The sequence below is a fragment of the Humulus lupulus genome, chromosome 5, assembly GCF_963169125.1.
Source record: "Humulus lupulus chromosome 5, drHumLupu1.1, whole genome shotgun sequence".
Lineage (NCBI taxonomy): Eukaryota > Viridiplantae > Streptophyta > Magnoliopsida > Rosales > Cannabaceae > Humulus > Humulus lupulus.
In genome coordinates, this window is record NC_084797.1 from 190,613,020 (window position 1) to 190,757,198 (window position 144,179).

Below are 144,179 nucleotides of genomic sequence, written 5' to 3' on the forward strand. Positions count from 1 at the left end.
CTGAAGAAAGACTGCCTGAGAGCCAGAAAGGAATAGACAAAGAAAGTGGATAGCCTGACACCAGCTCGGGTGTTCACTTTGACCCAGGTAGAGCCCGAGGCTAGTCCCTTGGTAGTTACAGGCCAACTTTCTAGTGATGGAACCTTCTATACTGTTTTGATTGATTAAGGTGCTACGCACTCTTTTGTTGCTAGTAGGATTATAGATGGATTGTGTAGACCACATGACTTCTATCCTGTGGGGTTCGGTACTATGTTGCCTACTAGGGAGTTAGGGGTTTCCAAGAGATGGGTTAGATCACTACTAGTTACAGTGGATGGCCGGGAGTTATCAGTTGACTTGGTAGAGCTAGAGATGACATATTTTGACATAATTCTAGGTATGGATTGCCTAGAGAAGTATGGGGCGATGATAGATTGGAAGAAGAATATGGTAACCTTTGAGCCTGAGGATGAGGACCCCTTTGTATTCATTGGCACTATGCATGAACATAGGAGTTATTAGACTTGGGCTTTATAAGGCCTAGTTTCTCACCATGGGATGCACCAGTTCTCTTTGTGAAGAAAAAGGATGGTTCTCTAAGGATGTGTATCGACTACAAAGAGTTGAACAAGTTGACTATCAAGAATAGTTATCACCAGCTGAGGATCAGGGAGGAGGATATAACAAAGACAACTTTTCGCACCAGGTACGAGCATTATGAGTTTTTGGTGATGTCGTTTAGGTTGCCTAAAGCCCTAGAAACATTTATGAATTTAATGAACAGGGTGTTCAAAGATTAACTGGATCAATTTGTGATCGTCATTATTAACGATATATTGATATACTCTCGGACAGAGACAGAACACGAGCAACACCTCAGATTGGTACTACAGAGGTTGAGAGAACACAAGTTGTATGCGAAGTTTAAGAAATGCGAGTTTTGGTTGCCACAGGTGACTTTCTTAGGTCACATAGTCAGTAAGGATGGAATAAAGGTGGATCCGGCGAAGATTGAGGCCGTCAGAGATTGGCCAAGGCCGAAGAATGCTTCAGAGATCAGAAGTTTCATGGGATTGGCAGGGTATTACAAATGCTTTATGGAGGGATTTTTCAAGATTGCGTTATCACTGACATAGTTAACACGCAAGACTCAGAAATTTGTATGGTCAGAAAAATATGAAGACAACTTCCAGAAGCTCAAGCAGAGTTTGATCAGTGCTCCAGTTTTGAGCCTTCCTACAGATCGAGACAAGTTTGTAGTTTACTGTGACGCTTCAAGGCAAGGTCTGGGTTGTGTACTTATGCAGAAAGGGAAGGTGATTGCTTATGCATCACGTCAGTTGAAGGAATATGAGCAGAGATACCCCACACATGATTTAGAACTTGTAGCAGTGGTCTGTGCACTGAAGGTGTGGTGAAACTACTTATATGGTGAGAAGTGTGAGATATATACGAATCACAAAAGTTTAAAATACTTTTTCACGCAGAAGGATCTGATCATGAGGCAAAGATGTTGGTTAGAGCTGGTAAAGGATTATGATTGTGAGATCCTTTATCACCCTGGGAAGGCCAACGTGGTGGCAGATGCCTTAAGCCAGAAGGGTCCGGGACAGTTATATAGTGTCAGGAAGATATCGAGGAAGTTGGCTGATGACATGACTAGGGCATGAATTGAGTTAGTGGTCGGCCAGTTGGCCAACATCACTTTATAGTCTACCCTTTTGGAAAGGATTAAAGAGAAGCAGTTAGGTGACCCACAGTTGGGGCAGATTAGAGAAGATGTCCTAGCTGGAATAACTAAGGACTATATGGTGTCAAGTATGGACTTGTTGAGATATAAGGATCGGATTTGCGTTCTGATGGACACCGGAATTAGACGAGAGATTCTGGAAGTATCTCATACTACCCTTTATTCTCTACATCCAGGCACCACGAAGATGTACCAGGATTTGAAAGCTTTATATTGGTGGCCTGGGATGAAGAGGGATGTGACAGAGTATGTGGAAAAGTGCTTGACCTGTCAGCAGGTCAAGACTGAGCATGAGAGTCCGACAAGGCTGTTACAACTTCTAGATATCCCATAGTGGAAGTGGGAGGATATTATGATGGATTTTGTGGTAGGATTACCCAGGACAGTGGGCCAGCATGATTCTATTTAGGTCATCATGGATCGTTATATGAAATCAACTCATTTTCTACCAGTGAGGATGAATTACACAGTTGACCAGTATGCTGATCTCTATGTGAGAGAGATAGTTCGCCTTCATGGGTCTCCGAGGTCTATCGTGTCTGATAGGGACCCTATCTTTACTTCCAAGTTTTGGCGAGGTTCGTAGAGGGCGATGGGTACATAGTTGAAGTTCAACACAACTTATCATCCTCAGAACGATGGTTAGTCTTAGAGGACATGTGTGTTGGATTTTGAAGGGTCCTGGAGTAAATATTTTCCTTTGATAGAATTTTCCTATAACAATAGCTACCAGTCTACCATTGGGGTGGCACCTTATGAGAATTTTTTTGGTAGGAAGTGCAGATCACCCATTCACTGGGATTTGATGGATGAGAAGAAATATTTAGGTCCTGATGCAGTTCAGAGGACCACTGAGGCTATCGAGAAGATCAGACCTCGGATGCTCGTGTCTTAGAGTAGACAGAAGAGCTATTCAGACCCAAGGTGGAGGAACGTAGAGTTCCAAGTGGGAGATTATGTCTTCTTTAGGGTTTCACCCCTGAGAGGGAAGAGGAGGTTTGGGAAGAGGGGCAAGCTGAGCCCTAGGTTTGTGGGACTGTTTGAGATCCTAGAAAGGATCAGGCAGGTGGCCTATAGGTTGGCCTTACCCCCTGCACTATCTAGTGTGCATAATGTATTCCATATTTCCATGGTGAGGAAGTATGTGTCAGATGAAACTCATGTACTAAGTTATGAGGATTTGGAACTGTAGGCAGACTTGTCCTATGAAGAACAACCAGTTCAGATTTTAGACAGGAAGGACAAGGTCCCGAGGAACAAGACTATACCTTTAGTTAATGTATTGTGGAGGAACAAAAAGGTCGAGGAGGCGACCTGGGAGCAAAAGGCAGATATGCGGGCTCAGTATCCCAAGCTGTTTAGGTAAAATTTTGAGGACAAAATTTATGTACGGAGGGGATAGTTGTAACGTCCCAAAATTACCTAATAAGGCTTAGGGCCTTGATTATGGAGCCATGATGGAAATATATGGAATTATATGCTTATTTATTATATTGAATTGTAATTATGTGGATTATGTGATAATATTGCTAGTTGTGCATGTTTAGGGATATTAAATATACATGTGGGCCCGTTTCTTATTAGAAGGGCAATCTTGATAATTTGGCCCGTTGCAGGCATAATTGTATATTTATGTGAATATATGTGATATATGTGTGAGACCACATTATTATGTGGTTTTATTTGAGTTACTCGGTACGAGACGATCCTAGGGAGCAAGTTAGCAGGAAAGTCACAACGAGACCCAATACCCGACTCGGGGCGAGTCAAGGGGTTTTTTGGGTATTCAACATTTAATTGGGTTATCGGGTAATGGAAATGAATAATTGGAGATATATTTGGAGTTAGGGAGTTTAGGAGGAAATACTGGGGAATTTGACCATTTTTCCCTCGGGGATGTTTTTGGTACCCCGAGCCTTGGGATTAGCTTAAGTCACTTAAGCCTTAGGAAACACAAGACAAAACACAAAAACACTTATCACTGAACGACTCTTTCTCTCTCCTTCACTCTGTTCCTCTCAAAGCTATCTTAAGCTAACCTTTGATGAATTAAGGAGAATTTCTAGCTGAAACTTGGAGAATTGAAGCCTAAACTTGGGGAATTAGTTTTGTTGCAGCTTGAGAGATTAACTTCCAGTTGAGGTAAGCTCTAGATTATGTTTTTTTCGTGGAAATTCTGTGTTTGCTTGGATTTTTTAGAGAGTGTTCTCGAGCTTTTTATCTTGAGAATTGAATTGGTGTTTGGATGAATTTTAAGACTGGATTATTGTTAGGTTTTGTTGTTGGGAAGATGTTAGAACTGTTGTGGGGTTGAATTATGGTTTTGGGGTGAAATTAGGATTGTTTGGATTGAATTTGGCTGCTGGAAAGTATGAAAAAAAATCTGGGTATGAGGGACAAGTCGCAGCTCTGTTCTTGAGGAGCCGTAACTCAGCTTGAGCCTAGGGCCTTGGGAAGTCTCTGTCTAGGAGGCACACTATGACCCTCAAGGGCAAGTCGCGACCCGCATCCCTTTGATAGAGGGGGAGGCTCTCAGGTAGGAGGGGTGCGCCGCGACCCTCAGGGTCAGGTTGCGGCCCGCCTGGGCATTTTTGGCCTTGGGAAGTTTTTAAAAATGGGAACCTTTTTCCTTAGGGCTCATGATCGATTCCACTTCCCGGTTTAGTGGAATTCTAGGCCCTGGAGGCTAGGAATCGGTCCAGAAGCCTTTATTTTCTCATTATTGATGGAATCCTATATTATGCTTGTGACTAGGTTAACGCTACAGGTTCGGAACCAGGATCGTGCTCGAGGGTCGTTCTTATTTACGCTACACTCGGACCTGAGGTAAGAAAACTGCACCCAATACATGTTATATGTGATTAGGGCTTGGCCTGACTGTTATCAATTATCAAGACTAGAACTTGAGCCTCGATGACGTTTATCTTTAAGCTATTGTTTCACATGTTGGTTGATACTTGCTTAAGTGTTTCATGTTCATTGTATGAATTTCATGGTTAGGGCATGAGGCCCCGTTAAATAAACATGATTAATATTGTGAGTACAGTTATTCAATGTTTTTATGTGATTAACGTACATGCATGCTCGTTTTGTTGGAATATTCCTATTCATATGTGCTTCTGCATGAAAGCTTAAATACCTTGATCCGGGCTTGATTTATTAGTTAAGGATGACAAAAGTGCGATGTGCACTGGTCGGAAGGCTTAGGCCTAAACCATCAACGTACTATTACGTTGGCCGACTCTATGGTTGTTGGAAAACAAAAGGTGTTGGGCTAGCTCTATGGCTAGTTACTACGAGCTAAGGGCAAGGGCCCCAGGTGACTCTATGGTCACATAGCTGGGGCATAGGCCACGGGGTTGGTTCTATGGCCAACTATTTAGGGCAACGGCCCAAAGTTAGTCCCATGACCACTTGTTTGTAACTGAATGACTGTATATGTAGGTTATTATTGCTGGGCATGCTAGATAAGTATCTGGGAATTTTTATTTTCTGTTTATGCACATGTTGAGTTTTCTTGCTGAGCCTTGGCTCACGGGTGCTTTGTGGTGCAGGAAAGGGGAAGGGAAAGCTTGACTAACCATGAGTTGGAGAGCTTCGGCGGCGGCATGTACATATGCGGCTGCTCGACCACCACGGCCGGGGATATCTCAGAGGAACTAGGGTTGTATCCCTTTTTTTGCCACTTAGGTCGACCGAATGTAACTTTTGATGTACATACACCTTTTTAAAAAGTTTAGTTGTAATATTTTGGGATCCCATGTCTGTATGAATCTTTTTATGTTAAAGTCAACAATTCTTTTGACCAAATTTTTTAACCATAACCCTTGACATTAACCATAGTTACACATTTTTATACTAAACGACTTGGTTAGCAAGTCTGACACAATTTAAAGTACACAGTGTAACGGTCTTGGATTAGGATGACATTACAGCTTGTTACAAATGAATACACAATAAAAGGATATAAAAGATACATTTAAATATTGGTTACATAAATATCATATAAGATTTGGATCACTATGTTTGAGTACAACATCCTTCAAGCAAGTTGTATAAATAAGACGCCATCGACCAGATCCTTGTTGATGATTAGACACCTTTCGAGTAGTGACATGCAAATGATACTCTTTGTCACATTACTTGACAACAACAAGTCCTTCAATTTCTCTTGTACGGGAGTGACCAATGCGTGAAAACTGACCAACATGGATGAGTTTAATATTTGATGTTGCCACGTGTCATTTTCATATGCCATATAATCATGTCCAAATTTGGGTTAAACATTTTCCCCCCACAACTTTATCTTACTATGATTAGGACTAGATAAACTTGCATTCTGCTACCAGGCTGATACCATTTGAAATTATAACACATCAAAAAGGGCAGTACCATTATTTTGAAATAATGATGACATTTTTGAAAAAGCATACGACAGTTTTATGGTTCCAAGGCAGATTGACACCACTTTTTAGGCAGTAATGATTTTCTTTTCGATTCCATGTTGTTGACGTCACATCATTTTGAAAATAATGATGACCTTTTATGAAGATGACATCAGCTACTCGCATGAGGGAAAGGCTATAAATAACCCCGCCTTTCCTTCTTCCCCACTTCACTCATCTTCTCCAAATTTTTCACTTTCTTCAAGAAACCTCTATAACCCAAAGCTCCCTTCTTTGATTCCTAGAATCTATGACTCATTATTCAACATTTTATCCTTCAAAATCAACACTCAAGTAAGTTTCTCGATCACTCACTTGATATTTTTTAATTTTATCTTGGCCAAATCTATGATGATCATGAAAATTTTTCATTCGGGTTCGTATTGTTCTCGAGTAAACCGTAAGAACATAGAGTTTTTCTTGAAAATTTGTTGATTTTCTAGGGAAAATTAGTGTTTGGGAAGTAGGAAAATATACTCTAGGCTTTGAAGTAGGAAAATATATTGAGGAAGTGATTATTCCATAGACCCTGATTTACTCCAAACTCTGGTTGATGACTTTGATCAGAATCGACCAGCGACAAATTCCAACCAAGACAATCCTGATTCGTCCTTTCGACCATGGGTTCAAAATCATTATTATCATTTTCATTTTAACCTCGACCAGGAGTATTGTAACACCCTACTAATCCAGGACCGTTACATTGTGTGTTTAAAATAATGTTTAATTCGTTAAGCGAGTCATTTGGACTCAAAAGTGTAATTAAAAATTAATTAAAGGTTTAGGTGATAAATTTTTGCCAAATGATGTAAAGTTTTCATTAAACTTCCAAATATTTACAAGGGATTACAAAATAGTTAACTAAAGTATAATTATAAACCGAGTTTACAAAATAGTCAACCTAAGCGACAAAATTAGACTTAACTCTAAGTCCCTCGAAATAACTTGACCGTGGCGACCAAGCAGGCCGAACATGTAAGCACCGCCCTAAAGCCCTCTCACTCATGGCTGGTGGACCTTTCCTCTGCCCTTACCTGCACCACAGAGCACAGGTGAGCCAAGGCCCAACAAGAAAACCATAACCGCACCATGCTTCACAAATAAAATATGAACTCATTTCAGTACAAAAGCAGTTTACATGGCCTATTCCAAACGAGGTGCCTCTCCCGGCACTCAGCATACGTCCATGTGCTGAGTGTGTGCGTACATCACCCCACATCGGTCCCGCGCCATCACAAACCTATATTCCACATGTATTGCTGAATACGACCTATGCCGATCAATCACAAACGTACATAATGCAATCAATGCTACAAACACAGATATAGAATGGGGAATGCAACCCTAACTCAATTTTCAAATAAACAGTTATAACCGTTACATATCAACATTGGGGCACATGCCTTGCTTTATGTGCATGAGCTAGTTCTCTCACCTCAAGTCTGATGCGAGAATCAGGATGACCTTGAGTGCAATCCTATCACGAGCTTCTCGGAAATTCTAGTCACAAGCGAATGATGTAGGTTTAGTTTTTCCATAGCCACCACCTACAATGACTTTATATAAGTCTTACTAAGCCCCCAAATACACTTTAAACATGCCCAATGTTGTCCTAGGAACCTTAGCTTTTAATCCCATAAGGTTACCCCTCGAAATCCCATGAAGATAACCCAAAATATGTCTATCGGCATGGGTTGGTCGACCGCTTGGCCAAAATGGCCAAGCCTGCCCAAATCACAAATCGATCGATCATGTGCCCTAGGCTAGACGGCCTGTAACGACCCGGATTTTCAAGACTCGATAATGCGGAAATATAAATGTTTTCATTTAACAAAATGTCTCAAAAACCCATAGAAAAAAAACTTTTTAAAAAGTCGTATGGCCATACTTAACATTTAGTTACAAACATGTTTTACAAAGATTAGAGTGAGCCTAGTTTAGGAAAATTACACAACATTTCCAAAAATAAAAAGGCTTCCCAAAAGGTCGGTCCACATGTACATTTGCAAGGAAGACTCCAGCGCTCACTGCTCTGCCTTGCCCTTGCTCTTACCTACAACATGAAACAACTAGGTAAGCGAAAACGCTTAGTAAGATCAACTTCCAAACAAAGCAGATAGAGAAATAGGGATCCGGACCCATCCGGACCCTACACAATCAATTTCAAGAACGCTAAAGCGTCCTAGCAAACTTATGGTCATGCCTGATAACCAATGATAAATTAATTCGTAACTAGATAAAAATCCCGCACTCAGAAAAATCCCAGAACAAGCAGATATATTATATCACAACTATATCTTATCAACAATTATATCCCTGCACTCAGAAAATCCCAGAGCAAGCAGATATATTATATCACAACTACATCTTATCAACAATTATATCCCTGCACTCAGAAAATCCCAGAGCAAGCAGATATATTATATCACAACTATAATTCGAGACCAACGCTCGACAATTTCCAACAATTCATGCGTAACGCGCCCTCCAACATAATTGCTAATCTGTAAAAGAGAACTGGGTCCCCACACTAAGATCTAGCCAATAAATATTCTCATCAAGGGTAACTATCGTGTTACCTAGGGCATCGCTACATATTCAAGAGTGTAATCCAATTTACACGATTTTATGGAGACTTCTATGTTAATCAGTGGTGCTGGTGAGCAGCTGCCCCTAGGGTGTTCAACCTCACTCTATCTTGGCAACCCCTAGTATCTCTAGGCACTCTCACGGAATGGCCAATATTCACGGCTGCTATCCGGGAATAACTTATCAGAGCACTTGCTCGGATTCTAACCGTCCAATGATTAAGTAAGCATGAGGGCCCCTAGGTCCCATTTATCTTGGCGCCCCTAGGTTTAACCAGCTTATCCTCATCTCATGGCCACTCGTCTCGGTAATGAACCGGACATAAATAAAATCAAGCAGTGTGATGGGGATCAACCGTCTAGGATATGACGGACTTCTACCGTTCATATTTTCTAAATCAGCACTCACTAGACTAACGTCTCTAAGCAACTTTCTATGACAGCCTATGTATATGCATGTATCCCTATACTAACATACAAGACAATAATCATTTCATGTTGCAGCCATACAATATAAGTTGACTTACTTGGAGTCCTTAGCGCTCAGCAAGTTTTCACCCTCCAACGTTCAGTCCAGTTACGCTTAGCCAATACTGTAGTTATCCATACAGTATACTCGGATTAATTATGGCACTAATAATTCATTATTATTATTTTGGGCAGTTTGGTCATTTTAATAAAAGTCATTTGTAAGGATTTACAATCCTTATTTGGTTTTAAACCTATTAAGGAAAGTTATACAAAATATTCGAGACTAAACCCTAAGTCTCGGGGAGACCTATCCTAAGGTCTCGATACCTAGGCTCGGGTATCACAATGGTATTTCCCACAATCCGCTAAAAATCTTATTCTTTCCAGGTATCGCTATTAACCCACACTTTCAACTAGTCGGTTAAAATATGTAAGATTTTAGCCGGTATTATATCCAGAAAATACAAATAAATTCCTTAATTATTTTTAAAGAAAATAAACTCTTTAAATTTTCCTTTTATTTTTCTTAAGGTTTTAATATCTAAAAACCGTTTTAAGAAAATTGCCTAATTTGTCTTAATTAGGAAAACCGTTATAAATTTCTCATCTTGACTAATTAATTTTCCAAAAGCAATTAATCAATTTTACTTACTAGGAAAATAATTTATTTAATTATTTTTCTCAAAATATAGGGTTTTAAACCCTCTTTTAATTTATTAACTATTAATAAATTAAATCTCTTATTTTTAAAAAGAATAAAAACTCTTTAATAAAAATAATTCATTTAAACTCAAAGGGATAATTTTAGTGAAAATATGATTTCAAGACTTACCAATTTATATCTTGAAATAAGCAAAATTTTACTTTTTACCTTATGTTCCAAAATCTCATTTTTACACTAAGTGTCAAAAACCTAATTTTCACATTTTTAACTACATACTTCGTTAGTTCATAACTTGAAACTTACTTACCCAATTGTTACCAAAATTTCCCAATTCCATTTTTGTTATGCCATTTAGCCCTTTGTAAAATCTTAGGTCAAAATGAGCATTTTTGATTGGTGAAATCATTTTCCAACAATGAGGTAAAAATGACCTTATTTTCAAGTCCTTATTTTTTCCAAACTTTGACAGTTAATAACTTTCAAACCGTTCAATATTTTCTTACCAAATTTTACAGTGAAATAATAGGTTATGCCAGTAATATGTCCACAAAATTTTAGAAAAAACTGGGTTCATTTGCCCTATACAGTGGCTGTCCAAACTTGGTTCCGAAAATAAGAATACGAAAAAAACAGTTTTTTACCTAATCTTTGAAATAGCACAACTTACTCATTTCTAAACATTTTTTTGTGTTTCAAAAGCTCAATTTTATGTACTCAATCTCAACAACATCACAGTACAATTTAATTTTACAAAAAAAATATACAGTGGCTGCTTGACCCCTTGGAAGTCACAGCTCAAAACATGTTTTGTTTTAGGGTATCCTACAAAACCCTTGGGGGTTTTGGTTCCCATTTTCAAAAATCAATACACATGCATCATAAAAATTATTAAACAACTACCATAACCTTATTACATCATCAACAAGAAACTCTAAGCATTAGATATACAAAATAATGCTTAAAACTAAAAACCCTACAACAAAATCATCAAAAGTAAACTTTTTACCTCTTTGGTGTTCTTGCTTAAGGTTTGGACCTTCCTATAAGCTTTGACTCCTTCAAAACCTTTCAAAAACCCTAACCAACTTCCTCCAACAACATAGGTAATTAGCTATTTGAAACTCTATGATTAAAACTTGACAAAAGTCTAGATTAATGAAACTTTACCTTAGGGAAAACCCTTCCTAGACCAAGACTTAGCTTCCAAGTTTCTTTGGTGTTCTTGGGGTTGAAAATGGAGAGAACACTTGAGAGAGTCTTCAAAAATCAGATGAGAGTGAATGAGGGAGGGAGAGTGGTCGGATTTGGGGGTTAGAATGGCTCACACAACTCTTCAAAATATCACAAAACACTTGAGTGCTTTTCTACCCACTTGCCCACTTGACTTCTTAATTAAATGGGATTTGAATTTTATAAAATTGGGTTCACACCACTCTAAAATAGCACATGGCCAGCCACCATTTTCCATATATGTGACCAATAATTTTTTATTTATTTTTTTATTTTTTTATAAGGGTTAATAAAGGTTTATAAGAAGAAAAGTCTAAATTGACTTTTGACACATTTTTTCACTCTTATTGAGTTTTAATCACCAAACTTAACATTAATTAATTAAATTAAATATCTCTCACATTTAATTTAATTAATCACATAATAAAATTTAACCTAAGGTCCATTCATGGAATAAAATTCCCCATTTCGGCAAAATTAGGCATTTAACACAAAATGCCCTAAAATTTCCATTTTCTTTTAGGTTTATTATTTTTGACCAAACTTTAACTTTTATGAATGTATTTTATGCCCAAAATATAATTTCCATGATTTTTCGTTTTATTTTCCGAGATTTTTACCCGATCAGGGTTTTTGTGTCGGTCCAGGACCGAAAGTCTTATCTTGACTTTTAAAATCACAAAATTCATATTTTGGCTAGCAATAACTCATGGAATACTTACAAAAAAAATATAATATTATTTAAAATAATATTCTTAACCCGGGGGAAAAATACCGACCCGAGTCGTTTAAAGGTACCCGAAAACGTAGGACGTTACACGGCCGATGCAAGTCGAAGACTTAAACCTGTATTTTTATGCGATTTTCAAAAACTCAAACTTATACAAATTCTCCCTAAACCTATATTCAACTCAGAATTTAAGAATTAAAGCAATCACAATACCTCATATGCGCTCTATAAACATCAATCAAACTTCAAATTCCACTCATAATCAAGAATTGAACTTTAGGGTGCCAAAACCCTCAACTCAAAAATTCAGTCAAATTCAAACAATTTATCTATTTTCAATCCAATTTAAAGCTAAAAAAGCTGCCCTTATTGATTTCTAACATCAATAACAAAAAACAAAGGACCTAGAATCCCTTAGCTTTGAAATTGAGCCAAAATTCTAACTATCCATCAAGAACACAGAAAGAGGTTGAAGAATTCATACCTTAGCTAAAATTTCAATCCTCTATGGATAGATTATGACCTATCAAATGCTAATCCTCTTTCAAATACTTGAATTCTTTATGAAATTCCTCAAAATCTCAAGGTTCTAGCCCTTGCTCCTTTGTTTTGGTAAGTCTTTGAAGAAGAAAACGTGAATGGGAAGTGGCTGCCAATACTTTGCTAAATCTTATCTAATAGTTGGTCAAATGACCATTTTGCCCTTGCCTTTACTTAGTCTCAAGGCTAACCTAAATGGCATTTTGGTATTTCCACTTAAAATTCTAATTACACCTCAAATCACCAAATTAATCCACTAATCCATAAAACCTAACCATTTAACCAATAATTTTATCTCACCAATAATTCCAAAACATTTAAATTCTCATAATATCCCCCCCCCCCCCCCCCCCCCCCCGGCTCAACCCGAGCCAGACATTTATCCCCGTTGTGACTTTTCTTGTAAAATACTCCAATGGATCCATGTAACGCCCTACTAATTCAGGACCGTTACTCTGTGTGTTTTAAATAGTGCTTAACCCACTAAACGAGTCATTTGGACTTAAAATGTGTAATTAAATTTAATTAAGGGATTAGGTGTTAAGTTTTTTTGGCCAAAATGATATTACTTTTCATTAAAAGAGTTCAATATATACATGGGATCCCATAAAAGAGTTTATAAGCCATTACAACCATAAACAAGAGACAAAATGGCCGACCTAAGCAGAAAAATGAACTATGGACCTAGATCCTCATAAGAACTCTTGATTGTGGTGGTCGAGTAGGACACATATGTACACATCACCCCTAAAACTCTCCAACTCATGGCTGGTCCAGCCTCTCCTTGCCCTTACATGCATCATGTAGAACCCGTTAGCCAAGGCTCAGCAAGAAAACATAGATATACTCATAAATTGTTATTCAACAGATTAAAGATCATAAATCGTATGCTTAGTAGTTATAGCCAACACTCAGGCATGCATTCAATCCATTTAGGTGGCCATAGAGCCACATAGGTGCTCATCACACTATTCCTTTGGAAATGGCTATAGAGTTGGCCAAGCGTGAGCCACTGTAACGCCCTGGATAGCCAAGACCGTTACACTGTGTGTTTACAAATGTACGAGACATGCTAATCAAGCCATTTAGTTGGAAACGTGTTACAGTAACTAAAGTTCAACTAGGGTTAAAAGATTTCGGTCTCAAAAGTTTCATTTCTTATAATCATACATTTTTACATGGGATCCCAAAAGTTGAAGCGTTAAAAGACACTTTACAAAATTTCTGGATAAAAATACAGTTACCAGCCACTCTAAGGGAAAAACCAGACAATTAGGCTTTTCTCGTCCTGTACCACTCCTCGGCCGTGGCGGCCGATCAGCTGACTATGTACATTCAGCCCCAATGCTCTCCATCTCAGGACTGGTCCACTTTTCCCTTGCCTTTACCTGCACCACATAGCACCCGTGAGCCAAGGCCCAGCAAGAAAACACAATAACAGAGCATAATCACCAAGAAAACAACAAGATAACTCATGCAGTATAAACATATACTCAACATTCCAAATATTCACGTTAATCATGTATTCAACATACCTAGTACTTCATTTCATATCAATAATCAAATCACATATGATAACTAGGGTCAACGCCCTTAGGCTGCACCCTCTATTTATCCCACTGACTCCGGCCCACTTAAACCGAGCTCAGTGAATATTAAGCTGTCCTTAGCTACTAGTGGCTGAGCCGTGCCCTGTGCGCAAATATTGATTACGACACTCTTAGGTCATTTATCACATGTCCCATGGCATAATACCATCTATTACATTATACAGATATAGGGAGCTCTTAGTCCCAACACAATCACATAACTGGGTGCACTTTTCTTATCTTTAGATCCCGATAGCTTTGTTCAATTCAATCCTCAAGAACGATCCCGTTCGAGCCCTAGAGTACACCTAGTCACGGTTACAAGTTAGAGCCAACTCCAAACTTCAATTCCAAAACCTAGCCTCGGGACCAATCCCGAGCACTCGGGAAGCCCTAATTCCACCAAACGGGATGGTGGAATCATACCCCGAGCTCTCGACAAAAAACCCTAAGAAATAACCCAAAAATCCCCTTCTAGGAACAGGGTAGCGCTACAGGGCCATAAGGAGAGCGCTATAGTGCTACAAGCAGAGCCAAAAAGCTCTGAAACTTCAGGGCCTAGCGCTGTAGCGCCCAATGACTAGTGCTACAGCGCTAGTCACAGCACAACCCAACATCGATTTTCTTCCTTTGAATTTGCCCAAGCCAAACCTTTCCAAAACTCAACCAAACCTTAACCATACCCCAAAGTAAGCCTACCAACATCTCCCACTCACCCCAAATGACCCAATCATAAGAAATTCAATCACATGCACCCAAAAATACAGAAATCACCATGGCTGAGTTTGAAGCTCAAAAACTCAACAGAACAGTAGAAATCAAATAAATTAAAGCTAGAATTTCTTACCTTTGATAGATGAATTTGACCTAGGTTATCTCCACACTTCCTTAGCCTTCACCTCCTCAAACCCTTAGGCTTAATTCCCTAGAATTCCCACAGAAACTCAGCTTAGAAAACCAATTCAACACCAAAACCAATAACTGAATAACAACCTCAAAACCTTACCTCAAATGATGAGTAACCTCTGCCAATTCCCCAAGCCAAATCAAGGTCCCTAGTGGTGAGCCTTAGCCTAAGCCTTCTCTGAAGTTTAGCTCCAAAAGACCCCATGGATTGAAGAAGAAATCCCAAACCGCATAAGGAAGTAATGCCCTACTTTACCCTTCTTTCTTTTCTCCTTCTTTTCTTTTCTTTTCCTTTTTCTTTCCTTCTCTTTTCTTCAAACTTCTACCACTTCTACACATCCCACTAAGGCATAAAGCATTATAATACTTATCCCTACTTTTAACTCAAATGACCAATTTTCCCTCCCATCTAAAACTAAGCTTTTAAACCTTCTAAGGGCATTTTAGTCATTACACCCAATTCCCGCTAATTCCTTGAATGTCTCTAATATTTACCGCTTACTTCCCGACACCTAACTAATCCACAATTATGTTCCTCAATATCAAAATAGACTCCAATATATTTCCTAAATTCCCAGAAATACCCCTAGGCTCGCCCCGAGCAGGGTATAAATCCCCACCGTGACTTTTTCGCTAAACCTTTCACTAGGATCACCTCGAGTCACAAGTTACAAATATATCCACATAATAATGTGGTCTCAACAATTTATCACAGATATTTACATTTGCGCCCTCAACGGGTCAAAATTACGAATATGCCTTCTAACCTAATCAAGGCCTACATGCATGCTAATACACATAGTCATGCATCACAGATATTCAAATAGTCATATAAACATGATTTTAATCATTAAATCACATATAAATCAGCTATGCCCTCCCGACACACTAATCAAGGCCCTTAATCCTTATTAGTAAATTTGGGTCGTTACAGCCACGCTCTATATTCCAAGCGCCTATAGAGTCGTGCAAGTGTATATCACGCATCCAGGTTGGCCTAACCATAACGGCATGCGTTCCGCATGCTAATGCCGACCGTGACTTATCAGCCAAGATTTTTAATCAGATACAAACAGACAAGCATTTATCACTTGATAAATATATGCATAGTGCAATTCAACCATGTTTACTCAAACATTTCAAGCATGGTTATAACAATGTTCCATAAACCCTAATCATAGTCCAGGTGCAGTTTTCTTAACTCGAGTCCTAAACTTGTGAATATAACACCCCTGAGTGCAATCATTTCCCCGAGCCTAGCAGTACACTCTAGTCACAACCATAACAAGGGATATTCATCAAGAATCGAACCGATAAAGGCTTATAGACCAAGTCCTAGCCTCCGAAAGCTTTAATTATACTAAACAAGTAGTACAATCATTCCCTGGCCCTTAGATTTGGGTTCCCATATATCAAGACCTCATTTTCAGATTTTTCCCTATTAGCGCCGCAGAGGCCACCACTAAGGGCCGTGGTGCCCGGCTAGGCAGAGAGCCCACCGAATTTTCCTTCCAATTTGCGCCGCGGTGCCAAGGAGACCCGTAGCCTTGAAAACATTCAAGCGGGTTGCGACGCTCAAACAAAGCACCGCAATGCTACCCTGGAAACCTAGAAAATGAGCGATTTTTGTAAAATCGCAGCTCTCCCAAATCCAATCCAAAACCCGATTTTAATCAGAATTGACCTTCAAAATGGTCCCAACAATACATATACACAATAAACAACCTTCAAAACCCACCAAAACTCAATCAAAATCCAAAATTCAGAAATTCTTCAAGAATTCTGAAAAATGAAAACTTAAAGACTTTTACAATTGAATTTACCCCTAAGAATTATAATCCCTACTAGTTTCCCAAGCTTGATAGCTTCTACTCCTCCTATAGCAAGCTCCAAACCATACCAAGCTTCCTTCCAGACTCAATAATTCAAGTGTTTTCTTCAAAAAAATCAAAGAACCTCCAAGGGAGAGAGAGAATACGAGAGAGAGAGAGAGAGAGAGAGAGAGAGAGAGAGTGGAAGTGATCTGAGTTAATTAACTCAGCTATGGGCTATATCAACTAAATGGTCCAAAGGACAAAAATTCCCTGCCCCTCAACTCTCCTCTGAAAGCCCGTCAAGGTCAAAAAGGGTCATTGACACTTTAATTGCACTAAACCTCATATTTCACTTATAATTCCCAATTAATTTCATCAATCCCAAAATACAATTATTTCCCCCCAATATAACTCATACTCCTATGAGTTCCGGCAATTCACCAGATTACCGAAAATACCCCTAGGCTCACCTCAGGCAGTGTATTTATCCCCGTTATGATCTTACCGCTACTTTGCTCAAAAGGACCGACTCTTACCGAATGTCTCAAATATATCCACATTGTAATGTTGTCTCAATCATATAATACACATATAATCACAATTATATCATCACCAGATTAAAATTACAAATAGATCCTTTTATAACAAAAGCGGGCCTTTAAGTACATTTAATACACTTAATCATGCGTAGCCAGTCATATTATATTATAACTTATGCAATTCACATAATCACATAAATATTAAATAATATCACATATATTCCCATAAAATTCCAATAGTGCCATCCCGACACCCTAATCAAGGCACTAAGCCTTATTAGGAAATTTAGGATGTCACAACTATCCCCTCCTTATAGAAATTTTGCCCTCGAAATTTACTTGAACAACCTGGGATACTGATCGCGCATGTTTGACTCTAACTCCTAGGTTGCTTCCTCTACCTTGTTGTTCCTCCATAGAACTTTAACCAGAGGAATAGTCTTGTTTCTCAAGACTTTGTCCTTTTATCCAGGATTAAAACTGATCGCTCTTCATAGAACAAATCTGTCTATAATTCTAGATCCTCATAACTCAACACATGAGTTGCATCTGACACATATTTATGAAGCATCGAAAGATGGAATACATTATGAATCCCTGATAGTGACGGGGATAAAGCCAACCTATAGGCTACTTGTCCAATCCTTTCCAAGATCTCAAAAGGTCCCACAAACCTAGGGCTCAACTTGCCCTTATTCTCAAACCACTTCACTCCTCTCAAAGGTGAAACACGCAGCAAGACATAGTCCCTAATCTGGAACTCTATATCTCTACTCTTGGGATCAGCGTAGCTTTTTCGTCTACTCTGTGAAGCGAGCATCCAAGCACTAATATTCTCAATAGCCTCATTAGTCCTCTGAACTACTTCAGTACCCAGATATTTCCTCTCACCCATTTCATCCCAATGGATGGGTGATCTACATTTCCTACAATACAACATCTCATATGTAGCCACTCCAATAGTTGGCTGATAGCTGTTGTCGTAGGAAAACTCAATCAAAGGCAAATACATACTCTAGGACCTTCAAAGTCCAAAACACATGCTCATAGCATGTCTACCAATATCTGAATCACCCTCACAGATTTTCCATCTTTCTGAGGATGATAGGCTGTACTAAACTTCACCTGAGTACCCATAGCCTTCTGTAGACTTCCTCAAAACTTGGAAGTAAAAGTGGGGTCTCGATCCGACACAATAGACATCAGAGCCCCATGGAGATGTATAATCTCCCTGACATACAACTTATCATACTAATCTATTGAAATTTCTCCTCATAGGCAGAAAATGGGCCGACTTGGTATATCTATCTACAATCACCCATACCGACTCATGCTGCCCCACTGTTCTAGGCAAGCCCACCACAAAATCCATAGTGATGTCTTCCCACTTCCACTCAGGAATACCTAAAGGCAGTAACAACAAAGCTGGCCTATGGTGTTTAGCCTTAACTTACTAACAGCTTAGGCACTTATCCGCATATTCATTCACATCTTTCTTTATTCTAAGCCACCAATAATTTTTTTTTAGATCCTAATACATCTTCGCGGTGCCTGGATGCAATGAATACAGTGTAGTTTGGGGTTCATCCAGAATCTCCCATTTGATACCAGCGTCCATCAGAACACAAATCTAATCCTTGTATCTCAGCATACCCATCTCTGAAACAGTATAGTTCTGAGCAACTCCAGCTACGACGTCCCCTTTATGCTTCATCAATTAGGGATTGCTCATCTGACCCTCCTTTATTCTCTCCAAAAGAGTAGATTGTAAGGTGATGCACTGGCCCACCATCAACTCTATCCATGCTCTAGTCATATCCTCTGCCAACTCCTTTGATATATACTTCAAACTAAATAGTTTTCCCGGACCTCTCCGACTCAAGGAATTTGCCACCGCATTGACTTTCCCAAGATGATAGAGGATTTTATAGTCATAATCATTTACCAACTCTAGCCAATGTCTCTGTCTCATATTCAGATCCTTTTGAGTAAAGAAGTACATTGTACCCTAATTTTAGCCCGAGTTCATTCACCTAGCTCAGGTACAAGTGGAAAATAAATATACGGAGAAATAACCAAGGGAATGATATTTTCTTATTATCCACGTGGGCAACTCTAGTTTCATGTGGTCATGCGTGGTGTTAGGCGTCCTAGGTTTAACCCAAGCTATGGACACGAAGGCTGTGAAGCGCGAGCTCAGAATATTAAAACAGCTCTTGAAGCATGAGCTTGGAGGGGATATCTAGCTCGTGGTAGTTCTAGTATATTGCATATTCGCAGATCCCCAGAGACTCAGGATCCCTTTATACGTATATTTACGACCAAGTTGTCATATTTAATATCCCAGATATTAGGAGTACATTTACCTTATGATCAGATCATATCCCAATTTAAATGGGAATTATTTGTATTAAATGTAATAATTATGTAAATGCGTGATTGACTCACGCAGTTACCCAAACCTGTCCATGGAATTCCCCTATAAATACTGGGAATATTGGACAGGAAAGGGACCATTATTCTGTAATACTGAAACTCTGCCAAAATAGAGAGAGAAACAACAATAATATAGACTCCTGGACTAGGTGGATTTTAACCACTGACCCACATAAAAGTTCTGTGTTCTTGAGTGAAATCATTTATTTTTCATTATGGTTTATTAAGCACTAATCCACCTTATTATTTCTTAATACAGTGCTGGCGAAAAACTGCGTCAACAGTTTGGTGCTTTCATTGAGAGAAAAATTAGTGCTTTATCAAATTCCCATTCGAATCTCATCATGGTGCTCACCTGTTAAATGCACGATAATGAGATAGAACAGCTTGGTGGGCAGGAGGCCCATCATACCACTGTTTCGAATGAGCATGGCCCTGAAGTCTAGCAACGTCCGGGAAAGCAATCGGTGGGTCACAGCGACACTGGGAGTTCGACATTATTACCACCGAATCCAAATCCAGACTACCTAACTGCCGTTGAATTGGAAAACATGCAATTGAGAAGCCATCTTGCTAAGGCAAACATGCAGATTCAGGAAGTTTTGGCTCGGTTACCCCCTCTTGCAACCGACGTTAATGTCAGAAAGAGGCAAAGTGGGTCTTATAAGTCCCACAGGAATAATCGATCCAAACCAAGTCGATTAGTCAGGACTCCACCCCAAGTTCTATACCTATAGGGAGTGATCGCCAGAATTCTCAACCTAGTGGCCCTCATAGGGATCATCAGCATGTCAGTCGATCGATTAGAACCGCAACCCCAAGTTCGGTGCCTCTTTCATAGGAACCTACGAATGCCCATGGAAATCCACGAGAAGGGACTGGGATAGGCTCACAGAGACAAAATGTTATAGCAAACCCTCCTATGTTGCGATCGGGTCGTCAAGCGTAGAGAGCTAAAAATAATGGGGTAGAACAAAGGCGGACTAATCTAGTTCGACCTGATGGGACAAGGATTTCCTCGCCAATAAGGCATCCCCCATCACCTATAAGACATCCGACGCCACCTCGTCCTACACGGGACATTCCAGCTTATGGAGACAGTCGGAGAAATCCTCCTCCATCTGCCAATACCTACGTCCCACAGACACATGTTGAAAATCCAGATCCTCAGCCCCGACAGCGAGATGTAAGCTTCGCAAATGGGAGTTACTGGACCAAAATTCATCATCGTGGTAGGTCCAAGGGCGAACTAAGAAATTAGTTGAGTTCAACGCAAAGCCCTTGGTACGAGTCGCAACCTGATTTGCATGATCGCCTGAATTCGCATTGAAGGAATCCAACTCGAAATGAAGATGTTAGTTATACTCGACAAGAGGGAGGTCCAGCCATAGTATGTGATAATGGGAATGCCCCAGCAAACCAAGCTTGAGCTTGGAGGGACAATAACCCATCAAACACATAAGATAGGATGGGAGCTATCGAATAGCCCCCAGGTAACCTAAGGACCACAGACCAAACCCTTGAGAGGCTAGCTCTGATGGAAGAGCAAATGAAGAAACTTTTGTCTAGAAAAGCCAAAGATGATTGCGACTCAGAGGATGAGCTCGAGCCTTTCGCTCCAAATATTGCAGCGACCAAATATCCGGTAGGCTTCAAAATGCCACACTTGTCAAAATTTGATGGAGATGGAGATCCGTAAGTCCACCTCGAAATGTTTAACACCATGACGATGGAAAACAATGTCAGACTCAATCTAAGGTCTATTTTATTCCCTGCAACTCTGGTCAGGCCAGTGGTTTAAGCAATACAAGACACATTCTGAGCTTCACAAGTAGCTCGAGTTGAGGCTGATTCATTGGCCAATGTAAAGCAGCAACTTGGCGAAATGTTAAAGGCATATCTAAGCCAGTTTGCCAATATTGCTGCACGAGCTAGGGATGCTGATGATAGCTCCAAGCTCATGGCACCGAGGACAGGAATCCTCGTCGGGGGGACTTGTGGCAAGAACTCCAAAGGAAAGGATTTAAGAGTGTGGACGGATTCTTAGCCCGAGCTCAAGAGTGAATTAACCTAGAGGATGCGCGAGCTTCTGTCACAAGAATTAGCCAGACCCCCATCCAGCCCATTGGAGCGGTAACGGATGTTGTAGCTACGGCTCAAACCGTTACCCAGAATAACCAAGGGGGAAATAACAAGAGGAAGGGAAATGGCGAGGGTGATCAGAGCGAGACAAAGAAAATTAAGTCTGGGGAGAAATTCAAGATTGTTTACGCCACTTACACTGACCTAACGAATACTAGGGAGTGCATCTTCCTGACAAATTCTACTCGCCTTCCATGGCAGAAGCTAGAGCCGTTGAAGAACCAGAGGGCGAAGATAGATCCTTCGAAGTTCTGCCGATTCCATAATGATATCAGTCATAACACTGATGACTATCGACAGCTGAAGGATGAGATCGAAACTCTCATTAGAGCGGGATCTTTGGCCCAGTACGCCCAAAATCGGGTGGTCCCTAATTAGCCCGTTGGACCAAACCCTCCGTCAGTCCCCGAAGCTCTAGTAAGTCAAACTAGAGCTCAAGCGAATCAGGACGACCCTTCTCCGATAATAAGGCGAGATATAGCCACCATTTTGGGAGGACCTTATCTGGCAGGCACGAGCAGAGGGGCCCAAAAGAGGTACATTAACGAACTGAAATCCCATAATGGAGTGGAGTTCATTCTGGAACAGCGATTATAAAAACAACAACGATTGGAGAAACAACCAATCATTTTTACAGAAGAGGATACTAGACACATCCAATTCCCACATAACGATCCCTTGGTCATAACCATTCAGCTCACCAACCGGAGGGTCTGGAGGACACTAGTAGATAACGGGAGTTCTGTGAATCTACTTTTTAGGTCCACCTTGGAAAAAATGGGGTTATCTGTAACAGAATTGAAGGCGGCCTCAATGACTTTGTACGAGTTTTCTGGTGAAGGGTCAGCAGCCATCAGGACGATCGAATTAGTGGTAACATTGACAGAAGGCTCACGAACTGTCTCCAAGTTACTTGAGTTTGTGGTAATCGATTGTCCAATTGCATACAATGCAATTTTGGGCCGACCTACGCTGATGGCATTTGAACTGTCAGAGGTGATCAACTCACTGCCAGAGAATACTATAGCATTTCTATGAAGGGAAAATCGCAACCCGGGCAACAAGCTATGGTCATAAATGACAGAGGCGAGGAGTCCTTGGAAGTAAAAGTTACTTGTGGGACAGAAGAACCTCAGCAAAAAGAGGACAGTAACGATGCTTAACACGATGACATTGACCCACGGATAGGCGAAGACAGGTCAAAACTCCAAGCTATAGAGGAGCTCAAGGAGGTAAGAATTGACCCCAATGAAGCTTCAAGAGTTGTAAAGATCGGGAAGAATCTTAATGATAAAAGGAAGAAGGAGCTGTTCAATTTCTTATATGAGAATTTGGATGTTTACACCTGGTCACATGAAGATATGGTGGGTTTAAGCCTGAGTGTAATCATGCACACTTTAAATTTGGACAAGAATGTGCCTGCAAAATTTGAAAAATGGAGGCATTTGGGAACAGTCCGAGCTAAGGCTCTTGAGGAAGAAGTAGCTCGACTACTAAAGTGCGGGTTTATCCGTGAAGAAAAATATCCGATCTGGGTTGCCAATCCCGTGCTGGTCCCAAAGACAAATGGTAAATGGAGGACCTGCATCGACTTCTCTGAGCTGAACAAAGCTTGTCCCAAGGATTGTTTTCCACTACCAAGAATTGATCAGTTGGTAGATGCCACGGCAGGTCACGAGCTCATGTCCTTCATGGATGCGTATTCTAGATATAACCAGATCGTGATGAATCATGTGGACCAGGTACATACTAGCTTCATGACCCCAAATAACATATATTGTTATAAAGTCATGCCCTTCGGGCTAAAGAATGTCGAGCTACATATCAACGCTTAGTCAACAAAATGTTTGTTAATTAGATCGGGAGAAGTATGGAAGTGTATGTCGATGATATGCTTGTCAAATCAAAGACTGTTGATAACCATGTGTCAAATCTAGAAGAAATTTTTGGAATCTTAAGGAGGTATGACATGAAGTTGAATCCTCAAAAGTGCACGTTCGGAGTGCATCTGGAAAATTTCTAGGTTTTATAGTCAACACGAGGGGAATAGAGGCAAATCCCGACAAAATCAGGTCATTGTTAGAAATGCCCTTGCCTAGGTCACGCAAAGAAGTTCAAAGCCTGACTGGAAAGGTGGTAGCTTTGAATCGTTTTATTTCAAAATCTACTGACAAGTGCCTGCCTTTTTACAACTTGCTCTGGGGAAACAAAAAATTTGAGTGGAATGAGGAGTGTGAACATGCATTACTCGACCGAAAAATGCATCTGGTCGAGCTCCCAGTGTTATCTAAGCCTATGACTGGAGAACCTCTATTCCTTTATTTGGCCGTGATAGAAAATGCAGTCAGTGCCATGTTAGTCCGAGAAGAAGACCGTGCCCAAAAACCAGTATATTATATAAGCAAGAGACTTTTCGGAGCTGAGTCACGATACCCACTGATAGAGAAGCTGGCATTCTGACTGATATTGGCTCTGAAAATATTTCCAGTCCCATTCAATCAACATCATGACTGATCAACCTTTAAGGCATGTATTGCAAAAACCTGAAACGTCGGGACATATTTTAAAATGGGCTATCGAGCTTAGCCAATTTGAGTTATTGTACGTGCCACAGACCTCAATAAAAAGTCAAGCCCATGTTGATTTTGTGGCTGAATGCACTGGATTTCAATAGGAGCTCTTGAAGGAACCAGTGCAGGAGTTATGGAAAATCTTCATGGATGGATCATCAAATGAGAACGGATCGGGAGCAGGGATCATCTCAATATCCCTAGAAGGGCATCGATTTCATACAGCTCTGAGATTCGGATTTAAGGCGTCCAACAATGAAGCTGAATATGAGGCCTTATTAGTTGGGCTGAGAGTGGCAAGGGAGCTCAAGGCGAAGGTCGTCTAATGCTATAGTGATTCTCAGCTCGTGATCAATCAAGTATTGGGAGAATACCAAGCTTGAGGTACGAAGATTGCAGCCTACCTAGCTAGGGTGAAGGGAGAACTGTCTGAATTTGAGTACAGTTTTATTGAACAGATACCTCGCGGGAAAAATTCAAATGCCGATGCCTTGGCACAATTTGCCACCACAAAAGAAGCCAAGACATTGAATGTAGTGCCAGTAAAGTTCTTGGAGAATCCGAGTTTGACAGAAATGATCGACCCAAGACCGACCTGGATGACTCCTATAATGGAATACCTCACAACAGGAAGGCTACCTGAGGATAGAAAGGACACAAGAAAAATACTTTATCAAGCTCCACGATATGTGATAGTGGATGGGACTTTCTACCGACGTGGTCATTCATTGCCTCTCCTACGATGTGTTCTGCCCGAGGAAGCTAAAACCATTTTGTAAGAAGTGCACAAAGATTTTTGTGGAGATCATGCTGGAGGGCAAAACCTAGCACTGAAAATACTAAGGCAGGGCTATTTTTGGCCCATTCTAACAAAAGATTCAATCTCATATGTCCAGAAGTGCGACAAATGCCAATATTTTCCCATAGTTGCCTGAGCTGCTCCATTTGAGCTAACGATGATCTCATCCCCGTGGCCATTCTCGGTATAGGGAATCGACCTAATAGGGTCTTTACCTATGGGAAAGGGAGGAGTTCGTTACACAGTGGTGGCAATCGTCTATTTCACGAAGTGGGTAGAAGCCGAACCTCCGGCAACCATCACGTCAAAAAGAGTCCTAGACTTCGTGGTGAAAATTATTATATGTCGATTTGGGCTTCCTAAGAAGATCATTTTAGACAATTGAACACAATTCGACAGTGATCTCTTTATTGATTTCTGTGAAAAATATGGCATTATGAAGAGTTTCTCCTCAGTAGCATATCCGCAGGCCAACAGGTAGGTCGCGGCTGTGAATAAAACCTTAAAGGAAAGCCTGAAGAAGAGGTTAGACGAAGCCAAAGGATTATGGCCCGAACAGTAACCGCAAGTACTGTGGGCCTATCGAACTTCTCATAGAACCTCCACGGGGCATACTCCTCTTTACTTAACTTTTGGAAGCGAGGCTGTGCTTCCAGTCGAAGCCATGGTAGCCAATCACAAGCAAAAGGACATTCAACCAAGAGCAGAATGATGGACTACTTAACGCATCCCTCAATCTGATTGAAGAAAAATGAGAAAAGTCGCAGTTACAGCTCGCCCATTATTAACAAAAAATCACTCGCTATTTCAATTCTAAAGTTAAGACGCGTAGATTTGGATTGGGCGATCTGTTTCTCCGAAGGGTATTTCTAGCAAATAAAAATCCCAAGGATGGTGTTTTAGGCTCGAACTGGGAGGGTCCATATCAAGTTATTGAGGTTTTGCGTGAAGGAACTTTCAAGATAGCTCGGCTAAATGGGGAAGTAGTCCCACAGACCTAGAACGTCCTACATTTGAAAAAGTATTATCAGTAATACCACCATCAATCCATCAATGTAAGGATTATTTATAAAAAGCCATTTGATTAAATAAAAGATGGATTATTAAATAATTTTTCTTTGTTAAGATTGTATCAGTTCGTGTTCTAATGTTTGTAAAAGCAACCAAGAAAGTTTCTACATTCTGGTTACTTGAGGGGCATATAACCCGAGATTGGCAAAATTAAGCTTGCTTGATAAGATTAACAAACTTAGAGCTTGGAAAAATTGATTATTCAACAACTTTTTAAGAGCTCGAGTTTTCAATAAATCTAGCGCGAACTAAGTTTAAATCCTTAAAATCCCTGGATATAACCAGGTTTGAAACTTAGAGCTTGGAAAAATTGATTGTTCAACAGCTTTTTAAGAGCTCGAATTTTCAATAAACCTAGCGCGAACTAAGTTTAAATCATTAAAATCCCTGGATACAACCAGGTCCAAAACTTGGAAAGTTGGGAAAATTGTTTAATATCAAAGGCTTGTTAAAGCTCGAGTTATCAATAAACCTAGCATGAACTAAGTTTAAATCATTAAAATCCCTGGATACAATCAGGTCCGAAACTTGGAAAGTTGGGAAAAATGTTTAATATCAAGGGCTTGTTAAAGCTCGAGTTATCAATAAACCTAGCACAAACTAAATTTAAATTAATTAAAACCCTAGATGTAACTAGGTCAAAAACTTGGAAAGTTGGGAAAATTATTTAGTATCAAGGGCTTGTTAAAGCTCGAGTTATCAATAAACCTAGCACGAACTAAGTTTAAATTATTAAAACCCTCAAATATAACCGGGTTCAAGGCCTGATTCTTAACAAGTATGATACAAATCAACACAAAAAACTTGGATATACCCAATCTCCATAAATTCTATCCTGATCTAAAAATCGATTCCTAAAATCTCGAATGTACGAGTCTAAGGATTCATAAACATGAGAGATAGTAAAGGAAAGATAAATGGATCAAAAAGTTAGATGTATATTGAAATAAAGCAAGCAAATTATCCTGAGGAGAAAAAACCTCGAACTGAGCCTGAAGGCAGTTGTTTAATAAAAAAACTGTTAAACAATTACAGACAAATACAAAAGAGGTATCATTGAGCTCCATCAGCTTGCCCCAAAGATGTGACCTCTTCGCCATTCCCCTCAGCTGCTCCGGAAGCCTCACCAATCTCTGACGGTTCTTGCAAGAGCCAAGCCTTGAATCTGACAAGGTACGGATCCCACAACTCGGCTCCCATGAAAGAGAAGTTCCCATCCGGGTTAAAGGCCCAACAGTGGTACAACATCTCTTCCATGGCCAATGATGAGGCCGCTTTTCCTTCTTTGACTGCAGCCTCGGCCTCGAGCAGTTTTGCTTTGGCTTCATCAACCTCGGCCTAAAGTTGTGCAATTTGAGCTTGGAGGGCAGAAAATGCTGTAATGCCCTGACTATTTCAAAGACCTCAGACCATTAAAAAATACTATGATATAGCTACTATTTTGAAATACATACATATTAAATAACATAACTTTATTTAAAACCCAAAATATTGTACCAAATACAAAATATGGTATTGGATCCCACTGTTATAAAAAATGAAACATAAACATTAAATCAATTGTTTAAAATACTAAGTGCGGAAATACATAAAAACATGAATCAAAAGACTTAAAAACAACACCATCCTCAATCTTCCAGCAGTCCATTGAATCCATTCATCCTCAACACACATGCCAAGCTGTCACGAATCCTTCTGGCCTTCCATGTTCATTTTCCTGCACCATCTAAAAAGAAAGGAATGAGTCTAATGCCCAACAAGGAAAATCTACTAAAAACATATATATCATAACTCATAACATAAGACTATATCATAAAGCATATACTATAAAACATATGACTATAAAAACGTATATCATATAGGACTACAATATTAATGGCCATTAACTCATTAACGTGGTATTTGATAAAACCATCTAGGTCCTCAGTCTACTAATCGAGGTAGGTTAGATTAAAACTATAGTATATGGTAACCCATCTAGGTCCTCTGTCTATTAATCGAGGTAGGGTAAATCATAACTCTAAACCAAAAATATGATAAAAATTCTTGGGGCTTGCTATCTAAGAAAGTCATATGCCCAAGTGACTACAACATAAATTCTTGGGGCTTGCTTTCTAAGCAAGTCATATGCCCAAGGACTACAACATATATCATATAATAACATAAACATATAAACACATATAATCTAACCTATTTTCCTTACCAAAAACCGGGATTTAGAATACTCCTAAAACCAACAGTAAACCATGAGTTTCTAAAGAAAAGGGATGAAAAAGAGAACTAAACCATCAAAGAAGAAACTTACCGAAAAGAACCTTAAGTTTCAAGAAACTTAAAAACCTAATCTAGAATCATAAAAATAAGTTAGGATCTAAAAGAAAACTAAAGAACTATGAAGAACTGAACTTAGGGATAAGAATACCTTGGATGAACTATGACTTTGACCTACACCTCGATACTGAAATAACACTATATCTTACTTCCCAAGTGTTTAGAAAAGATTAGATTGGAAAAGCTTTTAACCCAAAACACAATTGTTTCTCTCTATAGTAACCTTAGTAGCTTGGAGGCTCTGAACAATGCTTGAATGATGAGTGAAATGGCTGAGTACTAGGTCCTATTTATAGAGTTCAAGGAGTGAAATGAACCCCTTTTAGAATGAATAAATAAATGAATATAAAATGAAAAAGATTTGAATTTTTGTTCAACAGATGCCCAGAACTCGGTCAAAATCGTTCAAGAGCAAGTCCAAGAGGTTAAGGGTTGTTTCTAGCTCGATTCTACATATATATCAAAAATATCACCCAAAGTCCAATATATCGCCCACCCTAGGCGATATATCACCTAGACCTATACCCCGAGTCTTCGTGGTCTCGTTCATGTGAAGTTGACGTGTTTTCCGTATCTCCCATAGGTGATATATTGGCCCCTATAGCTGCGATATATCGACATACGTTGATATATCAAACACATATTTGCACTTTTTAAGCATATTTTGAATTGATTAAATAACTTTGACTGAGTAAAAACGTGATCCTAACAACTGCTGGAAGGTTCTAGAGCTTCTAGATCTTTCTTTAATTAAACTATTCATCAAAAATACTTAATTCCTTAATAAACATGCTTGTGACAAGTGTCACGCTCTTATTAATTCTATCTAAACCTTAGTTTATAATAAACAATATTTCTAGAACAAGCAATATTAATCAAACCTTATGTTATAATTAATATTCTTAAACTATAGGCTAAATTTATAAAATCCATAACTGTTGCTATGAGTTTCCAACTAAGTTCCAGCTTGAACCAAAATCCACGAAAACTAACATACTATAGGTTACTACTTGCTACTACTACTACTACTATCTAGCTAAGTAAAATTCTGAGACACTACACATTGCAGTCTTTGCAGCCTGCTCGCTTTCTTGGGATGAGGCGAGAGCAGCCTTGGCATCATGCTCATTCTTTTGAGCAGCCGCCAAGGCAGCTTTGGCGGCCTACTCGCCTTCTTGAGTGGCAGTCAGGGCGGTGTTGGCAGCGTTCAGATAAGCCCGGAGCTCATTGTTTCTAGCCCTAGCACGAGTTATGCTATGATACTAGGCCAGGACAGACTGCAAAATAACAAAACAAGTAAGGAATATACCCTTGATCACAATAGAAAGAAATTTTTCACAAAGGAAAGGAAACTTATAGTGAGGTTCATCCCCATAGCTGATTCCATGACATTCTTCGGGCTGCGCTCCTCGATGGTTTTCAGATCCCTCGAGCTGGCCTTATAGGCATGCCCCACCATATGGCTCGCAGTCTCATAAATGATACCCCGAAAGGCAAAATAAATTTTTCACCAAGGAAAGGCAACTTACACTGAGGTTCATCCCCATAGCTGATTCCATGACAATCTCCAGGTTGCGCTCCTCGATGGTCCTCAAATCCCTCGAGCTAGCCTTATAGGCGTGCCCCACCATATGGCTCGCAGTCTCATAAATGATACCCCGAAAGGCTTCAGGGATTTTCTCCAAATCCTGGGGATCTATTGGTATTCAGATGGTGGGGGTTGGAGGCTCATCTTGTATCACTTGAGCCTGAGGGGGCACGAATCGAGGTGGAGGAGGAGGAGGGGTAACCCTCCTAGCGGTAACAGAAGTCACCAGAGCTGTTTCCTAAGCTGTGCTTGTGCCTTTCCCTTAGCAGGGGATTTTGAGGTGTTTCCCGCTGCAGAGGGGGTCTTCTTCGTAATCCTGAGCCTTTTCACAATGGGGCTCGAGCCGGTCTTCCTAGCTTGGAAAGCAGTTCGGAGGTCAGGAGCTCCGGGTTATTCCATCTCTTCGCATGAAAAGAACAAAAATGAATTAGTTCACAAATAAAGTTGTTAGAAATATATATAAAGAAAGAAAATAAACAAATATCCTACCCTCCGGGATGGGGAAGGAATCTATTATCATGACCTTCGGCCTTGGAACTAATGGAGGAGAGGGGGAATCTACAACTAATATTTCTGGGATCCTAAGGGGTTCAGGTTCAGGTCCTTCCTTGGGGCTGGATTCCTCAACATACTGTCTAAATCCAGGGGACAATGCACCCTGGAGCAGAGAAGGCCAGGTCCTACGTTTAGTCCCATAATCCTCAAAAATGGTGGATCTAAAGTTTAAAGTGTTATCTACTACGACTGTGCCCTTAGGATAACTGCTGTCATGGCATACAACTAGGTGGTCTATGCACTGCAGCAGAGTTATATTTCGATCCGAGTTATAGGGATGGTGATGGGCAAGCTGGTTTGGATTAAAACAAACTAACCTAAACTCGACAACAACCCTATCAAAGTCCCTAAAAGGGTATGCGATACCTTGGACGGAGGGGTTGACTGCTGCCCCTGACGCAACTCATTATAGATTGGGTTCCCAGATAGCCTCGGGAGCCCGCCTTTTTCTCACTAGAGGCACCTTGTCCTCTTCATCCTCCTCGACCTCAATGGCTGGCAAGGCCTCTTGAGAATATGGGAGCTTGGGGATCGCCAGACGGGTAGCCCGGGTCCTCAAGGCCAGTGTTTGGCCTTCGCCAATCAGTTGGTAGCCCAGCATCATGACATCATTCACAACCTGGCGGTAGTCCTTCTCATTGGGGGGAAGCCTAGATAGCTTCTCATATTGACCCTTGAGGATCACAGACTTTCCCGTCCTCGCAAATATGGCTGCACAAGAAACAAATTTAGTTAAGACAAAATATATATATCTTAAATGAAAATTCATGTGCTGAGATCATAAGGATGGAAGACTTACGATTTCGGTTGAAGTAGTGATGTTCACAATTTTTGAATCCATTCGACATAAAGAACAAGTCCTTACAATCGTTTGAATGATTGGGAAGCTTGATGATGGAGGCCGAGTTAGGGGATCACGTGAGGTAGTAGAATACATCACCGCGTCCCCTCTGTTCGGGGCTTGCCTTGAGGCAGAAAAAATAAAGAATGTGTGCCGGAGTAGGGACCTCCCACTCGTGTTTCAGGAAAAAAATACTTCAGCCCTGCCAAAAGTCTATACGAATTTGGGGGGGGGGGGGGGGAGCTGAAATGGAGCCAGCTTAATGCAATTTAAATTTTTTTTGAAGTATTGGTCTAGGGGGAGGAAGGCCCCAGCCTTCAGGTGTTCATCACTCCAAGCTGCGAAGTCGTCTTGGAGAGGGGAGCAGCTCCGTTCCCCTTCGAATGCAGGTTAGACTAAGAGAGTTCTAGTTCTGACCTCTATGTTGTGGGTCAACATAATTTTGTTCACCCTCCCCTGAGTCATGACTTTGGAAATAATACGCTCAGCTTCAAAGTATGCATTGGGATCAACGTCGATCTCCTTCTCCACCACCAGGCCGAAGTGCGGGATGGGAGATTCTGGGGCGATCTACTTCCCTTTGTTCTTCTGTTGGGAGGACAGGCTCGAGGAATTCTTCTTTGTGGCGTTCTTCTTTTAAGGAGCCATCAGATCGCCTAATGATAGAATGACCTAGTTAATAGACCACCTAAGATGATCTAAAATGGTTTACTTTTGTTATACGAGCTAAGGTTAGCCTCAATCCCATCGTGTGATGCCACGCGATATTCTAAGTTACGCACCTCGGTTTCCTAACAGACCCCTGATATTTAGGGATCCGTGTGTTAGAATTCCAGACCACTACTTTCCTTGGGAGGCGGTTTAGTGCAACACCACCCAAGAAACGTAACCTCTAAGCTATCTGGTTCTAAACCTAAAAACCCTTCATTTCTTTTACCCCCAAATGGGTATTCTTCAAATTAATGCACCATTAGGATTACCCAAATTTACCCTGAATTTCCCACTTTTATGAATGTCTTATTTCTAAAACATTTTGGATTCGCCCGTTGAACCTAAGTCAAGACCTATTCTCTAAGAACATTTAGAAGTAGCCTAACAGTAACTATAATGAATGTTGCGGATGAACGTGGTGAAAAACATAAATTCCATTGAAAAAAGAGAAAAAAAACACTCCAAACCAAAGAATGAGATACTTATGGTGTGTTCTTCGACGGTAAGATGTAGACTCGGCGACAGGAAACTCCTAGAAGGCTTCTGAGTGACTGGGTAAGATGAACGACCTTTGGGATTTCTAGGAAAAAAGAGAGGCTTGGAAGTGCAGAAAAGGAAAATATTTAAATGAAAGGTAGTGAAGTTTGAACTCTGGCCATCCAATTTATACATAAATTGTGTAAATTAATCTGGGCCATCCAATTGGGTTAGTTCAAGATCCAAGGGCCAAGGTTAAATCGACCAAACGACGGCAAAAAGATGACAAGACAGTTATTGCAGTCCTCGAAACCTGAATAGACGCCAATTGCGGTACACCACGTGTCTAGTACTCATGTAGTGGGTAGACGTGGTATTGTGTAACGGAAGTCTAAAAGCCCCTACTGTGTAGGTCAGAAAGTGACGACGTCATACACGAGCAGGAGCTTGGGGGGAAAATGTTGTACCCTACTTTTTGCTCGAGTTCTTTCACTCGGTTCGGGTACAACTGACAAATAAATATACGGAGAAATAACCAAGGGAATGATATTTTCTTATTATACACGTGGGAAACTCCAGTTTCATGTGGTCACACGTGGTGTTAGGCATCTTGGGTTGAACCCGAGCTACGGACACGAAGGCTGTGAAGCGCGAGCTCAGAATATTAAAACAACTGTTGAAGCATGAGCTTTTAGGGGATATCCAGCTCGTGGTAGTTCTAGTATATTGCATATCTGCGGATCCCCAGAGACTTGGGATCCCTTTATACGTATATTTATGACTAAGCTGTCATATTTAATATACCAGATATTAGGAGTACATTTACCTTGTGATCAGATCATATCCCAATATAAATGGGAATTCTTTGTATTAAATGTAATAATTATGTAAATGGGTGATTGACTCATGCGGCTACCCAAACCTTTCCATGGAATTCCCTTATAAATACTGGGAATATTGGAAAGGAAAAGGGACCGTTATTCTGTAATACCAAAACTCTGCCAAAATAGAGAGAGAAACAACAATAATATAGACTCGTGGACTAGGTGGATTTTAACCACTGAATCACGTAAAAGTTCTGTGTTCTTGAGTGAAATAATTTATTTTTCATTATGGTTTATTAAGCACTAATCTACCTTATTATTTCTTAATACACTATTGGTGAAAAACCGCGTCAACAAAGTACTTCAAACTCTTGTGGTTGATGTAGATCTCACACTTCTCTTCATATAGATAGTGTCGCCACACCTTCAATGCAAATACCACCGCTACTAGTTCTAGATCATGTGTAGGGTACCGATTATCATATTCCTTTAACTATCATGATGTATAGGAAATCACCCTTCTAGCCTACATAAGGACACAACCTAACCCTCATCTTGACGCATTACAATATACCCCACATTTCTTTTGATATGACGGGAGACTAAACACTGGAGCAGTAATCAATTGCCACTTCAACTCCTCGAAGCTGTTCTCACATCTATTCGACCATACAAGCTTCAGATTCTTGCATGTCAACTCTGTCAGTGGTGTAGTAATCCTTGAGAACCCTCATACGAAACGCTGATAATACCTTGCCAATCCAAAGAAACTTCTAATATCTAAAGCACTCCTTCGCCTTGGCCAATCTCTAATTGCCTCAATCTTGGTTGGATCCACCTTAATTCCATCTTTACTGACAATGTGAATGATGAATGTCACTTGAGGTAACCAGAACTCGCACTTCTTGAACTTTGCATACAATATGTGCTCCCTCAACCTCTATAGTCCCAACTGGAGATGCTGCTCGTGCTCTGCCTCTGAATGAGAGTAAACCAGTACGTCATCAATAAAGACTATCACAAATCTATCTAGGTAGTCCTTGAACACCATGTTCATCAAATCCATAAAAGGTTTTGGGGCATTAGTCAATCCAAATGACATGACTAAAAGCTCATAATACCCATACCTTGTGCAAAAAGTTCTCTTCGGAATATCCTTATCTTTGATCCTCAGCTGATGATAACCAGATCGAAGATCAATCTTTGAGAACATTGTCCTACCCTGTAGCTAGTCAAACAATTCATCAATCCTTGGCAGTGGATACTTATTCTTGATAGTCAACTTTTTCAATTCCCTATAATCGATACAAATCATCATGGAACCATCCTTCTTCTTTACAAATAAAATAGGTGCACCCATGGCGAGAAACTAGGCTTGATAAACCCCAAATCAAGTAGCTCTTGTATTATACCTTTAGTTCTTTCAATTCTGATGGAGGCATTCTGTATGGTGCCCTAGACATTGGCTCTATCCCCGGTGCAAATTCAATAACAAATTCTACTTCTTGTGCGGCCACAACCCTGGTAAATCTTCTAGGAATACATCTAGAAACTCACAGACTAATCTGGTCTCCTCAGGTCCAACTGACACAACCTTAGTGGTATCGACCCCACTAGTTAGGAATCCTATGCAACCACCTCACAATAACTCTCTAGCCCTCAAAGCTGATATCATAGGAATGTGGAGTCCATTCACAGTACCCATGAATACAAACGGGTTAGGACCCTCAAGTTCAAAAGTTACCATCTTCTTCTTACAATCTATGGTTGCCCCATACTTGGCTAGCCAACCCATACCCAAAATCATATTAAAGTCGTTCATAACCAGCTCAATAAAATCCACTAATAACTCTCTATTATCAACCTCTTTAGGTAATGATCTGGCCCATCTGCTAGAGACTACCAGCTCTCCAGTAGGAAATAAGGTCCCAAACCCTACAACATAATAATCACAAGGTCTACACAATCTATCAATTACTCTACTAGATACAAAGGAATGTGTAGAACTAGAATCAATTAGCACAGTATAAGAAGTACCAAAGGAATGTTGTGACCCGCCTCCTCTTTTGGCTAGGGTCCTTGCTCTCTGACTTAGGGGAAAGTCGTGACCCACTAAGCCAAGTCGCGACCCGCCTGGGGAGTTTAGCCTTAGAATTGTTTCAATAATTGGTAGGGCTTGGGGGTTCGAACCTAGGCACTTGAGACAATTTCTACTACCTGGTTTAGTAGAAAATGAGGTCCTAAAGGCTAGTTTCTTTCTCCTAGGTATTTTATTTCGATTGGAAGTTGATGGATACCCATTGGCCTTTGTGACTAGGTTTATTGCCAAGGCTCTGGGCTAAGGATCGTGCTCGGAACCATTTCACTTACTCCGCTCAAAATTAAAGGTAAGAAAAATGCACCCTTGTGTGGCTGTGTTGGGACTAAGGTTCCCTATATTTGAATACAGATGTTGTGTGATTATGATATGCCATGTGAGCATGAAATAAACAACCTAAGAGTGTCAGGACTGATATTTGCGCACATGACGTGGCTCGGCCACTAAGAGCTGAGGTAAGCTAGACAATCACTTAGCTCGGCCTAAGCGAGCCGGAGTCATTGGGTTAAATAGAGGGTGCGGCCTAAGGGCGTCGACCCTGAGTATTGTGTGATGATTATGATAAACTGATGAGTATTGATATGTTTACCATTGCTAATCTAATATGATGCTTATAGCTTGTTAAAATACTGGGATGAATGGCTTGTGAATCATTGATTGTCCTCTCTGATTTGGTGATTGTTATGACATGCTGAATAATTGGTTAACTGTTTTATGGATCATTGGATTGCTATCATTGTTTATGCTATGCTATATGGTTTTCTTGCTAGGCCTTGGCTCACGGGTGCTACATGGTGCAGGTAAAGGCAAGGGTAAGATGGATCAACCATGAGTTGGAGAGCTCTGGGGGCGAGGTGTACATTGTCAGCTACTTATCCGCCACGGCTGAGGGATTGTACAGGAACATAAAACCTAAAATGTGTAATTTTCCATTAGAGTGGCCTTTGCTTGTATTTTACTTTTGGAAGTTTGTAAATTTGTCCTTTAACCCCGTTTTGGGATCCCATGTACTAAACGTTTATTTAAATGAAAAATTATCCGTCTATGTCCAAAATCTTTTAACCCTAATTTTTTATGACTTTAGGAGCGCGCTTTCAAATAAACGACTTGATTAGCAAGTCTTGCACTACTTTAAACACGCAATGTAATAGTCTTGGTTATCCAGGGCATTACAATACCACCTCGCACCAGATCCGAGCATCCTCCCAAAACATAAATGTGGAAGAGGCCACTCTCTCATTTCTACCACCCCCATAAAGTTAAGGATGGGGGTGGTCATACTCATCCACTGCTCAGCTCGTAGTGGGTCTAGACCTCCCACAAAAGTAGGAAGGTGCTGCTTTATGAACCATTCATATAAAGGCTCCCATCTATCCTCAGCCCCTGGTTGCTGCTGTAAAACTAGTACCACGACAGGTGGCACAATCGGTGCAGCATTCCCTGATGAAACCTGTTGTCTCAACAAACAAATCTCATCCTCTTGTCTTTGCAATTCGGTCTGCATTTCAGCAAACATCTGCTACCATTTCTCAGGGACTGGCGGAGGGTTTTGACCCTAGTCATTATCTCTAACCTGAATCTCAGCGCCGACTAGTTTATCTGATTACCCTGGAAGCATAATTTCCAAGTATATCTACAATCAATGACTTGGCTCATCAGGCAATAATAATTGTACCCAACACCACCCTACGATCCCAAGACCGCACAAATGAGCATACACATGCAGTTATAATGCTAATAGGCATTTCAATAGCTTTCACATACAACAATCATGCTATTAAGCATGTCTTTTCATATTCATTCTCAACCATAGTACTAATAAGCACGTTCTTAGTATCCACAAGCAATTGTAGTACTGATAAGCACATCTTTTAATATTCACATAGCAATCAGGGGCCATACCCCATCAAGATAACTCATGCTCCCTATTCAGGCATGTAGATAAGGCATATGTACATACCCAGCCAATCTATAGGAACCAATAATCCTTGGTAGCTTTGATACCAAGTTGTAATGCCCTACTAATTTGGGACCATTACTCTGTGTGTTTTAAATAGTGCTTAACCCGCTAAATGAGTCATTTAGACTTAAAATGTGTAATTAAAATTAATTAAAGGATTAGATATTAAAAAGTTTGGCCAATATGATATTATTTTTCATTAAAAGAGTTCAATATATACATGGGATCCCAGAAAAGAGTTTATAAGCCGTTACAACCATAAATAAGATAAAAAGTGGCTGACCTGAGCGAAAAAATGAACTATGGACCTAGATCTGCAAAAGAACTCTTGACCATGGTGATCGAGCAGGACGCATATGTACACATCGCCCTTGAAACTCTCCAACTAATGGCTAGTCCAACCTCTCCTTGCCCTTACTTGCACCACATAGAACTTGTGAGCTCAACAAGAAAACATAGATATACTCATAATTTGTTATTTAGAAGATTACATATCATAAATTGCATGCTTAGTAGTTATAGCCAACACTCAGGCATGCATTCAATCCATTTAAGCATCCATAGAGCCACACAAATGGTCATCGCACTATTCCTTTTGAAACAACTGTAGATTCGGCCAAGCGTGAGCCACGCTCTATATTCCAAGCGGCTATAGTGCTATGCAAGCGTATATCACGCTTCTGGGTTGGACCAACCATAACGGCATGCGTTCCGCCCGCTAATGCTGACCATGACTTATAAGCCGAGCTTTTTAATCAGACACAAGCAAATAAGTATTTATCACTTAATACAGATATGCACACTGCAATTCAACCATGGCTATAACCATGTTCCATAACCCCTAATCACAGTCCAGGTGTAGTTTTCTTACCTCGAGTCTTGAGTGCGTAAATATAACGACCTTGAGTGCGATCCTTTCCTCCCAAGCCTAGCGGTACACCCTAGTCACATCCATAACAAGGGATATTCATCAAGAATTGAACCGATAAAGGCTTCTGACCAATTTCTAGCCTCTAGGACCTTAAACTCGACTAAACTGGGTAGTAGAATCATTCACTATCCCTTAGATTTGGGTTCCCATAACCCAAAACCTCATTTTCGGATTTTTTCCAATTAGCGCCAAGACTCAAGAATTCAAACGATTTATTCAAAAAAATAAAAGAATCTCCAAGGGAGAGAGAGAACACGAGAGAGAGAGAGAGAGTGTATGTGAGAGAGTGAAGGTGATTTGAGTTAGTTAACTCAGTTGTGGGCTATATCAACTAAATGGTCCAAAGGACCAAAATGCCCCTGCCCCTCAACTCTCCTCTCAAAGCCCCTCAAGGGTAAAATGGGTCATTGACACTCTAATTCCACTAAATCTCAAAGTTCATTTATAATTCCCAATTAATTTCGCCAATCCAAAAATATAATTATTTTCCCCCAATATAACTCATACTCCAATGAGTCTTGGTAATTCACCAGATTACCAAAAATACTCCTAGGCTCACCCCAAGTAGTGTATTTATAACTGTTGTGACATAATCACTACTTTTCTCAAAAGGACCGAATCCTACCGAATATCTCAAATATATCCACATTATAATGTGGTCGCAATCATATAATACACATATAATCACAATTATACCCTCACCGGGTTAAAATTACAAATAGGCCATTTTTTAACAAAACTGGGCTTTTAAGTACATTTAACTTAAACATGCATAACTAGTCATATTATAATATAAATCATGTAATTCACATAATCACATAAATATTCAATAATATCACATATATTCCCATAAAATTTCAGAAGTGCCCTCGCAATACCTTAATCAAGGCACTAAGCCTTATTAGGACATTTGGGACGCAATCCACTCACGCCGAATATCACACATAATAATGTGGTCTCAAGCACATAACACATAATATTGATAGATATACCCTAAATGGGTCAAAATTATGAAAAAGTCATTTTTTTTTAACAAAAGCGGGTCTTTAAACATATATAATACACATAATCATTTATACTCAATCATATAATAATAAAACTCATATAATTCACATAATTACCCCATGCACACTAATAAAAGTATTAATTCACATTTTAGAGTTCTGGGACGCTACAACTATCCCCTCCTAATAGAAATTTCATCCTCGAAATTTACCTGAACAGTTTGGGATAATGATCCCGCATATCAGACTCTAGCTCCCAAGTCCCTTCCTCTACATTACTGTTCATCCACAACACCTTCGCCAAGGCAATAGTCTTGTTCCACAAGACTTTATCCTTTCTGTCAAGGATTTTGCCGGTATTTCCTCATAGGAAAAGTACTGTTGTATCTCTAGATTCTCATAACTCAACATGTGTGTTGTATCCAACACAAACATTTGAAGCATCAATACATGAAACACGTCATGAATTCCTGATAAAGCTAGAGGCATAACCAATCTGTAAGCTACATGCCCAATCCTTTCTAGGATCTCTAAAGGTCCAACAAACCTAGGGCTCAATTTTCCTTTCTTCCCAAAGTGTTTTACTCCTTTCATTGGTGAAACTCGGAGAAAAATATAGTCTCCAACTTGGAACTCCACGTTCCTACGCTTGGGATCAGCGTAACTTTTTTGTCTACTCTACGAGGCGAGGATTCGAGCTCTAATTTTCTCAATGGCCTCACTAGTCCACTGAACTGCCTCAGGACCCAGATACTTTCTTTTACCCATTTCATCCCAATGGGTGGGAGATCTACACTTCCTACCATACAACATCTCATACGGGGCCACCTCGATTGTTGATTGATAACTGTTGTTGTAGAAAAACTCTATCAAGGGAAGATACTTACTCAAGGATCCCTCAAAATCCAATACACATGCTCGAAGCATATCCTCCAATATCTGAATTGTCCTCTCAGATTGCCCATCTGTCTGAGGATGATAAGCTATACTGAACTTTAATCGTGTACCCATAACCTTCTGCGGGCCTCCTCATAACTTAATAGTGAAGGTGGGGTCCCGATGTGATACTATAGACTTCAGTGCCCCGTGCATACGTACAATCTCTATTAGATATAGTTCAACATCCTGGTCAACAGTAAAAGTTGTCCTCACAAGTAGAAGTAAGTTGACTTGGTATATCTATCCACAATCACCCATACAGATGGGGGGTAGGTGGAGGGTTCTGGCCTTGATTATCGTATCCAGCCTTGATATTCTCGCTATGGAGTTTGATTGATCGCCTTGGAGGCATAGCTTCCAGAAACTGTCCCATTGTCCAAGCTGAACAAAGAGAGCATACACATGCAAAAATAACGCCAATAAGCATATCCTTAATATTCACAAACAACAATAATGCTAATAAGCATGTCTTTTCACATTCACATAGCAGTCAAGGGACAGACCCTATAAATATATTTCATGCTTCCTATTATAGCATGCAGGTAAGGCATATAATTCAATTAAGCAGTTCAACACGTATTCAACACATTAGTTACCAAACAATGAATTGAGCTTGTCTTTAGTAGTGAGCGTACATGTTCAGTCAATCTTCAGGAATCATAAAGCCTTGGCAGCTCTGATACCAAGTTGTAACACCCTACTAATCCAGGGTCATTACACTGTGTGTTTAAAATAGTTTCCTAACTTCTTCAGCGAGTCATTTGGACTCAAAAGTGTAATTAAAAATTAATTAAAGGTTTAGGTGATAAAATTTTGGCCAAATGATATAAACTTTTCATTAAACTTCTAAATATTTATGAGTGGTCCCTAAAGAGTTAACTAAAACATAATAATAAACAGAGTTTACAAAATAGTCAACCTAAGGGACAAGATTGGACATATACTCTAAGTCCCTTGAAATAACGTGATCGTGGTAGCCAAGCAGGCTGAACATGTAAGCGCCACCCTAAAGCCCTCTCACTCATGGCTTGTAGACCTTTACTTTTCCCTTATCTACACCACAAAGCACCCATGAGCCAAGGCCCAACAAGAAAACTATCATGGGATAATAAATAACCAATTAAACATGAATAACAAACAACATGCTTCACATATAAAAGGTGAACTCATTTTAGTACCAAAGCAGTTTACACGATCTACGCTCAACGAGGTGCCTCACCCGACACTAAGCATACGACCATGTGTCAAGCTAGTGCATACAACATCCCACAATGGTCTCGCACCATAACAATCTATATTCCACATGTATTGTAGAATACAACCTATGTCAATCAATTACAAACATACATAATGCAGTCAATGAAACAAACACACATATAGAATGGGGTATGCAACCCTAACTCAATTTTCAAATAAACAATTATAACTATTACATATCAACATTGGTGTCCATGCCTTGCTCCATGCGCATGTGCCAGTTTTCTTACCTCAAGTCTGTTGCAAGAATCAAGATGACCTCGAGTGCGATCCTTTCACGAGCTTCTCGGAAACCCTAGTCATAACAAAATGATGTAGGTTTAGTTTTTTCCATAACAATGACTTTCTATAAATCTCCCTAAGCCCCTAAATACACTTTAAACATGCCTGATGTTGTCATAGGAACCTTAGCTTTTAATCCCTTAAGGTTACCCCTCAAAATCCCTTAAAGACAACCCAAAAATATGGCTGTCAGCATGGGTCAATCGACCGCCTGGAACAAGCCGATCGACCGCCTGGCCAAAATGGCCAAGCCTGCTTGAACCACAAGCCGGTCGACTGGGTACCCTAGGTTATTCGACTAACGCAAGTCAGAGACTTATGCCTGCGTTTTTCTGCAATTTTCAAAAACTCAAACTTATACAAACTCGTCCCAACCTATATTCATCTCAGAATTTAAGCATTAAAACACTCACAATACCTCATATATGTTCTATATTCATCAATAAATCTTCAAATTCAACTCATAATCAAGAATTGAACTTTAGGGTTCCAAAACCTCCTATTACCCCCAACTCTAAAATTCAGTCAAATTCCAACAAATTTTTTCTGTTTTAAATCTAATTTAAAGCTACAAAAGTAGCCCTTAATTGATTTCTAACATCAATACACAAACACAAAGGACCTAGAGCCCCTTAACTTTGAAATTCAGCAAAAATTTTACATTCCATCAAGAACACTCAAGAACACAAAAAGAGCTTGAAGAATTCATACCTTAGCTAAATTTCGAATCCTCTATGACCTAATTAAGACCTAACAGCTGCTAATCCTCTTCCAAATACTTGAATTCTCTATGAAATTCCTCAATATCTCAGGATTTTAGCCCTTGCCCCTTTGTTTTGGTAAGTCTTTGAAGAAGAAAAGAAATGGGAGGAGGGAAAATGTGAATGGGGAAGTGGCAGCCAACACTTAACTAAATTTTACCTAATAATTGGTCAAATGACCATTTTGCCCTTGCCTTTACTTAACCTCAAGGCTAACCTCAAGAGAATTTCAGTATTTCCACTTAAATTTATAATTACACCTCAAATCTCCAAATTGATCCACTAATCAATCAAACACAACCATTTGACCAAAAATTTTATCCCACCAATAGTTCTAAAACATTTAAATCCCTAAAGCACCCCAGCTTGACCCGAGCCATGCATTTATTGCCGTTGTGACTTTTCTACTAAAACGCTTGAAAGGATAGACTCACGTGGAATATCACACATATATCCATATAATAGTGTGGTCTCAAGCACATAACACATAATAATGACAGATATACTATCAACGGGTCAACTTTATGAAAATGCCCTTTTTCAACAAAAGCAGGTCTTTAAACACATATAATACACATAATCATGCGTACTCCATCATATAATTATATAACTCATATAATTCACATAATTACCCCACATGCCCTCCTGGCACGCTAATCAAAGTACTAATCCTCATTTAGTAGTTTTGGGACGCTACAAGTATCGACATAAGGTTGATGAATTGAATTAAGGAATAAGGTAATTCCTTCCAAGGGATTTGACATACATTGTTTATCCCAATACTATTGACACTCTCACGATCGAAATCCCAACCAGTGGGGGAGAAACAAGCAAGACTTCCATGGTTGAACAAGTTGTAACAATTGCTTTTCGTTCTCTAGATATGGCTAGAGTAAAGAAAACCACCCGCCAGAGGACATCCCAAGACCCACATGTCGCAAGGCAGGCGACCAGCGGGAGTAACAATCATCACCAAGGGCAAAATGAGCAACCTATGAGAGTTGAACCAACTGTGGATGTCACCAACACGTTTTGACTCCGAGTAAAACAAAAGCCTTGGAAGAATAAAAACGTCACATGGCACACGGTTCTAGTGAGCACTCTTTTGAGCAGTGCTTTGGAAGACTATCCCAAAAAATATGGTATTCGAGGGATTAACATGGTCACACCTTGAGCCGACCAGCGCGCTAACTTGCTTGGTGGAGCCTACAATGCTTGGTCGTGCTTTCACATATTAGCCGGTGCCACCTTCCCACTACATGAGTACTTCAGGAAAGTAGTAAAGTACTTTGATCTTCCCCCATTTCAAATTACTCCCAATAGGTACTTGATGCTTTCAACATTGTACATCTTATATTACCATCGCCAATGGGAGCCTCCAACCCCCCATAACGTCCACTACCTGTTTGAGCTCAAATCCAATCCACGCCAGAAGGGCACTAGATTCTTTTATTTCTACCATAGGGACATGACCAAGGTGTTCTTGATTGAACCCACATTTAGAAGCAATGTGGGTGTGTACTACAAGGAATATATTCTGACGACCTACTTGGTCGCAGAAAATTTATCTTTCCAGCAAAAAGGTAATGAGGCCTTCCTCATATTTTTTTCCTTCTTTTTCTCTTTTTAAGGTAGATACTTAGCTATTCGTATTTTGTTGTTTAGGCCAATGGGAACTGCCTCCTCCTACTTAGGGCATGCTTGATCGAGAAAACATACTAGACAACCTTACCCATGATGAGAAGAGTTGCCAATTATTGATGAATAATGCCAATCTTAGGTTAGTCGGCTTGTTTCAGCATTACCAGACTGCCAAGGACACCACCACAGAGAATTCTACTAGTCAGAAAGCCACCGAATAGGAAATCAATTAAAAAATAGGGCAAAACGAGCAGCCCTAGTCGACCCGTACTCCCATAAGGAGAAGAACATGGGGAATAAGTATTAGGGAGCCAGGCGATGCTCCTCATTCCAAGGCCCTAGTAACCCCTAAATTTAGAGGGAAGGGCAAACAAGTACTGGTTGAAAATCTCTTGGAGCTTTCCCTTTCTTCCATTGATGATGACGCTGACCACCTTCCAAGTAATGACTTAAAAAATATTATTACTTCACCAATGTCTAAGTGTAGAAGTAAACTTTTTAACTCACTCTCTTCCTTTTTTTGACCTGCTCGGAAAGAGAGTGTAGAGATTTTTAATACTTTCTAAGAAGATCTTTCCTGGTCAAATAACTCTTGTTTTTAAGCCGCTTCTCGAGAAACAATATAGATATGGGTACCAAACTTACTTTCTTACTATTTTGCTCACTTCTTAATACCTCTTTTTTATTTTTCTAACATGTATGCTTATTGCTTGTAGATATGTCAAACTCTAAAGTGTTTGACTTTTATATCGCGATCTCCCCTCGTTCCTCGACCAAGAAAGCTTCAACAAAATGAAAGGCTACTAATGCTGGGTTGAGCGAAGACCAGCCTGCAGCAAAGCAGCCCAGACCTCCTGCTCCAACAATTCCTCCTTCTATAAGCTAGACTTTTCCTCCAACAAGCCAAAATCCTCCTCCTAGGAGCAACTTTCCAGTAGCCTCGACCGTTGATCCCAAAACTTCTTCAGTAATAATTCAATATCTCAAAGCATATGCCGAGGAAATCTGCACTCAAACACCTAAACTATCTCAACATCACGTAAGAGTTGAGGCATTTGCGACCCTCGAGGAAGCCTTTGTGGACCAGATCATTGGTCGGGCTATCAGTAAGTGTTTTTCACTAATCATGTGTTTAATCCATAACTTCTACTCATATCTAATTTTTAGGTTTTGCAGGGTGTGATGAATCTAACCCATACTCGCCCTCGACCAAGGGCACTAGCTGATGAGCTGAAGAAGGAAAAGGCCTTGGTGGATAAGTTCTGAAATATTTCAAAGAAGAAAATGGAGGATGCTGAGGAAATAGAGATGGAGCTGGTTGGTAAAAACACTGCGATCGAGATAAAAATCAAAGTTATCCAAATCCTGCGGCAAAATGAGACTGAGAAGGCTTGCCTTCTTGCTGAATGCGACTAGCAATTGAAGGATAATGAGGAGCGAATGCAAAGGCTTGAAGAAAGTTTCGCTTCAACCAAGGAAAAGTTTTAATGGTGTCACCTTCAACTGCTTCTACATGTTCTGGAAGAACAATAAGGATGCCAATTTCGACTATCTTTATGTTGAGCTTCAGAAGAAAGAAATTTCCAAGTGTCTTGCTCGCGAGGTCGCTGAAGCTGCAACTCCAGAAACTCCTGAGGTAGAGATCTCATTATATTTGGAGGGTGAGCAAGAGCATGGATAGGCTGTTGATCGTCTATGATTCTTGATTTTTATTCTTTTTAACCTCCCAAGTATCATGTTTGGGTTGTATAGACAATGGTTGTCCAAGTAACTTTCAATCTCGGGAACTTATAATATTTTTCCTCCATATACATACACTATGATTCTTGTTTAATTTTAACTAGATATAACTTTTGACTGCTATATATGATTTTTAGCTTACTTTCTCGAGCAAGCAAAGTTTTAATTCCTTGTTTGATTAAACGAACAAAGCACGGTACTTTATAAATTTATAAAGTTTCTAAGTACTACACAGTTATGCTTTTTACATTTTTACTTATGTGTGATTATGTATATTCTATGTGCCCCCAAGTGATCCAGGAGGTTAAAGTCTTTGGTAACTTGCCAAATAACCAGTCTTGTTCAAACAAAACTCACTATTCTTTAAACATAAAACACCGTATAATTAGAAAAAATCATACATGTTAAGCAATACTTGTTAAAAATAAAAATATCTTTGGCAAAAATTTAATGTCTTAGACACACCCCCTTATTAATAAATCGTAATAAAATGGACTAAAATTGTGTCTATTAAATTTAAGAAACTTATACGAGCAACAAATGTTTTTGAAAGGAAACATCTAAAAAATGATTCTTATAAATGACTGGTCATTTAAAGAGGGCATAAACGTGCCTTTGGACCAAATAATGACAAATAGTTTGAAAAAAATTAGTTATTACAAAAATGGGCAAAAACGTGCATTTACAACCAAAAATAAAAAAGACTAGGAATGCATTGGTCGTTCTTAAAAAGAAAAAATTTGTGCCGTATGACCAATGCTATACAAAGTTTTAAACCAAAAATTATTGATAATATTGGCGAAGGTGTTCGCCATTCCAGTATCTTGTAATTAGTTCACCATTTAATCGAGCAAGTTTGTACGTGTCTGTTTGTAAAACATCTACGATTTGATACAGTCCTTCGCAATTAGGCCCCAATGCTCCTAATGCAGGATCCCAAGTGTTTTGGAAAACTTACCTCAAAACGAAATCTTGCATTGCAATCTTTCTATTCTTGACCCGAGATTTGAAATATCGAGTAAATTTTTGCTGGTAAGCAGCTACTCAAAGTTGTGATTCTTCTCGCTGCTCATTGATTAAGTCAAGAGTTTCTACAAGTAATTGGTGGTTATGTTCCTGGTTATATTTACTTCGCCTATGTGATGAAGGATTTAACTCGATTGGTACCATTGCTTCATATTCGTACGCCAAATATAATGGTATATGACCGTTGATGTTCGAGTAGTTGTGCGGTATGCCCATAACACATCTGCTAAGATATCAAACCAGTTTCCTTTTGCTTGCTTGGGTCATTTCTTCATGGTTTCTTTTAGAGTCTTATTAATAGCTTCAACTTGTTCATTTGACTGAGGATGAGCAACCATGGAGAAACTTTTCATGAAGCCATGTCTTGCACATAAGTCTGTGAGCAAATTTCTATCAAACTATGTACCATCTGAGAAAAATTTCTTTGGTAGTCTGTATCTGCATAAAATTTTCTTCACTACAAAGTTGAGTACATTCTATGAAGTTATAGTTGTTAGTGGCTCTGCTTTGATCCACTTGGTAAAGTAATCCACTCCAACAAATGCAAATTTAACTCCACCTTTTCCTGTAGGTAGCTGCCCGATCAGATCTATCCCCCATACAATAAAATGTCATGGACTTTGCATTTGTTTAAGCTCATTAGGAACGACTCGAGGTATTTTGGAGAATACACTTATCACATTTCTTCACATATTCTAGTGCATCTTCATTCATTGTAGGCCAAAATTATCCTTGCCTTAATATCTTCTTTGCTAGACTCTACCCCCCTGCATGATTGCCACAAAATCCTTCATGTACTTCCATCATAAGCAACTGAGCTTCTATGTTAGTAGCCCATCGAAGTAGAGGAATTAAGTACCCTTGTCTGTACATCACTCCATCAATAATTACATATCTGCCAGCCTGCCAAACTACTTTTTTCAGGCTTCATTTCTGTCTTGTGGTAAAGTACTCTGCTCTAGATGAGTAGCAATAGGAGTCATCCAGGGTGGTGTATTGTCTAGCAGCAATATTGTTTATCTTTCATGGATGCTGGGTTGGACAAGGTGCTCAACTGGTATTACATTTAAAGTGTCTGCATCCTTAGCAGTTGCTAGTTTGGCCAAAACATCAACATTTGAATTCTAGTCATGCGGTACCTGCTGTATGGTGTACTTGTTAAATTGTGCAAGAAGGTCTTTAGTTTTGCTTAAGTAGGCGGCCATCTTTATACCTCAAGCTTGATACTCTCCCAGAATTTGATTCCCAACTACTATGAATCACTATAGATATCTATGGACATGACTTTAACATCTCTAACAAGTCTTAAACCAGCAAGTAGGGCTTCATACTCTGCTTCATTGTTCTAGGCACTAAAATTAAATCTTAGTACACAATGAATACGATGTTCTTTAGGTGTAGCGAAAATTATACCAGCTCCTGAGTTATGCTCATTTGATGAACCATCCATGAATAACTCCCATGTTGACCAATTTTCTTCATTTACGTCTGGTGCAGTACTTTGCTTGTTACTGTCTAATACACATGTGCACTCAACAATGATATATGCTAGTGCCTGCCCCTTTATCGATGTTCATGGCTGGTAGGTAATCTCGTACTGCCTGAGTTATATTGCCCACTTAAGGAGTCAGCCTGAGAACTCAGGTTTTTGAAGGACCTGCTTGAAGGGTTGGTCGGTTAGGACTTTGATCAGATGGGCTTGGAAATATGGTCTAAGTTTGCTTGTTGCGAGGAGTAAGCAATATGCCAACCTTACGATAAAATAATATCTTGTTTCTTCTCCTACTAGCCTCTTGCTAATGTAGTACACTGGATGTTGGGTTCTATCCTCTTCTCTTATAAGTGTTGCACCAACAACACAATCAGTGACTGTTGGATAAATGAGAAGAGTTTCGCCATCAACTGGTTTTGACAATATAGGTGGTCATGCAAGATGTTCCTTAAGGTCTTGAAAGGATTTCTCACACTCCACTGTCCACTTAAACTTGTTGCTTCCCTTCAGTAGGTTGAAGAATGGAACACACTTATCCATCGACTTTGATAGAAACCTGCTAAGGGTTGCAATTCGTTCAGTGAGGCTTTGTACATATTTAACCTTTGTTGGTTACTTCATTTCAATTAAGGCCTTTATTTTCTCTTGGTTTGCCTCTATGCCCCATGAATTGACAATGATCGCCAAAAAATTCCTTAGTCTACTCCAAATGAGTACTTTAAAGGGTTAAGCTGTTGGTTACCGATTTACCATGTGCGTAGTGAAATGCACGAGGTGGTGGGCCCAAAGATTTCAAAAAAAATTATTTATAAAACTTTAAATAACTGGATCCATTAAAATGCAAACTTTACTCAATGAGATAGAAAAATATAAGGAATTACCAGTTGTAGAACTATCAAGAATCCTTGCTATCTTTTTGTATCTTTTCAATAAACATCCATTCCAAAGCAGTCTTCAAAATACTTAGACCATGATCTTCCAAGATGTATCTCTACACCCCAAGACGTGTGTGGGCACGTAGAGTTATGATGAGAATTTTCTGATTCATAAGATATTCTCAACACATGAGATCTTAGAATTTTCAAGTCTGAGGCAATTTTCAAGGATAGGAAACATATTACGATATATTTTTCTCTCTGTGAAAAGCTTAGAATTTTCTCTCTAGAATATTCACTCTGTTAAGCGTATTGCTATCTGTGAAAATAATTTTCTATCTGATAGATTTATACAAGAATAATAAATTCAAAATTCAAATTATAAACCAATTACTAAATAAATACCCAAGACATAGTCTTGGACCTAGTCACTTGCCAATCACAGTGATTGGCGTGTGGCATGATTGGCGTGTGGCATATCCATTTTCAAGGATATATATCTTAACCACTTTTATTTAATTATTATTTAATAATTATTTATTCAAAAATATCTAAACCTCATAACTAATCTTACCAGATTAATTAATGAATAACTATCAATTCAAATTCAAATCCAATTTGAAATATCTAATTTATTTCTTCACATTATTTAAATAAATAAAACTAATTAATTCAAAATTAATTATCTTAAATATTTAAATGGCATTTTAAAAAATACCAATTTTAATTAAAAAATTATTTTCGAAAATTTAATTAATTAATTAAATAATTTCAAAATTAATATAGGAATTAATCAATTTGTCTCAATTATATATTTGACCCCAAAGATGTCATTTCCCTGATTTTTCTCAGTTTCAACGCTTACCTTGAATAATGTTGATAGAGCCACCTCGGGGACCTATGGACCTATAATTTGAAGCTCCAGTAAATTTAGATTATTAATTAAAACTCTTTAATATAATATCCTTAATTTATTAATATCAATATTATTTTACTAAATTTATGAGACTGCACTCTTGTAATTATAAACATTTGTTTATTGAGTACACTTTGAATATAAAAAGCGGTCCATCGATTTAATCATTACATACAATTCAATCCTCTACTAATGGTCCATAATTAAAGTAGGGATAAGACACCGTTTTACCTCTTTAATTATATCTTGTTTCCTTAAGTACCATTAACTTTACTAGTGAAGGTTAATTCATAAACTATTTTATGAATTTGAGCTCAATAACCTTTCAGTTCAAAAAGTGAACCCTTAAAATAACTATTATTCAATTCCTCTCGGAAAGGTATAGATTCCATATTTCTATCTTATGTCCCCAACCATTTACACAAATGAGTTCCCAAAACAAAAGTTTTTAGCCTGATCATTTTAACAAACCATAACCAGTGAGTCAAAGAACCCAAATGACATAAACAGGAGTTTATAATAACTTAGGATTAAGATCAATTTGTATATGATCATCTTATTGATATGTTTAATTAATACTTATAAAACAAACTTTATTTAGTTAAGTATTAATAACATATTGTGCCCCGTTCATGTATAACTACTTTATATAAAGTACGCCCACTAAAATGTCCCACTACATCAGTAATCCAGATCTAGATTACATGTATTCATAATACTAGTGAACCGTACTTATAGTATTTAAGCCAAAGATTCCAATAACTTTGTTTTACTGCAAACTTTTTAAATTCGTTCTTTACAATCTTAATCATCTCGTACCAATATAAGATTGTAGTGTCAATAACGAATTTGAGAATTTTTTGATATTCATATAATATTATTCTAATAAAAATAAATTAATTAATATATGCAAAAAATCTTTTTAATTATTTATTTCATAAAACACTGTTCAACGCATATGCTTTAAAAGACTCAATTCCCAACAATCTCCCACTTTCCCTAAAGCAAATGAGACATCCCTCTCAAACCCATAGTTCTAACATGATTCTTAATATACTTAGTGACTAAAGTCTTAGTAAAAGGATCTGCAAGGCTATGTTCTGAAGCTATCTTTATGACTCCTACATCTCCTCTGTGAACAATATCTCTAATTAGGGCTGTGAAAAAATTATCCAATCCAATTAGAACTGATTGATCCAATTACAACCGACTGCCAAAAATTGGACATCCAATTATGATTGGATCGGATCAGATCAGATTTTGAAGATCCAAATTAGATTAGATCGATTGTTGGATGATATATGCAAAAATACAATAAAATCAAACCGATACAATTGTATATATATTAAGAATATATTTATTTAGGATTATGCTTATAATATATGTTGTATTTGTATGGTGTTGTATCATTTTGAACAAATTACTCTTTCTATTTATAATATTATGAATTATTTGAACAAGTTAAGCTAAATAAATGTTCAAAAATATTGGATGGATCCAATCCTATCAAATACATAATCAAGGGGACACATCCAATGGATAAAAATGATCTAATTCAATGGATAATTCGATCAGATCGGTTGAGACAAGTTAAATGGATTGGATTGGTTGTAAAAATTCTACATCCAATGGATAATTGGATCGGATAGAATCAGATAGGCCTAAAACAATTGGATGTGATCCAATGAACACCCATATCCTTGATCACATGGTTCTTCCTCTCAATGTGTTTTCCCTTCTTGTGACCCCTCGGTCCTTTGAGTTAGCTACCGCCCCACTGTTGTCACAGTATAGGACAAGTGGCTTATCTATGTCTAGAACAACTTCCACATCTGAATAGAAATTTTTGAACCACACAACCTCCTTAGCTGCTTCACAAGTCACTATAAATATGACTTCCATGGTAGAATATGCAATACTGGTTTGTTTGATACTATTCCAGATTATAGCTCACCTACCAAGTTTGAACACTGATCCAGAAGTCTTTTTCTAACTATCTTTATCTGATTGAAAATAAGAATCAGTGTAAACAATGGGGTTATACAAGCATATATTCTCTAGTTTTCCTAAGATACTTGAGAATATTATTTACTACAACCCAATGACTCAATCAAGGATTGGATTAGTAACGACTGACTATCCCTACTGCATAACAAATGTCAGGTCTTGTACACAACATGGCGTACATTAGACTGCCTACTGTAGAGACGTAGGGACATTGTCTCATCTCCTCTTCTTCTTAAGGTGTCTTAGGACACTGTTCTTTAGAAAGGATAATTCCATGACAGGTTAGCATATCACCCTTCTTGGAATATTGCATACTGAAACATTCCAGTACCTTATCAATATAAGTTGAACGAGACAGAGTCTAAACTTTGTTCTGCCGATCCCTAAGGATCTGGATGCCTAGAACATAGTTTGCATCTCCCAAATCTTTCATTTTGAATTTCTCAGCTAGCAATTCTTTACTTTTGTTAGTGTGTCTCTACATCATTTCCAATCAGTAGAATATCATCAACATAAAGAGCTAAGAAGACCATAATGCCATCTTTGATTAGTTTATAGACACAAGGTTCGTCAACGTTTTGTTCAAAACTATACGTCTTAATTGTGTCATCAAATCAAATATTCCAAAATCTTGATGCTTGTTTGAGTCCATAAATGGACCTAAGAATCTTGAAAACCCTTTTCTCTTGACCTTTTATTTCGAACCCTTCTAGTTGAGACATATAAATGGTTTCATCAAAATACCCATTCATAAATGTTGTCTTAACATCTATCTACCATATCTCCTATTCCATGGAAGCAACGATGGAAAAGAGTGATGAGTGTCGCATGCCGTATCAAATTTAAATATTTATTTTATCAATCACTTATACCATCTACTTCACTATAGTAGTAAAAAAGGGTCGAACCCTCTGCTGCTCTAGCCTCTAAAATTCTCTTCCAAAGTTATTCTAAAAGTTAACCCTAATCCTTTTTATAGCCCATTAAAAATTACATTTAAGAATCAATATTTAAGAAAAAATTATGTTGCAGGTCGTGGCTAGTGATTCATGGTGACCGCAACCATAAGAAGTTTCTGGGCAAAAATACGCATAGTGGTTGTGGCCAGGAGTTTATGGTGGCCGTGGCCACTAGTCTCTGACTCCCAGGCTACAGTTTGGATTAAGGCTGGTCGTGGCCACATGACTTTTTTTTGCTCTCATGCTTTTTCTTCGTAATCTTCAATTTTAAGCGCAAATCTTGGGTGTAGGTACTTCTAAAACAGTTCAAACTTGTCCCAGACTTCATTTTATCGACTCGTATTGTTGGACATCAATTCCTAACCACAAAAATACATCAAATTCATCAATAATACCTTATAAAATATTTTATGTCTTAAAAATCAAAGACTCCTAAAACAAAGCTAAGAACACCTAAAAACACTAGAAATTAACATTATCTAAATGCGAAAGGATAATAAATATAATATTCAAAATTCCCTTATCGAATTCCCCCACACTTAAACTTTGCTAGTCCCTTAGGAAAACAACTAATAGAAACTAAACAAATAAAACATAAGCAATGGTTTTGTCAAAAGTGTTAGTTGTCTAAAATATTGATCAAACAAATACGTCATAAGAAAAATCTGAATTTCTCATTCCTCATAATTTCAACTTAATACCTAGTCACCACTTAAAATCAATCTATTTATGATTATGCACAATTAAACCTACCAAAACACAAACATTCGAATCAATTTATACATGTCGTTGTATGTTTTAAAGTCTCATATATAATAATATTTTCATGAAAAATATTCACTCCATAGACATTAACCAATTGTTCTCCACTAATGTAAACAAACATAATCAAGAATCAAATGATCTTTAAAAGCTTGTAATGTAAGGCTAAGGTTGAAGGTAGATGAAAAATGAATACTTAAGCTTAAATCACACTATAGCCTATTTCTTTCTCTATTCTTTAGAGCTTTCCATAAATTTGCCATACAATTAAAAAAAATACATAATCTTTCCCTTTTATCTTTCAAATTGACCTTACTATTTCACCCACACTTATACTTTTGCAAAATTTATCTTTTTTTTTTTCAATATTTCTCAATGCAGATTTTTTTTCAAATAAACTAATTGAGAGAAATAGTAGATCTTATATATTCACATTACAAACTGATACATATTGATACATATTGTCCCTTCTTATAATCCATAACCCAACCCACAAAATAAAATATTCATATAAAATTATGGTGTAATGGGTCACAAAAAGAATGAAAATTTTAAGTTGCAAAGGTTTAAATATTAGCTTATAAAAGAAAAAGATTAGTCATTATGGCTAAAAAATGGCCCAAACAAAGCAAAGAACACGCCTTAATCTATTATGGTTTTATGCCCTAATTAGAACCCAATTTCTTTGTAATCTCATTTATTATCAATAAAAGAATAGAAATCATTTTTTGACTTGGTCAATCACTTTGCTCACATGTTTTATTTTCATGATTATTTGTTTAATATAAACTTCTATTAAATCCCGAGCATATAGCTAATCATATTTATAGTGACGTAATCACAGTGGAATATAAATATGATTATATGTTCAAAATAAGTTAGTCCTAAGATTAGTTAGTGCACAAGATATACATTGACTTGTCAATCTACGATATGATTTACTTACACGTTGTAGTGTTATGTTCTTTTCAGAACATTAGCAAAGTAAATAAGATTGGATGTATTTGTTACATCGGACTGGACCGATATTGATAGTTGATAGGATAAGTAAACATACCATTATTATCTATTCTAGTCATATCATATAGTTGACCATAGGTCAATTCAATCTCAATTATGAGTGGTTAGTATTCTAACTGATTGTATTATTGAGTTCTTTGATCTATTCGTCACCAGCTTACCCTACGGACTAGTCCATACTTACATCTTGCGAACTCGGTAGTATAATTGAATGGGAGTGTTAATCATAGATATGAACATCTATAACTTTTGGTGAAGAATTGAAATGATGGTTTCCTTTTAGTTCGGTTCAAGGTGCTAAATGATAGAGATCTCATTTCAGTAATTATTATTAGTTTACTGAAATATCATTTACAATGAACTAAGTGTTTTAAGGATAAAACACAATGAGGGGTAAAATGGTATTTTAGTCTTGTCTCATTGTAGACTGTCTATAGAGGATTGAGTGACAATTATGGTTGTAACAATGGATAATTAATAGCGTTGTTGACCCAAGATTTGGCCAACTGACACGGAGTCAGAATATGCTTGATATGAATGAAAGAGACGAGAAGAACGTAATGACAAGAGGAAATAAGACACAGTATTTTATAGTGGTTCGGCCCCAGGATTTGGTAATGACCTACGTCCACTTAGAATGATATTGATATAAAAACCAGAAGAGTGATCAAAGAACTAGGGTTCAATGAGTTTCACCACTTTCTGAAGAACAATACAGTATTCCTAGGATAATTACTATAATCTCTCACGATTCAAAAGCCCCAAAGTTCCTCTCCCTTGAGCTATCTCTTGCTATTTATAGGCTCAAGGGGGATTACAAAAGATTGTTACAGATATTCTTTCCTGAATAATCGGATACTCAGGAGATTGTGTGAGATAAATTTGGGATTCATAAAGATCTTCCCATTAATGTCGCCTTGTTCACGGAACTATCGACCAGACTGGTCGCAGGTAAGACAGGCTTGCACTGCTTCTAATGTGTCCTCTGGTCGATACTCTAGCAGAACGTTTCCAGGTGTCAGCCACGTGTCCAAGGATCACTTGCCACGTCACCAATGCTAATTTTGCGGATAACATTTGCCCCCCAAGTTTATTTATCACGAGCAGTAAATAAACTTTTGAACGAACGACTCTTCGGTAACCTCGCCTGACGTGTCAGAACCCTCCGTGTGTTCTTGAAAAAAGCAGCCTACCTCTGTCCAATCACGTCCCTTCGGTTCCCCAGAAAAGATTTCGACGGCCATCCTCCTTCCCCATACTTTGAAAAAGGGAAACTAATGATTACACTTTTTACTATCAGAGACAAACTTATATAAGACCTTCGAAGCCTTTATTTTCTTTTTACGCACGCCATTGTCTCCACAAGAAAACCTAAAATCCAGAGCCCTTATCGTTCTTGAAGACCGTTCCGTCTGCACTTTCAGGACCCCATTCGAGAGCTTCTTGATCTCCGAAGACCCTTCTTCCATCTTCACGATCACTTTTCTTGGTAAGTTTTCGAGTTCCCACGCTTCTAATTTTTTGTGATGCATGCTTCTAAATGTGTACTGTTTGAGTTTATCTGCTTCTGGTTTGAGACGCTTGTAGACAGAATATTTTGTAGGCGAAATAGGGTTACGAGTTAGTTTAAAATCCAGGATCATGCTTTTTAGGACGTAAAATCGAAGTAAAAAATTCAATCTTTAGGCTAGTTGAAAAATATATTTTTCCCGCCCTAAGGGGAGTTGAAAAAGCTTTTTCAGAAAAACTTTTTTCTTTCACCCTTTGATCCGTTTTTCAAACTGTTCGTGTAGAAAAATTTAGCTTTTTGTTAGAATGCTGTTGTATAAAAACTTAATTTTTATACTCGACCAGCGTTATTCTAAAAAGCTTTTAAAAGTTTTCTATCCTCACCTCCCCATTCTTTTGTATGTAGACTTTAATGCCAGATTTGTGGGGAGGTGAAAGGCCTATTGACGACGACCTTCTCGCCCAACTGCTCGAGGGAGAAGAACAACCAGTTGACCGTGTCCACGAGATCCCTTTCTCGCGATCTTCTTCCAGACCCCATCCTTCTCCTTCAATGGCCCGTTCCAAATCTTCAGGCAAGAAAAGACCCGAGTCTGAAAACAACCCAAATTCTCCTACCCAGCTTGATTCGCAGGCAAGGGCTCCCTCGACCAGTGGTCGAGAAAATCTTGTTCCTAACCCTAATATCCAAATTAGGGCCAGCCCTCGCCATCAGAACTTGCCTGATGTCGAGTGGTATTCTTCCCCAGCCAGTTCAGTAACTCTTCGAATGGTTGCTAACTGCTTCAGGAAATTCCCTCTCACAGGGGTTTCCATTATATGTCCTACCGAAGACCAGAGGGCTAACCTCCACGGAGGTGCAAACAGCGCCTGGTCTCGGTATCATATTGAGGCGGGAGCTTATCTCCCTCTTCATCCCTTTTTTGTGGGGGTGGCCAATTATTTTGGTGTCGCCCCCTTCCAAATAACTCCAAACGGATATAGGATGCTGGCCGCACTCTATATCCTGTATAAACTTAACAAATTGCCAGAACCTTCGTCCCACGAGGTCAACTATCTTTTTGACATTAAGTCTAACCTGCAACACAACGGGACGGGTTTCTTTCATTTCTGCCACCAGGAGACCAACCGGACGTTCCTGAGTGACACAACTCATATATCAAACGTGGGGCATTACCATAAGGAGTACTTATTTACTCCGGATGTAACCAGCAACAACTTGGCCTTCGCACGAGGAGGTAAGCGCCGTTTCTGACTGGTCGATACTTTTACTTAAGGTGTCTCCTTTCGTTTTTCTCAAACTGTAATATGCTTTTCAGGCCCTTGGTTACGTCCGACCCCAACACCAGCCATGGTATTGAGGTCTAATACTCTGGCCAGGATGTCTGACGCAGCAAAAAGCGTCAAGACCCTCGTGACTGAAGAAAACTTGAGGCTGTCTGGCCTCCTGGCTCCTCGCCATGAAACTAGAGGGTCCGTGGCGGACGAAGCCACTGCCGAGGGGGTTCCCGAGCAGAAACCTCCTGTGCCTCCTCCTCGGAGGAGGCCAATGGGGGTTACAATCAGGGAGCCCATGGGCAATCCTTCTACAGAAAGATCTTCTGCTCCCCAAGGCAAGGGGAAACAATAGGCCAAAGAGCCTATTGTGGACTTGGGAGAATCCTCTGATGATAACGGTAAAGTTATTTCGCTTTTAAATGGTTTGCCAATTCCCTGTCATCTGTTTGACGGGGAGGGTAACTTTACATATGCTCCAAACTTAGGGCCAGACTTCTTCATGCCAGATAATGAGTATATGACTAATAGAGTCAATAGTGTAACGACCAGTAGTTGTAGCTCGGGTATTCACTTTGTTGTCTTTCTTCTGTTGCATATAATATATTTTTATCTGCCTCTTATTCTTATCAGTTTCCTGTGTTTACTTGCATGCAGATATGGCCACTCCCAATATCTTTGACATGTACCAGGCCGAGGAGGAAGAGGAGGTTCCCCAACTCCAGCGGAGATCCAAGAGGAGAACTGGTGAATCCAGCCGAGGTCCTCCAGCCAAGAAGGGTCGAACAGAAGACCTTCCCAAGGACGTGCCAACTGGGCAAACTCCTGGGCCAACGGGGGAAACTCATCCACCAGCTCCTACTGAGAAGTAGACTCCTCCTGCCCCACCAAATCCTCTGGCCGGACCTGCCAGAGAGGAAATTACTCGCGAAGAAGCTCTCGGGTCCAAAATCATGAGCCGTGCCCTTCGATCAGCTAGGGATCGCCTTGACCGCATTGGTAAAGGTGACCGTGTCAGAGATGCAATGGTCAAGGCTGAAAACATGGGGGCTGACCAGGTTCTGAACAGGGCCCTGAATGAAATCTCCAGTGTGAGTACTTCTTCACTTTTTTAAGCCTTAGTCTTTTATTCTTCACAGCAGGCTCTAACTTTATCCTTTATTCACACGCCTTGCTGTCTACTATCACTGCTCGCACTCGTATCCAGGCTTCCATCGAGCAGGCCAAGGAAAAGGCCACTGAGAGGCATCAAGTGAAGGCAGCTGAGGAGCTTTCGGCTGCAGAGGCCAGGCACGCCAAGGAGTTGGAGGCACTGGCGCGAGAGAGGGATGCTGCGGTGACCAAACTGTCAGAGGCTAAAGCCGCAAAAGATGCCGCAGTAAAGTTGAGGCAGCAGTATCGAGAGTCCAACCAAACCCATCTTCGCGAGATCAAGCATTTGGAAGGGAGTCTCAAGTCCAAGGACGAGGCTATTATCACTCTTGAAGGCAAGGTGAAGCAGCTGGAGCTTGACAACTCCAAAAATCTTGAAAAGTACAAGAGGACGACGCTCCGATGTTTCTACAACTTCTGGAAACATAATCAGGGTGCCGACTTTAGCTATCTTTCGGAGGACGTAAGGATTGCTGAGTTGGCTCACTGCACCGCCCAACTGGCCGAGGAGGAGGCAAGATTGAGGATCCCTGCCTCTCCAAGCATCGTTGGTGTGGAAGAAGAAGAAGTTGTCGAGGACGCGACCAACCAGGATGCTGCCCAGGACCCTCCGGCCCCAAATGCCTCTTAAACTTTCTCATTTATTTTGTCTTTCTTTTTGGCTATACGACCCACGGGTCGTAATGTAAAGACAATATATTTTTTTTAAACTTTGCTGCACGGGCAGCAAATCTTTTTTCTTTTACTTGAACAGTTACATCCAAGCAGCGATGCTTGCGGTGTAAAAGCTTAAATCTTGATGCTATAATATCTTTATTTATTATAACATTTGTCCGTATGACTGGACTTAGCATAGTACTTTGGCATGATTTAACAAAACATAAATTTTGAAAAATACTCTAAGTACTGTAGCATGCTTTCACTCATTTTGTTCATGTGTTTACATACCTTGCAAGTATGCTTTGCTATCGATGTGCCTTATATGCCCCCCAAGTGATCGAGGAGTTTTAGGTCCTTGGTCACTTGCCTTGACCATGGCCTGTTTAAACATTCCTGTTCGTATGAAAATTGATACTTGTAATACAGCAAAACAACACACGTAATGAACAAATACTTGTAAACGTAAATTCACAATGGTTGGCAAGAATGACTGGCTGCGCACAGTCCCTTATAATCTCGTATTAAAAATGGACTAAACATGTCTCTACGAGTGATTCTATGATAGAACCTTACATATACGAGCAGTTAGCCATACAACGTGGCTAACCCTCTTTGCAAAACTTGTAAAAATTAAAAATTTAATACAAGCCAGTCCTTTAAAAAGGGCTGTTTACTGATAATACTTGCACAGGTGTTCTCCATTCCAATAGCGTGGAACGAGATCTCTGTTTAAGCGTGCAAGTTTGTAGGTGCCTGGATGAAGGATGTCTTCAACTTGGTAAGGTCCTTCCTAATTGGGTCCGAGCACTCCAGCAGTAGGGTCGCGGGTATTTAAGAAAACTCGTCGTAGCACCGAATCTCCGACGTTGAATTTTCTTTCTTTAACTTTGGAGATAAAGTACCGGGCGACTTTTTGCTGGTATGCAGCAACTCGGAGTTGAGATTTCTCTCGTATCTCATCGATTGAGTCTAGGGACTCCATCATTAGCTGGCTGTTTTGATCCTAGTCGTAAGTCAAGCGCCAATGTGAGGGGGGATCTAACTCGACAGGCAACATGGCTTCATATCCATAGGCTAATGAAAATGGAGTATGTCCTGTCGCTGTTCGGTGGGATGTTCTATACAACCACAGGACTTCAGGCAGCTGCTCTGGCCACGCTCCTTTAGCTTCTTTAAGTCTTTTCTTCAGGGTGTCTTTAAGAGTCTTGTTTACGGCTTCGACCTGCCCGTTTGCTTGGGGGTGTGCAACTGAAGAAAAGCTTTTAATAACTCCATGCCTCTCGCAGAAATCGGTGAATAAGTCGCTGTCAAATTGGGTCCTGTTGTTTGAAACTATCTTCCTGGGCAAACCATATCTGCATACAATGTTCTTGATGATGAAGTCAAGAACTTTCTTGGTCGTGATGGTTGTGAGTGGTTCAGCTTCAGCCCATTTGGTGAAGTAATCAACTGCCACAACTGCGTACTTTACTCCGCCTTTCCCTGTAGGCAGGGATCCAATCAAATCTATCCCCCATACTGCAAAAGGCCACGGGCTCTGCATCTGCTTCAGTTCGTTTGGAGCTGCTCGTGGGATCTTGGAGAACCTTTGACATTTATCACATCTTCGTACGTACTCCATTGAATCCTCGTTCATCGTTGGCCAGAAGTAGCCTTGCCTTAGAATCTTTTTTGCCAAACTCTGCCCCCCAGCGTGATCCCCGCAGAAGCCTTCATGCACCTCCTTCATGAGCTCCTTAGCCTTTTCTGGTGTAACGCATCTGAGTAGCGGCATTGAGAATCCTCTTCGGTACATAACACCATCGACCAGTATGTACCTAGCAGCCCGTCTTTGTAGAGTTCTGGCTTTGTTCCTATCTGTTGGCAGCGCACCATTTGTCAGATACTCCAAGTAAGGCGCCATCCATGTATCCTCCATTCGAATCTCCATACTGGACTCAGCTGCTTATATGCTTGGCTTACTCAGTTTTTCTACTGGCACAATGTTCAAAGTGTCAGCATCCTTTGCGCTCGCGAGTTTGGCTAAGGCATCTGCATTTGAATTCTGATATCGTGGGATTTGCTGGAGGGTGTACTTCGTGAACTGGGCTAGTAGGTCCTTTGTTTTATTTAAGTAGGCTACCATCTTCAAACCTCGCGCTTGATATTCTCCTAAGACCTGATTCACCACCAGCTGTGAATCACTGTAGATATCAAGCGTCTTTATGCTCATATTCTTTGCCATTCTCAATCCAGCGAGGAGTGCTTCGTATTCCGCTTCATTGTTTGATGCAGTGAAGTCAAACCTGATGGCGCAGTGAAATCGATGCCTTTCCGGCGTTATCAATATCACTCCCGCTCCAGCGTGAGATTCGTTGGATGAACCATCCGTGAATAGCTTCCACGAAGGAGTTTTGTTTTGAGGCACGGGCGCCTCAGGCAGTTCGCACTGCTCACTGTCTGGGAGTTCGGTGAACTCCGCAATTAGATCGGCTAATACTTGTCCCTTTACTGCTACTCGCGGTGAATAGGTTATGTCGAACTGTCCTAGCTCGACTGCCCACTTTAACAATCGCCCAGGCGCCTCAAGTTTTCGGAGGACTTGCCGAAGGGGCTGGTCAGTTAGAACTGTGATAGGATGGGCTTGGAAGTAGGGGCGCAACTTTCTAGAGGCAAGGATCAGGCAATATGCTAACCTCTCGATTGGCGGATATCTCAATTATGCCCCGATCAGTCTCTTGTTGACATAGTAGACTGCTTTTTGTACACCTTCTTCCTCCCGTAAAAGTACCGTGCTAGCAGCAACTTCGGTAGTCGCCAGATAAATAAACAAAGTTTCTCCTTCGATCAGCTTCGACAAGATGGGAGGTTGTGCCATATGAGCTTTCAACGCCTGGAATGCTTGCTCGCAGTCTTCTGTCCAATCAAACTTTTTATTTCCCCTAAGTAGATTGAAGAATGGGACGCACTTGTCTGTTGATTTCGAAATGAATCTACTTAGGGCTGCGATCCTCCTGGTTAAACTTTGTACATCTTTGATCCTTTCTGGCTACTTCATGTTGATCAGGGCTTTTATCTTGTCGGGGTTGGCCTCGATTCCTCTTGAATTTACAATAAACCCTAAAAACTTCCCTGATCCGACTCCGAAGGAACACTTGAGGGGATTCAATTTCATTTGGTACCTGTTTAACACGTCAAAGCACTCCTGTAAATCCCTCACATGCCCTTCTACCTTCTTAGACTTTACCAGCATGTCATCCACATATACCTCCATGTTTACACCGATTTGTTCTTTGAACATGTGGTTGACTAGCCGTTGGTAAGTCGCACCTGCGTTTTTCAGTCCGGAGGGCATTACTCTGTAGCAATACAAGCCCGTATTGGTCCGAAATTTGGTGTGATCCTCATCAGGGGGATGCATGCTAATCTGGTTATAGCCTGAATATGCATCCATGAATGAGAGGATCTCATGCCCTACAGTAGCATCGACCAGCTGGTCGATCCTTGGGAGTGGAAAGCAGTCCTTTGGGCAGGCTTTATTGAGGTCTGTAAAATCCACACAGGTCCGCCACTTGCCGTTAGGTTTGGGGACCAGCACCGGATTGGAGACCCACGACGGATAAAAAGCCACTCGTATGAACCCGTTCTCCTTTAACCTTTCGATTTCTTCTTTTAAGGCTCGTGATCTATCTTTATCGAGCAGCCTCCTTTTTTGTTGCACTGGTGGAAAGGTCTTGTCTATATTCAGGACATGGCTGATTACTGCAGGATCTATCCCAACCATGTCTTTATGCGACCAGGCGAAAACCTCCTGGTTTTTTCGCAAGAATTCCACCAGTGCGTGCTTCGTGGTAAGCTCTAAGTTTTTTCCAACCTTTATGACTCTGGTTGGGTCTTCTTTGTCGAGTTGGACCTCCTCCAGGTCCTCGACGGGTCCAACATTTTCTTCAAAATCCCCAAAGAGAGGATCCAAATCTCCATCCTCACTTTGGGCAACACCCTATTTGGTGACTTCACCACCCGATTGGGCTTGCGTATCAACTGCCATCTGCAATCTATCTGGGGTAGTGCTCCTCAACGTTCCTCTTTTCGCCTTTGTGATCGAGGCGTTGTAGCACTCCCTGGCTTCCCTTTGGTTTCCTAAAACGCGTCCTACCCCCGTGTCTGTTGGGAACTTCATGGCTAGGTGCCACATAGAGATGACGGCCCGTAGATCAACCAGTATGGGCCTTCCAATAACGGCGTTGTACGTCGAAGGACAATCAACCACTACAAAAGTGGCGAGTAATGTCTTTGTTGCAGGTGCTGTACCCGTCGTTATTGGGATTTTGATCATTCTGGCTGGGGCGAGTCCTTCTCCAGAGAAGCCGTATATCGTTTGATTGCAGGGCTCCAAGTCCTTTACGGAAAATTTCATGCGTTCTAGCGTTGACTTATACAGGATGTTCACTGAACTTCCTGTATCGACTAGTACCCTCTTCACCATCATATTGGCCATCTGAATGTCCACGACCAGCGGATCAAAATGTGGGAACCGGACGTGTTGGGTATCGCCATCAGAGAAGGTTATCTCACCTTCCTCTGACCGAGCCTTTTTTGGTGCACGGTCCTCCACAGTCATCATCTCGATGTCCTGGTCGTGGCGCAGAGTCCGAGCATATCGTTCTCTGGCCTTTCCGCTATTTCCCGCGAGGTGCGGGCCTCCACAGATGGTTAAGAGTGTTCCAGCCACGGGGGCAGGCTGTAATGGTGGCGAGCGTTGGCGTGTGGACGCCTGCTCGTTGCCACCTGGAGCTTCTCGTTGGGAATTTCCCGAGGCCCGTACGTATCTTCTCAAGTGTCCTTGTCTAATAAGGAACTCGATTTCGTCTTTTAACTGATTGCATTCATTAGTGTCATGTCCGTAGTCGTTATGGTAACGACAGAACTTGGTAGTATCTCTTTTCGAAATGTCCTTTCGAATGGGTCCAGGTTTCTTGTAAGGCACACTGGAGCTTGTGGCCTGGTAAACCTCTCCCCGAGACTCAACGAGGGCAGTGTAGTTAGTGAACCGAGGCTCATAACGATTACCCTTAGCTCGTTTGTTGTCAGAGGTGGAAGGCTCATTATACGGCCGTTTTCCACCATTCTTGCCATTACCGTTGCCGTTGCCTTTGCCGATGCCATTAGTTTTGGAACCGTTGGCGGATTTGGTGGGTTCGGCAACCTTCTTACCCTTGTTCGAGGGTTTTCCATCATCAGCAATGGCTTCTTCGAGCTTGATGTAGCGGTTAGCTCGGTCTAAGAATTCTTGGGTGGTTCTCACTCCTTCTTTTCAGAGACTTTTCCAGAGGGGAGAGCAACGTTTAACCCCTGCGGTAATGGCCATCATCTTGCCTTCGTCTCCTACTGTTTTTGCTCCAGCCGCCGCTCGCATAAAGCACTGGACGTAATCCTTCACTGACTCCCCATCCTGCTGGCGAATTTCGACTAGCTGGTTTGCTTCGGTTGGGTGCACACGACCAGAAAAGAATTGTTCGTAGAACTCCCGTACGAACATTTCCCAAGAAACAATGCTCGCGGGAGGGAACTTGAAGAACCACTCCTGCACAGCTTCAGAAAGTGTTGCAGGGAAGATCCTGCACCGAGTGTCTTCGGACACTTTCTGAATGTCCATCTGAATCTCAAACTTATTGACATGCGAGACTGGGTCTCCATACCCGTCAAAGTTTGGAAGCGTAGGCATCTTGAATTTGCTGAGAGTTTCGCGCATTAGCTATCCTTTGTATGAAAGGAGTGCCTTTTCTCCTATCGTGGTCGATGTAAGAAGTCCTTCCTCCGACCAGCTGCTGCACAACCTGGTTGAGTGCGTCTATCTGGGCCTGCACTGCGGTAGGAATCGCTGTGGCCTCTGTTGACGGGGGGACGTTCTCGCCGTGCCTCTCACGGCGATCATTGAGTACATCTCTCAGGTCCTCTTCTCTTCTCCGCTGCTCGCTACCGCCGAGCCGATCGAGGACATTATTTTGTCTGGGTTGCCCCCCAGCATCCTGTCTATTTGGTTGGTCATCTTGAGGTACCTGGCTACTGCCTTTACCTCTTTCTTCACTCCTTCCACCGGCATTTCCTTTTCCTGAGTCGGCCTCATTGTATCCGTGGCCATCTCTAAACCTCGATTGGCTATGGCGAGATCGACTGTTCCCCCGATGTCCGTTTCTGGCTAAACCATCCCGAGCGTTAGAGGGTGGCCTGCGCTGGTCGTGGTGTCCTCGTTCATCATCGTGCCATGGGGGACCCCGGACCGTAGAGCCTAACTCTGAGTCCCTCCTCTGGCTAGGAGGGTAGTGACCTCTGTTCGGTAGGTTCGGCCCATCATCCCGACGGCGGCTAGGGCTGCGAGGCTGATGCTCGGCCCTATTCTGCCTCCGTTACGGGGGGTTACCCCGAGCAGCTTGGGACGGTGGCTGTACCTCAGGCTCCAGTGGGACATCGTCATGGGGCATCTGAGGCTGTTCGGGTCTTTGCGGACTTGAAGGCTGGATCGGTGGGCTCGGATTAGGACCCCTCTGGGGTGGCCCATTCACAGGTGGGTCAGGCTGCGAGGCAGGTGCAACCTGATTTCTAGCCAACAGCAAGGCTGCCTCAAGGGCTGCCATGGCTTCGTTCTGGCGGCGGTCCACCTCCGCCTGCCTTTCGCTCAATTCCGCGCGCTGCCGTTCAATCTCCTGCTGCTGCCGTGCCATAACTTCAGCAGCAGTCTCCTGACTGGCCTTCAGACTAGCTAGCTCTTCCTGCAACGTGCCCAGGGTACTCTTCAACGTTGCATCATCCATTTCCTCCTCCTCAAAATCCAGTTGTTGCTCATCCTCTGCCATGCTTGCAGGAGGAGGAGGAGGTGGCGGGTTCGACGGTGCAGCGGCGGCCGCTTGCCCAGTTTTCTTTCCAGCTTTCGCCATTAGTTTTCTCAGCAACGATAAATCAAGCTCTCAATGAAAGCACCAGAATTTTGACCCAAGATTTGGCCAACTGACACGGAGTCAGAATATGCTTGATATGAATGAAAGAGACGAGAAGAACGTAATGAGAAAAGGAAATAAGACACAGTATTTTATAGTGGTTCGGCCCCAAGATTTGGTAATGACCTACGTCCACTTAGAATGATATTGATATAAAAAACCAGAAGAGTGATCAAAGAACTAAGGTTCAATGAGTTTCACCACTTTCTGAAGACAATACAGTATACCTAGGATAATTACTATAATCTCTCACAATTCAAAAGCCCCAAAGTTCCTCTCCCTTGAGCTATCTCTTGGTATTTATAGGCTCAAGGGAGATTACAAAAGATTGTTACAGATATTCTTTCCTGAATAATCGGATACTTAGGAGATTGTGTGAGATAAATTTGGGATTCATAAAGATCTTCCCATTAACGTCGCCTTGTACACGGAACTATCGACCAGACTGGTCGCAGGTAAGACAGGCTTGCACTGCTTCTAATGTGTCCTCTGGTCGATACTCTAGCAGAACGTTTCCAGGTGTCAGCCACGTGTCCAAGGATCACTTGCCACGTCACCAATGCTAATTTTACGGATAACAAGCGTATCTATATTTGTTATAGAGCATTCTATGAATTCAAGAGTGCAATTCTGAGTCTATAGTGGAGTCACGAGGAATTAATAAGTTAGTAAATTTATTTGTTAGATTTATGATAACTTATTGGAGCTTGATTTCATAGGTCCATGGTCCCTACTGTACCTTGGACAAAATCATCTAGATTGTCTCAATTAATTGATTTAATTATAAATTTGAATTATCAAAGTTGACAAGGTCAATTTTGGATAGTTTCATAGAGTTATACAATTTGGAGAAGAAAAGAGAAATTAGGGCAGATTTATAAATTAAGATAAATTGGTATCTAAATTAATAAATAAGTTTAAATCAAGGTTCAAATTATGAATAATTAATTTGATAAATGATTTAAATAATGATTTAATTAATTAAATCAATAGAAAATAATACATGCCTTGATTTTAAGTCCAACAGGCTTATAATCAAATGGGAAATTTCACGGGCCTAAAGCCCATTATAATTTAGACCTAGGACTGTTAATTGGCTATCATTTTATTGATTTTTTAATTAAATAAATGACCTAATTGATTCTATAAAAGGAGTGTTAAGAGAGAAGTAAAAACATAAGATGACATACACTAGTTTTCTGATAGGTTTTAAATTCTCTCTAAACACAAGTCCTTTTCTAAGCCTCTTTGTTCTTTTCTCTTCTTTTCTTTGTATCTATCTCATGTGTTGAGAATTGCCCACCCTAGTCTAGGTGATTCCAAGGATATTTTAGATGGATGTGAAGAAAATTGAAGATCGGTTCAGTTTCTTGGTAATACTCTACGATAGAAATGATACAAGAGTTAGCGAAACTGAAGGAATGACTCATTCATTCCGCTGCGTATAATGTTAGTATTCTTATCATTATATCTCTTTGAATTAAATTTTAGAAACATGTTCTAGGTTATCTCATATTAATTTGTTTAATATTAGATCTACATGAAAATAAATAAAGATCCTATATAAGTTTCCCAACATAATCATCTTCCTAATCACATGTACTTATGATTTTGCCTCAAACAATTAATCAATGATTTCTAGAGTGATCGAGACTATATAAATAGATAAAAGCATGCATAAATATCTCCAATCAATAGTTAAAAGATAAATCTAATTGTAAACAAATTATGTATTAAAATCAAAGATCAAGCTTAAATGACAACCAACACAAGAGTTAAGCACACAATTCATGCATAATTCATTGACAGACAACTTTCAACACAACCAGGATAATGACAACCTAAAACAAACTAAAAATGAAAAAACAAATGACATAAAAAAACACAATATAATAAAAATAAATCAAAGTAGTTCAGTTTCAGCTTTCCTTTCCCCCATACTTAAACAGTACATTGTCCTCAATGGAAAGTAAATGAAAAGATAAAGAAAAAGAAAAAGGAAAAGAAAAACTCCCTCAACCGAAGTAATTGCTCACTTATTAGGCATATCTGTTGATCATCTTCTGCTTCCTCCTCGCTTTCGTCATCTTGCATCATGGGAATATGTGGTGGATACAACTGAAACGACTGTGGTGTAGGTGGATAGTTCACCATCTCCATACCAAGGTGCATGGCATTCATCCTGAAACAGATATCCTGGTAGTTGGCCCACTCAATCATGCGCTGTTGGTGTGCTTAGAATTCAGTACGATGAGTATGCAGCTCTTGAGAGGTATTGTACACAGATTCCTCACAAGTGTCATAGATCCACCAATGTCATATTTTTGGTTGATGGCGGTGGCCTAGCCTGAGTTTGAGAAGATTCTCTCGACCAAGTAGTATCAGTGACCTTGAAGCAAGTGATGGATGATCTATTCAGTACATGCATAGGCTGCAGCAAAGGCTCAGAAGGATCCCATGTCACACTAGCTTGAGCACACATGGCGGTAATGAGATGGGGATGATAGAACCCCTTAGACACATGTCTGAAGCTGTTATGAATGGATGACTTGATTGCGCGCCCCACATCAATTATTTTACCCTTCAAGATGACATATAGAAGTATGGCAATATCCGCATTCACATCATTGACATGTTTAGTTGGACAAATCTTTGCATTGATAAATTTATGTCATGCTTTTTCAATAACTCCCATCCCTCGCTTAAACATAATAGAATGACATGTTTCAGGTAAGATCCATTGAGTGTTCGATTTGCATAGAAATTGGATGATCTCATCAAAGTCAAGATTATCCACTATTTGGCTATACTCATCATTTTCTATGTTGGGAAGCCCATAAAGCTGATTTATTGCCACACTTGAAAAATTCACACTGACCCCTCTCACTGTAGCCATAGACATGACTTGAGAAATTCCATTGACATAAAATTCTCTTACCTATAGGGATCACTGTAGCATCGGGTTGAGAACAAAATTTCTTCCTATTTCTTTTCTCAATCTGCTCCACAATGGATGGGTACCCATGAAGAACTTCCATATCAAACCCCCTCTCTTCAATTATTGTTTTCTGGTTTACTACCGCATCTTGATAGCATTTAAATGCCTCCTCGGAAATAAATTTGTTGGCATCAAATTGAACCCCAGATGAGGATGCACCTTTGGTATTCTATCTAAATCTCTTTGGTGCCATTCTTCACTGCAAAACTGAGTAACAAACTTACTCTTAAAAAAACAATCAAGTACTATCAACCCAAACTTCTGTAACTACACTAACTAAGTATCCACTATGTAATTAAATACTTCATCTTCAAAAATGTTCAACCGATTCCCCCAAAAACTCAATCACACTTCTCTTCAACCTTTTATCAAACACTTGGTAGTCGTAAGCTAAGCCAAGAGTTGAAAATATTGTTATAGTAATCCAATCTCCCCAAAATTAATATTATCACAAATACAACAACATAAACACTCAATCAAAGCCAATGGTTACAATAGACAAACAATTCATCCTCCAAAAATCATAAAATAAAAAATTCCCCAATTCTTGCTCAGTTGGTTAGGGCGTACTTGAGGGTCTTACCCACCCCAGGTTCGATCCGCCGCAGAGTCATTTACCTTCTTGGGGCCACTGGGGCTTTCTCCGGCTGAAGCGATGTGGCGGGTCCAATGGAGTGTGGCATCATCAAAATTGGTGCGCCTTCGGGCTTTGTGGCATCGTTCAAGTGGTGGTAATACCGCTTGGCACCAGGTCCTCTAGGGATTAGTGGGGGTGGGGCCCCTGATACCCTGGGTATCAAAAAAAAAAAAAAAATTCAAAACCCACAAATCAAATAATGAAGAGAAACAACTTACATGTAGTTGACAATATAGAGTCTTAGAAGCTTGATAGTGCCAATGAATTGCCTTGAAACTACTAGGGGAACGTCAATTGTCAAATTCAGAATTATGGGGTTTTAGGTTTTGAAAGGGGAAACGTTATAGATGATGGGGATTTTGGTGAGAACAGGTGAAAAATGGGAGAAAATGGAGATTGAGGGTTGGAATTGTAATGGTTTTGGAGAAGAATTTTAGGGAAAATGGGGTTGAAATGATGGAATTTGGTGAAAATAGGAGAGTATTTCTAGTATGGGATGCTTTGTTTTTGTGGGAAGTGGGCCTGGAATAAGGCTGGTCGTGGCCACAGGTCCTTGGCCCAATTTTTTTTTTCACAATTTTCACGGTTCTTAAATACATAAAAAAAAAATTAAAACTAAGTTCAAAAAGAAAAAAATTACATGGAAAAATTAATTAAACGAAAATGTCTTGAAAATAAAATAAAATGCATAAACTTTTGCTAAGTTTAACGTCGCTAGCTCGACATAAAACCTTTTCATACTTCATCAACATATTCAGGATCGAAGAGGTGAATCACAGTAGCTTGTTCCTCCTCGATAGACTCATAATAAGGCTTCAATCTCTGACCATTAACCTTGAAATTTTTTCCTATTGAAGGACTTGTAATTTCTACAGCTCCATGAGGATACTGGTGTACGACTATGAAAGGTCAAACCCATCGAAATTTCAACTTACCCGGAAAGAGTTTATGGCGAGAATGATACAATAATACTTTCTGTCCCACATCAAATGTCTTCTGAATAGTTCTATTTCGATCATGAAAGGCCTTGGTCTTTTCTTAGTAAATCTTAGAGATCTCATAAGCATCATTACAAATTTCCTCTAGCTCGTGTAATTGCATCATTCTTTGTTGCCCTACATTATCCATCTCCATGTTACACTTTTTCACAACCCACCAAGCTTTATGCTCTAATTCAACCGGAAAATGACAAGGCTTTCTATACACCAAGCGATATGGCGACATACCAAGCAGTGTTTTTTATGCCGTGCAATATACCCATAGAGCATCATCTAGTCTTACACTCTAATCCTTCCTATTTGGATTCACCGTCTATTCAAGGATAGAGTTGACTTCTCTATTCAATACCTCGGCTTGGACATTTTCTTATGGATTGTTGGCAGTGGTTACTTTATGTGTCACTTAATAGCGTTGAAATAAAGATTCAGTAGTTTTATTGTAGAAATGAGTACCTCAGTCACTATTTATTGCCTTTGGAGTGCATCCCCCCCGCAATAGGTCTCTAGCTCTAAGTACATATATCATAGGTATACGGGGTCCATGCACAATGCCAACGAATACAAATGGGTCCTCACCCTCAGGCTCAAAGGTTACCATTTTCTTCTTGCAATCTATCGTTGCCCCATACTTCTTTAATTAGTCCATACCCATAATTATATCAACGTCAGTCATAACCAACTCTATCAAGTTAACTGACAACTCCCTGCCATCCACTGTCACTAGCAATGATCTGACCCATCTCCTGGAAACCACTAACTCCCAGTAGGCAGCATAGTACCAAACCCCACATGATAAAAGTCACATGGTCTACACGGTCCATCTATAACCCTACTAGCAACAAAAGAATGTGTAGCACCCAAGTTAATCAAAATAGTATTAAGGGTCCCAGCACTAGAAAGTTGATCAGTAACCACCGAGGGACTGGCCTTGTGTAGAGTCCAAGAACTTTACTTAGCTAGTTAGATAGTAGTATTATAGTAATAGTAGTAGTATTTTTATGACTGTGGATTTTCGTTCAGACCGTGATTTATTTGGACACTCATAGTAACATTTGTAGATTTTCTAAGTTTAACCTATAGTTTAAGAATATTAATTTTAACCTAAGGTTTGATTAATTTGATTGATATTGGTGGTGATAATTATTATATTATAAGGTTTAGATAGACCCAATAAGAAAGTAACACTTGTCATGTGTATGTTTAATGATAATTAAGCATTTTGAGGAATAAGTGTATTAAGAGAAATATTTGAATATCCTAGGGTCTGTCAGCAGCTTTGAAAACGTTAGAGGACTTAGTCAAGGCTGTTTACTCAATTCAAATTAAGCTAAAATTGTGTAATTTCGTGTTTAAATATTCAGCGTATGCCGATATATCGCAGCTATAGGGGGCGATATATCGTAGTACGGGGATACGAAAAACACGAAACTTCGCACGATTGCCTCGGGCATGCTGGCCCAGGCGATATATCACCTACAGGGGGTGATATATCGCCTCCTTCAATGTATTTTGAAAGTTTTTGAAAATGTTCTCAATTCAAATCTTTAACCTCTTGATAAGTCCAACATCTTTCTGAACGAGTCTTCAACCTCTGCTGAACGATAATTCAAATATTTTTCACTTAAAAAGCCATTATTTTTATTCAAGTTAAATGAAGATCTTTTCATTCATAAACTCTATAAATAGGACCTGGTACCCATCCATTTATTCATTCATCAAGCTAAGTTCAGAGGCTGCAAGTTGATAGGTTATTGTGAGAGTGTAAACACTTGGGTTGGGAATTGTAAGCTTACCAAACACTTGGGAAGTAAGGTTTATCGCATATTTCGGTTCAAGGTTTAGATTGGTCATAGAAGCATTCAAGGTATTCCAAAACTCTAGTCCATATCTGTATTGCTTTCTTTAAAATTCTTATATTTTTCTACTCAACATCCTAACTCTATTCTTTATTCTTGGTTAGGAAATCTAAGATTTTGAACCTAAAGTTTTTGGTAAGAAGATTCTTGATGGTATAGTTCGTCCATTTTTCTCATTTCTTTTCTTCAATATACTCACCCGGTTATTAATGGTTTTTAGGAGTGTTCCAAGGTCCCAAACCTGTTCTCATATCCCGGTAATTTTGGTAAGGAAAATAGGATAGGATTGATGTGTTATGTGATATGATTTATATGTTATGATAAATGTTATCTTATGATTATGTGTTATGTAATATGCTATAATATGTATAATTGTAGACTTGGGCATATGACCCATACAACTAACAAGCCCCAATAAATTATGGGCATATGACTTGCTTAGCTAGCAAGCCCCACTAATCTAATGGGCATATGACTTGTTTAGTTTATGGGACCCCAAGTAATAATGGCCATTATAGTATGTATGTGACATATGTGTTATGATATGTTTTATGTTACATTATGAAATTTATGTATATGGTTTATGTGTTAGATTTTCCTTGCTGGGCATTAGGCTCACTCCTTTTATGTTTATATGTGCAGGAAAATAGCTTTGGTGGCAGGAAAGGTTCTTGGTAGTTTGGGCATGTGTATTGAGGCGAAATGGAGTCGAAGGGCCAAGAGTTCGATGTAAGTTTTATGTAAGTTTAACATTTATTTTTACAAGTTCTTAATAAAGTTATGATTATTTCACTTGTAAGTTTTATTAAGGATTAGTGTCTATGTATAGTTTTCGTTAATGGTCCAAAGTCTAGAGTAGTTGGGTCATTACAGTTGGTATTAGAGAAAACGATTCCTTCGCATGAAGTTCTCCTCGATACACACACTCAAAGCTCTGAATCTGACCGCCAAGTAAGTATTTAAGTTATAGTTATTTTTCTTATGTGTGTAGCTAACGATTTTAGCATTTATGTTTTCAGTTAAGTATAAACGGAGCATTAACCAATGAGGATATCCGAGTCATTAAGGCTTTAAAAAGAATAAGGGAACCAAGAAACACCGTAGGAGCACTAGAAAGAATCACTCGAAGACTGCTTTTGTTCCACAAAGAAATAGGTCACCTTCAAGAGTCTAAGCAAATCATGATGAGAGCAACGGAACAATATCTATTAGTAATTAGATTGTTTAGAGATTTTCATCCTGTAATAGCAGCCTTAGAGGAAATATGGGAAACAATGGATGATGAAGACGAACTGCCAGCAGCAATGTGATATTACTTTCTCTTAGTTAGGTTCACTACAAAATCAGAATTCCAGTTTACAAATGAGCAAAAACATAGGATTTTTACAAACCTTCCTAAAGGACATTTTAAGGCACATGATAATGAAGATTATGAAGAACTAGATGATGGTATGCTAGATGAGGGATCAGATGTAGAAGATCCTGATTTTTAGAATAGTAGTTTTCATTGTTTGTTTTATTTATTTCTTTATTTTATGGTTGTAATAAGTGAAAAACTATTTTCCAAATTAATATCATGTTATTTTGTTATCATGTATGAGTTTGATTTTTATTTCGCAATCATAATAAATAATAAATAAAATAAATAATGACTAAGTTCGGTAAGGGTGGATACAAGTCAATGAACCAAGTTTCTATATTGAGAGTTAGGGGGCCATAGTAGTGGGAACGATTTTACTGATCCCAGCCCTCCCTCAATATGGTTAAATTTGGAACAAAGATGAGTTTCGAGCCTGAGAATTAAGTCATATAGGATGATTAGAAACAAACTTAGAAAAAATAAAGATGGCTTGTTTTTCTAAGTATAGAAACCCACTCTAATAAATAAAGAAGACTTATAAAATTTTCATAAGAAGTAAAAATCAATAGGTCTGAGATATGTTTGTTTTAGAATAAGTTTTTCCTTAGAGCCTATTAGGTAAAGTTCTAACATGTTTCTTTCAACTATTAGAACTCTGCTACGATGTCGCTCCGAAGATCTGCACGCACCAACGGAAACGCCTCCAACGCTGTTCCAGCGAACAATGAAGCCCCTCCAGTTCGCAGAAGGGGAGTGCGTGCTACTGCTAGCCGCAACGCGCCAGCACCGCCAGCTGACAACACTGCGGAGATCGCCAGACTGCGACAACAAGTCGAGGAACTTTTGCGACAACAACAACAATAGGCTCAGACTCAGACTCAGCCTCAGCCTCAGCCCCAGTCGCAGCCACAGTAAATGACCTCAGCACCCCAACAAGTTGGTCCATATGGGGGATGGCCAGTGATGAACTATGCACTATTTCCAGTACAGAATATGGAGCCAGTGTATGAGAAGTTCCGCAAACAGCACGCTCCAAACAACGAAGGGACTACAAACCCCTTTGAGGCAGAAGAGTGGCTAAGGAATGTGGAGCCAATTCTGACGCACATAAATCTCAGTAATGCAGACCGTATATCCTGCGTCTTATCATTGCTCAAGAAGGATGCCAGGATATGGTGGGACTTGGTCCAGCAATCGCATAATGTTGCCACCATGACATGGACTCGATTTGTGGAGCTGTTCCACAAGAAGTACTACAATTTGGCTGTACTCGCTTCAAGAGTTGAGGAGTTCACCAACTTAAAGCAAGGAAATTTATCAGTGGCAAAGTATGCTCGCCAGTTCGACCACTTAGCTAAGTTCGCATCTGAGATGGTTCCAACCGATTTTCTGAGGGTAAACAAGTTTGTTAGAGGACTTCAATCGAAGATCGAGATGGGGGTTAAGCTAGCAAACCTGGGGAATACTACATATGCCGACGTTCTTGAGACGACAATAGAAGTAGAGATGTTGCAGGCTAATGTAAGTAAAGAGGAAGCCAGTAAGCCTGAACCTAGATGTAGAGTCCAAGAACTTTACTTAGCTAAGTTAGATAGTAGTATAATAGTAATAGTAGTATTATCTTTATAACTGTGGATTTTTGGTTCAGACTGGGATTTATTTGGACACTCATAGTAGTACTTGTAGATTTTCTAAGTTTAACCTATAGTGTAGGAATATTAATTTTAACCTAAGGTTTGATTAATATGACTGATATTGAGGGTAATATTTATTATATTATAAGGTTTAGATAAGAACCAATAAGATAATAGCACATGTTATGTATAGGTTTATTAATGATTAAGTATTTTGAGGATTTAATTTATTAAGGGTAAAATTTGAATGCTCTAAGGTCAGTCAACAACTTTGAAAACGCAAAAGGGCTTAGTCAAGGCTGTTTACTCAATTCAATTTAAGCTAAAAATGTGTAATTTCGTGTTTAAATAATCAGCGTATGCCGATATATCGCAGCTATAGGGGGCGATATATCGCAGCACGAAGATACGAAAAACCTGAAACGATGCACGATTGCCTTGGGCATACTAGCCCAGGCGATATATCGCCTACAGGGGGCGATATATCGCCCCTCTCAGCACATTTTGAAAGTTTTCAAAATCGTTTTCCATTCAAACCTTCAACCTCTTGATAAGTCCAGCACCTTTCTGAACGAGTCTTCATCCTCTGCTGAACAATAATTCAAATTATTTTCACTTAAAAAGCCATTATTTTATTCAAGTTAAATGAAGATCTTTTCATTCCTAAACTCTATAAATAGGACCTAGTACCCAGCCATTATTCATCTATTACTCTTAAGTTCAGAGGCTGCAAGTTGCTAGGTGAGTGTGAGAGTGTAAACACTTGGGTTGGGAATCATAAGCTTGATCATCATAAGCTTATCAAACACTTGGGAAGTAAGATTTTATAGCATTTCAGTTCAAGGTTTAGATTGGTCTTACAAGTCTTCAAGGTATTTCCACACTCTAGTTCATTGGTATTATTTTATTTAAGTTCTCATAGTCTTCTACTCAGCCTTCTAACCTTATTCTTATTTTGGTTAGGAAATCTAAGTTCTTGAGCACAAGGTTTTGGTAAGTATATTTTAATAGTATAGTTCCTTCATCTCTTTCATTTCTTTTCTTCAAAGTACTCACTCTGTTACAAATGGTTTTTAGGAGTGTTCCAAAGTCCCAACTCTGTCCTCATATCCCAGTAATTTTGGTAAGGAAAATAGGATAGAATTTATGTGTTATATGCTTTTATATGTTATCTTATGTTTTTTTTTATGTTATGAAATATGTTATGATTGAGTATGTTTGTAGGCTTGGGCATATGACCTATATGACTAACAAGCCCCAAATAGATTATGGGCATATGACTTGCTTAGCTAGCAAGACCCCACTAATCTAATGGGCATAGACTTGTTTAGTCTATGGGACCCCAAGTAATAATGGCCATTATAGTATGTATGTGATATAAGTGTTATGTTATGATTTTATGTTTTTATGAAATTTATGTATATGGACTATGTGCTAGATTTTCCATGCTGGGCATTAGGCTCACTCCTTTTTGTTTATATGTGTAGGAAAATAGTCTTAGATGCGGGAAAGGTTCTTTGAATCTTGGAGAATGTGTATTGAGGCGGAATGGATTCAAAAGCCGAGCGTTTCGATTCGAGGATGTAGTTTTGTTTCTTATGGTTTTTACATGTATTTTTCCGCATTTTGATATGTAAATCTCTTTTCAATTATGTCATGTTTTGATTTTAAAACAATGGGATCCCATATCCTAGCTTGAATTTTATGTAAGTTTAACTTTTATTTTTACAAGTTTCTTAATAAAGTTATGGTCTTTTCACTTGTAAGTTTTATTAAGGATTAGTATTTATGTATAGTTTTCGTTAATGGTCCAAAAGTCTAGAGTAGTTGTGTCATTACACTAGATAGCAGAGTCAACCTCAGACCAGTCAAAGCAACAACTATAATGGCAAAAATCAGTCAGGCAACAACGGTAACGGTCAGAAGAGAAGACATCCTGATAACAAGCAATCTGACAATGATAAGAGGGCACAGACGAATAATGGGGGAAATAGGCCGGGTTACGTGGAATACCCGCCATGTGCGAAGTGTCAAAAGAAACATCCTAGAGAATGCCGCGCAAACACCAAGGAATGTTTTAACTATGGTCAGGAAGGACATCGAAAGAGAGATTGTCCTCAGCGCAAGCCAGAAGGAAAGAAGGACGACAAGATGGTTCCTGCTAGGGTTTTTGCCTTAACCAAAGGAGAGGCTAATGCTAGCAATAAGGTGGTCACAGGTTAGGTTTATATCCTCAATAACATATACTCTGTATTATTTGATTCGGGAGCCACTCATTCGTATATCTCGTTAGGAATGATAGAAAAACTAGACAAACCTTGTGAAAGATTTAGAACTAGGTTTGTAACCGAGTTGCCTTCGGGCAAAGTAGTTCTATCATCACGGATAGTACGAGGTGTACCGATCAAGATTGAGGACATAGAACTAGAAGGAGACCTGATAGAACTAGTGATCAAGGACTTCGACGTAATACTAGGCATGGACTGGCTAGCACGGCATGGCGCAACCATCGACTGTAAACATAAGAAGGTGATGTTCGAGACTCCTGACGGCCGAAAACTATGCTTCATGGAACAAGCTTCAGGATTACGCACCCCGTCAGTATCATCTCTCAAAGCTCAAAGAATGATGGAGAAAGGATGTCAAGCGTTCTTAGCCAGCATCACCAATGTGGAAAAGGAGACACCACTTAAGGTTGGAGACGTCCGTATTGTACGAGAATTCCCAGAGGTATTTCCCGACAACTTGCCAGGATTGCCGCCAACTCAGGAGATTGATTTCACGATAGAATTAGTACTGGGCACCGAGCCTTTCTCTAAGGTACCATACCGGATGGAACCTACGGAACTCAAGGAGTTAAAGACGCAGCTACAAGAACTCCTAGACTTTGGTTTTATTAGGCCGAGCTATTCGCCATGGGGGGCTCCGGTGCTATTCGTGAAGAAGAAGGACGGAAGTATGCGGATGTGTATAGAATATCGCGAGCTGAACAAGGTAACGATTAAGAGCAAGTACCTGTTACCCCGGATCGACAACTTTTTTGATCAACTCCGAGGCGCGAATGTATTTTCAAAGATCGATTTACGTTCCGGGTATCATCAGCTCAAGGTAAAGGGAGAAGATATTCCTAAGACAGCCTTTAGAACTTGTTGTGGACATTACGAGTTCTTGGTTATGTCCTTTGGTCTTACTAATGCACCAGCCGCGTCTATGGACTTGATGAATAGGGTCTTCAAAGACTACTTAGATAAATTCGTCGTTGTGTTCATCGACGATATCTTAGTATACTCTAAGGATGAAGTAGAGCATGAGGAACATTTGAGGTTGATTTTGACGCGATTGAAGGAGCATCAACTCTACGCCAAGTTCAAGAAATGCGAATTTTGGCTTTCGCAAGTGGCGTTCCTCGGACACATTATATCAAAAGACGGAATTGCAGTAGACCCATCAAAGATAGAGGCCGTGAAGGATTGGCCTAGACCAAAGAACGCATCTGAAGTAAGAAGCTTTCTAGGGTTAGCAGGTTATTATAGGAAGTTCGTAGAGGGCTTTTCTAAGATAGCCACTTCGCTCACCAACCTGACCCGGAAACAACAAAGATTTAATTATAATGATAAGTGTGAAGAAAGCTTCTAGTTTCTTAAGGATAAGCTTCGCTCAGCACCAGTACTATGTGTACCGACACCCAACGATAAGTTCGTAGTCTACTGCGATGCATCAAAGCAAGGATTGGGTTGCGTGCTGATGAAAAATGACAAGGTGATAGCCTACGCCTCACGACAATTGAAGGAGTACGAGTAACGCTATCCAACTCACGATATGGAGTTGGCAGCGGTGGTCTTTGCATTAAAAATTTGGCGCCATTATCTTTACGGAGAACGGTGCGAGATTTATACGGACCACAAGAGTTTAAAATACTTCTTTACTCAGAAGGAACTCAACATGAGGCAGCGCAGGTGGTTAGAATTAGTGAAGGATTATGACTGCAAAATCCTATACCACCCGGGGAAGGCGAACGTAGTTGCCGATGCGCTTAGTAGGAAAAGGTATGGAAGTTTATTAGCTTTAGCTGGAATGGAAAAGCCGCTACCGCAGGAGCTGATCATTGCCGGAATAAAAGTAGTTGTAGGCAAGCTGGCTAACTTGTCTATCCAGTGGAATCTGCTAGAAGATATACTGTTTGGTTAGAGACATGATGACACACTAGCAACACATATGGATGCAGTCAGAGAAGGCAAGAATACCGATTTCTCAATATCTAGTCAAGGTTTATTGAGATATAAGGATCGGGTATGCGTGCCAAATGATCAAAGTATTAAGAAGACGATTCTAGAAGAAGCACACAGTACCTCGTATTCAGTTCACCCAGGATCGACCAAGATGACTCATGACATCAAGGAAATTTATTGGTGGCCAGGGATGAAGAAGGACATAGCATAGTTTGTGTCCAAGTGTCTTATATGCCAGCAAGTGAAAGCAGAGCATCAGTGGCCTATAGGTTTATTGCAACCGCTTAGCGTACCAGAATGGAAGTGGGACGATATAGCCATGGACTTTGTGACAGGTTTGCCAAGGACAAATAAGCAGCATGATTCCGCTTGGATAATAATAGATAGACTAACCAAGTCGGCTCATTTCCTGCCTGTTAAGACTTCATATACGACAGACCAATATGTAGACATCTACGTCCAAGAGATAGTACGGTTGCATGGAATCCCCAAGACAATAGTTTCGGATAGAGGATCGGTGTTCACATTGAGATTTTGGGGAAGTTTACAACAAGCTATGGGTACTAATTTAAGTCTTAGTACAACTTTTCATCCTCAGACAGACGGGCAGTTCGAGCATACGATTCAGATTTTAGAAGATATGCTACGTGCATGTGTACTTGATTTCGGAGGTACATGGATTAAGTACTTGCCACTGATAGAGTTCTCGTACAACAATAGCTACCAGTCCACGATTGGGATGGCACCTTATGAGTTGCTATATGGAAGGAGGTGTCGATCACCGTTGCACTGGGACGAGGTAGGAGAAAGGCAGCTTCTAGGTCCCGAAGATGTTAGACAAGCTCAAGAAGCAGTAGCGCTTATTAGACAGCGTATGCTTGCTGCTCAAAGCTATCAGAAAAGCTATGCGGATGCCAAGCGACGGGACGTGGAATTCAAAGTCGGAGATCAAGTCTACTTGAAGATATCTCCTATGAAAGGTGTAAAGCGGTTTGGGAAGAAAGGCAAGCTTAGTCCCCAGTTTATAGGTCCTTTTGAGATATTGGACAAAGTGGGAACAGTTGCGTATAGACTAGTCCAACCGCTAGCACTAGCAGATAGTCACAACGTGTTCCACATATCGATGCTACGCAAGTATGTGTCAGACCCATCTCACGTCCTCAAGTACGATACGATAGTACTCCAGAAAGACTTGAGTTACGAGGAATGACCGGTTAGCATCCTAGATAGAGGGGTGAAGCAGTTACGGTCCAAGAACATTCCTGTAGTCAAAGTCCTATGGAGTAATAGTTATGAACGAGAGGAAACGTGGGAGTTGGAGGAGGACATGCAAGGCCGGTATCCAGAGTTATTTGGTAAGTAAATTTTGAGGACGAAATTCTTTTTAGTAGGGGAGAATTGTAGAGTCCAAGAACTTTACTTAGCTAGTTAGATAGTAGTATTATAGTAATAGTAGTAGTATTTTTATGACTGTGGATTTTGGTTCAGACCGGGATTTATTTGGACACTCATAGTAACACTTGTAGATTTTCTAAGTTTAACCTATAGTTTAAGAATATTAATTTTAACCTAAGGTTTGATTAATATGACTGATATTGGTGGTGATAATTATTAAATTATAAGGTTTAGATAAACCCAATAAGAAAGTAACACTTGTCATGTGTATGTTTAATGATAATTAAGCATTTTGAGGAATAAGTTTATTAAGAGAAATATTTTAATATCCTAGGGTCTGTCAACAGCTTTGAAAAAGTTAGAGGACTTAGTCAAGGCTGTTTACTCAATTCAAATTAAGCTAAAATTGTGTAATTTCGTGTTTAAATATTCAGCGTATGTCGATATATCGCAGCTATAGGGGGCGATATATCGCAGTACGGGGATACGAAAAACACGAAACTTCGCACGATTGCCTCGGGCATGCTGGCCCAGGCGATATATCGCCTACAGGGGGCGATATATCGCCTCCTTCAGTGCATTTTGAAAGTTTTTGAAAATGTTCTCAATTCAAATCTTTAACCTCTTGATAAGTCCAGCATCTTTCTGAACGAGTCTTCAGCCTCTGCTAAACGATAATTCAAATATTTTTCACTTAAAAAGCCATTATTTTTATTCAAGTTAAATGAAGATCTTTCCATTCATAAACTCTATAAATAGGACCTAGTACCCAGCCATTTATTCATTCATCAAGCTAAGTTCAGAGGCTGCAAGTTGATAGGTTATTGTGAGAGTGTAAACACTTGGGTTGGGAATTGTAAGCTTACCAAACACTTGGGAAGTAAGGTTTATCGCATATTTCGGTTCAAGGTTTAGATTGGTTATAGATGCATTCAAGGTATTCCAAAACTCTAGTCCATTTCTGTATTGCTTTCTTTAAAATTCTTATATTTTTCTACTCAACATCCTAACTCTATTCTTTATTCTTGGTTAGGAAATCTAAGATTTTGAACCTAAAGTTTTTGGTAAGAAGATTCTTGATGGTATAGTTCGTCCATTTTTCTCATTTCTTTTCTTCAATATACTCACCCGGTTATTAATGGTTTTTAGGAGTGTTCCAAGGTCCCAAGCCTGTTCTCATATCCCGGTAATTTTGGTAAGGAAAATAGGATAGGATTGATGTGTTATGTGATATGATTTATATGTTATGATAAATGTTATCTTATGATTATGTGTTATGTAATATGCTATAATATGTATAATTGTAGACTTGGGCATATGACCCATACAACTAACAAACCCCAATAAATTATGGGCATATGACTTGCTTAGCTAGCAAGCCCCACTAATCTAATGGGCATATGACTTGTTTAGTTTATGGGACCCCAAGTAATAATGGCCATTATAATATGTATGTGACATATGTGTTATGATATGTTTTATGTTACATTATGAAATTTATGTATATGGTTTATGTGTTAGATTTTCCTTGTTGGGCATTAGGCTCACTCCTTTTATGTTTATATGTGCAGGAAAATAGCTTTGGTGGCAGGAAAGGTTCTTGGTAGTTTGGGCATATGTATTGAGGCGGAATGGAATCGAAGGACCGAGAGTTCGATTTGAGGAGGAAGTTTCTTTACTTATGGTTTTATGTGTATTTTTTCCGCACTTTGTTATGTAATCCCTTTTAATTACAATTATGTAATGTTTTGATTTTAAAACAATGGGATCCCATATCCTACTTTAAGTTTTATGTAAGTTTAACATTTTTTTTTACAAGTTTTTAATAAAGTTATGATCATTTCACTTGTAAGTTTTGTTAAGGATTAGTGTCTATGTATAGTTTTCGTTAATGGTCCAAAGTCTAGAGTAGTTGGGTCATTACACCTTGGCCCCTGCCTGGGTCAAGGTGAACACTCAACTTGGCATCAGGGTGTCCACCTTCTTGGGCTCTTCCTTTCTGTCTTTCAGACATTCCTTATTCAGGTGCCCCGCACTCTTGCAGACGAAGCAGGCCTTCGCCTGACATTCCCCAATATGACACCTCCTACAACAAGTACACTATGGGAATACTTTCCAGGTCTCACCACCACCTTGGAAAGTATGCCGGGAGGGCATAATTGGATATGTATGTGATTATGCGATTTAAATGCGTGACTACATGGCATGCATAACTTATATGAAGATGTGATTATACTATATGCATGTTTATGAGTATTAGATATGCATGTGGGCCCTTTACTGTTTATAAGGGCATATTTGTAATTTTAACTCGTTAAGGGCATAAATGTGATTATATGTGATAAATAGTTGAGACCACATTATTATGTGGATATATTTGCAGTACACGGCTCGAGGTGATCTTAGTGAGCGGATTAGCGAAACAGTCACAACGAGGTTTAATACCCAGCTCGGGGTGAGCTTAGGGTTATTTTGGGAAGTTTAATGTATATTTGGGGTTTAATGAGTAACAGATAGGTATTTGATAATTATTTGGACATGACAGGATTCATTGGAAAATGGTAGGAACACTTGAGGAATTAGCGAGAATTTGGGAGAAAGACCATTTTACCCTAGGAGGCTATTTTAGTCATTTTAGCTAAGACATTTGATCAGCCGGGTCTTAGGAAACTATCGGAATACTCTTGGAACATTTAGACATCAACTCTCTCACTCTCTCCATCTCACGTTTTTCTTCCCCTCTCTAGAACTGAAGGGAAATTCTGAAATTTGAAGGAGAAAAAGCCAGAGATTCAAGTTGGGGAGAGCCGAGGAATTAAAGGTAGGACTAGCCAAGGAAAACTCTGAGGATCAAGCTACAATTGAGGTGATAAATATTGTTCTGCACCGCTAGAATTTTAGGTTGTTAGGCTGAATTCTCTAGGTTTTGAGTTTGGTTTGTTGCTAAATTGAGATGATAAGTTCAGTAGGAATTTTGGTGTTTAAATGTTTAAGTTATGTAAGTAAGAGACCTGGACTCGTTTCAGGGCTTGGTGTGGTTTTGGATGTGTAATTGAGGTTGAACTTTGAGGTTATAGCTGGGAAAAATGATGGGAAGAGAAGGATTTTCTGGGTTTGGGGGCTCGGGTCACGACCCTGTGCTTGAGGAGACTGGATGCCTCTGATTTTCTAGGCGTTCCGTGACCCAGGCAGGTGCAAGTCGTAGCCCATGTCCTCCCGCAGGGAGTGCTTGGCCTCTATCTAAGGGGTGGGCCGTGCCCTAAAGGGAAAGTCGTGGCCTGAAATGTTAAATGAAGGGATCTTAGTCTTCAAGGCTCGAGGTTTCAAACCTAAGCGCTTGGGACGAATTCTACTTCCTGGTTTAGTAGAATTCAGGGTCCCAGAGGCTAGTATTTGTTTTTGAAACATTTAATTGGATTTGAATTTGACAAGTTATCCATCATTTCTTGTGACTGGGATTACCGCTAAGGCTAAGGATTAAGGGTCACGCTTGGAGCTATTCTTTATCCATCGCTCGGGATTTGAGGTAAGAAAACTACACCCATGTGGTTGTCATTGGGACTGAGATTCCCTATAATTGAACATATGCATTCTGTGGGTTATATATCTATTATGTGGGATATGAAAGTACGACCTAAGAGTGCTGAGGTTGATGATAAGCGTTTTGGACGCAGCTCGGTTGAAGCGAGTCGGGGTCAACTAAATAATCAGAGGACTCGGCCTAAGCGAGCCAGGGTCAGCTAAATAATTAGAGGACTCGGCCTAAGCGAGTCGAGCTCAGCTAAATAACCAAAGGGCTCGGCCTAAGGACTCCGACACCTAAATATTTGTATTATAGTTTGAGTTATGTGTGAAAGTATATGCTAATCGTTGCCTAGCTTGATACTTGTATTCTGTTGATTAATTGAATTAATTGGTTTGAAGTTTATTAATTACTCTTGTGTTGTATATGTTTTTTGTTTTTGGTTTTCTTGCTGGGCCTTGGCTCACGGGTGCTACGTGGTGCAGGTAAAGGTAAAAGAAAACTGGACCAACCATGAGTTGGAGAGCTCTTAGGGAGGAGTGTACATTGTCAGCTGCTCGACCGCCACGACTGAGGGAATTTACAGGAATTAGAGCTCTAAAATATTTGTATCAATTTTTTATTTTAGAGTTGTTTTTCGTCATGTAAATACTATTTTTGGGATCCAATGTATGAAACACTTGTTTGAATGAAAATCAACCATTTATGATCAAAATCTTTTAACCCTAACTTGCTAGTTGACTTTAGGATCACATTTATGTTCAAACGACTTGATTAGCAAGTCTCGCACTATTTTAAAGCCACTGTGTAATGGTCTTGGTTATCCAGGGAGTTACAACTTGGTATCAGAGCTGTCTAGGTTTAGGGGTTCCTAAAGACTTGTTAGGCATGTACACTCATTGCTAAAGACAAGCTCGACTCAGGGTTTAGTAAATATATATATATATGTGTGTGATTGTGTGCTTAAATGCTTAAATGAAATGTAAATTTTTTATCTGCATGTTTAATAGCGAGCATGAGCTATACTGATAGGGCCTGGCCCTTGACTGTTATGTGATTATGATAAGGCATGCTTATTAGCATTGTTATTGTATGTGAATAAATGTTTAAATGCTTGTCTGCAACTTGATTACATATTGCTGGTTGAGTTTTGATGTTGGGCCATGGAAAGAACGTTAACCTGCCATCATTGCCTGATTGTCGAGTCGTTGATTACAGATAGACTTGCATAGTTATGCGTCCAAGGCGATCAATACAACTAGCTGGAACAAGGGTTGAGGCTAGAGATGATGAGCAGGGCCAGAATCCTCTGCCAGTCCTTAAGAACTGGCAGCAGGTTGTTGCTGATATGTAAGCCAGACTTCACATTCAGGAAGAACAAATTCTCTTTCTAAGGAAATAGGCTCCGTCAGGGAATGTCGCACCTAATGTGCCACCTGTTGTGGCACCAGCTGCAACCACCTAAGGTTGGGAATAGGTGGGAGCCACTCTATGAATGATTCAGGAGGCAGCATCCTCCAATCTTTGAGGGAGGACCATATCCCCTAAAGGCTGAACAGTGGATGAGTATGATCACCTCTATCTTGGATTTTATGAGAGTAGAAGGCAACGACAGGGTGGCATGTGCCACCTATATGCTTAGAGAGGATGCTCGTATTTTGTGGGAGGTGGCATCACAGACTCAGGTCATTTCTACTATGAGCCAGGATGAGTTTAAAGACATATTCATCTAGAAATATTATAACATTGTCGTCAGGGCAGCGAAGGTGAATGAGTTTATTGGGATGGTGCAGGGCAACATGATAGTTACTGAGTATGTCCTAAAGTTTGACAGACTAGTGAAGTTCGCACCAAATTTAGAGCCTACTGATGCAACTAGATAGGACAGGTTTATTCGAGGGCTTAATGCTATTATAGCCCGAGGTGTGAGAATCACATCAGTACCTGGGGGAATGACTTATGCCCAGGCAGTTGAGAAGGCTCTTACTGCTAAAAAGGCAGAGAATAAGATCTAGAGGGAGAACGTTGCATGATGGGATGTTCGCAAGGAAGTGCTTCCATATACAGGGTCTAGTAGGGGCGAAGGGCCTAGTGATCAGAAGAGGAAGACCCCTGACACCTCGATCGTTGTTGGTCCTGATAGGAGGGGCCGAGGTGCTCAGGGTGGCTGCCAGGGAGGCGGTGAGGCATGGAGAAGTTATCCAGAGTGCACTAAATGCAGGAAGTGTCATATGGGCGAATGTCGAGCAAAAGCTTGCTACTTGTGTGGGGTGGTTGGACACCTCAAGAAGGATTGCCCAATGTCAAAGAAAGAGGAACTAAGGAAGGTGGATAGCTTGACTCCAGCTTGAGTGTTCACTCTAACACAGGCAGAGGTCGAGGCTAGTCCCTCGGTAGTGATAGGTCAGCTTTCTAGCACTGGCTCTTAATATACTGTATTGATTAACTCTAGTGCTACACATTCATTTGTTTCTAGTAAGGTAATTCATAGATTGTGTACGCCTAGTGAGTATTATACTTTGGGGTTTGAGACTATACTGCCTACAGGGGAGCTGGTAGTTTCTAGGAGATGGGTTAAAGAACTGCCAGTGATGGTGGATAGTAGGGAACTATCAGTAGATTTGATTGAATTGGGTATGGATGATTTTGATATGATTCTGGGTATGGATTTTCTAGTCAAATATTGGGCCACTATAGATTGCAGGAAGAAGATGGTGACTTTTGAGCCTCAGGGTGAGGACCCCTTTGTTTTCGTGGGTGTTTTGCATGGGCCCCGCATTCCCATGGTATCAGTATTAAGGGCTAGGGACCTATTACAAGGAGGTTGTATAGGTTTTCTAGCTAGTGTGGTGGATACCACTAGAGTTATGCCAGTGGGGCCGAGAGAGACAAGATTGGTATGCTAGTTCTTGGATGAGTTTCCTGAGGATTTACCAGGACTGCCGCCACACAGGGAGATGCAGTTCGTTACTGAGTTGGCACCAGGTACAGAGCCAATGTTGAGGGCACCATATAGGATGGCTCCAGCAGAAGTGAAGGAGTTGAATTTACAGTTGCAAGAGCTTCTAGATTTGGGGTTTATCAAACCTAGCTTCTCACCATGGGGTGCTTGGTTCTATTTGTGAAGAAGAAGGATGGGACTCTAAGAATGTGTATAGACTATAGGGAGTTGAACAAGTTGACAATCAAGAACAAGTACCATTTACCAAGGATCGATGACTTGTTCGATCAACTACAGGGAAAGACGGTATTCTCGAAGATTGATCTTCGATCTAGTTATCATCAATTGAGGATCAAGGACGAGGATATTTCAAAGACGGCCTTCTAAATAAGGTATGGGCATTACGAGTTCTTGGTCATGTCGTTCAGTTTGACCAATGCCCCAATAGCGTTTATGGATCGGATGAACAAGGTTTTCAAGGACTTCCTGGATCAGTTTGTGATTGTCTTCATCGATGACATCTTGGTTTACTCCAATTCAGAGGCAGAGCATGAGCAACATCTCCGATAGGTATTGCAGAGATCGAGAGAGCATCGGTTTTATGCTAAGTTTAAGAAGTTTGAGTTCTGGTTACCAGAAGTGACGTTCCTTGGACATAACATTAGTGGAGATGGGATTAAGGTAGAGCCGGCCAAGGTTGAGGCGGTTAGGGATTGGTCGAGGCCAAGGAATGCCTCGAAGGTTAGAAGCTTCCTTGGATTAGCAGATTATTATAGGCGGTTCGTGGAAGTGTTTTCGAAGATTGCTTCACCGATGGCAAATTGACACGGAAGAATCTGAAGTTCACCTGGTCAGACAAAAGTGTGAGAGTACCTTCCAAGAACTGAAGTTACGACTGATTATTGCTCCTGTGTTGAATCTTCCTTCAGAGGGAGGGAAGTTTGTAGTGTACATTGACGCATTGAGACTGGGATTGGGATGCGTATTGATGCAGAATGAGAAGGTTATTGTAATGTCTCAAATTTCCTAATAAGGCTTAGGACCTTGATTAGAGGGCCAGAATGGCAAATTATGGAATTATGTGATTATGTGATATATATGTGCATCATTATGTGATTATGTGAGTTATATTTAATATGACTTGATATGCATTTTTAGGTGAATTAAATATACATGTGGAGCCATTTTTGTTTAAAAGGGAAATTTTTGTAATTTGGCCCCTTATGGGTATATTTGGCATATATGTGGTATGTGTGTGGTACTACATTACTATGTGGATATGTTTGGGTTACTTGGCACGAGACGATCCTAGGGAGCAAGCTAATGGGAAAGTCACAACGGGACCCATACTTGACTCGGAGTGAGTCAAGGGGTATATTGGGTCATGGGAATGATTATTTGATGATACATTGGGAGTTAGTGAGATCAGGAGGGAATTCTGGGAATTTTGACTATTTTACCCTCGGGGGGGGGGGGGGGGGGGGGGTTGGGACCCCAAGCATTAAGATTTGCTTGAATTTACTTAAGCTTGAAGTAACCTGTCAGAAACATAAAAAGAACGTTCAATACGTTCTCTCTCTCGCTCCCATTCTCTTTTTGACGTCGTTAGCATTTTCAAAGGAAACTCAAGTTTTAGGACCTGGATTCAAGCAAGGTTAAAGTCATAACAATGCTAGGGAAGATTAGAAGATTATTAGCCAGAGGGTTTAATTGGGAAACGACTCAATCAGAGGTAATCAAAGTTTTACGTTTTGAGTTTTTGAGTTTTTAAGCTTTGGTTGGATTTTATGCTTTGATGATTTTTTGAGCTGTTTAAAGCTTAGGTTTTGATGGTTTTGGGCCATTAGGATGTTCAGGAACTTTGTTTTTGGGATTTGGATATGTTTGGATATGTTTTTGGAGGATTTTGAATGGGAAAAACGAAGAAAATGGCTCGGTTCGAGGTTGGGTCGCGACCTTGTTCTTGGAAGTCGCAACCTGTGTGAACCTAGAACAAGGAGGGGTTCTACCTGGGAGGTGCGCCGCGACTTGCTTGAAGCCCAGGCAGAGGGTTGTCTGTCTGGGAGGCGCGCCGCGACCCCCAGGGCCATGTCGTGACCCATCTATGCAGTTTTGGCTAGGTTGGATTTTCAGTAGTGGGAACTTAAACCTAAGGGCTCGGGATCAATCCTACTACCCAGTTTGGTATGATTCGACGTCCCGAAGGCTAGGACTCAGTCTGAAAGTCTTTATTTACTCGTTTTTGAAGGGATTCTATATTATGGTTGTGACTAGGTTATCGCTAGGGGTTTGGAACCAGGATCATGCTCAAAGGTCATTTATTGGTAATTTGTGCTTGGACCAAAGGTAAGAAAACTACACCCAGTATGTGATGCATGTGATACATCTGATTATGGCATGGAATAAATGTTGATTATGGAATTGATCAGAGCTGGATTCTCTATAAATGTGCATGATTATGATTATGCTTGTGACTGTTGATTAAGCATGCTGAGTGCCTTAAATCTGGATATTTGACATATGATATATGCTTGTTTACACTACCTTATTGAGGAAGCACTGACTTATTAGTCAAGGACAGAAATAGCGCTGAGCGTTGGTCGTAAAGAATTGACTTATTAGTCAAGAGTGGAAATAGTGCATCGAGCGCTGGTCGATATGATTACATCTAATCAATAGAGCATTATACGCTCGTCCGACCCTATGGTCGAAGAAAACTAAAGCACTTGGCTAGTTTATTTCTAGTTACTCAAAGCCAGGGCTAGAAGGCGCAAGTGACTTGATGGTCACATGGCTAGGGCACAGGACCCAAAGATGACTCCACGGTCATCTATCCAAGGCACAGGACCCCAAGTTGACCCCACGGTCATCTAATCAGGGTACATGACCCCAGGTTGACACCATGGTCATCTATCAAGGGCACAGGACCCTAGGTCATCTATTTAGGGCACAAGACCCCAGGTTGACTCCATGGTCATCTATTCGGGCAAGGGACCCCGGGTTGACTCCATGGTCATCTATTAGGGCAAGGGAACCCAGGTTGACTCAATGGTCATCTATTCAAGGCGTAGGACCCCAGGATGACTCAGCAGTCATCTATTCTGGGCAAAGGACCCCAGGTTGACCCCAAGGTCATATGATTAGGGCTACAAGCCCCAAAATGATCCCATAATCATGTATTTGTACTTGCCTACATGCATGAATAGGGTTAGTACTGCTAGGCATGCTTATTATGATTTGGTGACATGTTATTAACTGCTTATGAGCATGTTTAAGTTTTCTTGCTGAGCCTCGACTTACAGGTGCTATGTGGTGCAGGTAAAGGTAAAAGAAAGCTAGACCATCCTCGAGTTGGAGAGCTTAGGTGAATATGTGTACATATGCAGCTGCTCGACCACCACAGCCGAGGGTTTAAAGAGGAACTAGGGTCAAACCCTATTTTGCTGCTTAGGTCGGCACGTTGTAATTCTATTATTGTAATTAACCTTTCAAATGTATTTTGGGATCCCATGTATACAATAAATGTTTTAGCGAAATTTTTGTACCTATGACAAAAAATTTTAACCCAAAACCATTAATCACATTTAGCTACACGATTATGGCCAAATGACTCGTTTAACGAGTTTAGCACTATTTATAATACACAGTGTAACAGTCCCTAGGTAGTAGGGCGTTACAGTTATTGCTTATGCGACACGACAGTTGAAAGAGTATGAGAATCGGTATCCTACCCATGATTTGGAACTGGCAGCAGTGGTATTTGCACTGAAAGTTTGGCAGCATTACTTTTATCGAGAGAAGTGCGACATACACCGATCATGCACTACAAATTTTTTTAGCATATATTACGGTCAATAAATGACATATATTAAAAGTGTTATTAATAAAACACGGTTTCACTTATAAAAAAACACGGAATAAAAAAAAGGCTCAGGCGCAAAAATGAAGCGCCAAACTTAATATCACGAAAATAATCAAATGATATCATCTGAATCCCCATCCTCATCTCATCTTCTAAATCCCTAATCCACAACCTAAACTATTCCCAGCCACCTCCTCTGCCCATTCCTTTGAACCGCTGGAGCAGGAACCCAAAAGCAGCTCCTTCTCCCATAAGCGAGTCTTGCCATCTCCCTCAAGCAACTGTCTCTCCCGCTGGAGCAAGAACCCAGGCATCTCGCTCAGGAGTCGTGCGCTTGCTATCTCTCCTGTTGGAAGCAAGAACCCAGGCAACTCCCTCACGAGTCGTGCACTTGCTAACTCTCCTGCTGGAAGCACGAACCCAGGCCAGAGTATTCGAAATTGTGAGGTAATTTTTAATTTAGATTTCAATTTCATATCAGATCATCAATGTATATGTATATATATGTGTGTATTTGTGTTTTTTGGCCTTGTTATTCTATTTTACTGTTTCTTAACAGCTTTGTTAGCTCTGTTAGTTTCTAACTTCTCCTCTGTATAAAAGGAGTTGATTCCTCTTAATCGGTAAGATCAGTAAATTACTCGAATAAGATGGATTTCAGAACAAAAGGGGATTGATTTCTTGGACTTAAGTGAGAACCATCTTGAAGGTGAGTTTCCAGAAATCCCAAAATCCATCACATTACATTTCTAGCTATTTCTTTTCTTTTCTTTTTCAGTGTCATTACATTGTTGTTTTGAAAGTTGATTATTTTAGCACTCTGATAGAGGATGTGTTCAATTTGAAGCAAATGAGGTTGATTGCAATGGATATGAGATGATATAAGTTATTGGGACTTTGTTCAAGTAGTTGAAGTTTGAGGAATAATGAAAATAATTGTGTTGCGCGTGTTTTTGAAGTCTTTGATTGAGTGTTTTTATTTAAGAGTTCTCTTTTTTTAGTATAAATTGAGCTCTAAATTTACTTATCTGGGTCCCTTTTTCAATGGTGATTGGGATTCTTGGTTTGGACGTTGAAACTCTTATTAGAGATTACAATGAATTTGGGCACTTGTTGAACTGGTAGAATGTGAATGTGAGTGGAGCTAATGTTGATAGTAGGAGTATATATGACACAGGAAAGCTTAAATTTGAGTACTAGAGTTCTGTATGATATGTCAGGACTTTGTCTTACATGGAATTGTATCAATAAGCTTTTGGCATTTTGAAATCATATTACTTTGAAATATGGTTGGTAATGTACTCCACTTCATTTTTTGTTTTATTCCCACCTTAATTCTGTTATATCTGTACTAAATTATCTCAAAAGACCAACGATTATATGACTAGTAATTACTTGACTCATTTCAATTTATTGATGAAAAAGCTCTGTGAAATGATGAGACGACTTTCGATTTTATTAGTTGGAAAATATTTGCACTAAAAATCCAAATATAACCGCATGCTTTGGAGGCCAAAGATAACTGTACAATTAGGAGAGCCTAAGGACAAAGAAAAAAAATTACTGTTTTTACATAAGCTTCTCATTGCTACATAGTAGCGAACTTAAAAACAAGGGTTGAATCAATCAAATTTAGGGTATTGGTTAAAAATAAGGACTATCAATATGAATATGTATGGTTTCTAAAGTTTATGAAAAGTATTCATTCTATACTTACAGTGAGAAAATGAATTGAATTTTTTTGGTACCTATGATGATAATGATCAATTCTTGTAGAAAGGTCAACTTGTAGAAATCCAGCTTGGGATTTCTCCTGCAAGAAATCAGGCCCCTTTGTTCCTGATTGAGTGAGAATTTATTGTGGTGTAATTTTGTGATTTTCTAGACAAAGTGAGAATTTACTGATTGAGTGTTAGTTGGGGTTTGTTACTGATTGAGTGAGAATTTATCAAGGCTTGCATATATATATATATGTATAAATCATATTCCCAATAAATATTGAACTTTTCTTCATCATTCTATTTTTTTAGTACTTATTCTATTTTCATTTCTTATGTTCTGTCTTTTTCTATAGTGGAAATTGGAAAAGTGTATAACAATTTTTTTTCTGTTCTTCATATTTGACCAATCTCATGTCCCTCAAATCTCTTTTGTTGTCTAGTTCCATAATATATCTCAAAAGGTGTATATATATATACACACACACACACTTTTGCTTGGTAAAGATTTTGGCTTTTATTGAATTATGTCCCTCAAATCTCTTTTGGTGTCTAGTTACAGTTTAACTTCATTTGTATTTATCTGCTCATTTTGATGATGGTTTTCAGTGCTTGTGAAAGTTTGTCCCCTTTATGTTATGATCAGTCTCCATGTGTTATTGCAGAAAACCCAAATAGAGTTTGAGTGTTTTCCTTTTCTTATAGAGTATTTTCTTTTTGACTGGGTAGATGCATTTTTTTTAGATTTAATTGATGATGTAGGTTTCATTGCAGCCTTTGAATTTGAAGCAAATATAAAGGTTAATATGTAGTCATCACTGTTTAACTGTTTGTGAGGTTGATTAATGTGATAAATTTTAATTTTGAAGTGTTGATCATGGTTTGTATGGTTTATTAGTATGATAATATTGTGGTTAGCTCACGTGTCATTGTTTATTAATCTTATTCATACCTTAGTAGCTTTTAAAATTGAGTTGTTGTGAATCTGTATTTTTATTATTGGATGTGCTAATTATGTTTTGATTTTAACTTCATTTACATGTTGAAATTTGGATGTGGAACTTGTAGTTCTGGCTTGGTTAGTGCTTTTAAATTTACTTGGTAATCGATCTTAAGTGCTCATTTTATTCAATATCATACTTATTTCTGTTTCGTTTTTCTTTTAGTAACTTTGATGACATTTTCCTCTAGTATCTTGAAACTAAGTTGTTGAATTTAGGAAGGTCCTATATCAAAATGTATCCATTATATATGTATATAAATTAGTTCGATAATGTTTTTATATATGTAGTAATATTTTTCAATTAATTAAACTTCATAACAAGTTGAGAAATCATTAGAATGTATAATATGATTTAATAAGAAATCTTATTGTCGTTTTATGTGAAGAAATATTAGCATCGATATCTTATATTGATGTGTGGATCTTTAGTTTTTATTTATTTTTATTTTAATCTGTTTAAGATACATTAATTTTAGATTTTAAAGATCATCAAGCATTTATTCAAATTGATTTAATATCAGAACATTGGAGGATTATATATGATTAAATGATTGGATATTGTTGATACAAATATTTATAATAATATGGGAATAATTGATGTTTGTTTTTTTACTTAAGAGAGATTGGGCTAATTTTATTATTTTCACCATATGCTCCGACACTAACTAAATACTATTTTTTTAGTTATTTTCTTTCACATATAAATTTCTGATTATTGTGAACTGTTGTGTTTATCAGCATATGCTATCACGGCCTCCTCGCTCGACCGTGAACCCGCACAAACTCGCTCCACACGTGGGTTCGGTATTTTGGTTTTCCAAACCCACAAAACCCCAAAAGCACGGAAGCATCGCCTGCCTCTCCCAGCCCTCGTTGGTCTAGCTATATATTGTCACCGCGGTGTCGCTTCGAAGCAAAGAGTTTGCTCGCTGTCGCCGTTTCCTACCTAAAGTAAAGAAGGTATGTTTCTAGGTTTTCTTTACTTAGTAAATATGGAGTTTATTGAACTCACCAAAAAAATGGATTGCTCGCCCCCACATTGCTACTGTGCTTTGTAAGGAAAGCTTTAAATTTTATTTCTTTTTTTCAATTTTTATGTTTCGAATGCAAAATTGAGTCCAAGATTCTCTATGAATAATGATTGCAGAATATGTTGCTGCTGAGGTCGATAGACAATAGTGGGATAGATGAGATGAAATATATTTTCAGGAATAACAGTGTTGAAGACATCAGTTGGCTTTGTTCTTTATCTGAATCTGAGCTTATTAGTACTTCAAACTTTTGCATTTATGTGCGTTTCTATATACATATAGATATTTTTAACTCTTCAAAATTTATCAAACATCAAATTAATATAGTATGAGTTTAATATTAGTTTGCTTTTTTTTTTTTGTAGTAATATATTGAATTGTTACTTAACCATGGTTTGAGTGTTCTGATTCTTGTGAGACCTCTCTAGCAATATGGTAGATTTTTCTACAATCCAAAAAACTATAGGGTTTAGCGGTCCCATGGGACCAGCGCAGTAAGATGTTAAATTATTATAATATTTTTTTAACATATTCTATTCGATAGATGGACCAGAGTACGAAAATCTACATTTCTCTATTTTGAAATGACGTGTTGTCTTGATATTATCTAATGAATAATGCTTATTATATATATGCTTATTTTTTGTACTAATGTGATTTAGTGGCTTGAAAAATCATGGCATGATATGATCATTAGCTTGAAAATTCTTGTACTTCAATGTGCAAAATTGTTTGGACAAGACCAAATAACTCAAAAATTTGACCTCAAGATGCTTCGAGCTCTTGGTATGCCTTTGTCTACACTTATAGTTCCATTTTATTTATGTTACTTGTTCTAATATACATGACTAAGCCTAGTTTTTATATTCTCTTTTGTATTATTTATATTCACACACACATGTATATATATTTCTAAAAACACTAGTTACTTTTTCTTTCTCTTCCCCTGCCGCTCTCATATTCCCCTGTAATTTAATAAATGCTCTAGGGTTTAAACTATTTTCAAAAGCATATGCTTAGTCATTCAATATTTTATGTCTTCTTAGTTTTATAGTAATTGTTGCTGTCTAGTTGGAATGTTGTTGGATAATGTTAGATGGTACAATGTAAGGTTCTTGTTTACACTTTATTTTAAGACTGGTGAAGAATAGTATAGTCTCTTTCTACATTCCATATTTAAATGGAATGTTTCCATGTTTTAAAAAAACTTTATAATTAATAATACAAACATAGGGTATATGCATAATTGGCAGTTTTTGTTAGTTCAATCATTCTTAATTTCTTGTTGCTGAACAGAGGAATCCTCTAAGTGTAAAGCCTTGTCTTCGGATTCATAATTTGTTTATTAACTTAAGAATATATTGATTTTTCATTATTTACCACAATTTTCTACTTAGTAATTGGTTGTAATTTTTAGCTAGATGTTAGGCACCCAATAAAAGGTAAAAAAAATGAATAAATGTAGTTGTGGGTAGTGTAAAAGATTTTCTTGAAGGTGAGTTATATTTTGTGGTTAAAGAGTGTCAGTGGTCTTGGGGAAGTGCAATAGACTGTCTAGAAATAATGGGTACATTTAAATAGTGTAAGAGAGATCAAAATGGGGTATGTATCAAGTGAATTTGGATTCGGAGCTGTTGCTCTTGGCGAGAGGAGTGGTCTCTTGAATACACCATTAATCTGTACGTGGGTTTTTGTATTGCTGATGCACACTAGTATGTTGAATAACTAGAATGAATCTTTATTGATACCAAAACCAGATTACAAGGGGTTCCAAGACTTAGAGACCTTGGATTTCTCCACAGAGAATTCACTTTATAAAACAATACAAATAATCAGATAGATCCCCCCAGACCTGCCTACCACCTATGTATAGCTATTCTCTTCAGTCACTCAGGCTTACAACAATAAACTCTACCAATAAAACATTAATTGACTAGGAAAACTAATTAAACACTCAACAACCAGGTCATCACATTAGACTTAAGGCTATTTATTGTTCTACACTTGCTGCCTTTTTCTGCATTGAGTATGTTAGGCGTATCAAAGGCCTAACAATTGCCTACTGTTTTTGCAATATACAGAAGTCTTCTATTCTGTGAACTTGTGCACTGGTTGTTTTCTCTAGGTTGTGTGTGAACTTATTTGGGTCCTAATGCTTAACTTTCGGTTTATCTTTGACCAGGCCGTGAATTTTACTCAAGTTCTTATTTCTTCATCAGCAAGCTGTCATTTGATTATCTGTACTTGTACATATTAGAAATTTTCTCACATGTATGTTCTTGTTTAGTACTTGTGCAGGGCTAATTATGATGGAATATGTCAAAGAGAAGGTTAAGGAGAAGTCACTGGTTGCAGGTTTGGGAGAATCTGTTGCATTCTTGGATTCTTGTAATCTATTAAAATGTGATGTTGAAAATATTTTGGATAGCGAGGAGGTATTAAATGGTATAGCTGCTAAATCGAGAAAGAGACATGCAAATAGGTTAGTGACGTTTAAATGATGAGTATTTCCATCTGTTATGGTGTATTTAGTATTTCCATCTTTTTTCTGTTAATTTTGTTTGCTTGTAGGGTCTGCTTTTGTTTACAGCTTGCGTTGTAGCTACATTTTGATCTCTGTTTCAGGCTTCTGTTAGTGGTATCTTTTATGCTCTGCAACTACTTTTGTTTTCTGTTTTGTATTCTTCTACATTATTAGTATTTTTGTTATTTTATATACTCAAATGACTATAGTACAATTAAAATGGATTCTGTTTTAATCTTTCAAAATATCACTATAAGTGTGAATAGAATTATTGATCACATGTGCAGATGCTTTTAACCTTTGAAAAATGGCACTACTAAATTTCTTTTTATTTAAGTCTTTTAACTCTAAAGCTAAAATGGTAGCTACAAAGGGGATACCTCCCAAAGACTAGGAGCCTAAGACAATTGGCATCTAATTATATATCTGAATGCTTTGTCTAGGCTTTGTGCATTTGCATTGGTACTATTCTATTATGCAATGTCGTATCTGATATTTGAATTTGATGAGTATGGCTTTGTTTTTCCATGAAATAAAGTTAGTATTTGGTTCCTTAATGCGCAACAAATAAATCATGGTGATTAAATTGTGAAATCCTCCCCCCCTTATCCTTTTCTATAAGTTTTTTCATATAATATTTTAAATATAGTATTTTTTATCTTATTAAGTAAAAGCGAGCGACTAAAAATTCCATTATTGATTAAGGATAAATTATGTTTAAGCTATGTTATCACAGTAGTGAAAGAAATGAAATGAGAATTTAAATTTTTCATGTTTCTTAAATTTGTTATTCTATTATTACTTCTCTTTTTGCCTGAAATACTCAATTAATCATTGCCTTTTGGCCCAACTATTGATCTCAAATTGCTCAACATGGTAAATATTTATCTCAATTTTGTTATAAATTGGTCAAATTGTTTGATATAGGATAGGAGAGCAAGAACCAAATTTAGACAATAGCAAATGATAAAGTTTGATATTGTTCAAAGAATGAAAAAGAGATATCTGAAATTTTGAGAAGTAATTGTTATATATATACATTCACATTTCTTTTGAGTATCTTGCTGACTTTCTTGAATACTACATATTTACTATTTTGTTTATTCTCTCCTAACTATTCTTGGGCATCAATTGGCCTTCCCTTGTAGGTTAAAAAACATGACATTAAGGACAAGAAAACCATGGGAACGATGCCTCAGGCTTTGATTCTTATCAATTTCATAACTAAGGTATCATATCTCAGTAGTCACTTGACATAGTTTATCTTGCTTATACATGACAAATATATTATGCATTAAGAAAGTGGAGAATGTTGCCTAAATGTTCTTAAACCTGGGAACTTCTATTTAGTTTTCTGTGTTGTAGGATTGGGTTTCTTGTGTTTCTTGCGTAGCTGTCAATACATATAAATATATATGTCATGTAGGAGAAGAAAGAAAATGATCTTCATATCATTGTTTATCCTGTTATAAATTCGTTAATCATGTCTAGACAACTCAATTATGCATCTAAAAGTAACTTTTTTTCATTGGCTGTCTTTCCAAATATAAATTCCAATTAGGACATTGCATATTATATAAAGGCAGATGCATAGAACTTTTAAAGAGTAGTTACTATTAATTAAGTGTAGTGGGATTTTATTTTGTTGTCATGCTAGTCACTTGTCGCTCCTTAGTGACTCTCATTGGTCTATTTTTCCATTTCTGTCTTGTCTTCTCTGTTGAGCCTATTTTTTCTTAGGTTTTGTTAGTCATGTTTCTACTCTGATGTTGTTCTATTTGTTGTCAGCTTTATTCTCTCTTATGTTTTATAGGGGTGTTGTTATGGGAAGTTTATGGTATGTTACTTATCCAGTTGCTTTAAATTTATATTTCGTTTAAGAAAGATTTTTGAGTGATAGTCTTTATAAGGTGTTTATGATTTATAAATGCTTTAATGATTCTTGTAAAGCATTGGATTGATGGCTAATTGCGAGAGGTATGTTGTATTTGATTTATTTTTTTTAATTTTCAATCTTTTATAATTTTGAATAAAATTTGTATAACTTTATTGGAGTTTGAATATCTTAGATATTCTTCCATAGTGAAGTAGGTTCCGGGAATTCTGTGTTCTGCGATGATAACGGAAGGTTAAAAACTTGCATGTCTTAGTGAAGTAGGTTCTAAGAATTCTGTGTGCTGCGGTGATAAATGGATGAAAATCTGTGTGCTGTTTGATTTATTGGAATTGTTGATGTTGATTGTGACAGATGGCTAGGCTAGTAAATTAGTGAATATGCTGTCCAATTTTTAGTAGATTTTTTATACTTAGTTTTGTTTTGTATGCTTATTTTATTTTCATAATTTGTATCTTTTATTAAAACAAATAGGCACAATATGGAAAAGGAATGGATGTTAGCCGATAGGTTGTCAGTGGAATATATAAAATTGGTCGATGAGTTTCTTAAATTTAGTTTGGATCATGCCAAAGATCCAAACTATATTTGTTGTCTATGTAAATCTTTGCAGACTCACACTACTTTTTCAAAGTTTGTTGTATATTTTTCTAACATTGAACTGCCATGTTTTCTATATTCAGATTTAGCTTGCTGTATATTTTTTTTTGATATAGTGTTTCCATGATGTTGATATTGGTATTCTAATTTAGCATATAATTTGTCCTATGTTTACTGCATTAGTGAAGAAGATTCTTTGTTGCTGTAGTGATGTTTAGATGTTTGGTTGCTTGAGTTTCTTATAATTGTTTCTTAGCCATGTGTAAAGAATCTATGCTTATTTGGATGAGCAACTTGTCAAGTCTCTTTCCTTTTCTTTTAAATACCATATTTTTAAATGCTTTTAATTTGTCTCATTCTTAGAAATACATTTATTTTTTACTTCTATCCTTGTGCTTAGTTTATGCTTTGTAATCTTTATGGTGTTTCATATATAATCTCAACAGAACAATACCTTCACTCTATTGTGACATTTTAATTTAGTTGATTAGCTTATGGAAACTAGGACTGCAGGATTTTGAGAAACCTTTAATTGCCCAGTAGTGAAATCTACAATAAAAATGGCAAATTCATTGCTCTTGTTATTTGGAACTTTATATTTGATCTAATTCTAGTTCATGTGTCTATGCTATTGGGTTTTCTTTATAAATTAGTTGTTGTATTATATATATTTATATGTTTGGTTGGTGTATCATTTGCATTTTCATTTCATAATCATAAAGTGTTTGAGCTAACTTTTCTAATGAGTATTTTACCAAGCATAAATCTTAAATCTTTCATGTCTATGTGCTGTAGTTAGTGTAATTGCATGGCAAGCTTATAAAGTCGTAATGAGGTTATTAACTTTCTTTCTTTTTGTACTATTTTAGTTTACTATTAACTCTAAGTTTAAGTATTAATTATTTAAACTCTTGTGTAGCTAAGCAAATCAACCTCACAACAAAGACAAGTGCACAATGGAATGGATGATGAATTGGAGGGTGGAGCAAGCTTCATGGTTTACTTTTTGTGTATCTTGTTATGTTTCTGTTTTTTACTTTTGAAGCAAAAGATGTGCAAGACTATAGAATTTTATTATGTATGCTTTCAAACTCAAGTTAGAACTATGAACTTTTGAAGTGGACAGTGTCATGGTTTGAAGTAGTTCGTCTTCAAATGTAAAAATACTCATAGTTTATCATATATATTGAATATTTTAGATTTTTTGATCTATTTAATATTACACTTGTGATCAATTGTGATTTTTTTAATCAAAATACAATAATAAAAACTTTTTACAACAATTAAAAATGCATACTACAAAATAACAAAATGTTATTACTGGGAGAATTTACAATAATTATGGTTTTTTTGTATAATATATTATAATTGGGACAAAAAGTTATAATTTATATAATAGAATGAACTAAAAACATTATAAAATAATCAAATATAATAATTTTCATAACAGTTGGAAAGTGTTATGCATAAAGTATAAGATTAAACTTCAAATTTATAACCAAATACTCTAACTAAATGTTATTATTTGAATATTATAGCAACTAAACATGTGTTATTGAATAGTTTAAGATAACATCGAACATAACATTCGAATACTGTTATAGAAAAGACAAGACTTTTAATAACAAGGGCTATGTTAGCGTTTTCAGAAGCGTTATCAATACTCCCGGTTAGCAGTTTTTAAGTGTTATGAATACTGTTTTTTCTTGTAGTGATAAGAGTTTAAAGCATTTCTTCACCCAGAAGGATTTGAATATAAGACAGAGACATTGGATGGAATTGGTGAAGGACTATGACTGTGACATCCTTTACCACCCAGGGAAAGCCTATGTAGTGGCAGATGCTTTGAGTTGGAGAGGCCCATGACACCTATTTAGTTCGAAGCAGATATAGAAGGAATTGGCGGATGAGATGACCAGAGAGAGTATAGAGCTGTTGTGGGTCGGTTGGCCAATATTACCTTACAGTCGACCCTTTTAGAGAGGATAAGAGAGGGTCAGATGGATGATACACAGTTGCAGGAGGCTAGAGGGAATGTCCTAGCTGGAATGGCTAAGGATTATTCTATTTCAGAGACAGGTTTACTACGGTATAAGGATCAGATCTGTGTTCCGATGGATATGGGGATTAGACAAGAGACACTTGATGATTCCCATACTACACCATACTCACTCCTTCCAGGCACCACAAAGATGTATCAGGATCTACAGACTTTATATTGGTGGCTTGGGATGAAGAAGGACATAGTTGAGTACGTGGCCAAGTTTTTAACATGTCAGCAGGTGAAGGCTGAGCATCAGTGACCAGCAAGGTTGTTACAGCCTTTAGGTATTCTCGAGTGGAAGTGGGAAGACATTACCATGGATTTTGTGGGAGGTTTACCAAGGATAGTGGGGCTACATGACTCAGTGTGGGTGATAGTAGATAGGTACACCAAGTCATCTCACTTTTTTCTAGCGAGGACGACCTATACTGTGGATCAGTACGTAGAGTTGTATGTGAGGGAGATTGTACGTCTCCATGGGGTTCCTGAATCTATAGTATCATACCGGGATCCCATATTTACCTCCAAGTTTTAGGGTGGTTTGCAGAAGGCTATGGGGACTCAGTTGAAGTTCAGTACAACCTTTCATCATCAGACAGATAGACAGTCTGAGAGGACAATTCAGGTATTGGAAGACATGCTTAGAGCGTGTGTGTTGGACTTTGAGGGGTCTTGGAGTAAGTACCTCCCCTTGATTTAGTTTTCATTCAACAATAGTTGATTGGAGTAGCTCCATAAGAAATGTTGTATGGAAGGAGATGTAGATCGCCCATTCATTGGGATAAGAGGGGTGAGAGGAAGTATTTGGGAACAAAGATGGTTCCTAAGACTAGTCAAGCTATTGAGAAAATCTGAGCTCAAATGCTCACTTAGCTTCACAGACAAAAAAGCTATGCTGATCCTAAGCGTAGGGACATAGGGTTCCAGGGAGGGACCACGTGTTTTTGCGAGTTTCACCATTGCGAGGGGTGAGGAGGTTTGGGAAATAGGGCAAGTTGAGCCCTAGATTCATAGGACCTTTTGAGATCCTAGAGATGATCTGGCAGGTAGCCTATAGATTGGCTTCGCCACCATCGTTATCAGGAGTTCACGAAATATTCCACATCTCTATATTTCGATAATACATCTCAGATACAACTCGTGTGTTGAGATATGAGGATCTGGAGATACAAACAGATTTTTTGAATGAGGAGCGACCAGTACAGGTCCTAGATAGGAAAGACAAGGTTCTACGGAACAAGACGATTCCTCTAATAAAAGTACTATGGAGGAATAACAAGGTCGAGGAAGCGACTTGGGAGCTTTAGTTAGCTATGCGAGATCAGTATCCCGATTTATTTAGGTAAATTTCGAGGATGAAATTCTTAGTAGGAGGGGATAGTTGTAACGACCCAAAATGGTAGTAGGGTTTAGAGCCTTTATTAGCGTGTCAGGAGGGCATAATTTGATATGTATGTGATTATGTGATTTAAATGCGAGACTACGTGGCATACATGACTTATATGATGATGTGATTACACTATATGCATGTTTATGAGCATTAGACATGCATGTGAGCCCTTTACTATTTATAAGGGCATATAAATATTTTGGCCCATTAAGGGCATAAATGTGATTATATGTGATAAATGGTTAAAACCACATTATTATGTGGATATATTTGCAGTACACGGCTCGAGGCGATCCTAGTGAGCGGATTAGCGAAATAGTCACAACGGGGGTTAATACCCGGCTCAGGGTGAGCTTAGAAATATTTTTGGAAGATTAATGTATATTTGAGGTTTAATTGGACATGATGGGATTAGTGTATAGGTATTTCAAAAATTAGTTGGACATGATGGGATTAATTGGCAAATGGTAGGAACACTTGAGGAATTAGCGGGAATTTGGGAGAAAGACCATTTTACCCTTGGAGGGTATTAGAGAGCTGAGAAAACTTGAGGGGTATTTTAGTCATTTTAGCTAAGTATTTTGATCACCTGGGTCTTAGGAAACTATCAAAACAATCTTGGAACATTTAGACATCCACTCTCTCACTCCCTCCATCTCACGTTTTTCTTCCTCTCTCTAGAACTAAAGGGAAATTCTAAATTTTGAAGGAGAAAAAGCCAAAGATTCAAGCTGGGGAGAGCCAAGGAATTAAAGCTAGGACTAGCCAAGGAAAAATCTGAGGATCAAGCTACACTTGAGGTGAGAAATCTTGTTCTGCTCTTTTGGAATTTTAGGTTGTTAGGCTGAATTGTCTAGGTTTTGAGTTTGGTATGTAGCTATATTAAGATGATAGGTTCAGTAGGAATTTTGGTGTTAAAATGTTTAAGATATGTAAGTAAGAGAACTAGACTCGTTTCTGGACTTGGTCTGGTTTTGGGTGTGTAATTGAGGTTGAACTTTGAGGTTATAGTTGGGGAAAAATGCTGGGAAGAGAAGGATTTTCTGGGTTTGGTGTCTCGGGTCACGACCCTGTTCTTTAGGCGCTGCGACCCGGGTGCTTGAGGAGGTTGGATGCCTCTGATTTGCCAAGCATTCTGCGACCCATGGGGGTGCAAGTCGGGGTCCGTGTCATCCAGCAGGGAGGGCTTGGCCTCTATCTAACGGGCGGGCCTCGACCCTAAAGGGAAAGTTGGGCCCTACATGGAAAATAAAGGGATCTTAGGCTTTTTGGCTCGGGGAGGCATGGGGTTACAAACCTAAGTGCTCGGTAGGAATTCTACTACCCGGTTTAGTAGAATTCGAGGTCCCGGAGGCTAGTATTTGTTTCCAAAACATTTAATTGGATTATAATTTGATAAGTTATCCATCGTTGCTTGTGACTAGGATGTAGAGCCCAGAGTTTTACTTAGCTAGTTAGATAGTAGTAGTAGTAGTAGTAGTAGTAGTAGTAGTAGTTGTAGTAATAGCTAGTAGTAGTTATAGTATGTTTATTACTATGGATTTTGGTTCAAGTCAGGACTTAGTTGAACACTCGTAGCAACACTTATAGATTTTATAAGTTTAACATATAGTTTAAGAATATTAATTATAACATAAGGTTTTATTAATATAGCTGATTATAAAAATGTCATTTATTATACTATAAGATTTAGATAGAATTAATAAGATCATGACACTTGTCGTGTGTAGGTTTATTTAAGGATTTAATTATAGTTTAAATAAAAGAAAGTTCAAGAAAGCTCTAGAATCTTCCATGACCATTAAGAGTATGGCATTTCTCACAATCTTGTTTATTTGAGGATTTAAGCATTTTAAGTGGATAATTCAAAATTAGAAGTTTCTAGAAGCTCTAGACTCTTACAGAACTTGTTGGAATCTCGTATTACTTAGTCAAACCTGATTAATCAATTCAAATTATGCTGAAAAAGTGCAATTACGTGTTTAATATATTCACATATGTCGATATATCGCCACACGGGAGATACGAAAAACACGTCGACGTTGCACGAATGATCGAACCAGCCTCAGGAATACTGGGAGAGGCGATATATCGCCTATAGGGGGCGATATATCAGCCCCACCTATATATTTTTGAAAGCTCGGTTTTTCAATTTTAAAAATAGCTTTAACCTCTTGAATAGCCTCTGAATGTTTTGACCAAGTCTTCGGCACCTGCTGAATGAATATTCAAATATTTTTCAATTAATACTCATTATTTTTATTCAAGCTAAAAGGAGATAGTTTCCTTGAACTCTATAAATAGGACCTAGTACCCAACCATTTCTCTCATTCTTCAAGCTGTGTTCAGAGTCTTCAAGCTGCTAGGGTTACTATAGAGTGATAAACACTTGGGTTGGGATAAAAGCTTTATTATCTTAAGCTTTATAAACACTTGGGAAGTGAGATTTATTGTGTGTTTTAAATATCAAGGTGTAGTTCGGTTCTAGTACATTCAAAGGTATTCCTAATCTTAAGTTCATTTCTGTATGGTTCCTTAGTTTCCTTTAGTTTTCTTTACTCAAATCCTAACTTGTTGTTTCCATTCTTGGTTAGGTATTTAAGTTCTTTAAATTTAAGGGTTCTTTTCGGTAAGTCTCCTCTTAGTGGTGTAGTTCATTTCTTTATCATCACTCTCGTTAGAATTACTCACATTCTTATTGTTGGTTTTAGGAGAGTTCCAAATCCCGTCCTTATTCTCATAAATCCTGGTATTGGTAAGGAAAATAGGATAGATTTTGTATGCTTTTATGTTTTGATATATGTTTATGTTATATGTATGATATGTTTTTAGTTGTTTTAGTATATGAATTTTTTAGATAACAATCACATAATTTGTTTAGATAACAAATACATAACTTGTTTAGATAACAAGTCCCAATAATTTATTCCTTGGGCATATGATAGTTTAGATAACGAGCCCCATAAATTTATATGACTTGTTTAGATAACTAAGCCCCGTAAATTTATGGGCATATGACTGCTTAGCTAGCAAGCCCCAAGAAGTATGATGGCCATTATAATGCATATTTTATAGTCATATGTTTTGTAGTCTTATGTTTATGTTTTATGCTATATGTGCTAATAGATTTTCCTTGCTGGGCATTAGGCTCATTCCTTTATTTTTATGTATGCAGGAAATTAGTTATGGTGGCGGAAGGATTCTTGGCAACTTGGTTTGTGTATTAAGGATGAAGGGATTCGATGGACTGCGTGAACGATTCGAGGACGACGTCATTTTAGTCTCTTTAAATTATGTTTTTATGTATTTTCCACATTTAGTTTTGTAAACAAATTTCCTTTAGTTTAAAGTTATGTTTTATTTTAAAACAATGTGATCCCATACCCCACATTTATGTATTTCAATATTTACTTTGGAGTTTTTAATAAAGTTGTGAATATTTCTTATGTATGTTTTCTTAAAAATAGTAGCTAAGTCTAGTAGTTTTATTGGTCCAAGGTCTTAGAATTAGTTGGGTCATTACATAGGATTACCGCTAAGGCTCGGAACTGAGGGTCGTGCTTGGAGCTGTTCTTTATCCATCGCTCGGAATTTGAGGTAAGAAAACTACCCCCATGTGGTTGTCATTGAGACTGAGATTCCCTTTAATTGAATAAATGCATTATGTGGGTTATATATCTATTATGTGGGATATGAAAGTACAACCTAAGGGTGTCGGGGCTGATGATAAGTATATTGGATGCAGCTCGGTCTATGCTAGCCGGGGTCAACTAAATAATCAGAGAACTCAGCCTAAGCGAGCTTGGGTTAGCTAAATAATCAGAAAACTTAGCCTAAGTGAGCCGGGGTCAACTAAATAATCAGAGGACTCGGCCTAAGTGATCCGGGGTCAGCTAAATAACCAGAGGACTCGACCTAAGGGCACTGACACCTAAATATTCGTATTATAATTTGAGTTATGTGTGAAAGTATATGCTAATCGCTTCCTAGCTTGATACTTGTATTCTGCTAATTAATTGGTTTGAAGTTTAATAATTTCTCTTATGTTGTACATGTTTGTTGTTTTTGGTTTTCTTCCTGGGCCTTGTCTTATGGGTGCTACGTGGTACAGGTGAAGGCAAAGGAAAACTGGAGCAACCATGAGTTGGAGAGCTCTTGGGGCGGAGTGTACATTGTCAGCTGCTCGACCGCCACGACTGAGAGAATTTACAAGAATTAGAGCTGTAAAATATATTTTGCCGTTAGACTGGCTCATGTTTTATTAATTTTTTTAGAGTTTTTTTTTGTCACATAAATACTATTTTTGGGATCCCATGTATCAACACTTGTTTTAATGAAAATCAACCATATATGATCAAAATATTTTAACCTTAACCTGCTAGTTGACTTTAGGATGACATTTATGTTCAAACGACTTGATAAGCAAGTCTCACACTATTTTAAACACATAGTGTAACAGTCTTGGTTATCCAGGGCATTACATACAACCTCCCACCATATTCGGGCATCCTCCTAAAACATGTAAGTGGCGCAAGCCACTCTCTCATTACCACATTCGCTCATGAAATCTAGGATGGTGGTTATCATAGTCATCCACTACTCAGCCTTCACTGGATTTGAGCTGCCCTTAAAAACTAGAGGGTTCTATTTTCTAAACCTCTCATACAGGGGTTGCCATCTATCTCCCCCTACTTGGGGTTGTACTACCGCTGGTACCTCTGGTTGTAGCACTATCGATATTGTGGGCTGTAGGTTCCTTGACAGAACCTGTTGCTGTCTTAAGAGGTGAATCTCATTTTCTTTCCTCTATAACATGTCTTTCATATCAGCAAGCACCTATTGCAATTTCTCTAGATCTGGCGGTGGGGAATGGCCCTAGTCATTCTCTTCCCTAGCCTGTATCTCTTGGCCAGCCAACCTCTCTGACCTTCGAGGAAGCATAATGATAATTATCCCACTTTGTAGTGATCAAATCGGTTGTTAGGTAAGTATTCCTTATACCTCTTGTCGCCTGACGGTCCAAGACCGAACAAACAAAAAAATGCAATGCTAATAAGCATGCCAACACGTAATACATTCAATCATTGTGCTAATAAGCACTTCCTGACATTCATCAACAAATAACAATTCTAATAAGCATTTCTGGCATTTATAAGCAATTAACGATGCAAATAAGCATGTTCAAGCATTTATACATGTATAAAAATGCTAATAAGCATGTTCTTTAATCCCTACTAGTATTTACAGTGCTACTAAGCATTTCCTGGCCTATATGCAAGTAACAACGATAATAAGCGTGTCCTGACCTACATGTCCATATAACAATGCTAATAAACGGTTCATTTGCATTCACAAGAAATACCAATGCTAATAAGAATGTTCTTTATCATTCATGCAATAGTCAAGGGCTAGGCCCTATCAGAATATCTCATGCTCCCTAATAAGGCATGCAGATAAGTCATAAACATTTATTTTAAACAGTCAAACACTTCATCTCATAAAAAGTTACCAAACCCTGAGCAGAGCATGTATTTAGTGGCGAGTGTACATGCCTGACCAGTTTTTAGGAACCCTAGAACCTTGGCAGCTCTGATACCAAGTTATAACGTCCTCTTAATCCAGGACCGTTACACTGTGTACTTTAAATAATGTCAGACTTGCTAATCAAATCATTTGGTTATAAACGTGTAACTAAGGTTAATGTCAAGGGTTAGGGTTAAAATTTTTTGTCAAAGGACACATTGACTTTTCATTTAAAAGTTTAATACATACATGGGATCCCAAGATGTTAAAAATAGATGTTTAAAAGGGTATATACAGAGCAACAGTTACAACCAGTCGGCCTAAGCGGCAAAATAAGGGATACAAACCTAGATCCTTTAAGATATCCTCGGCCGTGGTGGATGAGCAGCTACATATGTACACGCCACCACTAAAGCTCTCCAACTCATAGCTAGTCTAGCTTTCCTTTCCCCTTACCTGCACCACATAGCACCCATGAGCCAAGGCTCAACAAGAAAACTAAAAAATGTTCATGAACAGTGAATACAGATTCAAATACATATCTAGCATGCCCAGCAGTAATGACATACTCATGCATGCATACAATTACAAATAAACGATCATTGGATCATTCTGCGGCCCACTGCCCTGAATAGATGACCATAAGGTCAATCCGGGGTCCTATGCCCTAGCTATGTGACCATAGAGTCACTTAGGGCCCTTGCCCTTAGCTCTGAGTAACTAGCCATAGAGTTAGCGAAGCACTTTGTTTTCCAATGACCATAGGGTCGGTCAATGTAATAGTACGTCCTTGATTGGGCCTAAGCCTCTTGACCAGCGTGCAACACGCTATTGCTGCGCTTGATTAATAAGTCAATGCTTTAATTAGACATTCAGATAACCATACAAATAGATGCAAATACAGATAAGCATACTTTAGACAATACAAGTATGCATACATATAAATCATGGTATCTTAACCAATCAAACACAAACACAGTAATAATCATGTTGCTTAATGGGGCCGAGCCCTACCTATGCAAACAAGGCAAGCATTCATTAGAAAATTATCCAGACACAGAGCATTCAAGAATAACCTAAACAACGTTCATTCTCATGGGCCTAGCCCTATTCATAGTTATAATCAACAACCAGGCCAAGCCATAATCACATATTGGGTGCAGTTTTCGTACCTAAGGTCCGAGTGCAATGTATATTAAGAATGACCTCAAGCACGATCCTGATTCCGAGCCCCTAGCGATAATCAATAGAGAATCTAATCAAAATAAGTAAATAAAGTCTTCCGGACCGAGTCCTAGCCTTCGGGACATTGAATTCTACTAAAATGGGTAGTAGGATCGATCCCGAGCCCTTAGGTTTGAGTTTGCGCACTCAAAACCCTCTTGTGGCTCAAAAATCCCTCAAGTGTCGCGGCTCAAAACAAAGGAATCGTAACCCGCCCCAAGTCATAGAGTCCAAGGCTCTCCTCTGTTCCGACGAGCGCCGTGGCACGCCACTATTGGCGTCGCTACTCAAATGGAGGTTCGTCACCTCTTTCTCCTTCTTGTTCATGAGAGTCACAACGCCCCAATAACAGGGTTGCGGCTCGAGATGAAAACTAAAAAATTTCCCCATTTTCTTCAAGCCAAAAACCACGAAAAAGCTATCTAAACATTGCTAAATCCCCAAGGAAAAGTTCCCAAACAACTCAGCACCTCTAATCTCACAAAACCCAAGCTTAAACTTTTCCAAAACTTCATCTAATCCCAAAACTCAGAACTTAGATTCTAAACTCCAAAACTTAATTAAAAACCGAAGAAATAGAGAGATCCAAGGCTGGAAATTGTTGCCTCGGTTGCCCCAAGTGATGCTAAGCTCCTTCCCAAGAAATCTTGAGCCTAAGCTATCCTCGATTCCTCCTAGCTCGCAAGAATTCCCAAGGAATTTGAGTGAGAGTGTGAACGAGAGAGAGAGTGCTGAACGTGTTTTCCTCTATTTTGGTGTTTGTGAGGTTTACTTAGAATCTAAGTAACCTTAAGCAAATCCCAAGGCTTGGGGTACCAAAAATGTCCCGGAGGGAAAAATGGTCAAAATCCTCAAAATTCCCTCCTAATCTCTCTAACTTCAAATATATCCTCGAATATTTATTCCCGTTACCCGATAACTTGGTAATGTACTAGATACCCAAAATACCCCTTGACTCACCCCGTGTCGGGTATCAGGTCCCGTTGTGACTTTCCCACTAACTTGCTCCCTAGGATTGCATCATGCCGAGTAACCCAAATATATCCACATAATAATGTGGCCTCACACATATATCACATACATGCACATATATTCCAAATATTCCCATCACAGGCCAAATTACGAAAATTGCCCTTCTAATAAAAAACGGGCCCACATGCATATCTAGTCATATTATCATATAACTCACATAATCACATAATTACACACAAATATATCACATAAACACATACTTTTTCATGAATTTTTATCTTGACCCCTAATCAAGGCCCTAAGCCTTATTAGATAATTTGGATAATTTGGAACGTTACAAAGGTACCTCAGAGTGGAACCTTTAGGCCATGTATCGGTCAACTTTTGTTATTGTAACGACCCAAATTTCCTAATAAGGTTTAGGACCTTGATTAGGAGGCCAGGAGGGCCATATTTGATTATCTGTGCTATTATATGATTATATGCATGTTTATGTGGGTCATATTATTATATGATGATGAATGCATGCATACAGGTATACATTTTGCTATGGGGGCATTTTGGTAATTTGGCCCGTTGAGGGCGTCATTGTATAATTGTAAATATATTGGTAGTTATTCTTGAGGCCACATTGTAATGTGGACTTGTTCGAGCTTTTGGACATGAGACGATCGTTGAGTATTAGTTAGCGGTTGGGTCATAACGGGGTTAAGTTTGGGGCTCGGGGTGAGGCTCGGGGTAATTTGGTGATTAGAGCATTGCTGGGAGTTAAGGGGTAATGGGATATGAATAAATGATATTCGAGAATATTGAGAATAAAGGGAATTGGATGGTGTTAATTCTGACGAGATAGGTGCGAAAGGACAATCTTGCCCTTGGTGGCTGCTAAGGACTTTAGTTAAGCTTGAGGGAATTTAGGTCATTTTACCTTTAAGGATATATATTGATACTTAGGCTGGAAAATAGTAGAAGGCTGTAGGGGAAAATAGAGCACCTCTTGCTTCATCAACCGACTGCCATTTTCTCCCTTTTTCTTCTTCAATTTTTAAAGCTTCTTTTGGGGAATTAAGCTGGGAATCAAGTGTTGAGGATCTAGGGTATTGTTCCATCATTAAATAGGAGTTCATACCAAGCTTGAGGTAAGATTCCAACCACTAGAACTATGGTTTTCTGCTCTGTTTTGCTATTGAGTTTAGTTGAGATTTTGGGTTTGAAAGTAGAGAATCCAATGGGGTTTTGGCAAAGGTTGGGTAGGTTATGATTCCTAGGGTTAGTATATATGGTATTTGGGGGTTTAAAGGTGTTTGGATGTTTTTGAAACAGGTTGAAAATGGAGAATTTGAAGGAAGAAGAACTAGGGCCATGTCTGCCTGGTCTTAGCGCTATAGCGCCCAGAGGGTAGCGCTACAGCGCTAGCCAGGGCAAAATGTCCCTGGTTGTAGCGCTGGGGCACTAGAGGCGTAGCGCTACCTTGTTTTCGCAGAAGCATATTTTGGGTGTTTTTAAGGGTTTTTGGCTCGGGGTTTCAATTCCTAAGGCTCGGGATCGAATCTCCTCACCGTTTGGGTACTATTCGGGGTCTCGGGAGTGAGGTTTAGGTTAAGACTCATTTATTGGTATTTTCATTACTGGATTCCATATATGGTTATGACTAGGTGACCGCTAAGGGACTAAAAGATCGATTGTTCTAGAGGGTCATTCGTAAAGTGTTTCTTGCTAAAACAAGAGGTAAGAAAACTTCACCCAATTATGTGGTTAGGTTGGGACTAAGTGTTCCCTATATTTGTATGCATTACTATGTGATTGTGAAGGGACTAAGAGCTCCATATATATGTATGATGTCATATATGGTATTATGCCATGGGACATAAGATAAACGACCTAAGGGTGTCGTAAATAATATTTGCGCACATGGCGCGACTCGGACACTGGTAGCCTAGTACAGCTTATTAATCACTGAGCTCGGTTAAGCTGGCCGGAGTCAGTGGGTATTACACTGGGGGCGGCCTAAGTGAGCTGAAGACAGTGGGTTAAACAGAGGGAGCGGCCTATGGGTGCCGACCCTAAATATTGTGTAATGATTGAGCTAAACTGTTGATTATGCATATGATTTGCAATCTGATAGATATGATATGCTGATTATCTGGATGAAAAATTGTTAGTTTGTCGATTGTTATCACTGAATAGGTGAATGTTAAGAATTTCTGAATTCTTGATTATGTGCTGTGGAATATCTCGTATTAATATCGATCATGCTATGTTATTACGTTTTCTTGCTGGGCCTCAGCTCACAGGTGTTACGTGGTGCAGGTAAAGGCAAGGGCATGTAGATTCAACCATGAGTTAGAGAGCTCTGGGGGTGAGGTGTACATTGTCAGCTGCTCGGCCACCACGGTCGAGGGATTGTACAGGGATGGAAACCTAAAATGCATATTTTTCCATTAGAGTGGCCTGAGTTGTTTATAACTTCTGGAATTTTGTAAATATGTCATCTAAACCCTGTTTTGAGAGTCTATGTATTAAACTTCCATTTTTAATGAAAATATCTTATTTATGACCAAAATATTTTATTCCTAATCAGTTGATGACTTTAGATTCACAGTTTGTTCAAATGACTTGATTAGCAAGTCTTGCACTATTTTAAACACACAGTGTAACGGTCTTGGTTACCCAGGGCGTTACAACTTGGTATCAGAGCGGTCTAAGTTTATGGGTTCCTGAAGACTAGCTGGACATGTACACTCGCCGCTAAAGACAAGCTCGACTCAAGGGTTTGTAATGGAATATATGGAATTGTATGCTTAAGTGCTTGAATGAGATATGAGTATATTAATTGGTATGATTAATAGGAAGCATGAGATACTGAGAGGGCCTGGCCCTTGACTGCTGTGTGATGATATTAAGGCATGCTGATTAGCATTGCTCTTGCATGTGGATGAATACGTGGATAATGATGGTATATGGATTGCAGGTTATTATATGTTTAAATTGAACTTATATGTTATACCTGTTTATCGGTATGAAAGGCATAGTAGGTATGAGTGCATCTAGTGGAAATGAAATTTGGTAATTTATTCATAATATTACTTGAGTTGTACCAGTGGGACAAAGACAGATTGGATTAGTTTGTGAGTTTCCGGATAAGTTTCCAAGGAATTTGTCAAGGAGCTCATCTGCATAAAGAGGTGGAATGGTGATTAGATTGGTGTCAGGGATGGAATCAGATCTAGGACGCTGTATTGAACAGTTTCAACAAAGCTGTGAGAATTAAAGTCTCAATTGTTGAGGAGGATGATGTTCTTCAAGGTGGATATTTGATCTGGTTATTACCAGCTAGAGATCATGGACAGTTAAGGATCTTTGATCTGGTTATTACCAGCTAGAGATCAGGGACAGTTAGGGATCTTTGATCTGGTTATTACCAGCTGGAAATCAGGGAAAAGGATAGGCAGGAGATTGCTAATATATTAGATAAGGGCACTGAGGATGCTGAGTCATGTGTTGAGGATTTGGTCAATGCCAAATTGTTTTTCTGAAATGGGTGAACAGAGTATTCAAAGATTATCTGAATTAGATTTGTGATTGTCTTGATCGACGGTGTAGTGATGTATTCTGGTTGGAACTTTGCCAAGGTTAAGGAATGCCTTAGGAGTAGGAGTTTCCTTAGGCAGGCATGGTGGTACATGTATTCCGGGTTGAGTTCTATGTCTTTTTACAGGTTAGAATCAATTGGTGAGTTGCTATGACACTTCAAGGACTAGAGAAAGTGATTGTCTATGCATGATGTTGGTTAAAGGATCCGACTAGAATTAGAGTGGAGTTTCTAGTGGGCTAGATAGCCAGTTTGATACTTGGAATTATTACCTCATAAAGGATCAAAGAAAGATAGTTAAGTAAACCCTAGATGGGAAGAACTGAAGGCAAAATCTTAGCTGGATTTTACAGTGTCAGGTATAAGTTTATTAAAATACAAGGATCGGATCTAGAATCTGATGGACCACAAAATTACATGGAAATTTTGGATGAATCTTATACTACTCTCTTGGCCTTTTCATCCAGGCATCAGGAAAAGGTGCCAGAATCTAAAGTTTTTATAGTAATAGCCTAGGATGGAGAGAGAGACATAATGGATTATAGGATGAAGCTCTTAACCTGTTAGCAGGTCAGGACAAGGTATCAGAAACCGGTAAGGCTATTGCAACCTTTGAGTATGTTATAATGAGAATAAGGGAATATCGCGATGGGTATCGTAGAGAGGCTGCCAAGATGGTTGGTCAGTGCAGGACGGTTGGGTCATTATGGACCAACATTTGGGGTGAACTTGCTTTTATTAGTATGGACAAGTTACACAGCTGATCAGTATTCAGAACTCTATGCGAGATAGATAGTAAGCCTTCATGGAATTCAGGGTCTATTTCATCGAATGAGGACTTTGTTTTACTCTCAGGTCTTGGGAGGATTAAGGAAGACGATGGAGAGATAATTGGAATTTGGTGCATTTTATTACTTTCAGACTGATGGTAAATCAGAGAGAAAGGGAGCTATCCAATTATTGGAAGAACACTTGATGAGATGGAGTATAATAGGAAATGCATATTATCCATTCATTGGAATGAGATAAGTGAGATGTTGTACTTGGATCTTGAGATAGTTCAGGGGATTGTTGAGATTGTTAAAGGATAGAGCTTGGAGACTCACTTTTCAAAATCAATGAAAAAGTTTTACTGAATTGGAAAACAGGAATATGGAGTTCCAAGTAGAAGATTGTATCTTCCTTAGGATATCACCAAGGATAAAGGGGTGAAGAGCAAGTTGGACCCTAGAGTATTAAGACTGTTTGGATCCAGGAAAGGATTAGCGAGGTTGTTTTTAAGTTGATAACAGTTTTGGCACTGTCGGTTGTACGCGGTGTATTTTGTACTCCACGTTGAGGACATGGGTTGGAGAAACTCATGTGTTGCTTTATAGGAATCTACAGTTGAAGATGGAGTTATTCCATGTGGAGTGACCAGTTCAGTTATGAGGTAGAACGAATAAGGTTTTGAGGAACAGGATTGTACCTTGAATTAAGGTAATGTTTTAGAAATAGTAAGGTCAAGGAATGACCTGGGAAACTGGAATCAGTAGTGCGGAATTTGGATTCCGGGCAGCTCAGATAAAATTTTGAGGACGAAATTTCTGTAAGGAGGGGATAGTTGTAACGACCCAAATTTCCTAATAAGGTTTAGGACCTTGATTAGGAGGTCGGGAGGGCCATAATTGATTATCTGTGCTATTATATGATTATATGCATGTTTATGTGGATCATATTATTATATGATGATGAATGCATGCATACGGGTATATATTTTGCTATGGGGGAATTTTGGTAATTTTGCCCGTTGAGGGCGTCATTGTATAATTGTAAATATATTGGTAGTTATTGTTGAGGCCACATTATAATGTGGACTTGTTCGGGCTTTTGGAAATGAGACGATCGTTGAGTATTAGTTAGCGGTTTGGTCATAACGGGGTTAAGTTTGGGGCTCGGGGTGAGTACCGGGGTAATTTAGTGATTAGAACGTTGCCGAGAGTTAAGGGGTAACGGGATATGAATTAATGATATTCGAGAATATTGAGAATAAAGGGAATTGGAGGGTGTTAATTATGATTAATGAGATAGGTGCGAAAGGACGATTTTGCCCTTGGTGGTTGCTAAGGAATTTAGTTAAGCTTGAGGGCATTTAGGTCATTTTACCTTTAAGGATATATATTGATACTTAGGCTGGAAAATAGTAGAAGGCTGTAGGAGAAAACAGAGCACCTCTTGCTTCATCAACCGACTGCCATTTTCTCCCTTTTTCTTCTTCAATTTTTGAAGCTTCTTTTGGGGAATTAAGTTGGGAATCAAGTGTTGAGGATCTAGGGTATTGTTCCATCATTGAAGAGGAGTTAATACCGAGCTTGAGGTAAGACTCCAACCACTAGAACTCTGGTTTTCTGCTCTGTTTTGCTACTAAGTTTAGTTGAGATTTTGGGTTTGAAAGTAGAGAATCCAATGGGGTTTTTGGCAAAGGTTGGGTAGGTTATGATGCCTAGGGCTTATATATATTGTATTTGGGTTCATTTGGGGGTTTAAATGGTGTTTGGAAGTTTTTGAAACAGATTGAAAATGGAGAATTCGAAGGAAGAAGAACCAGGGCCATGTCTGCCTGGTCTTAGCGCTATAGCGCCCAAAGGGTAGCGCTACAGCGCTAGCCAGGGCAAAATGTCCATGGTTGTAGCGCTGGGGCGCTAGAGGCGTAGCGCTGTAGCGCTACCCTGTTTTCGCAGATGCATATTTTGGGTGTTTTTAAGGGTTTTTGGCTCGGGGTTTCAATTCTTAAGGCTCGGGATCGAATCTCCTCACCGTTTGGGTACTATTCGGGGTCCTGAGAGTGAGGTTTAGGTTAAGACTCATTTATTGGTATTTTCATTAATTGGATTCCATATATGGTTATGACTAGGTGACCGCTAAGGGATTAAAAGATCGATCGTTCTGGAGGGTCATTCGTAAAGTGTTTCTCGCTCGAACAAGAGGTAAGAAAACTGCACCCGATTATATGGTTAGGTTGGGACTAAGTGTTCGCTAAATTTGTATGCATTATTATGTGATTGTGAAGGGACTAAGAGCTCCCTATATCTGTATGATGTCATATATGGTATTATGCCATGGGACATAAGATAAACGGCCTAAGGGTGCCATAAATAATATTTGCGCACATGGTGCGGCTCGGACACTTGTAGTCGAGTACAGCTTATTAATCACTGAGCTCGGTTAAGCTGGCCGAAGTCAGTGGGTATTACACTGGGGGCGGCCTAAGTGAGCCGAAGACAGTGGGTTAAATAGAGGGAGCGGCCTAAGGGTGCCGACCCTAAATATTGTGTAATGATTGAGCTAAACTGTTGATTATGCATATGATTTGCAATCTGATAGATATGATATGCTGATTATCTGGATGACAAATTGTTAGTTTGTCGATTGTTATCACTGAATAGGTGAATGTTAAGAATTACTGAATTCTTGATTATGTGTTATGGAATATCTTGTTATTAATATCGATCATGCTATGTTATTTTGTTTTCTTGCTGGGCCTCGGCTCACGGGTGCTATGTGGTGTAGGTAAAAGCAAGGGCATGTAGATTCAACCATGAGTTGGAGAGCTCTGGGGGCGAGGTGTACATTGTCAGCTGCTCGGCCACCACGGTCGAGGGATTGTACAGGGACGGAAACCTAAAATGCGTATTTTGCCATTAGAGTGGCCTTAGTTGTTTATAACTTCTGGAATTTTGTAAATATGTCATCCAAACCCTGTGTTTGAGAGTCTATGTATTAAACTTCCATTTTTAATGAAAATAACTTATTTATGAACAAAATCTTTTATTCCTAATCAATTGATGACTTTAGATTCATAGTTTGTTCAAATGACTTGATTAGCAAGTCTTGCACTATTTTAAACACACAGTGTAACGGTCTTGGTTGCCTAGGGCGTTACAGTTATGTTGTATGTGGTGATACTGGATGTTTTGACGTTAAGTCACTAATTGGTGTATATTTTATGGTTATCTGCTTACATTATAATGGGTTGTCTTTTGTTTTCCTGCTTAATAACCGTGATTGATTGTTTTATTTTATTAGTAGTCCTTCCCATACTACGTGTTTTATATAGGAAGTTGAGATGGTTCTTAACACTAGAAGCAGGGAAGGTCAAGCTGCTTACCCGCCAACCCCAGCTGGGGTGGCAGCCAATGACCAGTGTAGGGGAAGAGGCCGAGGATGGGGAAGAGGCCGAGGACGGGGAGGAGGTTGAGGTCGAACCAAAGGCCGAGGCCAGGGGGCACATCCAGAGCTAGATCTAGCAGTTCAGATGTAGGACTTGAGACGCACTATGCGCGAATAGAAGCCCGCCCATGCCTAGATGTTCCAAACCCTACTACAAAGATTCCCAGAAGGGCTGGATAATCAAGTATCCCAGGTAAACGATGGGGTGTCGCCAGAGCAGCTATGAGGGGTGGAGCAAGTTGAACCACTAGTGGGAGATGAACCACCAGTAGGAGTACTAGAGGTCGATCCACCCAAGCAGATCTCTGAAAGGTTCAGAAGACATAACCCACCAGGGTTTGAGAGGACATCTGATCCATTGATGGAGGAAGAGTGGATTAGTGTATAGAAAATATTTTTGACTTCATTGAAGCCACAGAATGAGAAAAGGTGATATGTGTCGTGTACAAGTTAAGCAAAGATGCATGTATCTGGTGGGACATTGCTAAGAAGGGATGCAATGTCACACAAATGGAAGGGACCGAATTTCTAACCTTGCTCAACACCAAGTACTACAACAGGACCATGATGGACTAGAAGGTAGTTGAATTCTCGAATCTGATACAAGGTACCTCAAGTGTGCAAGAGCATGTACGTAAGTTTGACAAACTATCAATATTTGCTCCGAATTTGGTAAATACTAAAGCCAATCGAGCGCAAATTCATGAAAGGAATGAAGAGGGAGACAGTTCAATATGTGGATACCGGGAGGACAAGTTTTGATACCTATTTCGAAGTAGTGGAAAGGGCAATTCATGAGAAATCCTGGTTAGTGGAATAGAAGAAAAAAACCCAAAGGCCTATGTCCTCAACGATCGAGGCAGATTCCCTAATAACCGGCACGGGTTTACTAGGAGGTTCACTCCCAAGATCAATCATGGTATGGGAAGGGCCAACCACCATAACGACTTAAGGCCCCCAGTCATGGGAAACAACAAGAGAAGTATGGATTCACAAAATCAAGGGTTGAATTTCAGCAAGCAACCAATGAGGGACTTTGAGTCTTGGCCACACTATAACAAATGCAACAAGCGCCATACAGGCGAGTGTAACAATATTTTATATTAAAAATGTGGAAAGACCATACATAACTCCCAGAGTTGCCTAAGCTATTGTTAGAAGAGTGGAGATGGCCAATAAAAACCAATTGGAGCACCCCCGCGTGTCTATGCACTTACCCGGGGCGACAAGGGAACTGGAACTTCAGAAATGGTGTCAGGTTAGATTCCAATTGCTAATGCCTCAGCATATGCATTAATAGACAGTGGTACATCAAATTTTGAATTTTTTTTCACCGGTCCCATTTTTCATTTCTGCTTCTTTTGCTGAAAAAGATAGATAGGAACCCTGAACCAATGTCAAATATTTGTGAAGTATCCTTACCTTCGGGGGAGGATATGTTGGTATGGTTGTGGGTTAGAGCGGTACCAGTCTAAGCAGGAGGTCACAAATTGGTAGTGTAGCGTCCCAAATTTGCTAATAAGGCTTAGGGCCTTGATTAGCATGCCTGGAGGGCAATAAGTGGTTTATTATGTTAATGTGTGAATTTTATGAGTATGTGATTAGAAATGCATGTTTAGGTGAATTAAATATGCATGTGGGCCCCGTTTGGTTAGTAGGGGCATAATTGTAATTTATCTCACTGAGAGCATAAATGTGATTATTGTGATATATTTGTGTTGCACGATCCGAGACAGTCCTAGGGAGCGATTTAGCTAGAAAGTCACAACGGGGTTGAATACCCGACTCGGGGCAAGTCGAGGGGTATTCCGAGCATTAGATGTTTTATTGGGTTATCGGGTTATGGAAATAAATTATTAGAGATATATTTGAAGTTAGAACGTTTAGGAGGGAATATCGGGGAAATTTACCATTTTGCCTTCGAGGACGTTTTTGGTACCCCGAGCCTTTGAGGTAACCTTAGAGACTTAAATTAGGAAAAACAAACTAAGGAAGTATTCAGAAGCTAAGGGAAACCGACCCAAACATCTCTCTCTCTTTCTCTCCTTCAGTTCTCTCCCTTTTTCTCTCTTGAGTTTGAAGATTTTGATGAGTTAAAAAATTGGCAAGCTTAGTTCTTAAGGGATTGAAGCTAGCTATGATTGAGGATTAGTTCAAGGGGTAAAGCTATCATTTGAGGTAAGGATTTTAGCACTTAATTGATTGAATTATGTTGAGTTTTCTGCTGGTGTTTCAAAGTTATGCATGTGAGCTAGGTGGAGAATCACTCTTGAGTTTTAGATGAGTTTTGGGGTTAATTCTTGTTAGGTTTTGCTACTTAGAATATAGTAGAACTTCTGTGATGATTGACTTGAAATGTTGGGTTGATTTTGGGGTAAATTGGATTGGATTTGGTGGAGAAAATGGAGGATTTTTTTGGGTTCGAAGGGTCGGGCCGCGGCATTGTTCTTGCAGAGCAGCGACCCTCTAGAACATTTTGGTGGCCAGGAGGAAGGGCGGGCCGCGGCACACCCTAGCTTGGGTCGCGGCGCGCATGCCCTGTTTTGGGGGTTGGGGTTTTTGGTTGAGTCGAGCCACGGTATGGGTACTTGGGGCCATGGCGCATAGTGGGTTTTTGGACCCTAAGGAGATTTTTGGCTCGGGAATCCAAAAGTTAAGGCTCGGGATGGATTTTATCACACAGATTGATAGACTTCAAGGTCCTGGAGACTAGAATTATGACCCAAAGTTATTTAATGGATTAGAACTTGATGGATGGATGTTATTGATACGTTGTGACTAGGGGACTGTGCTCGGGACACAGGTAAGAAAACTGTTGTACCCGTAGAGCAGGGTGAGGCCCTATAGATTGTGTTGCAGGGCACAACCCTATATGATTGAATTACATGGTGTACCCCATTGAATATGTTTATATGTGTTTAAGTATTTGTTTAATTATGCTATGTGCGCATATATGTGAATGAACGGCGAAGGCCAAGAACGGCGAGGGCTGGGAATGGCGAGGGCCGGGAATGGCGAGGGCCGGAAATGATGAAGGCCGAGAGTGGCGAGGGCTGGGAATGGAGAAGGCCAAGAATGACAAGGCTGAGTATGGCAAAGGGCCGGAAGTAGTGTTAAGCATGTGGAGAGCGAGTTGATAGGGTGAGACCCCTATAGCATACCAGGGATATCCTCACGGTGAAGACCACGAACCCAGGGCCTGGTAAAGCGCTTGGGACGGCATGTCCGTTATGTGTTTAGCTTGTTGGCAGTTTTGTTATGTGTTAATTGATGGTTATGCATATATTACTTGCTTGTGTGGAGTTTTCTTGCTGGGCTTTGGCTCACGGGTGCTCTATGGTGCAGGTAAGGGCAAGGGGAAAGTCGACCAACCATGAGTACGGAGAGCGTGAAGTGACGCGTACATGTTTGGCCTGCCTGGCTACCACGACCAGGGGTATTTTTGGGAGATGTTTGTACTAAACCTAATTTTGTTGTTTAGTCGACTTTTAATTATATTTTGAGTTGTAAATATTTCTAAACAATATTTTGGGATCCTAAATGTATATCGCTTTATAATTTTTAATGAATGATGATATCTTCAAATTGTATGACTTTTATTACGGATTAGCTACACTTTTAACCTAAAATCTTTATTAGCAAGTTAATTGCACATTTTAAATTCACTTAGTAACTGCTCTAAGGCAGTAGGGCGTTACAGGTAGTGTAATTATTAGTACTAGATTTCCATGAGTATGATGTTATATTTGGTTTGGACTGGCTGACAAAGTATGATGTTATCCACCCAGAGAAGAACCGTTTGTGTTTCAGGGCACGACAGAGGAAAGAAAATTTGTTATGATATCTGCCCTAAAGGAAAGAAAGATGTTAGAAGAAGGATGCATCAGATATCTGGCAAATGTTGTGGATACAGGTAAAGAGGCTAAGTCACGACCTGCGGATTTAGCACTGGTGTGAAAATTTCCCGATGTATTTCCGGGAGATGTTCCAGGAATACCCTGAGACTGAGAAGTGTAGTTTGAGATTGAAGTGATCCTGGGCACTGCGCAAATAACAAAAGCACCATATAGAATGGCACCCGCGGAGCTTAAGGAACTGCAACCACAACTACAAGATTACCTGGACAAGAAATTTATAAGACCAAGCCATTCTCCATGGGGACCCCCTGTCTTATTTGTAAAAATGAAAGACGGTTCCATGAGAATATGCATAGAATATCGAGAACTTAATAAAGTGACAATAAAAAATCGTTACCCACTGCCCAAAATTGATGACCTGTTCGATTAACTACACGGAGCCTTAGTGTTCTCCAAGAAAGATTTACGGTCCGGCTATCATCAACTAAAAGTCAAGGAGTCGGATATCCCGAAGAAAGCATTGCAAACCCGCTGTAACGCCCTAGCTACCCCAGAACCGTTACGGTGGACCGGAAATTTGACTCACTACCTGAGTCCTTTGGTCAAAAATGTGCTCTAAGTGTAATTAACAGGTTAACGTATAAAACCAGTAAAAAGGAAATGGAGATTTTATTACAACTGCTCTGCAGAGCTAAAAAAAATGTTTACCAGCTGTTCTCAGTACAAAAGGTCACTACTGTTGTAAAGTTACAAACCCGCCGACCTAAGCGGCAAAAATAGGGTAAACCCCCTAGTTCATCTGAGAACACCTTGACCGTGGTGGTCAAGCGGCTGCATATGTACACACAACCACATCAGCTCTCCACTCAAGGCTAGGTGAGCTTCTCTTTCCCTTTACCTGCACCACATAGCACCCATGAGCCAAGGCCCAACAAGAAAACATAACACTTTATATAAACATTATCAAATGATTATCATTATAATCACACTGAGCATTAAGCTTTCAAACAAATGAGTGAACACCACATGAGGTCCTGATAAACCACACTGAGTGACTGACAAGCGAGTCACTAATTCAGATGGAAGAGTGGCTGATGGGTAAGCCACTAGCCTTCAACGGGTTCTGGTAAACCGCACTGAGTGACTGCCATGCATGTCACTAATTCAAGTGGGAGAGTGGCTGCTGAGTAAGCCACTAGCCTCCAAGCGCTTATTTCATTCATCGACCCTCGCGGTCGGTCTAGCATTAATGCTCTTTGAGTCATTCAATGCTAATAATCGATTAGATCCAATCTTACTGGCCTGCGTGACACACGCCAAGGCCGTCCTGACTAATAAGTCAGTTCATCGTGATCAATGCCCAATACCACTGCCGAACCTGACTAATAAGTCACAGCTTCACAGTGATACTAGCACCCTTGCCAAACCTGACTAATAAGTCAGTGCCATGCACAAATGAGCAACATATGCTAAGAATTTTATGTTCAATCCATGTCCATATTCTCACATTCAACATTCCTCAGGAATATCCATGCATGTTTCACTTGGGGTGCAGTTTTCTTACCTTTGGTTCGAGCAAGAACGAATAAAAGAACAACCCTGAGAACGATCGACTTTTTGGTCCTTTAGCGGTTACCTGGTCATAAAAAAAATTGAGGATTCATCAATAAAAATGATAACTGAGGATTCCCAAACCAAAACCCAGCCCCCGAGACCTCAAATACCACCCAACCGGGTACTAGGTTCAACCCCGAGGCCTATGGTTTGAATCCCTAAGCTAAAAACCATTTTTAACAAAATTTGGCCTATGGGTTGCGGCCCCAAAAAGCCGTGCTGCGGCACGCCTCTAAGCTCCATCTGCCAGACGCGCGTGGGCCGCGGCACGCAAAAGCTGTGCCGCGGCACCCAACCCAGTTCAGCCCAAAACCAGCACGCGAACTCAGAATTGCCCCTGCGTTTTACCCTTAAAACCAGCCTCTCAAACCAACTTTAAACCTCTTCCAAACACCCAATTCAATCCCCTATCAACACCCTTAACTCACTCTCATCAAACCCCAATCAAGCTAACACAAAAAACTCCTTTGATTCATGCTTCCCACATCAAAAACATGAATTGAAAACTATAAACAAAAACAGAGTATAACCTGAAATTCAAAGACAATTCCTTACCTCCAACTGGTTTTGAACCCTCTTAAGACGATGAACTAAGACCACAACCTCCAAGCTTTGATTCCCTAACTTGCCACCTCAACTTGGGACCAAAAACCTCAAATAATGATAGAGAGGAAATGATGTACGGGAAGGAAGAAGAAGACTCTGTTTTTGCTCTGTTTTGAACTGTTTCCACACCCTTCTAAAACCACATATATCCTAGCCAAATGACCTAAATGCCCCTAGGTCATTTAAGGCTCTAAAACCAACTTAAGGGCAATTTTGACATTTTCCACCTACACCGTTAATCATAATTAACGCTTCCCTTTTCCCGCTAATCTCAATATTCTCAAACTCCAATATTTCACATCCCGTTACCCTTTAATACCTGGTAACACTCTAACCATTAAAACACCCCGAGACTCACCCCGAGCCCCGAGCTTAAGCCTGTTATGACCAAACCGACGTTTAACATTTCTTTGATCGTCTCAAACCAAATGGCTCGAACAAACCCACATCATAATGTGGTCTCAAATTATATCACCGACATGCGAACAAATAATCAATTTACCCTCAATGGGCCAAATTACCATCACACCCCTGTATAAAGAATTATGGACTCACATGCATGCGTTTCACATCATATCATAATATAATCAACATATACATGCATTTAATCAATTAATAATACAATTAAGCAAGTATGGCCCTCCCGGCCTACTGTTCACACCGTTAAATGCATCGGAGAATTTGGGGCTTTACACCCGCTGTGGTCATTAAGATTTTGTGGTAATGTCAATCAGACTCACCAATGTTTCCACAAAATTCATGGATCTTATACATAGGGTATTGCCTAAGTATTGGACAAATTTGTGATCGTGTTCATTGATGACATACTTGTCTACTCACGGAGTGAAGAAGAGCACACCAGCCACTTAGAGCTAATCTTACAACAATAATGAGAGGAGAATCTATATGCCAAATTCTCAAAGTGAAAATTCTGACTAAATCAAGTGAGTTATCTAGGACACCTAGTGTCAGGGAATGGGATTGCAGTTGAACCAGGCAAGATCGAGGCGTTAAAACAATGGAAGGCTCTGAAAAATGCACAAGAAGTCTGTAGTTTCTTAGGGTTGGCAGGTTATTATAGGCAATTTGTGGAGGGTTTTCCAAGATAGCCACACCCATGACTTTAGTCACCCATAAGAACAGCATGTTTGAGTTGATGGACAAGTGTGGGCAAAGCTTCCAAGAACTAAAGACCAGACTGACAACAACTACTGTACTCACTATTCCAAATGGCACCGAAGGTTTTGCCATTTATAGTGATGATTCAGGTTAGGGCCTAGGGAAAGTGTTAATGGAACATGGGAATGTGATCCCGTACGCCTCTCGACAATTGAAAATACAAAAAGAACTACCCAACAAATGACATGGAGTTGGCAGCAGTGGTAATCGCGTTAAAGATCTAGCGCCACTACTTATATGGAGTTCACTGTGGCATCTTCGATGACCGTAAAAGCCTTAATTATTTCTTCACCTAGAAGGAACTGAACATGAGACAATGAAGGTAGTTTGAATTGTTCAATGACTATGACTGTGACATCTGATACCACTCAGGAAGGCAAACAAAGTAGCTGATGCGCTAAGCCGGCAACCTACGACATATGTGATGACAGTGAAGGAAATACCTCAAGGGCTTCAATTTGATATCTCCAAGCTGGACTTAGAGATAGTGGTAGGGCGAATAGCGAGCCTCACTATACAACCAACAATCATGGAAGCAATTCAAGGAGGGAAGCTTGCCGATCCATGGATACAACAACTAGTGTGAGAAATCAAGAAGGATATGCACCTGGGATTTCAAATTTGGGAGGATGGAGTACTGGGTTCTAAGGGCAGGCTATGAGCCCGAGAACTACAAAGATGTACCAGGATTTAAAAAGGTATTTTTGGCGGCCGGGAATGAAACGAGAAGTGGTGTAATACATGGTACATTGCTTAACCTGTCAACAAACCAAGTTCGAACATCAACAACCTGCTGGACAGTTGCAACCATTAGAAATTTCAGAGTGGAAATGGGAAATGATTACCATGGACTTTGTCACAGACTTACCCAACACTCCAAAGGGGCAAGACACGATCTGGGTTATCGTGGATAGTTTGACTAAATCTGTGCATTTCTTGCCGATCAAGAAAACTAACGGCGCAGATAAACTAGCAGATTTGTATATTGCGAAGATTGTTCAGCTTCATAGGGTTCCCATCTTTATAGTGTCTGATCGAGACGAATGTTTCACTTCACCATTCTGGAAGAGAATACAAATAGGACTAGGAACTAAATTAAAATTTGCTACTGCCTTTTACCCGCAGACGGATGACCAAAGTGAGTGAACAATTCAAACTTTAGAGGATATGCTAAGAGCCTGTGTGTTAGATTTTCATGGTTCATGGAATACGAAACTTACACTAATTAAGTTCTCTTACAATAACAGTTATCATGATTCTATCAAGATGGCCCCGTACGAAGCACTCTATGTGAGAAAGTGCCACTCCCCAATTCACTAGCATGGGACTGGTGAGTGGAAATTCAAGGGAGCAGAAATTGGGGACAAAGTGTGGCTAAAAATAGCTCCACTGAGAGGTGCCATGAGGTTCGGTAGAAAGGGAATGCTTAGTCTGAGGTACATTGGGCCTTTTGAGGTTTTGGAAAGGATCGGGGAAGTAGCATACCCCCTTGCTCTTTTGCCGACCTTATCCTTAGTACATGACATTTTTCATTGTATTTATGCTGAGAAAGTATATCAAAGACACCAATCACTTACTCAGTTATGAAGAATTGAGCATGGATTGAAAATTATGTTACGAGGAGAAACTAGTGACGATCTTGGATCGCAAGGACAAGGTGTTGCGCCATAAGGTGATACCATTAGTCAAGGTACAGTGGTGTAACCACAGGGTTGGACAAGCAACCTGGGAACTTGAAGACAAAATGAGGGATTTTATCCTCACCTATTTTGAATTTCGAGGACGAAACTATTATAAATTGTAGGTATTGTAATGCCCCGCTTTTCAGGCACTTACGAGTAACAGAGTTGGGATGTTGAAACTCTAAAATAGTATTATTTTTTTGAATAAAAATTATGTACTTAGGAATCATATTTCATGTTGTTAGAGTTAGCCAATGTGTGAAAGTGTTGTTTGCAGTCAAACCAAGACTTTCGGTCTCGAATCGAACTCAAAACTTTAATCGAGTAAATTCTCAGATAATTAAGTGAAATGAATAATTATTGCAAGAATGTTATTTTGGGCAAAGAAATATACTTGTAATGGTGAGTTTAAATTATTGAAACTCTTGGAAAAAATTTAGTTTTCTTTTTTGAAGGAAAATGCTTATTAAGCATAACGGTGAAAATTAACTAATAAATAATTCCTAAAATTTATTTGAGAAAAATTAAATAAATGTGATACATGTAAATATTGGTGTCACATTTATTCTATCATTTTAATTTTACCATATGTTAGTATCTTACCCCAAGTATTAAGAGTTAGTGGTTTAGTGGCACCAATACCATTCTTGAGTAATAGCTAGTTTTGGACATTATTTGAGGTATTAGTTTTAAATATATATAAATAAATAAGTGTAGGGGTCGGCCAATGAGGATATTTGTTAATTCAAATAGCAAAACCCTACTCTTAGTTAGTCAAGAACCAATCAAATAACAAAGCCTCTTCCTCTTCCTTCCGTCCTTCCCAAGAACTGAGACACTCAAACATCCATCTCAATTCTTTTCATTTTTCCAACTCTTAAAATTCCAAGTCTCTCTCTCTCCCTTTCACTTTGGCTCTCTCTCTTTCTCTCTCAAGGAAAAACTCCATTGAAGCTTTTGAACTAACCTAAGCAAAATTGAGTTCAAGCTTCAAGCTTAGGAGAGCACCCACAAGACAGGAACGAAAGAAAGGTGGAGTAGGCAAAAGTTTTTTAAATCTCAAAAGGTCTACAGGTTCAAAAAGCAACCCCTAAGTCACGCAAGCTCATCTAAGTTCATGCATGCAACCTTGAGCACCAAAAGAGGTTTGATGGTATTGGAAGCTAATGGTGGGATTCAAAACTTAGGAGAACTCAAACCAAAAACCTAGAACAACAAAGGTATTGGCTAAATGGGGGGGAAAGGTCAGTGGTAACCCAAGAAGCTGAGAAATCTAGGTAAGTTAATCTTGATTTTGTTGGCTACAACATGAAACATGCTAGTGTATTGTTTGTTATATTTCTTTACACTAGATTGATTAAGGGCTAGGGGGTACTAGTAAGTGTATAGAATGTTCCAATGAAATCCAGTGATTACTAGGTAATACTGGTACTCGAGTTGATGACCAGAATAGGGGAAGCACAGTCGATTGGCTATGGGTTGATGACTGGGGTAGAGGGAAGCACGGTCGATTGACTATGGACTAATGACCGGGGTAGGAGGAAGCATGGTGGAATGTCTATTGATTTATAACTGGAGTACTCAGGGGGAGTTCGATTAGTGTGTGAATTTATTATGGATATGTGAATCCGGCTAACTACCGGGACTATTTAATTGTTGTATTATTGTAAAATCCAATGTGTGTACTAGGACCACACTATTGTAAATCCAGTGATTGCTAGGTAATATTGGCGCTCGAGCTGGCAACCGGGGTAGGGAAAACAACGGTCAGCCAATGAAATGATTAAACAAGTAGAAAGTACCCTGTGAATTTAGTAGTTGTGATCTAAGAGGTGCCCGAATACCACTTTATATTTTTCTAGATTTTCAGTGATTTTTGTAGCCATTGTAGAATGGTGTTATGCATGTATATCTTATATCTGCTTGTTCTGGGATTTTTTGCGTGCAGGTTACTTTTGAATTTAGTTGGTTGTTCAATACAATAAAGCTAATGATCTGGTTTGAATTGTGTTAACCCTCAAATTGATCAACGACACGGAGTCAGATAAACGATATAAAATGAGATGAAAACAAGAAGAAATTCAAATGGAATAGTAAACGACACAAACGATTTATAGTGGTTCGGCCCCAATTGGATGGTAATGACCTACGTCCACTTAGTGTTCTTATTGATGTTGAATCCCAAGACTGTGATCAATGAACTAGGGTTCACGAGTTTCACAAGCCCTGGGAAGCTTACAACTTCGGTGAATAATCACACTATATTTTTCTCTCAGAGTACAAAGATCAAAAGTTCCAAAAGTCCCTTCCTTAAGCCCTTTGATTCTTATTTATTGGCTCAAGAAGAGTACATGGGATCATGGGCCTTAATTATCATTAAGATTCACGTATCTAGGTAATAAAAGAAATTATAATTAATGCAAAATATTACAAGATCGCACATCCAAAAGGAAGTAAATGAACGTATGCGACCAGACTGGTCGCACCTAAGAATGATACTTGATAAATCAATGACTTTCTGGTCAATGGTCGAATAGGATTCATTCACTTAAAGTCATCACGTGCCCACCACGTGTAGGTCAATCCTGCCATGTCATCAGGAGCCGTTTTTGGGTAAACATTTGCCCCCCAAGTTTATTTTACTGCAACCAGTATAAATTAACTTAGATAACCAACCTTTCGTATGCCTTGTCAAATCTATCAGAGTCGTCTGTGCCTCCTCGAAAAATGCACCCAATCATATCTTTGTAGTTTCCCAAAAAGTGACTTGACGGCTATTACGCTTTCCCTTGCCTCGAAAAATCACCCCTCATGATTACCTCTGTAACCGTGCTTCCACCAATATTTATATAGCCCTCCATATTTACCTTTCAACTTTTACTTCCTATCTCTTTCTCAAGAACACTGAAGAATAGAACCCTTCAAACCTAGAAGACCCAAACGATCCCGAAGATCCACGGAGCTTTTGCCCAGCCATTCATCATCTCAGAAGTTTGCACTAATCTTCATCCACATAAGTTTCTCAAACTTCTCCGTCGTCAGACTGTCATGCAATATTTAATTTTTGGTTTGTTTCAGACTTAGAATTCCTGAATGTTCTTGAAAAACCGATTTGGGGTAAATGGGCACATAGATATTAGCGCGATAGGATAAAGAAAAAAACACAATATGAGGCTTAGGAATCAACTTGGGAGTTAGGATTATTGATTTAGGGCGTAAAATCGAAGTAAAAATTTGATTTTTAGGCATGTAGAAAAAAATAGGTTTTTCCTGCCTTTTCAGAGTCAAAAAGTTTTTCCCGAAAAACTTCAATTCTGCTTTTTAATCCATTTTTCAAACTGTTCACATAGAATTTAGTGTTTTTGTTAGAATGTTGTTGATCGTATAAAAGCTTAACCTTTATACACGAGCAACGTTATTCCAACTTTTCCACTTTCTTAGTCTATTGGCCGTAGATTCTCATCTCCCCTTCTCTGTTCGCAGATTTTCATGCACGACCCATGGGGAGGGGAGAGGCCGATCGACGAAGACTTGCTCGCGTAGTTACTCAAAGATCAAGAACAGTTGTCATTGCTAATCTCAAAAATTCATTTTTCTCATAACCTTTCTAATAGATTTTCAACTAGTCCAACAAACATGGGTCGAGTAAAATCCATTGCTCAGAAAAGAAAGAAAACATCCACTCTTCCTGCCAAACAGCCCGCCCCTGTGGCTGAAAATCCTTCAACCAACCCACAAGCTGAAAACACTCCTCGGCTAGAAATTCAAACAAAGGCCCAACCTCGGGACGTCCTTCGACCAGAAGTTGAATGGTAAATGGTACCTCCTAGCAACATCACAGCTAGGATAGTAGGGAATTATCTCAAGAAGTATGGACTTCCTGGGATAACCCTAAGCAAGCCTACCACCGACCAATGGGAAAACCTACCTGGGGGCGCCTTCAGCGCTTGGTTGAGATATCATATCGAATCAGGGGCAACCTTGCCTCTTCATCCATATTTCCAGGGGGTGGCCAGCTACTTCGAGGTTGCCCCCTTCCAAATCACCCCAAATAGATATAGAGTGCTCTCTACTCTCTATATCATGTACAGCCATAAAAAGTGGCCCGTACCTATGCCACACGAGGTCAATTACTTATTTGATCTCAAGTCCAACCCCAATCACAAAAACACGAGGTTCTTTCACTTTTACCACCAGGAATCTGCTCGCACTTTCCTGAGTGATATCACCCACAAGTCCAATGTGGGGAAGTACTTCCAAGAGTACTTTTTAACACCAGACTTGGTCACCATCAATCTGGCCTTCACTCAAGGAGGTAAATTATTTTATTCACTGGTCGTTTAATATCCTTTACCTTTTCCGCACGTTCCTTAGAACTTTGGTATTCTTCAGGTCTGTGGCGCCGACTAGCTCCCACTCTAGAAATGGAGATACGAGCAGCTTCCCTGGCTAGCATGACCAAGATAGAAAAAAGTATCAAAGAGCTGTTCACGGAGAAAACTCTAAGGATGGTTGGCCATTTGGCCCCTAACCAAGATGTGTGGGAAATAACTATAGGGAGTGCTACCGGTGGAGAAGTTCCCGAGCAGCACCACGATGTGTCACAACATCCAAGGAGGAGGACAACGGGAGTGACTATCAGGGAACCCTCCAACACCCCACGAGCAGCTGTTGCCCCTGCTCCTTCAGGAAAGGGCAAACAGAAGGTTTATGAGGGCCCCAAACTCATTCTTGAATCTTCAGATGAGAACAGTATTGAATTCTCTCTCTCAGACAATTTTCCCATTCCCCGTCATTTATTTGACGGGGATGACAACTTTAAATACACACCCAATTTAAATTCAGACTTCTTCAAGGCAGTGAGTAAGTGTAGCAGTAGTACAATAAATAGTGGAGTGACCAATAGTTGTACCTCGGGTATCTTACTTATAATTTCCTTGATCTTATTTTCTTGACTTAGTAGATACTTCCATCCACATTATCTGACTGTTCGCTTCTATTTTGCAGCCATGTCAACTGAAGATCTGTTCGAGATTTACAGTGAACCTGTACCCGCTGCTCCTTCGAGCAAGAAAAAAAGGAGTAGGCCACACCGAGGGGAAAGCAGCAAGAACCCTCCAACAAAAAAAGCTCGGACCAGGGATCCTCCAGTGCTAGTTCCTTCTCGGGAAACCACACCTCCTCCAGGCCCCCTAGACTAGACGTCTCCCCCAGCCCCCATCGATCAGACCCCTCCTCTAGCACTTGCCAACCAAACACCTCCTGATCAAACAAGAGATGCCTTGATGAACATCGTGCTCAGCTCAGCCAAGGAGAGGATGAATAAACTATCGAGGCATCGACGCAGCCAAGAGGCCATCATCGGTACTGACTCCATGAAGGTCGACCAGATAATTAACTGTGCACTGAATGAAATAGCCAGCGTAATTTTCCATTTCTTGCTGAGGTTCATTTGTTTATCTTGTCATTTTTCGCCATCAGTTTAACTTTTTCGATGATGCAGGGAATGCTAACTATGACTGCCAACTGTCATCACTCGGGAGCCTTGACTGCTCAATATGAGAAGAGACTTGGCGAGCAGCTTGAGGCGTCTGAGGACAGACACGTTGAGGAATTTAAAGCGTTTGAGGCTAGACATGCTGAGGAGCTTAAGATGGTTGAGGCAAAATACACCGAGCATCTCAAGGCAGCCGAGAAGAAAAATGTTGAGCTGCTCGAACAGAAGGCCAAGCTAGCCGAAGAGCTGAAACAGGACAAGGCTACTTTGATCAAAGCCATTGAAACTAATGAGAAGTACAAGGAAGCTTCTTTGCTTCATTTCAAGGAAGCCTTTAAGCTTCAAGATGATTTGGTCATCAACAGAAAGGAGACTGAGGAGTTGGAGGAGTGCATCAAAGAGCTCGAGGAGACCAATGTCAGCAACTTGGAGAGGTATAAGGGTGCCACCTTCAACTACTTCTATGCATTCTGGAAGCATACCGCGAGGCAGACTTAGCTATCTTTCCAAACGCATAAGGCAATCTGAAACAAATAGGTGCCTTGCTCTCCTTGAAGAAGAGGAGAGAGCGAAAATCCCAGCCTCCCCCAAAATCTCCTTGGCTACGGGCATTGAGCATGGAAGAGGAAATCGGGGCCTCTTTCGACCAGGAAACTTCTCAAGACCCTCCTGCTTCATAATTTTTGTTGTTTTTATTTAACTTTGTAATTTATGACACACGGACCTCAGTTCGTAGTGTCGAGACAATTTATATTTTTATTGCTGCACGGGCAACTTTTCCTTTTAACATAAAATTACATCCGAGCAGTAATTGCTCACGGTGTAAAGGATTTCTCTTTTGACATTATAATATTTTTATTTTATTATAACATCTGTTCGCATGACCAAACTCAGCATAACACTTTGGTTTGATTTAACAAAATTTAAACAAAATTTTGAAAAATACTCTAAGTACCGTAGCATGCTTTCACTTATTTTTCTCGTGTGTTTACATATAACTATCGATATATTTTGCTTACTAGATACCTTATGTGCCCCCAAGTGATTGAGGAGCTTTAGGTCCTCGGTCACTTGCCATGACCAAGACCTATTCTAACATTACTGCTCGTAATAGAGATTTAAAATGATTATAATTACAACACACGTAATGAGCAAATACTTGTAATAATTACAATAATTGGCAAGATTGACTGGCTGCGCACAGTCCCTTTTATTTCTCATAATAAATGGACAATCATATCTGTACGAGTGATCAAAGTATGATCTTACACTTGTAAGCGATCTGTCACATGATTGACTAACCCTTGTTCATAAACTTGTAAACAGTAAAATTGATACAAGCCAATTCTTTAAGAAGAATTGTTTATTGATAATACTTGCGTAGGTGTTCTCCATTCCAATAGCGAGGAATGAGATCTCCATTTAAGCGAGAAAGTTTATAAGTGCCTAGATGGATGACTTCTTCGATTTGGTATGGTCCTTCACAGTTAGGTCCAAGTACTCCAGCAGCTTGATCGCGGGTGTTAAGGAAAACTCTTCTTAGTACTAGATCTCCCACATTAAATTTTCTTTCACGTACTTTAGAGTTGAAATACCGGGCAACCTTTTGCTGGTAAGCTGCTACTCGGAGTTAGGCTTGCTCGCACCTTTCATTGAACAATTCCAAAGATTCCATTAATAACTGGCTAGTAGTGTCTTGATCGTATGCCATTCATCGATGTGATGGTGGATCTAATTCAACAGGCAACATAGCCTCATATCCATAAGCCAAAGAAAATGGAGTATGACCTGTTGCTATTCGATGTGACGTTTTATACCACTAGAGGACTTCAGGCAACTGCTCTGGCCATGCCCCCTTTGTTTCTACAAGCCTTTTCTTTAGAGTATCCTTTAGTGTCTTGTTGACAGCCTCAACTTCATCGTTTGCTTTTGGATGAGCTACTGAAGAAAAACTTTTGATAATCCCGTGCCTTTCACAAAAATCCGTGAACAGATCACTATCAAACTGTGTGTCGTTATCTGAGACAATTTTTCTTGGCAATCCATAGCGACACACTACGTTTCTGACCACAAAGTCCAGCACTTTTTTGGTCATTATGGTTGCAAGTGGTTCAACTTTGGCCCACTTTGTGAAGCAATTAACAGCTACCACGGCATATTTGACACTGCCTTTTCCTGTGGGCAAAGACCCGATTAAGTCTATTCCCCAGACTACGAATGGCCACAGACTTTGCATCTGGTTTAGCTCATTAGGGGCTGCTCGTGGTATCTTGGAGAATCTCTAACACTTGTCACATTTCTGAACAAAATCCACAGAGTCTTCATTCATTATTGAATAGAAGTATCCTTGCCTTAGGATATTTTTTTATAAACTCTGCCCCCTAGCGTGATCTCCACAGAAACCTTCATGGACCTCTCGCATTAACTCCCTGCCCTTTTCTTTTGATACACACCTTAGAAGTGGCATTGAGTATCCCCTTCGATATAGAATTCTATCAATCAGGATAAACCGAGAAGCCTGCCTCTAAAGGGTCCTTGCTTTGTTTATGTCCGTTGGCAACACTCCATGCGCCAAGTACTCAATGAAAGGTGCCATCCACGTATCTACTGCTTGAATTACCAGAGAGGTTTCTTCTACTCTGATGCTTGGTGTGGACAGCCATTCAATAGGCACTATATTCAGCGTGTTGGCATCATTTTCACTCGCTAATTTGGCCAAAGCATCAGCATTTGAGTTCTGGTCGAGAGGTACTTGCTGGAGAGTATATCTTTCAAACTGTGCCAACAAATCCTTTGCTTTGTTCAAGTATGAAACCATCTTCAGACCCCTAGCTTGATATTCTCCAGTAATTGAATTAACCACCAAATGGGAGTCGCTATAAATCTCAAGTGATTTTATGTTCATGTCCCTGGCTAACCTTAAACCTGCGAGCAGGGCTTCATACTCTGCTTCGTTGTTGGACGCTGTGAAGTCGAATATGATTGTGTAGTAGAATCGATGTTTTTCAGGCGTTACCAAAATCACCCCAGCTCCAGCGTGGAGTTCATTAGAAGAGTCATCTGTAAACAACTTCCAAGAGGGGGTTTATCTTTGAGGATCCGGCTCTTCTATCTATTCACTGTCTTGAAGCCCAGCGAGCTCTGCAACAAAGTCGGCTAGAGCTTGTCCTTTTACTATTGCTCTTGGTGAGTAGGAAATTTCAAACTGTCCAAGCTTGACCGCCCATTTCAATAATCGACCAGGGACTTCTGGTTTCTACAGAACTTGCCGTAGGGGCTGGTCAGTTAGAACTGTGATGGGGTGAGCTTGAAAGTATGGCTGGAGCTTTCTGGAGGCTAAAATGAAGTAGTAGGCTAATTTTTCAACGGGAAATACCGTAGTTCTACACCTATTAGCCTTTTGCTTATATAATATATGGCCTTTTGCACATTTTCCTCCTCTCGTACCAAGACAACACTAGCAGCATATTCTATGACCGCTAAATAGATGAACAAAGTTTCTTTTTCAACCGGCTTAGATAGGATCGGTGGCTGCGACATATGAGACTTCAGAGCCTGGAAAGCCTGCTCGCACTCCTCCTTCCACTCGAACTTTTTATTTCCCCTAAGTAGATTAAAAAATGGGACGCATTTGTCCGTCGATTTGGAGATAAATCTACTTAGAGCGGTAATCCTCCTGGTTAAACTTTGAACATCTTTTATCTTTGTTGGCGATTTCATATCGACCAGGGCCTTGATTTTTTTGGGATTAGCTTCAATACCTCGTGAGTTCACTATAAATCCTAAAATTTTCCCTAATCCAACTCCGAAGGAACAGTTGAGGGGATTCAGCTTCATCTGATATTTGTTGAAGATGTTGAAGCACTCTTGCAGGTCCCCTACGTGTTCTTTTGCCTTTTTCAACTTAACAAGCATGTCATCAACATATACTTTTATGTTTGTACCGATCAGCTCTTTGAACATGTCATTGACTAATCGCTGGTAAGTTGCACTAGCGTTTTTCAAAGCGAAGGGCATTACTTTGTAATAGTAAAGCCCTGTATTTGTCCAAAAGCTACTGTGATCCTCATCAGGTGGGTGCATGCTGGTCTAATTGCACCCAGAGTATGCATCCATGAATGATAAGATCTCATGCCCTGAAGTGGCATCGACCAGCTGGTCGATCCTTGGGAGGGGGAAACAATTTTTTGGGCAGGCTTTATTAAGGTCTGTGAAATCCACACATGTTCTCCATTTGCCATTTGGCTTGGGGACTAGTACGGGATTAGAGACCCACGATGGATAAAATGCTACCCTGATGAATCTGTTCTCCTTTAGCTTCTTGACTTCTTCCTTTAGAGCCTTCGATCTATCTTTGTCGAGCAACCTTCTTTTCTGTTGCACTGGTGGAAAGCTTTTATCTATGTTCAGGACATGGCTGATAACTGCTGGATCAATTCAAACCATGTCTTTATGCGACCAGGCAAAGACTTCTTGGTTCTTCTTCAAAACTTCCACCAGCTTTTGCTTTGTTGATGTCTCTAAGTTTTTACCAACTTTCATAACCCTGGTCGGATTTGCCTCATCGAGTTGGACCTCTTCGAGGTCCTCGATTGGTCCTACTTCTTCATCAAAATCCCCAAAGCGAGGATCTAAATCCCTATCCTCACTTTGGGCAATACCCTATGTAACGCCCTGGTTACTCCAGGACCATTACTGTGAACTTTGAACCGTGCTTAACTCGCTAATCGAGTTCTTTGGTTAAAAACGTGCTTCTAGGTGTTATTAATAGGATAAGGTGTAAAACCAATCAAAAGGAAAGGATATATTTTATTTAAAACATAAAACTATTTATGGGCCCATAAAAACATTTACAAGTTATTTATAATAAAAAATGGTCATTACAGTGTAAAATTTACAACCCACCGACCTAAGCAGCAAAAATAGGGTTAACCCCTAGTCCCTCTGAGAAACTCCTTGGTCGTGGTGATCAAGCGGCCGCATATGTACACATCGCCACCTAAGCTCTCCACTCAAGGCTGGGTGGGCTTTTCTTTCCCTTTACCTGCACCACATATCACCCATGAGCCAAAGCCCAGCAAGAAAACTCAATGCTGCAAGATTATAATATCAAACAATGATCATAATGATCATCCAGAACTTTTAGTCCTAATAGAAGAGTGACAGTTGTAAAAGTCACTAAGGCGGGTTCCGTTCCCTTAACAAATAAGTGGCCAAATCACTAGCTTATATAGAATAAGTGAGTGATAAGCAAGTCACCAATGTAAACCAAAGGAGTGACCATAGAGTCACAACTGTGGGTTTCGTACCCTTAGCCATGTGACGATAGGGTCACCTGGCCTTCTGGCCCTGGTACTGAGTAACTAGTCATAGAACTAGGCAATCGCTTTTAGTTTTCATCGAACTTAGAGTCGGTCCGCATTAATGCTCATAGTGAGTCATTCAATGCATATGTCGATTAGATCTATTCTTTCATCAGCTTTGTGTTCATGACACTTATGCTGCTCCTGACTCTTAGGTCAGTAACACACACTAGTGCTCAGCACCGTTGATGAACTTGACTAGTAAGTCACAGCTTCACAGACGGACCTGACACCGTTGCAGATTTTGACTAGTAAGTTAGTGCCATTCGCAAGTAAGAAAGGTTTGCTAAGCATTTAATATGCAATCAATGTCCACATTTAAACACTCAACATGCCTTAATAATAACCACGCATGTCATATATATAGGGTGCAATTTTCTTACCTCTAGTTCGAGCGAGAATTAATAAAATAACGACCCTTGAGAACGATCAACCTCTTAGTTCCTTGCCGGTCACCTAGTCATAACCAATTATGGAAAACATCAATAAAATGAATAACAAAGGTTCCCGGACCAAGACCTAGCCTCCGGGACATCGAATCCCACTAAACCGGGTAGTAGGAACGATCCTGAGGCCTAAGGTTTTAGTTCCCATGATCAAAACACTACTTTGGCCACAAAAACCCTCAAGCACTGCGACCCCATCGCTCTGAGCCGCAGCCCCCAGCCAAAACAGAGACGCCAGCCTCAGGCACGTGCACCAAGTGCCACAACCCTCCTTCCCCAGTGCTGCGGCCCCCAGGCCATTCAGCTCCACCGCCCACCTGCATCAAGCTTGGGCCACGAGACCCCAAGAACAGAGCCGCAGCCCCACCTGGAAACTTAGCCATAACCCCGATTTTCCACTTTTAAATCCTTCCAAAAACCTATCCAAACCACTTCAAATCCAAAAATCAAAGTTCCCAAACATCCCAATGATCCAAAATCATCAAATCCCGAGGCTCAAACAAATCAAAAACTCATCAACACACAAAATCCAAATCAGAGCTTAGAAACTCTAAAACTCAAAACTTAAAGGTTAGATTACCTTTGATTAAGTTGTTTCTCACAAAATCCTTCTGTCAAGAAGCTTATAATCTTTCCTAGGATCGCTATGCCTCGATCCTCACTTGATTCCGACTCCTAAAACCCAAGTTTCCTTCGAAATTACGACAAACAGTCAAAAAGGATAACGGGTGCCAGAGAAAAGGTGTTTGAACATAGTTTTCCTTCTGACAGGTTACTTAAAGCTTAAGTAATCTCAAGTAAATCCTAATGCTCGGGGTCCCAAAAACGTTCCCGGGGAAAAATAGTCAAAACTTCCAGAATTTCCTCCTGATCTCACTAACTCCCAATATATCATCAAATAATCATTCTCATTATCCAATATCGCAATAATTGACCCTGTTATGACAAAGCCGCTAACTTGCAACCTAAGATCGTCTCATGCCGAATAGCTGGAATATATCCACATAATAATGAGATCTCATCCATAAATCACAAACATGCACCAAAATATAAAAATATGCCCTCAACGGGCCAAATTACCAAAATGCCCTTATAATGAAATGCAGACCCACATGCATGCATTTAACATCATATTATAATATAATTCACATAAACATGCATATAATAGTTTAATGGCATCATAAAACAATTATGGTCCTCCCAGTCTACTAATCCAATCATTAAACTACATTAGGGATTATTGGGCATTACACCCTATTTGGTGACGTACTCACCTGATCGGGCTTGTGTTTCATCGGCAAGCTGCAACTCTTTTCCAGTGACTTCCCTTGATCCAATTATCTTTGCCTCAGTATTCGAGTAATTATAGCATTCCCTCGCTTCTCGTTGTTTTCCTAACACGCATCCTACCCCTGCGTCAGTTGGGAATTTCATGGCAAGGTTCCAGGCCGAGGTTACAGCTCGTAAGTTGACCAGAATAGGTCTTCCAATTACAGAATTGTATGCAGAAGGACAATCAACTACTATAAAAGTAGTGAGTAATGTCATGTTTGCAGGCGCAACTCCTGCTGTAACCGGAAGCCTAATCAACCCTGTTGGCGCGAGCCCCTCACCAGAAAAACCATAAATGGTTTCGTTGCATGGCTCTCGGTCCTTCACTAACAATTTCATTCTTTCTAATGAAGACTTGTACAAGATATTTACTAAGCTCCCTATGTCAACTAACACCCTTTTTACCATCATGTTGGCTATCTAGACATCCACGACCAGAGGGTTCGAATGAGGAAATTGAACATACTGAGCGTCAAGCTCGGAGAAAGTTATTAGCTCTTCCTCTGTTTGAGCTTTTTGGGGTTTTTCTCCTCCACATTTAGCATCTCGGTGTCCTAGTCATGGTGTAAGGTCCAAGCGTATCATTCTCTAGCCTTCCCACTCTCTCCTGCAAGGTGTGGGCCACCTGCTCGTTGCCTCGTTAAGCCTCTCGCTGAGAACCTCCCACAGTTTATACGTATCTCTTCAGGTGTCCTTGTTTGATAAGGAACTCAATCTCATCCTTCAACTGATTACACTCATTGGTGTCATGGCTATAGTCGTTGTGGAAACAACAAAATTTCGTTGTATCCTTCTTAGAGATATCCTTCCTTATTGACGTTGGTCGCCTGTAAAGGACACTGGTGCTGGTCACCTAGTACATCTCAATTATGCTCTCGACAAGGGTAGTATAGTTGGTGAATCTTGGCTCATACCTATTGCCCTTATGGCACATATTCTTGGATGTTAACGGCTCAGCGTTTGCCCTTTTTCCACCATTTTTACCGCTCCCATTGCCTTTTCTGTTGCCATTGGGTTTATCAGACCCGTTTTTGGCTTCAGCAGGATCTTCCTTAGGTCCCTTGTCTTTTGTAGGCGATTTACCTTCGTTGCCAATCGCATCCTCGAGCTTAATGTACCGGTCTGCTTGATTAAGAAATTACTGGGTACTCTTCACCCCATTCTTTCTTAAGCTGTTCCAGATGGGAGAATGGCGCCTTACTCCGGCAGTAAGGGCCATCATTTTCCCTTCATCGCCAACTGTTTTAGCCCTAGTTGGCGCTCGCATGAAACGCTGGACGTAGTCCTTCAAGGATTCTCCCTCCTTCTAGCATATTTCGACCAGCTGGTTGGCTTCAGTTGGGTGCACACGACCAGCGTAGAATTGCCCGTAGAATTCCTTCACAAACATTTTCCATGACACTATGCTAGCAGGAGGGAATTTAAAATACCACTTCTGAGTGGTGTCAGATAGGGTGGCCGAAAAGATCCTGCAGCGAGCATCATTCGACACCTTTTGGATGTCCATCTATATCTCAAACTTATTCACATGAGATACTGGGTCCCCATATCCATCGAAATTGGGTAGTACTGGCATCTCGAATTTGCTAGGGGTTTCCGCCACAACTATTCTATGTATGAATGAAGTACCTCTTCTCTGATCATACTCGATGTGGGATGTCCAGCTCCCCACTAGCCGTTGGACAGCCAGGTTTAATGCATCGATCTGGGCTTGTACATCATCTAGGATCGCTAGGGCGATAGGTGCCGAAGGAGTGTCCTCATCATGCCTTTCGCGCCTGTCGTTGAGCACGTCCCTTAGGTCATCATCTCTGCGCCTTTGCTCGCTAGTGCCCAACCGATCAAAGATGTTATGTTTCCTGGGTTTCCCCCCAGCATTCTATCTCGCAGCCCTATTTTCTCTTGGTGGGGGATACCTTTCCTCACCTCTTTCTCCTTGACCCCGACTAGCATTCCCTCTGCCAAAATCAGCTTCATTATAGTCATGGCCATCTCTGAAATGCGACCGACTATGGCGCGACCGGCTGGTCGCACATTTATCTCCTCTAGCTAGCATCTCCTGAGCGTCAGGGGGAGGCCTGCATTGGTTGGTAGGTCCCCAGACATTATTATGCCGTGGGGATTCCCTAACCGCAGAGCCTAATTTGGCGTGCCTTCTATTAGCAGAAGGATGTTGCCCCTTGCTCAGTGGATTTGGTTCCTCAGCTGCTGGGCTTCTAGAGCTTCGGGGAGGTTGCTCGAACCTATTCTTCCTTTGACGCTGGGGATTATCTCGACCAACACGAGAAGGTGGCTACTGCTCAGGGTCTTGAAACGAGATATCCTGTTGAGCAACAGGGGGTTGCTCTGGCCTTTGAGGGCTCGCCGGATGAAGTGGAGGACTTGGGTTTGGGGCCTATTGTGGTGGTGCACTTGGTGGCTGGTCTGGTTAAGAAGTCGGTGCAGAATGCCCCCGGGCCAACTGAATGGCTGCTTCTAGGGCGGCAGTGGCATCTCTCTGCTGGCGGTCCATGTCCGCCTGCCGCTCATTCAACTCTTGGCATTGACATTTGATTTCTTTCTGCTGTAACGCCAACGTCTTAGCCACATACTCTTGATTGGACCACAGATTCT